Raw genomic sequence first — 144,179 nt, 5'->3', positions numbered from 1 at the left:
TGTTTTTTACTAGCTACTACCGGCTCTGCACGGTCTACCTTGAAAGTAAAAGTTATGTCAAGTGACGCGAGTTCAACAATTAGGCATCAATTCGAGAAAGAAAAACGAAAATGCTGTAAAATTTCCTGTCAAAATAATGATTCTTAAATTTAATTAACAGCAGCTCTATAAATCCCGAATAAAATAAACGCAACTCTGTTAATGCAACTAATATACTTGAATATGTTCTGCTGGTAGAAAAAAAAATTAAAACGGTAAAATTTACCCTCAAAGCAAAATCAATATTTTTATTTGTCACAGTCGAAAAAAAAAAATAGCAACAGATCTTTCTTCTGGCTAATTTAAACTTGACTCGTTGGCAAACGATAAATTTAAGATATGAGACATGAGTGTTCCATTAAGCTTAAAAATTCTTTTAACTTTTTCCTGGTGATTTTACAGCCTCTTTTTTTTAAATTTCAAGGAAATGAATAAACTCCAGGAGTATTTTTTGTGGGCTTTCAAATGAGACTTTAATCAAGCAAATCAGTTTTTTAATTTCGGGTAGAAAGAGCCATTTAATGCCATTTTTGGGTTCTAAAATTCGAATGGTTAGGTTCTTTTTTGGTACTCCTCCACTCCCAAAGTTCCTTCTCAGGTGCCCAAATACCTCCGTGCCAAATTTGGTCAAGATCCGATGTAAACTGAATTTGTATAGGGAACGTTTTAACATACACACACACACATATTTATTCTTTGTTTTCTTTTGTACAGATTTCATCAGTTCATGTTTTTTCGGTTTTTGTTTTGAATTGGCGGCCCCTCATTTTAAACGCTGAGAGAGAAAGTGGATTTCATCTTTTGGTCTATGAGAGAATCAAATAATCAATCATCCGAAAGTTTCCCAAATTTGTAGTCTTAAAAATGCATTTTAGATGATTTCTGGTTATATTAAAGGCAGCAGAGATTCCAGAGCACTCCCCTTTCACTATTTTAAAAGAGCAATTGTTGTCTCCGATTACATTAGGAGAAGGGACTCGAGGGTTCTTTACCGGAAACGTTTCGAATTGTAGCTTAAAAATAGTTTTAGACAACCTTTCGTGATGAAAAACGGAGAAAAGGCTTAGTAGCTCTCTCCCACTGTTTTTTTTTTTTAAATTGAAAATTCAAAAACGCTATTGTAGGTTCCCTCCAATTAGTTAGCTAAAGAGGGGTTCAGCTCTCATTTGGAATTTTTTTGAAACTGGAGCTCTAAAAACAGTTTGGGTGGGACAGGCAATATTTTGAAATTGAAGCACTACAGCATAATTTTAGCCAATTTTCAATGATCTTTGGGGAAAAGAAGATTTCGTGGCTCGTTCATGGAAATCTCCTTTAAAGAAAATTTCATAATGTTAATAGTAAGAGGGGGGGGGGGGGGAGCATACGCTCCCCGTCTGGAAATGTTTGAAGTTAGTTTTTAAAACCCAATTTTTAGATAATCTAGGATTATATCAGTAGGAGCAGAGGTTGGAAGCCTTCCTTCAGTAACTTTCAGAAATCCAATTGTAGAGGATCATCAATGATATTGTCTGTGAGTTCAAGAGGTCTCCCTCAGAAACACGGAACTCTCAGATTATCTTCTATATGTCACCTAGTCCACATTTGCCAAAAGTTTAGTTTCAAAAATTACTACAAGTGTGGTAATAGAGTTTATTTCCTTTTATCCCAATTCACTCTACATATTTTTTGATCAAAAGTAAAAGTATCATTGTGAGGAAAAGATTCCCTTGTGGTAATCATATTTTTAAAGATTGTCACAATATAAGTAACAGCATTTATTAGTAGTTGCACCCATGAAAAGTGTGTTCTTTTACTGCTAAGTATCAATAGAATTAATAAGGGATCCAAAATAATAAGTATTGTTTTCCCAAATAAGAAAGATGAAGTATATAAATATTGCTTTTCCAACACCTTTTCTGTCAGTGATATACATGTTTCAAATCACACTAAAAATGCATAAGAATAACTCCAGTGAAACCCATTTACAATAAATACCAATAACACAAAATATTCGTTTCAACATAATAAATTTTCAGTCTCAATTTAATTACTATTCATAGCTTGAAATATTTTGCAACAAAATTTGTAGTTCCTTGTAACAAGATTTCACTGTATATATCAGTACATTTAATAAAAATTGGATTTGCTGATTCTGAGCACAATGATTCAAATGTATGTGTAGATTTATGATGAATGAATTACAATACAATACATCTGTTTCATCTTTGAGTAAAAAAGTTGCATGTAAGAGCTACAGATATTTTAAAAAATTTTTTTCAATACAAAATTAAAAAATGGCTGGATTATTTTCATGATATGTACGTTTTAATACATGTTTACTTCTTAGAGCAAAAATTAAAATTATACAACAACAGAAAAGTCTTTATACTATTTTACTCTATAAAAAGAAAATAAACGGAAGCAAATATTGTACGAAAACAGAAATTTCTAATTACTCTCATTTGCTGTTTCTGAGCTAAAACATGATTTCAAATTCCAAGCGTGTGAGTTGTGTGGAAATAATTTCTATTCTACAACTCAAATTCAAAATAATAGAATGTCTGAAATGTTAAAAAAAAAAAAAAAAAAAAAAAACTTATTAATAAGTTGGGTAAAATGAATGCATGAAAACCAAGGTTTGCCTATATATATGTATCGGATATTTATTTTGAAAATATCATGATATTTTCGATATCTATTTTTCCAACTACGGAATTTTCAATATAAAAATTATGTTAATGGTTGTAATATTGTTCATTTATTATTAAAAATAACCAAAAAGTTATGTACTATATTTTTATGATGTATTGATACATTACTAATGTAACAAAGTAATATAATATTCCTTTTTTATTTCATATTTATGAAAAAGAAATAAGTAATGTAACAATTTTAACTCGTTTTAAAAGTGCCTAATTAAATACTAAACGTTGATCAGAAAAAAAGAAAATGTCTTATGACTATGCACTGACCTATGCCTATTTTTTATTTCTGAATCATATAACTGTGAAAAACTAGCAAACATAAGAAAAATGAGTAAGCCAGCTAATTTTAAATTAACTCAGTTCAAATTGATAAAAGTGTTAAATGAAATATTAGATAAAAATAATGAAAAAAACCTTAATTTTAAGTCTACATATTGTAATAACTACACTACTGGCCATTAATTTGCTACACCAGGAAGAAATGCAGATAACAAAATGATATTATTTTGACACATATATTATGTTGGAAATAACAAATGATTAAATTTTCAAGAAATTTGGGTGAATAGATCCTGAGAAATTAGTACCTAAAACTACTACCTCTGGCAGCAATAACAGTGCTTATACACCTGGACATTGAGTCATACAGAGATTGAATGGCATATATAGGTACATACACCTATGCAGCTTCAACAAGATGCCACAGTTTATTGACCGTAGTGGCTGGTGTTTGCTGACGAGCCAGTTGTTCTGCAACCATATTCATTTAACCGTCATTGGATCTTGACCGACACGAACAGCAATACTGCGATAGGATAAACCACAATCCCGGTAGGCTACAATTTGACCTCTATCAAAGGCAGAAACGTGCAGACCCCGAAGAGTTCCTATTTTTCCTACTTTTTCCTATTTTTTAGAGCTCTCTCCTTATTTTCCTACTTTTTCCTTTTTTTTCCTACTTTTTCTTTCTTCAGTATAGCACTTCTTATTGTGCATTGATTCTTATTTTTACAATGCCGCACCGATAATTTTCTGCATGTTTCAATTTTGAAAAGCAAAAGAAACAAGCGGATCCTGAACTTTTCATTACCGTTGCTGCGTTTATGATCGACTTTTCTTTTTATCGCCCCGACTTCAGTCCTACTGTTTTAACGAAACAACAAAGAAATGGATACCGGCACATTCTGATGCAATTATATATTACTTACCCGTCAATTAGAAGCTTTAGTTAAAGTAAACGGTCGACTGTTCGAAAAGTGCGGGAAAAGCAGAATTTCCCAATCACCAATTTTTCGTATAGCTGATTACAAGGGAAATGGAGCTCTATTTAAACAGAAAGGCAATGTAAAACCTTAAAAGGAACGTAAGGAAGCAAAAAATGACAAAACTTGTACACTGTACATATTTTCTTGATGTTATTACAAAATAAAAACTACATGTAACAAAAGTTCGCAAAAACGGAACACTTCAAAAATAATCGCAGAAACTAACCTTTTTCATACATGAATATGATTATTGTTCATTCTAAACAAGAAACATGAAAAAATAGTTTATAAAATTTCAGTTTCTTTTCTTGCAAAGAGTGTATTTTCAAAAAAAAAAAAAAAAACCTCGGCAAAACCTAAATGGGCAAAACGTTCCCGATTTTTGGAGAAAAATCGGAAATCAATTTAAGTGCGAGATTCCGTTTTTATTTCTTCACATTTTTAAAATTTGGGGGGGGGGGAGGGGTTACAGCCACAAGCAAATATGTACTGTATTTTTTTTTCTTTTTAATGGGTATTTTCTAATCTGATATATCATCAATATCGAGGAGTTGCTCCCCCCCCCCCCACTCTCAATTTCGTGAACAATTTCCAGATGAATATTTTTGTTGTATGGTGAGGATTGAGTAAAAATATTGTGTTTACCATGCATTGATTTTTTCCTTTTTGTTCCGTGACAAAAATTTTGGAAGAAAGAGGTAAAAAATCATCAAACCAATAAAACAATATTCGTTTTTATTTCTTGATTAAAATTAAAACTGGCCCGTCATTTTGACTTTTCCCTCGGGATGGCTAGCGAAGTATGTATACTGAATGCAAATTTTGTCTGAAAATAATAAAAACCACACAAACTTTTATAGTTAAGCATTAATTTTCTAAAGCCAGGGAGGGGAGAAATTGACCCCACCGACCCCCCTAAATGACGTTCCTGAAAGAAAAATTTTGTTGAATGCTAAAAATATGTAACATAATACAAACCTTTTAGTTTACCTATTTCGTTATTTATTTAGTTTAATTATTTTATTATGAATTTTATGTCCCATATTTAAGAACAAATTTATTTTAGTTCTGCATTTTCAGTCTTTTTCCTTTTGTTTTTCAAATTCAAACATCTGCCCCTGTTTATGCAAGAATGCATGTCAGCTGCTGATTATTTTAAACTAAAATTAAATTAATATTTACTTTTCTTTTTGTATCGCAGTTAATGACAACAGGAGCGGAAAGTGTTAGTATTTTCAAATGATAATTGGATGCTCTCGAAGGAATGTTTTCGTTTTTGACAAAACAAATCTTTAACAAAAATGGTTTTATTGCACCAAAATATGAGTTTTATTATTATTATTATTATTTTTATTATCTTTTTTTTTGCGATCGCTATATTGTATTTCATTCTTTTACACTTCAAATTTTTATTACTGTACTGTTGAAAGTTGTTTTTTCATTCGGATTTTATTTTTGTATTTAGTACCTTTGTTTCCAGCAGTTTAATTTTCATACTGAAAATTGTCAACTTGTTTCTTTCGTTTTGTTTTTATGAGTCGGCCTTTCATTAAATCCCTTTAATACTTCAAAAGTACTGTTACTTTATTTCTGGGACAATTTTAAATCAAAAATACTGTTAGTTTATTTTACATTAGAAATAAAGTTTACGCTAAATCTGTTTCCTCTTGACGTGTGTTCAGTCCTATCTCTTCCTATTTTTTCCTACTTTTTTAAGTGATTTTTTTCCTACTTTTCTTACTTTTTAAATTTTTGACTCCTTATTTCATACTTTTTTCCCCCAAAAAACCACTTCGGGGTCTGAACGTGCTGGTACGCATTTCTTCTTCTTACACGAGGCATCATCAACCATACAACAACATTCAAATTGAATTAGGACATAAGACAGGGGTGCCCATCCCCCCCCCCCCAAGCTTGATGGCGCAAATTCCCCCCCAAAAATTTTCTCGCTTTCGAATCGGGTTAAATATAAGTTTTTAGAGTATAATTTCCAGTCAAATTCATGGAGGGGGATGGGTAGCGCTAACAAATAGCATTTGAAGTGAAATATTGTTGGATTGTTGATCTGCCTTGCCTACAGAAAATTTTACAATGTGCACCTTGAGTAAACAAGTTTTAGGTACCCCTGAATTTTGCTACACTTTTTTTTTCCAACCGTATGAACAATTACAGGAAGAGTGGATTCAACTTTCTGGCTTGGGATGGAGTCATTACTAGATGTATACAATATGAATCTATACAATATGAATCTCATTATTATGAAATTATTGTCACTTAGATAGGGGGTTCTGGGGTTTCTCCTCCGGAAACTTTTCGAAATTGTAGTTTTAAAACCAGTTTCACACGATCTCTGGTGATGTTTGGGGGATAAATGATTTGGTGTGCCCTTCCCGGTAATTTTTCAATATTGAAACTTTAAAAGCGCAATTGTAGATAGTTTAATAGATAATTTAACGTTATGTGAAAGAGGGCTTTCCTTTGTTTTCAAAATTGTAGTTCTAAAAACGTAGTTTTAGACTATCTGTGGTAATGCTGGGAAAAGAAGAGATCCTAGGGCTTGCCCTAAGAAAATTTTCAAAATTAAAGTCTTAAAAACGCTATCTAAGGGGGAAAAGCACTTTTCTGAAATTGAAGCTCTAAAATCGCAGTTGTAGCCGACTTTTGTGATGTTAAGAAAACGAGTTTTCGGAAGCTCTCCCGGAATTTTCTCAAAATTGAAGCCCTAAAAACCAAATTTAACACGATTTTTAAATAATGTCGGCAAACGGGGGGGGGGGGGGGGGGCGCTCCACTTAAATTTTCGAACTTGTAGCTTTAAAAACGCAGTTTTGATAGATCTGGATAATGTTAGTGGAAGGTGAATTTCAACTCCATTCCCCAGGCAATTGTTTGAAATTGATACTCCAAAAACGCAGTTCTAGGCTTTTTTTTTGATCGTGTTAAGGAAAGAGGGGGGAATCAGGGGCTCTCTCCTATAAATTTTTCAAAATTGCAGTTCGACAAATGCAGTTTTAGATGACTCTTGATGATAAAGAGGGTGTTATTCTGGCGCTACAGTGGGGGGCATTCTCCTGGAAGTTTTCCAAAATTGAAGTTGTATATCCAAAAAAGATGGATCAGACACACCGTGACAGATATATTCCGGAAATCCTCAAAAATGGATTCAGCTATTCAGCACACATCGAAAATCAGAACTCGAGAATTTTAATGAATCAAATATCCTTTTATACATATCAGATATAGAAGAAAGTAAATATAATTTATGAAACATAATTTAAACACCTTAAGAACAGAATGTTCTACCTCCATCAGCGAAAACCAACATCACTGAAAGTTTTAATAAAAATCATGTAATAATAAATTGAAACAATGAGTTTAAAATTGGTAGAGAAGATGGGAGCAAAGTGAGATGAAAAATTCTTCACAAGTTTTTAAGCTCGTTAATGAAGAAAATATATTAATTGTCAATTGGAGGGATAAAAAATATGTTATTCGCAATCTTCAAAACTAGTCTTAACTATTGTCGAGGTGCTAATGAATCAATGGAAGACTAGAGCATACTTGTCAGAATTATAACAAACAATAAAACATTTTTGACCTCTCTCCCTCTCATCATTTTTACACACGCATTCATCATGCAGAATTGTGCTACTTCCAGAAAATTTATAAAAAATTTAAAAGAAATCAAATCGTCTGATCCAGCTTTGAAACGGACACTAACTCCATGCCGTCTGTGATGTTCCCTTCATTGAAAAAGAGACACGGTCATTGAATTTTGGAAAGAATACCAGGGCCGTCGCTAAGTCAAAAAAAACTGCGGAGGGGAGGGGAGTACGCTTTTGGCGGCCCGTTAATTCTTTCAAACGCATGTTCCAATATGCAGAGAGAGAGAGAGAAGATTTGGTTTCTGGTTTAGCAGGGATAGTCATATTACTAGACGTTAGTACTAGCAATATAAATTTAATCATAAGGATAATATTCAATCAGAATTAGGGGGTGTCGGAGGGCTACCTTCTTGCATTATTTCGAAATTGAAGACATAAAAACGCAGTTTTAGACTATATTTTAAGTTTGGGAGGAAGGGGGAGAGGAGCCCCAGGATAACCTCCCCCGATAATTTTTCCAAATTTAAGTTCTCAACACAATTGTACGTTATATTTAATTATGTTCACAAGAGGGGGTCCGGGGATCACTCCTGGGAATTTTCAAGATCGTTATTTGAAAAAACACAGTTTTAGACGACCTATGGTGATGTTAAGGGAGGAAGAGACACGGGGTCATCGTTCTATAATTTTTCAAAATACTTCAAGCACGCATTCCCAATTATGAATAATTTGTGATTGTGACACGTAAAGCTCTCCCCCGGAAAAAAATCTGAGAATTGTAGTTTGAAAAATGCAGTTTTAGATGATCTATGGTAATATTAAGGGGAAAAGAGATGCCCCCCCCCAGATTTTTTTTTAATTTTGAAGCCTTAAAAAACGCGATTGTAGAATTTTTTCGTTAAAATTTAGTGCACCGCCAGTTTCTTGAAATTAAAGGTCTGAAAACGCAATTTAAGGCAACCTTCGATGAAAGGGGGAAGAGAGAGTTTTGAAGGGGCTCGAGGCCAGAAATGTTTCGTAATTGAAGCACTAAAAGCGAGATTTAAGACATTTTTCGATGTTGGCGAGAGGGGTGGGGGGCATTCCCTCGAAAAAATTTCGATCTGTTGAAACCGCAGTTTTAGAAAATTTTTGGTTATGTTAATGGGTGGAGAGATTCTGAGTCCTCCCCTGGCCAATTTCCAAAATTGAAATTCAATTAACGCAATCGTAGACGATTTTAAATACTGTTAGAGAAGTAGAAGGTTTTGGAGATCTCCGCAGAAAAATTTTCTGAATTGGAGCCTTAACAATGAAATTTTTGAGGATCTTCGGTAATATTTGGAAAACTGCAGTTTCGGAACACCTCAGAGAGTTTTTTTTTAAATTAAAGTCCAAAAGACAAAATTTATTCGACCTTGAATGATGATGAATGATTAATTGAGAGAGCGTTTCTCGGAGGTTACGTTGGGAGCACTCTCACGGCTTTTCGAAATTGTAGTCCTAAATACTTAGGTGTAGGCCGCATCTTTAATGACGTTAGGGTAAGGAATGGGGTTTGAGAGCGTTTTCCCGGGATTTTTTCAAAACCTAAGTTTTAAAAACTCACTTCCAGGCCAGCTTTGGGGACGCAAAAAAAAAAAAGGGTTCGGAGTTCCCCATTCTTCCTTTCAATTTGGCTACGTCCCTCCTATCTTCATTGTAAATTTCAATAATTGATAAACATATTGTGGTAATATTTTTTTAAAATTTTCCTTTGCCAAACACGATTTTTTGCTTGGATTTTCCATAGTGAAGTTTTCAATTTCCCGCCTAATATTTTTGTTTTTTGCAATACAAGCGTTTGCGGCCTTAGAAAAAGGACTTTTAACATTTTGAATGGATGTAGTAATTTTCTGCGATACCTTAGGTCTCTATTCCACTTCATTTTGTTTTAAATATTCCAGCTGCATCTCTTGATCAAACTTGGATTTACTTACGATTTTTACATTCAAACATTTAGGACTTTTGGTGCGAGTATTCATTATAATACTTTGAATCTCTCTTTGCATTTAACTGTTTTTCTTTTTTTCTCTCTTTATCTTTCTATTTCAAATTTATTTCGGCGACCAATACATTTTTCCTCACTTAGCAATGATTTTCAAGACAACATTTTTTATCAAAAAAAAAAAAAAAAAAAGTATATACATATGGGAATGTTTCGGCAACCCCTATCGTATGGGCTGTCCTATTTATGTATTTTTATTAATTTTTCTAACTACAGAACCATGAAGCATGGTTTTGTATAACCAGGGCCGCCGAGAAACAAGGTGTGCAACATGTTAGTTTGGTCGCTTGTCCTCCCTCCCATTATTCAAATTTTACTCTATGCGCAATATACTTTAATTCAAGTCGAGCCCATAGTTTCCGACTTGGCAGACATACGCACTCTGCGGCCTAGTGAAGAGTGTACTGTACAGAATACTTTTTTTGTGTTAATAAAAATGTTTGAAGTGTACATTTCCACGGCCCTTAGATACTCTTGATAAAAGAGAATCATGGATGTTCCTAAATTGTATTTTAAGATTAAAATTTTCTATTCAAATTTGACAGAAAAAAGAATTTTTGTCACTATTATTTCACTCGTTCATTTATAATTACTATTTAAAATTTTTAAAACAACGAAGAATTTTCATTTTTCTTGGTTAGTTGCATTGCTAAAATGAAATTGACAGCCGCACCTATGAAGAACGGGGAGGAGGGGCTTGCTACGACAACGGCCCTGAAAAGTACGTGGAAAAAGTATTATGAATGCATCTATTTCTAGTTGAATGAGTTTAAATATTTTTTCTTTCCAAAATTCAAAATTTTCATTTTTTAATTAAAAAAAACCTTCTGAAAAAAAATCCCCCCCCAAAAATTTTGATGGCGCAACTTGCGCCATAATCCCCCTCTGTGGGCACCCCTGACATAAGAAATTGGCTGTACAATTTTCTCATTTAAACATATTGCAGTTGTCGCTGCGTTGTCTGAAGGCACTGAAAAGCTAATATTTGCATATCACATCTTCTTTCTGTCGTTTCAATTTCATGTCTGTATCATGTCACCTTCTTGGTGTAGCAATTTTAATGGCCAGTAGTATATATATTAGAAAATAAAGAGTGATTTGAGGATGTATTTACCTAATTTGAAGACTTTTGTGCTGATTGAAAATATCGGATATATATCAAAATATCCGACATATATCAAAATATCTGATATTTTCGATATTTTTGAACCCTGATTGCAAATTAAAAAGAGTAAAGCATATTTTTTATGAATGGGTAAAAAATTACAACAACTTTGCAGACATTATTCAGTAGTGATGAATGTAAACAACTGGTGGAATTCATATCTGGAAGGATTAAAGCTGTGATTCTAGCACTAAAATGATGCAACAAAGTATTGATATTGTTTCATTAGAAAATGTTTCGGCTCCTTTGATTTTAGTATTTAATTTTTTTGACTTATGTAAACCATAATCACTGTAAACTTTTGGATCATTCTGTCTTAAGATGATTTTTAATGAAGTATGTATGAAATATTACATACACTTTAAAGTCTAGGAAAGACGGCATGCTCATTTAAATACCTACTTTGTGCTTAAAGTTTGTTAGATTAAATTTCTTTCTGAAAGAGAAAAGTATTCTATTATTTTGCATTTCGGTTGTACATTGTTTTTAACAGATAAAATATGACTTAATAATTATTACTATCAATTTTTTAAATTTGTTTACCTGATTTAGATTTTATGTTTCAAATTATGATTGATATTTTATTAGCGATAGGTAATTAAGCTTAGCAGCTGAAAGGGAGAAAAATTAATAAAAAAAGTACAAGCTTTATTTCAGCTGATACAAAGATGGCCAACATCAAATTTATCTTTCTTTAACATTTTGCACTTTTCCAGTCATATTTATTATAAGTTACAGTGGAAAAATTATATTCCTTATTCCTAAAGGAGCGACCCAAACTTCCGCCCTTATGCCTAAAGGAGCGGCCCTCCAATTTTTGCCGAATGATAAAACATGGGTATGCATGTGTAAGTACATTTAATGAAAAGGGACATTCGCGCAAATTGCAATATTTTAATTGTCTCTAAATTTGCTGAATGGTCAGACAGAACTTGCCAAATAAGGGTATTTTTGGGGAGGTCACTATGACCTCCTATCGGGGCACCCCTGTATGCATGTTATTTCAAATGAAACAAATCTATTAACATTTATTATGAAAACTGAAAGCATTTTAATGGCTTTCATAATTATTTTTATGTTATTCAGATTTATTTATGAAACTGAACAAACATTTTACATAAAATGGAATCTATTTAGAAGAAACAAAAATAAATGTCGATTTAGTAAACATTTCTCTCTCATTGAAAAAACATTTAGGTCGCAAATCAAAGTCAATTACTTATTTAAAAAAAAAAAAACACCAGATTTTTTTTGATAACGAAATTGTGCTTTTAAAGATACAGTGATTTATAACGTGTTCATGTATAGTAATTTTCCTACATTTAATGCATATATACATATATTTACATTTTTTTTTTTGAATAAAATTAGTAATTTTGATAACATACAAATATACTTGCTGCATTGTTACTAACAATCTTTAAATATTTTCAACAATCAAAATAACAAATTCATTTCTTACTAACAAGAATTAATATGGAATGTAAATACTCTTTATGATTGCGTTTTGCAAAGATTTCAAAAAATTTTACATCACCAAATAGCTCCGAGATATTGTATTAATTGACAGTTTTGCTTTAGAAGCTTATTCAGGGTTCATACACTTTTGGTTAAAAAAAGTTCCCTGACTTTTCCAGGTTTTCCAGGTTGTTTTTTAGAAAATTCCAGGTTACTCGCTTCATTCAAAATTTAAGTTTAAATAGTAATATTTTCAGAATAATTAAAATTGTTTAAAGTAGCGATGCAGAAGAACTGAAACTTCTCCCCTTAGATTTAAAAAAAAAAAAAAAAAAAACTTGGTTTTTTTTTCGTTTGTTTTCTCTGTCAAAATTTTAAGTTTTTTTTTCAACATTTTGTTCAAAATTGTTTTAATTTGTTTACTATTTGTTGAAAACAGAGTACTTTCAACTTATTTTAGCGTTTCTTTGATGTCAGGTGTAATATTATAGCATTTTGCTCTAGTCCTGCAGCAACCTTTTAGCATCCGCTTTTGGTTTACAATACTTTTTATTTTCTTATAAGTAGGTTACACGAAACATATTGAGCAAAATGCAATGCTAAATTTCAGTATAAATATGATTAACTTGTTGCATCAATCGGCATACCATGTAATGCATAGTAACAAAAATCAACATCCGCCAAACATAGGCCAATGCCAATAATCTTTTTTTTTTTTTTTTTTTTTTTCACATATTAAAGGACGCTTACATTAAAATTTCAAACTTTCTTTTCCAGAAAGTAATAGTTAATTTTCAAAAATTCATAACTTTTTGCACATTTAATGTTATTTTCAATATTACACATTGATATAAACGTCCAATTCTGTTTCTGGAAGTTTAAGTCTACTTCCATTGTGCAAACGATCAAATATGGCGACAAAGTGAAAAATTTAAAATAATAAGTAGATTTTTGGATTTGTAGTATAAAGTAGTAATAAATAATTAATAATCCTTAAAAAACTACAATAAAAGCAAAATAGTCAGTATTTAGCATATAAGAGTCTAAATCAATTAAAACAAAAAAAATGTTATAAAGATTAAATTTTGCATTTTTCCAGAAAATAATTACAAATTATCGGGAAAAAAAGGGCACAATTTGTGTTGTTTTCAATTCGCAACTCCAACGAACTATAGGGGGCACTGCAGTCACTGTCTAATGGCGGAATTGAAAACTTAAACAAACGCATGTGGTAACGAAGAAAATGCTAAAAGTGTTGTGATTTTTGTTCGTATGTATGATTTTTTCGCTTTATTCGTTTGAAAAGATTTTTCAAAGTCTTTTGGTTATTCTGACCCATATAGAAAGAGATTAGAAACCAAAAAGTATTACGAAAGTAAACAATTAATGCAGAACACACAGTAAGTTGTTCTGAAGCAGCCATTTTCACGATGTTGAATTCGGAATTCATAAATTTTTGGTTCGCTTCGAACGGCATTTTCATTTTGTACCGTTTTTTCTATACATTAGTACATATTAAGTTCAGTTTCGTGACATTTCCAGCATTTGTTGACATTTTTGTCACATAGTGCACATACGTGGCAGACTGTCAAGAGTAACGTTTAACACTAGATAATTTATTTCTATGACTATATGATTGGATATCCAAAGAAATCATGCATTTAATTCATTCGTCATGGAAATGATTTACCTGATATGCGAAATCTTGTCAAGATACATTATTCTTTCACATAATTTTAAAACCATAAGCCTATAAACAGATTTTTGGCGAACTTTTATTTTTTATTGTTCAAATTCTTAACGTTCTTTCTGGATTTTTCAATCTGTTCTGCGATAAATATTTTCAAGAAAATTTATTTGCATACTGTCTATTTCAGTAGGATACTGTAGTAACAAAGGTTATTTAAATCATTTATGTGGAATTAGGTTAAGGAAAAGTGTCCAGTCAATGTTGTTAAGTTCGTTTTTTTTTCCATCGAATTGAAAAACTGATTCAAATTCACTCAGAACAAAATAAATAAAATGTGTACTCACAGTTTATATATGGTGGTAGTTTTCTTTTCAGTTGATTGACCATTATTTCTTTTTGCTTATCGAATTCTGTAATCTTACTATCATTTTATTCCACTCATGATAAAAATTAAAAATGGTTTAACTAAAAATGCGAAAACTCGCCAAGGCTACTTTGCTTGCACAATACTAAAACTACTATAACCCTAAACAAATTTGGCGAAACCTTTCAGCTGAGAATAAAAGGAATAAAGTAAATTCTTTCTCGGTTAAACATTTTTCATTTTGTTCTACGATAATAAATTCAAGAAAATATTTTGCATACTGTCCATTCCAACTAAATGCTGCTGTAAAATATGATTAGTTAAATTAATTTAAGATTAAAAAAAACTCATATTCTTACAAATTCATACAAAACAATAAAAAATTTTACCTGGTATTACGTTATCCAATTTTGTTAATCCAGACTTTTCTTGTTTACGCTTCCACCATTTAATACTTTTTTGAAAGAAATAAGAAAAACTAACATTATTTTGAGAAGCTCGAGAATACTCTTAGGGGACGAATTAATTTCTGTAGCTGAAAGCAAACTAAGACACATCGATTGCGTTAATAAATACTCAGAACAAACTGCCTCTGTTTACGTCAACAGACACACGTGATGCGCAACGTGGCAATGTTTTAGGTGCAGACGCAGTTTTATAAATCACCGCAAGGTAGCGTATTCGAGCGCTGGAGTTCCGAATAGTTTGCATTGCAATTAACATCCAATGCCGTTTTCGGGAACTTAGGCACTTGAAAAAGGCTTGTGTACTTCCATCTTGGGAATGACCAAATATGGCGGCTATGCCCAAAAATAAGAAATAACTTTTTTTTAATTTGTTGCATGAAGACAGTTAAAAAATAATAAATCTTCATGATACTACAATTCATTGAAAAGTTTTTATCACATTTGCGTCCGAGGCAGTGAGGATAAGATTAAGTTTTAAGAACAAAATTTTTCATTTCTCAAGAAAATTATTTCAAATAATAATACAAAAACAATTTGCAGACCATTTTTTGTTGTTTTCATCAGTTTTCAATTAAAGAAAACATCCAATTCTGCTTTGTTTTTAGAAACTTAGGCATTTTTGGATCGTATCTACTTCCATCTTGTGAATGACCAAAGATGGCGACTACGTTTAACACGTAGCTGAAATGATTTTCCGATCAACAACAAAAAAAAAAAACCTTTTCCCCGATCGACCCTCCCATCTACAGGTTGTGCTTCCGAAGCAGTAAATTGTCTTCTCTCCTGTTGAGTTTGTGCATAATTGCTGTTTACCTGATTTTTTTTCCCTTGGGAACTACTGAGAGCCAAAAATGGCGGCTGCTGAAGATTTTTTGGGTCGCCACTTTTTTCATTGCTTTAAAATTGTTACAATTTTTTTTAAATACATCGATAAAAATGAAGATTAGATCTTATAAAACGAAATTCCCTGGGAAAAATTGGGAAAAGAAAAATTTTGGGGACACATTTGGAAAATTCCTTGACATTTTTGACTAAGTCATTTTCCCTGATAATTCCAAGTTTTCCCGGAGCGTACGAACCCTGAACCGAACAGAATGTTGTGGCAACCCATCTAAAACTTAAGGCAGTAGAAAGAAATGCGTTCCCCTCATTGACTCCATGCAAGAAAATCTTCGCTCTTTTGGCGCATTTTTCGTTGTGAAAAAAAAAAAAAACGTTCATTTTTCGATTGCAGTTTTTAAGTGCCAGCGTCGGTTTAGATAAAAATTTACAATTTTTTTCGTGAAATCACAATAAAAACGAAGACTAGATCTCATAGTACTTAATTCCTTGGGAAAAAAAATTTTTGGAGGACAAAATTTGAAAACTCCCTGACTTTTCCCTGACATTTTTGACAGTGTTATTTTCCCTGACAATTCCCGGTTTTCCCGGAATTCCCGGAGCGTACGAACCCTGTTATTGTAATGATTAACTAGATTGAGAATGAAGTTTTTGAATGATAATAATGCTGTTTCATTTATTCACAAACAAAAAAAATGAAACAGCATTATTATCATTTTAAAACTTTCCATGAAACAAAATGTTTCACTACTAAACAAGTTGAAAAATAAATACAATATAACTTCGATTTAACAATTTCCCCAATTTAATGATACATTTCACTGGTCTGGATTTAACTGCATTGAATGTATATGCCCCTCGATTGAACGATAACTTTTTCCAGTCCCTTGACAATCGTTAAATCAAGGTTATGTTATATTGTACTTCAAAAACGGAAATTTCTTCATTAAATATTTAAAAGGCACAGCAGCAAATGAAGTAACAGCATGTTCTGCAATTTCAGTCTATTTTATTTCTCAATCAACTGCATTTAGTCACATTTCAGCTGAGTTTCTGCAGTTTCCACTAGCTATTCTTAACTCAAATATTTGTTTTGGGAGCTATTTTAGTGATGCAGGATGTTTGAAGCATTCTGTTAAATAAAATGCTAATTTTTTTTCACGATATATAACAATAAACACTCAATATATTTACACATGCCACTAAAATAAGAAAATAATTATAAAAAGCTAAAGAATAAATATTTACTAAATTAAATGCGAATGTATCACAAATTTCGGAAATGGTTAGACAAAAATGTCAATAGTTTTGGATTCTAATTCATAAAATTACTTGGGAATGTTCACAAGTTTTAAACTAAACTACTGTAAATTATTCATTTGAACTTTGCAAGAATATATCACACTAATTTTCAAAGAATGAAATGATTTTTTTGAATTTAATTGCACTAATGTTGCCTAGTTGGCAGCTCTGGTACATATATCTGACATATACATGCATATATGCTGTCTTGGGAAGGTAAAGGGCAGTAACTTCAAATTTTTGATTTTTTTTTATCAACTATTGTATGTTGCCTTTGTTGTACAAGCTTGCTAATTTGGTTTTCGCTGATAAAAAAAAGCACAAAAAAAGTCCAACATTTCACTAATATTAGTATTAAATCTAAAACACATTTCTTCAATTATCTTGAAAGCTCATTTCTCAGGTACTGCCGTTTACCTGCCGACGGCAGTATAGCATTGTAATTAAAAAACACAAAATTAATTGTCGTGTAAAAAATTTTGGAAGAAATTCTTTTTCAAAATTCTATAAAGATAACAGAAATTTAAACGTACATTTTAAGGAAGATTTTTGAACTGACAACTTAATTAATACTTCAAGATTTGTTCGAAAACTAAACATACTAAGAAATGCACATAGCTTTGGACGGTTTATGGTGGTAAGGCTATGAACAGTGCTTAATTTACTAAGCACAAGTACATCAAAATATAATTCTAGTATAAATCAGTTGAAATGCAAAAAAAAAAAAAAAAAAAAATCGATTCTTACTTAAAACAAAAAAAAAAAAAAAAAAAAAAAACTCTATTTTTGTAAATTTCTGTCCATGAAAGCATTTTTTTTAAAAAGTAACATGATTAAAAGTAGCAGCATTCTCAAGATTGCACTTTTCTCAGAAATACACAGAAAAAAAAAGGTCAGCAATCTAGTTTTCTTTTGAGAAACCAAAAATTGTTACTGAGAAGAATAAATAAACAAAACAATACTAGCTGTATTGCTGTTACATGCAAAAAATAAAACTAAAAGAATATTTTTAATTTTAACACAAATATTCAAACATTTGTCATAAGATATTCAAAAATCTTGAAACTTTAGGACAGTTTTGCTAATTGAATGGAAAGGTAAGGAGGACTTTTTTCCCTTCTAATTTACATGTTTCTACATCATAGACACACAATTGGCAGGACACGCACAGAGTGTCTACAGAATATCTGAAATGTAATTTCTATAAATTTCTATCCCCCCCCCCCCCCAATGACTTCTAATAGAATTTCTTGTGATACAAGAATATTTTGGGCATCAATTTTACTACATTTAAGAATAACCTAAAATAAATATGCAGACATTCACTTTACATAGCATGAAAAAAATATATATGTTCTTATTTCATGCTGGTTTCATACTGTTTAAATAAAATATATTCAGATTTTAGCATGTAAAAAGACGCAATTTTAAGGATTAATCAAGACCCTACTTCACTTAATACTCATCACAAGACAAATTTGTACAACTGTTTGACTAGTTTCAATAGAATATACAATATCTTAATAGTAAAATATTAGATTAAATTATAAAACCCATAGCAGAGTTAATAAATAAGCTTTCTAAAATTGGGCAAGTAATGAAATATTGCTATGAAAAATTGTTGTCCCCAGAGAATTGTATGCTAATAAGTACAAGAAAACTAGCTTATGTTCCCTTCGTAATTAAAATTTAATTTTTAAAAAACTTACTTTTTGAGATTTCCTGTAGACACTTTGTGCTAGAAGTATGATTGCTTAATCTTTTTAATGATTGTCAGAAAAAAACTTAGTTGTCAAGTGTTTGAAGATATTTCTAATTTTTCAGTTTGTTTGGTTATTTGTTACTCTGGTTTTAAATTAAACATCAATATAATTTTCATAATCAATCCATGCATAAATAAAAAAAGTATGCTGACAAATAAGTGTTTTTTTTCTATTTTTACATTTTTATCACAAACAAATTATTTGTTCATGCTTCCTTATTAAGCAGAAATTGAATAAAACATTCTTTTTATAAATTAAATTCATTAAATGTTAAATAAAAAGCACCCATAAAATTCAGTTTAAAAAAATGTAAACTCAAGTACTCAGTAAACTCTCACATTAAGCTTAACATTCATATAAAACATACTTATGCAAAAATAATGCTAAAATACTTTCAGTACTATAAAATGGAATGCATGTACATTTAAAGAACTGAAATTGGCAGTTTTAGAAAATACCTTCGCTACAACATATTTTGGCTTTCTTTTATGTTGTGTAGCTCATTTTCTATCATGATTCGTAATTTTCTTTCTTCCTGAAGTTTCTCTCTTAGATCTTTGATAGCTTCATTATGCATGCAGTTATATTTTTCTAATTTTTCTTTCAATTCTTGCACCTAAAATTATTTAAAGAAAAATAATGTATAAAATATCAACAAATAATGCCACACAATAAAAATCTCAGCAAATTTGTTTTGAACATATCTTTAAATTTTTAAAATTATAATTACACACATAGCAAAGAAAAAAACCTTTCAAAATGCTTTTGACACCATTCTAGTTCTTAATCTTAATGCAAAATAAAAAGAACTCCACGAGGCAAATATGACGGCAGATTCTTCTCGCCGTTAACCCATTTTGGACGTGGAACTACCGATATTTTTTTTCCGTTTTCGAGTTTTATAACCATTATTTCTATTTGGAGGAGAAGAGAGCATTTTTTAACCGTTAACATTCTTCTTAGGGACTAGAAAGGAGTCAAGTTCAAAAGAATGAACATTTGTAGCAAGGAGGGAGACTCACTCATAGGCGTATTCCCCCTTGAATATTCAAAAAACCATCACAAACAATCTTTTCCTGATATTATTTTTTAAATTTTTACTTATATTTTGTTGAAAACCAGAGTATTGGACTCACTCCTATGAGCATCCTTGTCCAAAAAAAAAAAAAAAAAAAAAAAAAATTGTCACATTGTAAACAAAAAAAAAAAAAAAAAATCTTGAAAATGAAAGTATCTCATTTTGCATAGAAGTCTCATTACAAATCTTCAGCAAAGAACCATCCGGTATTATTTATACTTATTCAAGTTACATTGACAGATAAAATTAAGATTAACAATGAAATTAAATATGCTTATTGCTGCATTAATATATCAGAAGTGCACACCAACCTAAATATTCACTAAAATATTGTGAAGAAACCACTGCCCCCTCCCCCCCCCCCCCCAAAAAAAGAGATAAATACCTCTAAAAACACTTTTCCCTAAAAATTTAAATGACATAGTCTGTGCCATGACAACCCCTAGGTGAGCACCCCTGAATTATATATTTATATTTCTGGGTATGCACCACCTGCATTGTTGCTCACTATATCAAGAAGTGATTAATCACTTTTACTGAAGTCAACTCATTTAAAATTTCATAAAATTAAAATATATGCTTCTTTAAACCAATTCATGCAATTATTTGCTAACATCTTTGAAATAACATCTCTTTGTAAATCAAAAGGATTCCTACACATCATAAAAATGAGTATGCAATTAATTTTGTAACTTTCGCAGAGCAGCCAACTTTTGAAAATCTAAATTAGTAAAAATAAGAAATAACAACACAAAATTGCATATTAGTACATTCACGTGTTTTGAGGTTACAAGAAACTCCTTTTTCAATGCAAAATAAGTGAGCTAATGGATGAAAAGACTCTTAACTCAAAACTTTTGTTCAAAGAAACAACAATTTTTCATAGCAGTTGGCAGCTCTGCTTTTGTGCAAAAAAAAAAAAAAAAAATCACTTTGTCCTACATTCTTCACTACACAAAGGTAAACGTTTCTATTTCTACTCCCCCCCTCCCTCTTTAATTGGACATTTTTACAGCCATTCACTTCTTTTCATACTTGTGTTGACTTTTTTTTTCTTTCTGTCAGAGTTTTGGCTGTTTGTGTTCATATTGAAAAAGAACTTTCCAAAGATTCAAAACATATAATCTTCTCCTACACAAAACGTTTTGTACTGCATTATTGATATTGATTCATGTTTTGTATTTAAAAGTCAAATCTCATGACTTTTTTTTTATTTATCCCCAAAAAATACTATTACTTTTATTTTAGAAAGGATGTCACTAATTGCATTAAATGGGGTTGTTTTAGGTGGTTTAGCATTTGCAGACCTAGCCTCATCTTTGATATGGCATCTACCCTTACAGGTGCCACCAGTAAAGCACAGACTTCAAAGACGCAAAGAATTTTGATGCCCAGTTCCCCAACAGATAGAGGAATCTGGCTCTCTTCAATGCTTAACTGCACTAGGGATTTTATTTTGCCTAGGATATTCAAAGTCAAACTAATAGCCAAGGGTTCTTTTATATGCCATATAATCAGACGACATAGGCACTTGGACCGCAAGTCAGAATCTGGGTCCAAGAGTTGACCAATGCAATTTTAGTCGAAATGTTCCATAACAATAAACTAAACAATTTGTACAAACCTGGTTTAAAAGCTCAATGTATTCAGTTCTGCTGACAGTGCTAGTTCCTATTTGTATACTATCTCTGCTTTTACTTGAATCAACATTGTCTTTTGCTGATGATTCAGAAGAGGCCGATGCTAAAGATTTTTGTGGTAATGTTGAAGAAGCTGTTGTTGAAGATTTATGGGATAAAGTTGAGGACGCTGATGCTGAAGATTTTGGTGGCAATATTGAAGATGCTGGTACTGAAGATTTTTGTGGTAATATTGAAGATGCTGGTACTGAAGATTTTTGTGGCAATATTGAAGATGCTGGTACTGAAGATTTTTGTGGCAATATTGAAGATGCTGGTACTGACGATTTTTGTGACAATATTGAAGCGGCTGGTACTGACGATTTTTGTGGCAATATTGAAGAGGCTGGTACTAAAGATTTTTGTGGTAATAGTGGATTGACATCTGAAATATTTTGTTCACATGCAGAAGATTTATCAGCAATTTTCACAGGCACATCAGAAACTTTATGAGTCGTTGAATTAGAAGCGTCACTCATTTTCTGATGCAGTGGAGTAGAAGGTGCATTAGACTCTTTGAGGCGCTGAGGCGTGGAAGGTGCTTCGGCACTTCTTTGTTGCTGTACAATTGATGCTACATCTAAGACTTGATGAACAGCTGAAGGAATTTCTGAAGTCTTTTGATGATGATTATCTTTATCAGATACTTTGGACGAGTCAAGCAAGTTCATCCTATTCTTGCTTAATTTTGGTACACTATCATCATTAAGAGCAAATAATTTAGAAGCTGATTTTACTGTGCCTGAAAAAAAAAATATATATATATATAAATGAATACATAAATATTAATCAGAACAGAATTAGCAATAAACATGAAGTATACAACACATTTCTATTTTTTTTTAAAGGGAATTTTTTACTTGAAAATTTATTGTAGTTTGTGTCATTCTATTTCATTCAAAAATCATCCATACTTTTGACACAAATTCGCTAACAGACAAAAAGGCTTTGTACTATTTAAAACCCAAGATTTTTCCTGCATAAATGAAGTTTGTTCAAAGCTTCCATGAATTAAAAAAATAATAATGAATATTTTTAGATACTTTTTTAAGTTTTTTTAGACAATAAATCAAGTGATTTTCCATCTTTTCCCCCTAATTGATTGTATTTACCTAAGATGATGGATGTCCATTGCGAAATTAATAAGAAAATTCAAAGAATCTTTAAATTAAGCATTTGTCACAGCTAAAAAATCTTGATTAATAAATTCACAAATGATAGTTGTGACACCTAAATTCATAATTTGTATTTGGGTTTATAACAATGTAAATGAGCAATGGGAAATAATTCAAACTGGGCACAAGACTCACTCAATTAATCTCACTTGGTAATCAGAATCAACCATCAAATCCATGTTCTAATGCATCGAATTACTCTCAAATTGTAACATTTTATCAAAGCTAATTCTTTTCATGCATGCAAAATGTTCGTAATAAATGTGTTAATTTTTACCATCTTCGAATAATTTAAAGACTGGGATCTGCGTACCTGCAGACCTCGAGTGCCGGAGGGAGTGGGGGTACCATGTCCTTAAAGGGTCCAATCAGGGATGTGCTGACCAAAACTCGCTTTTGGAGCAATCTTGGGAGCAGGAAAATGGTGAGTTTAGAGCAGCTTGGCTCAGCAAAACGGTGAATTTGGAACAGTCTAATTGCAAATTTGGAGCAGCCTGAAGCAGTAAAATTGCAAATGTGGAGCAGCTTGCAGCAGCAAAAATTTAAATTTTACATCAATTTAGAGCAACTATGTATATTTCACACACAGAAACAAATGTGATATGATCTTATATAATTAAAAACTGAGCGTATGTATGTCCAAGCTACTTTTCTTGAATGCCAGTGAACTGAACATCGAACCAGGTATTGATTGATATGTAATTTTCCCGTCTTTATGTTTAGCTATTTAACATAATCCTCCGATAATAATTAGCGAAGATATCAATTAAAAACTATTAATTATGATACTTGGATTTTGACATAAAATCCCTAATTTTCGAAGGCTTTCCTCCATTCAAAATATTATTCAGTGTTTCAACTCAACTTTCTGTAGCAATGCTTTTATTAAAACTTGTAGCGTGAAGAAAATCATTGAAAAGAAAGATCAGTTGCCATTTTTTTCTCTCGAATATGATGAAATAAAATTTGGCTTTTGTTTTGAGGCTTTTCCTGTAATCGGGGGATTTAAAATGCTTCCGTTCTGGTTATTTTTCCACAATCTGCCACCAAACTTCAGATTTTTTTTTTGTTCATGCCTGATTGTTGAACCTGTGTCACTTGACATAACTTTTATTTTTGAGGTAGACCCCTGCAAAGCCAGGCGACGCAGCTAGTAAAATAATAAAAATGGAGATTAAGGATGCAAAAACACCATAATTACAGCTATAAACTAAAGCTCTCTTAATTACATTTTTTTTTTCTTTTGTCTAATATTTTTCACAAAAGACAAGTCCTGTCCTGCTCTACTTTTTTCTTACACTTCTTTCGATTTAAATTTACTGAACGCATTTACTTTGCTTTATACTTCACTGCTTTAGTGCACATTTAAGTTAGAGGGCTTTGATGCCTACTTATAATATTTGTTAGCTTTTATGTAACATATTCAAAAAGGCTTTCAAAAAAAAGCACAGAAGAATGGTTGAGTTTAAAAATTTACAAGTGAGTTTTTAAGAGCTATTAGTTTTTTTTTTTTTTGGTATGTTTAAGTTATTCACTTATATTGGACCTTATTATTATTTTTTTTTCTTTGTTTATATACTGAACTACTTGATTAACGAATCTGAAGATCAAGCAAAGGCAACGTTAAAACCTTTTATTTTTAACAGTTTGATATTTAATCAAAGTTAATAATGAAATTACAATGAAAAAAAGATTCTGAGAAATGATGACACAGAAAAGGAATTTTTAAACACACGTGAAAAAAATATAAAAAATGTGAAAAAAGATTCTAAAAAAATAAATAAATAAAATATACTAAGAATAGGGAAAAAATGCCTGAATCTGAGAAACTTGAAATGTCTGCATAATCATTACCAGAGCATTAGAATTTCCAGATTTTTGCCATCTTAAGTGTCTTTAACCAAAACTAGAGATCTATTTTTTTTTCTAAAATCTTAAAAAACCCAAGATTAAAAACTGGTGAACAATATTAATTTTTACAGATGGCAATCGCTTAAATCAATTTGGATGCATCTGGATTGACATTTTCGAGTGGGCGTGGCAAGAAGACGAATTTACAAATCCTCATATACTGAAAACGAAAGATAACAAAGGTTAAAAATAATGATCAGTGCAAAATTTTCCTAATCAAAGGAACAGAATCACATAATAAATTAAAACTATTGAGTTTTTCAAAAGCAGATGCAATCGGATTTTGAAATGCGCAAAAAATCGGGAAAAAGCCAAAAAATCATAAAAACAAGCTCTAAATGCAGAAAATTGATGATATTCTGCCAAAACTGCTAAATATGCTTAAGGAACTGCAGCATTAAATGCAAAATTGCAGTTTCGAAGTCTGTTGGATTTTGGCACAGAAAAGTCCATTTTGGCAGTCTTTTGGAGCAGTTTGGTGCAGAATCGGCGATTGGCGCAGTTTGGCACAATTGGACCAGCTGGCACATCTCTGCCCAATGGCCCAAGAAATTGGGGGGGAAATGAAAAAAAACTAGTACTAAGACTTATTAACTCATTCCTTGCCCCGGCCGATACAGGATCGGCCGCGCAGTTTGTGTTAAAACTGCCCCGGCCGATTCAGGTTCGTCGCAAGAAAATGGTTCCTAACTGCCTTCAACGAACCTGTGTCGTCACAGCGTTTCTAGCAGTTTTTGCTTCGGTCAAGTATGTGTCGGCGATCCTTCCAGGGGCAGAACCCTGTTATTGCGCTTCTCTGTTGGGTTCTGGTGCTTTTAGGGGAGCGGTAATCAAGCTCTTTTCCTTAGTCAAAAGGGATGTAACTTATAGTATTTCAAGAAACTGTTGTTGTAACTTATTTATTTTACTGAATTAACCTTTCAAGTACTCTTGGATGGGACACGTATAATGCTTTAAATATTCAGGCAATACATTTTTATCTTTTCGTGGAAGCTTTGTTTCTTAGCATTCTGGCATTTGAACTCATAATGAAGAAGTGTGAAAATGTTTTCCTTACTCATTTTACCAATATTTCTATGCTTGAATGAAGCAAAGAAACGGAAATATTTTTTTCTTGTTATCAAGGATCCACCATCTTACACAAGCATCCTTAACTAAATGTTTTATAATCCTCAAATTTTATAATTTATTTTAAGCAATAATATTTTTTTAAATTCTCTTACATATCTTAATTTTGTAAGAGTATGTTTTTTTGAAATTATAATGTGTTTACTACGCTTTTTATTTTATTTGTATACTATTATTATTTTTTATTATTAATTTATTTTTTTTGTTTATTTATTTTTAAATGATGATATTTTCAAACTTAAATTATAACTTTTTATATTCGCCGCATCCTTTGATGGATTTTTAGTGATACAGTTTTGAATATTTTTAATTTCACAAACAAAAGTTATGATTACCGCATTGACTATATGTAATAGTTGGCCATGAAAAAATATATATATAGTATATATACTACAGTACAAATGAAATGATAATATCTTGAGTTCTTTTCACTTTACTCATACAAAACAAAACATTCCTTTTCTCCCTTTCTTTTTCAGATTTTATTTATTGTTTTAAAATAGCTCCAATGTTTTAATTGCACCTTCTTTTATGAGATTTTAAAAATAGAAATTAATTATTTGGTTTCTTTTCAATAATCAAATTACTTTAATTAGTAAATAATCCTATGAAACTAACTAAAATTTATCCAAGTATGTTTAAAAAAAGAAAAACAATCCGACTCGATTTCAAGCAAGATTTTTTTTTTTCCCTTTTGAAGACATGTTCCCAAATACAAGCAGTAAAGCTTCCTTTTCTGATTCAAACTGTTTTGTTGTAAGAAAATAATGTGGAAGGGATGACCACAAGACACCAAGGGGGACACCCCCTTAGGGATTCGACCTCTCCCAGGCTGTCTCTGTTATTCCTCTCTCAGCTGGGGGCTTTTAGTTGCATGCACAAAAGTATCCTTTAGAGAAATAGGGGATTAGCTGCAAGTTTTGATCTTTTATAATCATTTTTCTTTAAAATACTTCCCACGCTTGAGCAGCTGATATCTGGACACTCAGAAGGGATTTAAAATTCATCAGAGTTACGATAAAAGAACCGACCGGTTCTGTGTTTATTGGTCGTTTTGAAGGGTCACAATGTATCAAAAGGAACCGAAGAATACTTTTTATCCTCTCAGAAAATCATTCCTACAGTTAAAGCACGTTTGTCCATTCAATTCCCATGCTCACAGGTTGGATTGATCAATCAATTGTTTGAAGAATGTTTTGTTGAGCCCTTTTGAAAGATAGATCTTCTTACATTTAACAGTTTTGATTTCTTAAGTGTATAAAAAGAAAAAAAAAAGATATACTGAGATAAAAGCAAAAAGAAAAATAAATCAATAAAGTAATTAGTGTTATAAAAATAATTGCTTTTCGTCCTATCCTCCATTGTTTATTATTTTCCCATTATTTATTTTGTAAATTTAATGAATATTTTAGCACATATTAGCAACCTCGTATTTTATTGCAATACTTAATCTAGTACCTAAAAACTAATAAAGCGAAAGTATTTTCGAATGCAAGCTCAACAGCAAAAACATTAAAATCCCGATAGCAAAATAGGAAGAAAAGTGCTGTTACAACGTAGAAAAAGCAACTCCGTTCGTTATCTGCGGCATGCGCGTTAGGGTGGGCCGAAAAAACTTTTTTTGGAAATCTGTTTTTGGATAGTGCGGAAAAGTTGCTATATGGGCCCGTTATTAACGATAAAAAATTTCGCTAAATTTGTTTAATATTTAGCCGACGCTATTTGACCTTGAAAAACTGAAAAAAAGGGTGAAAATGCATTTTTCAACCACTTTGGGGGGGGGGGGGGGGGGGGGTCAAAAATAAAAAGTTGAAGCTAGTTTCAGCAAACATTAGAAGTATCTCTCAGTAAATTAGTTGAAATCCTCAAAGACTTTCATACATTTCGTAGAATATCTTTACTAATAATAAAGCTAAAAGTCTCTGTCCGGATTTATGTCTGGATGTCTGTGACATGCATAGCGCCTAGACCGTTCGGCCCGATTTTCATGAAATTTGGCACTAAGTTAGTTTGTAGCATGAGGGTGTGCATCTTGAAGCGATTTTTTGAACATTCGTTTTTGTTCTTTTTCTATTTCAATTTTAAGAACATTTTCCGGAGCAAAATTATCATACGATGGACGAGTAAATTGCGAAATTATCATGACGTGGAACCGTAACATGGGAGAGCGAATGAACATAGCCAATTGGCGAGAAATTTATCATCCATTATTTGTAAATATACAGGTGAACCAAATGACCTTTTAATTTTCTACTACGGGCAAAGCCGTGCGGGTACCACTAGTTTAGGAATGTTTGGAAAAATGGATAGAGTAACAACCCAGAAACTACGAAAAAGTGAAAAAAGATTGCAAAAAATTGAAACAAGTGTTGCTTTAGATGAGAAAGACATATCAGTAAATAGCACAAGTGGATTCAGGGTTAAGGAAAGTCAACAAACAAAGTAAACAAAACAAAAATATAAGGAGAGAAGTCGATAAAAAAAAGGAGCGAGCTAAGAGAAAGGGATTAAAGAGCAGTTAAAGGGGCAGCTATAAAGAGTTTGTATTTTGACGGCCGCAAAGATGACACCCTTCAAAAGACATCTAGCCATCAAAAATTAGCATCTGAAGCACCATGTAGCACTGATAGAAGAGTCAGGTAGCAAGTACATCGGTCATTTATCACTAACATTTGTTGAAAGTGCAAAAAAAAAAAAAAAACGCAAGGTATTATAGGCTTTGCAAAAAAGTATAATATGAGCTTGCTTAACTTAACGGTTATTGGATGCAACGGAACAAATGTAAATATGGGATGGAAAGGTGGAGTAATTCGTTTACTTGAGACATATCTCCAAATACCTTTACAGTGGAACATATGTCTGCTGCATACTAATAAGTTGCCACTGAGGCATCTTATTCTGGAATTGGACGGTTGCACAAAGGGGCCACATTCATATTCTGGAGCTATCGAACAACTTCTTAGAGATTGTAAAAAAAAATCCGGTGGTCAAATTTGATAAAATTGACTTATTTTTGTTTTTGGACATGGAAGATAGAAAAAGTTTAAGTACTGAACAACAATACTTATATAGAATATGTCTTGCCGTAAAAGATGGTAGTTGTCCTTCTAGCATGGCTGACAGTAGCCCAGGCAAACTCAGTCATGCGCGATGGCTGACAACTGCAAACCGTTTGATACGCTTGTATATAGGGCTTGGGTATAGTATAGCGCTTGTATATAGGCTATACGCTTGTACACCAACTCCATCAGAAAATCTTACAATGCTTGTAAAGTATGTAATGTTAGTTTTATGCTCCAATGTGGTTTGAAATAAAAATGAAACCGAACTGCCAGTATGGTGCCCAACATTTTTGGAAAATGATTTCTCTTGCAAGGCAGTTTCCAGACAACGTTAAGGAGATATTTTTCAAAGTTCTCTCAAATAATGCATATTTCGCTCATCCTGAACAGTTACTGTTGACAATGTTGTTTGACTCAAGAAAATACATTCGGGGATTAGCTGTTAGGCGCATTCTGAACTCTAGAAATAAGAAGACGAAGAGCTCGGATGGTGTACGATTTTTTAAGCGTCCTAAGCTCAATTTTGAATCCGTTGATTATGTTGATTTAGTTGATTGGGCAAACTGTTGTTACAGAGCCACCTCTTACAATGCATCTAAAAGATCAACAATTGAAAGATGCATCTAAAAGACCAACAATTGACAGAAATGTGCGAAGAACAGCCTACAGAGTTCACTTTCGAGAAATTTCCCTGTCACACGCAAGCTGTGAAATGTTGTGTGAAACTAATAACCAAAGTTGCAATAAAATTTCGTGGTGAAACTGCACGAGATGGATACAATCGTGCCAAACTTCAAAATAGGAAAGAACTTCCATCATTTGATAACAAGGGACAATATTATTCCAAAAAATAATATTCATTATGCCTGAGGTATTATAAATCAAATTTGAAGATTTCTTTTTCAAAATGTTATTATCTTTATATGTAATTCTAGAAAATGTATGATACTATTGCGTGATAATAATTACTATGATTAATAATGCTATTTAATTAATTAGTCTATGATTTAATTTTGAAAAATAATTTTCACATTGGTATTTAAAGAAATTCAATATTTTTTCATTTTTCTCCAATTTTTGATAACAGAAAGGAGCGGTTAAATGCTCATTAAAATCAATGAAACATTTTATAGGCTCTAACTGGCTCATTATATGACATTTTCGGTGCAGTCCAGCAAATTATTTGGAATTTAGTTAAAAAAAAAAAATTCGGCAAAAATTCATTTTTCACTTTTTTTTCGGTTTTTCAGTGTCAAATAGCGTTGGCTAGATATTTTTTAATGTTTAAGAAATTTTTTGTGAGTGCTAACTAGCTCACTACGCAAACTTTTGCGCGCTATCCAAAAATTGATTTCGAAAAAAAAAAATTTCGGCTTATTTCGGCCCACCCTAATGCGCGTTAAGGGGTTTCGGGCTGGTTATGGAATGGGTTAACGTGCAATAATACACTGCTCACCTCTGGGAAGGCGCCCTACAGATTTTATTGCAGGGGGCCCCAGAATATATAGATTCGGGCCTTCATTTAAACAATAGGCTGAACTTTTACACCTAGATCCCAACATTAAGATGGGCAACAACAAGAAAATGTAAACAATCTGTAAAATACTTTTTCAAATTTAAATAGCACTGTTATTTATTTCATCATATATTTATGCTATGTTTATTGCTAATTATTTAACATAGATATCGAACAGTTACAATTGTTCATTGAAACTATGCATAAAAATCAACAACTTTTCATTGAGCAACTAGCTTCAGTTTGAAAGTAGCTATTAGAAAGCAATGCAAATACAGCTTCTCTTCAACATATTTTACAAGTTATGCCTTTTGAAAATGTTGATTGCAACCAGGGAACCATACATTAGTGTAACAATGAAAAAAATTTAAATAAGTAACAACTAAAGGAGCATAGTGAAACATATTTTATGACACATAAATCAGTTGTCCCCTCATTATCCAAATAAAAGGTTTTGAAGTGGGGGGCAATATTTTAAAAAGGTAGCCAAATTTAGAACGCTCAATTTCGCAACTTCTTTGTAAAATGTCACCCAACTTTAAAAAATAATACTTCAAAAACAGGGGGATGAGGGCAAATGATTTATGAGTCAAAAAATATGTTCCATTGCTACTCCTTAAAAAAAAAATCATTATAACACTATTTGTGTTGTTTCCTGGTAGGAAAGAAAAGTTTAAATATTATAAGCAACACTTCAAAAATTAGTTATTGATGAAGAATTTATGAAAAGATGAACAAAATGTACAGACCAACTTCTTTCAAACTTTCACAAGAGGCAAAGGTATGGCAAGAAATTTACCAACATGAGCATATAATTAATGGCATAAAAAGGTGATCAGATTTCCATATAAGCATACTTTGCTCATAGAAAAGAGCATTGATGAAATGTGTTCAAAACATTAATAACAGTTTTGAATGCAGGTCAATAAAAGTAACAATAAATGACATCTTACTTTGCTTTGGTAAACTATCTGTTTTTCTCATAGTTGGAGGAGAAGGCCTTGAAGGTGGTACTTTTCTCGAAACAGAAGTTACCTGAAATTAAATTTTTTTAATTAAACCACTTTCTTTGAGAAATTATTAACAGAAAAGATGCAATATGAGACTTAGGGGGTCATTTAATGTTAAATGACATTGAAGTTTACCTATTAATATTTGCTGTTTATTTTCACAAAATTTGGTGAAACTACAGAGTGAAGAAAGTGAAAAACTAGCAGCTTGAGATCCAAGAACATGAATTTTTAATCAGTAGCATTGAAAAGTATTCATTAAAGTAAATTTACATTCATTGGGAAACAATTGAATGGTCAAAACTACTGTTCAAATTAATGTATAAAAAGAGTGAACATGAAACTTTTGAAGTGAGCATTAAAATTGACATTAAAAAGAGGTTTTCTGACACAAAAGTCATGTAATACTGCCAGTGCTGTAGTTAATATGGGTGAACGCAGCTTTTTATAGGGTAGATGTCATAGTCGATGCATTTTTGCTTGATCAAAAAAGGTCAGTTTACAGAAATTATGCCAGTTTAATATAGTAGCCCCTCGTTATATCGCTCATTCGGATATATTGCTCTTTTCTTCTGTCTCCCGAAATATTGAAGTCTAAAATAAGAAAAAAAAAACTGCTTTAAATTTGAAACCATTTCTAAAAACATATGGTATTGCTCAGAGAAGGTCTCTATCTTCTTTATTTTGTCAATGCACAAAAGGAAGTTATTCTTCTGAATTCGATGGAAAAGCAGCAGCAATACCTGTCATCCAAATATACATGCCTGCACAGTATATTTCAGATAGTCTGTAAACTACTTGACATCTTTTGTATTGACACATTGCCTTTACAATGAAGGAGAGACATCAAGCAGGTGTCATGTCATACTAGCCCATGTAGAAGAGAACATACGCCTTTGTTTAAGTACAGAAAAGATTTGTGCTTGGTTGTACAAACCAGGATTTGCATCAAAGAAAGGAAGAATGATCTGGACGGGCGAAAGAGTTTTCTGTTAACAATGTGGTTACTTTTACTTTTCACATCCTTTCTACAGCAAGTCAAATGGATTGGAAAGTCTATTGGGAATAAGAGGGTATTGGAATGCTCACTCTTATCTCGCGACAGCTCAAAAAGATAGTCTTCATTCGCCATTTGATGTTTTTAACTTTCTGACGGTGAAAATTTACTTAAATTTCAATCTTGTTTAAATTTCAATAGGTGTGATAGTACAGTCGTGAACTATATCGAAAACATTAGAAAATCATGTCAAAAAGAATGAATGCTAATTTACTTGTATATTGGACTTATAACTATTTTTAATGACCTCTGTTATAGTGCGCTTTTGGATATACGCTATTTTTCTTAGTCCACCGAAAAGCGCGATATAACGAGGGGTTACTGCATTTAAAGTGGGTATTTATTTTTTTAAAAAGCTTTAACCAATTTACATGAAATTTGCATTATTTTTACAATAACAAACCAAATACTTTGGGGGGGGGGGACACTCAAATTTGAATAATGTACTGTTGTTTTCTTCCTCTTTTTTTTGAGTTGCATTTGAATAATATCTATGAAATATTAAGGATTGTCCACCTATATATTTATAATCAGGAGTTACCATTTATTATAATTTCTTTGTAGGAAGATAATTTTAGGTAGGAAGTTTTGTCAATGTTTGAAGCCAAGAGGCTATCATTAATCCTCAACTTTAATTTGAGGTATAAATTTTCTGTTTATTCCTTTGCAGTTGATGCATTTGCCCAGTGCTATTCTGTTATATGGATTTTGGGAAATTATACATTCCTCTTCCAGTCTGTAGTATTAATTTTTTTTTGGTTTTTCAACCACAAGATGGAGTTTCCACTACTGATGAGTACTGGCCCCCATCATTTTAATTTTTTATTTATTTTGTATTGCTATCTTAATATTGGTTCAATTTACATTGTTTGTTTCTTTAAAATGCTACATATATAAATATATATTGGTGACAATTTTGTGATGTAACATTACAAAAAATAAGTAAACAACTCAGTGAAACCAGCTTAATTCAAAATACCACAAGTTGACTGCCAATTTGAGAATTAACTGTATTACACATGAGGAGGGCTATGAAAGATTTTTATGCTCATAAGGTGGTCAGAAATCTGAAAAGGTTGAGTTCCCCTGATCTAAACAGAGAAAATTCATGCAAGAGCAAAAAAGTACTTTTATATCTGATCAATTTCATGATCTTCTTTGATTTTGTTATTTTTTGGGTTTTGTGTAACCTGTATTCAGCTGAATACAAAACATATTTAAATAATTGAATGTAAATCTTGTTGTGGAGAAGACCCAATAAGTAGTTTACAACTTTATGGCCTTAACAAAGCTCGGGAAAATAACACACTTGTTTAGAGATTTATTAAATATTTTCCATGCTTTAAATGCTAAAAAATTTAATTCTAACTCATTTAATCAAAAATGCATTTGATTTAAAAATAATACACAAATCTCTATCAAGAATATAAAATATTAAAAGGAGTGGAAGAAATATTACTTTCAAGATTTCTGCATCCAAAAGCTGCAAAGCATTGATATCACCCGGTAAAGGTTCACTTAATCTTCTCGTGTCTCCTGCTATACTAACATCTCTTTCCTATAAATTCATCAAAAAGAAAAGTTAACTTCAAGTTATGAGAAAAAAAGATTTACAATACTGTAGACTTTTACAAATTTGGATCGCAATAATCAGGATTAGGGCAGTGACATGTATGTTTTTTCTAGTATTAATGTCATGCAATGGTGTTTGTTAGATCAACATAATTTATTTCACAATCTATGCTGTACATTTAATCAAAATAAAAAGCAAATTATCGATGCATTCATCACATAGTTACATTTTAATTTAAAATTATCAATCAGAATGTTTTTTTTTTTTTTTCAGTTAAACAAATTTGATCCTAATAAATGAGGTTCTGCTGTACCTTGAAGAATTTAATTGGAGCTATGAGCATTAAAAAAGTTAACATAATTGAAATTTAAAAACTTTAAACAAAATAGTAATGAGTATACTGTCATGAAAATACCAGAAACTTACACTCTCCTTTAGAAAAATGTGAGATGGAGGCCTCTTGTTTGGAACTTTTGCACGATTTGCAGTAAGGTGGATTAATTTTTTCTCACTGGATTCAATAACATCAAATCCTAAATCATCTGTAAAAAATTACCCATAAAAAATATCCATTTCAAATTACACAATAAAAACAATTGAAACAATAGTTAAAATTTTATTTTAAAACAAATTAAATATGTTGAAAGAACTGCACAAAAGGCATTTCCTTACTTTCTATGACAAATTCATCATCAAATTTAACGCTATATTCTGATGCAGATTTGACATAAAATCAACAAGATAAAAAAAAAAAAAGACTCCTGAACATCTACTTTACTTCGGTATTTCACCAACTTTTATGGGTATCCAGAAAATTAACATTATAACCATCTGAAGCTGAATATATATCCCTTTCTGAAGCAGTACAAGAGCTGCTGTGGTTGACAAAACGAACAAATGACTAAGAGCCGTCTCAGTTATTACCAGTAAAAGTTTTTGAAAACAATCAAACTGCAAAAAAGTTGATACAATCCGAAAAATACAGCTCAGGGAAAAAAAAAACAAAAAAACCCTGAAACATAATACAGTGACCGCCGCACAGTGGTGCCAGAGTGGAAAAAATTCGATTTTCGAAAGCGCTTATTTCGATTATCTAGTGTATGATTCTCACACTATATAAGATACAGAATATAGGAACGGCATGATTTTTTCCGCTGTATCGAGGGTATTCCCATTAATTTAGGCTCAAAGTCCGAATTATGTAAGTTTGACCAAATTCCTCCCTACTCAAGATGAGTGATAAAAAAGTGTAAAAGAGTTAGAAAAAAAAATCAATTTTTCCCCCTGTTCTACGATGATCAATTAAACCTCTCATCAGTCAAACAGTGCAAAAAAATATTACAGCGCTTTACAACGTCATAAGTTACGAATTTTAAGTTAGCATCGAGAACAGCTAAGATAACAAAAAGAGCTCCGGCTTCCTCCGCGATGGGGAAGGTTATTTATCAAACTAGGGGTGCTTAAGTAAACATTAGAACACAAATCACCTGCCTTTATCTGCCTATCCGATCATAACACAGAAAAGAAAGGAAAGAGTTAGAGTACGTATTTGTTTGTTGCACTATTTTGTTAATAGAATTGGCTCAGACAAAACATTTCCGCACGTCAAAACCTTTTTTATTCGAGTTCAGTCTAGTTGCTAACGTTGTCTAGTCATGAGCTCTATCAAAATTAAATACTGTGATTTGTGTGAGTGCTTGTGGAGTGGTACACATTTTGACGTATTCCTTCGACAAAAAATCACCCTGAACTTGACGAAGGAAACATTTCTTTAATGCTGACAGCTCTCAGCAAGAGTTTCTTGCCTCATTTTAATAAAAAAAAAAGATAAAGTAAATCGAGACCGGGAGAGGTTCAAAAATTGTTCAGCGAGTGGATGGAAAATGAATACGTTCTCAGGGCCGATCCTAGCAGGTGTGCAGAGTGTGCACCGCACAAGGGCGGCCGAAGCAAGGGGCGGCCGCAGGCTGCATCATGTAGTTCTTATAATAAAGAAAAATTCCTCAAGAATTTCTCACAAGATCACTTATAATAAGTCGAATAAATCTGCTAAATTTTAAATGTTCAATTATCAAATTAAGTGTCGATTTCCCGACAGCATATAGCATAGTTTAAGAAAAATAGAATGTTTGGGACCAATGTGTTAGTTCATTGTCCATTAATATTCACTCTTTGCACACATGCTTCATTTGGTTGCAAAATTTGTGACAGAACCGGTAATCAGGCATGGATACAGGGGAGGGAAAATGAGGAAAATGGCCCCCTCCTGAAGCATGAAAGGGTGCCTTCTAAAAGGAGCACCGAGGGCGGCCACTGATGTTTACCTTCCAAGCGTTTATAGACCTAAACAATGAAGACATTTTTTATTTATATAAAAAAAAGCTATACTGATTAGATACTCTCATCATAAGCATTTCAAACAACAAAATCTGTGTTCAATAATCGTAGATGCGTGGGAAGAAAGTAAAAAATTGCCACTCATTTGAGAGTCAAACATATATATGAATGACAAACTAAAATTTTGTAATTTTCCCCCTTTACGGCAATTTTTTCTAATTAAAATCCCGAATGAACTGCCCGGTTTCAGATCAGGTAGGAGGACAGGGCTCTTGCTCCGGGTAGTAAGTTTAAACGAAGATCCAAAATGATGCCATGACCTCCTTGACGAGACTAAAGAATGTTTAAAATTGCGTTTCTAAGACTATAATTTCGGAACATTTCACTGGTTGAACCACCGACCTTAAGCACCCACTTAAGTCTCTGATTTACCCCTTCCACCTTAACTTAATCAAACATAGCCTAAAAATGTTGGCTCCGAAATCTAAAATGTGTTTTTAGAGGATAGCCTTTCCTAATTTCATCAAAAATTGCTTAATGACATTTTTCAGATTTCTTTTTCGAAATTTTTGCGATGGACTTTTTGCTATTACTAGCAAAGACAGTCTCAGTTAGCGTCTTTAGAGAAGCCTCTAATCCCACCCCCTCTCACTTAATTTATTTAAAAATAAACTAAAATTGCGTTTTTCAGACATTAGTTTCAAGAACTTTCGGGGAAGGACCCCGGATCCCGCTTTTCTCCAAACTATTTTTTCCGAACTAATTTCCAAACTAATTTTCTCCAACTATACCTCCAAATTTCGTTTTTAGACGGTTCCGTGGAGCCACAGAACCCTTCCTGCCTAAACTAGCCTGAAATTGACTTCAGTTTCTAAAAACAGTTCGTGAGGGCACAATGAACCCCCGCCCGCTCTTAGCCCCATCGTTATCAAACAATGCCTAAAATACGTTTTTGGGACTTCAATTTCTAAAAAAATTCCGGAGGAGAACTGCTTGGCTTATTTAACTTTTCGCCGCGCTAGTACATACCCATCAATCGTCGAGGTAAGGTGGACAAAAGGGTGTAGTAAAACCTGTAAAGTTGACCACCTGTCTAAGTTGACCGCTATTTTCAGGCACAGAATTAGATCTTATCATATAATTCAACCTCTGTAAGTTGACCACTAAAGTAGTGCACCGCAAGTGGTCAACTTACACAGGTTTCACTGTAGTTGTATTTTTCAGGTATTAATATCGAAAAATATCCGTAAGATCCGCCGATGCTTCCCAGTATCGTTAACGTCACCAAAAATAGTATGAAATTGCGCTTTTAGAAACATCCGTTTATGGTCTCAAAACCTTTCCTTCTAAAAAATAGCCTATAATGTATTTTAGTTCTGAAAAATATTTCGGTTCGGAATATTTTCACGTTTCCCCTATCGTTTTCAAACATAGCCAAAAATGGGTTTTTGAAGCAATAGTGCCGAGAAATTACCGGAGGAAAGCCGCCAGATCCCCTACCATTACCAAAACAGCATAAATTTGCGTTTTGAACTTCAATTTCGAAAACCTTAGACGATTGAATCTCCCTCCCTCTAGCAACGTCAACAAAGGTAACCCAAAATTGCGTGCTTAAAACTTCAGTTTTGGAAAATTTTCGGAAAGAGCGTCGATCCTTCCAACGCTACGGTCACAAAAAAAGGCTTCCGACTGATTTCAATTTGGAAAGAATTTTAGGAAAGAACATCAACATTACTATCTCCTGAAGTCTCGAAAAAGTTCCTAAAATTGCGATATTTGACGTCAATTTCGAAAATTTCTCCATGCACCTTGAGTATACCGGATTCTTTTGTCCTTGCAACCGAACACAACCAAAGATTAACTAAAACTATTTTTCATATGCCAATTTCGATAATTTTCTCGGAGTAATCCCCCCTTCCCTGATCCCTCCCCCCCCCCCCCCCCCGTCTTTCCTCTGATGTCACCGAAGACACTATAAAATGCGTTTTTAAGATTAGTAAATTTTGGTATCTATTAATTTCTTCAAAGATATAAATTGTACCTAAGGAGTTTCTTATTATAAAACATTTCTTCCTTTTTATAAGTTCATCATTCTTCCGTTCTTTTTTTTTAATTAGAACTTGGTATCGAAATTTGAAGAAAGATTTATATGGATGTTAAAGATGAGTAAAAATATGCAAATTACTTTTGAGGGGCGGCACATTAGGTCTTTGCACAAGGGCGGCCGGCACCCTAGGATCGGCCCTGTACGTTCTCAACATACCGGAGCAAGAATCTACAGAATGTGTTGGGAGACCAAGTAAAGACGTTGATGATTCTGGTGATCGAAGCAAAAAGAATAAAATACGTAAACTTCAAGCATCGTACCAACAGAGCTTGATTAACGCAGCTGCGACACATGAAAAGCACGATAAACCCAAAGCTTTGTCAGCCGATCAAGCATTAGCAATATTTCTCCAGGCCAATCTGACAAAATATCAGTACGAGGTGATTCGACAAACACTAAAAGACTTTGGATGCCATGTTTTTCCAAGTTATAAAAAATTAACCATCTCAAAGAAGCAATGCTACCCTGATAATATGTTAATTAGTGAAACATCTGCAGCTGTCCCTTTGCAGAATTTGCTTGACCATACAGCTAAACGAATTCTGGAAACAAAACCCCTAGATCCTAGAAGAACTAGAAAAATTAAATGAACATGAATTAATATTGACAACGAAATGGGGATTCGACGGCGCCTCAGGTCAAAGTGAGTTTGCCCAAAAATATTCGATCAGCAATAACGAAATAAGTGACTCGAATTTATTCATGACGTCCATAGTTCCTCTGAAGCTCACAATTCCAATTGATATTGATCAAAATGGATCGATTGGGGAAAACGGTCGACCTTCTTCAACAAGACATTGCAGGCCCTTGAGATACAGCTTCTAGAAAGAGACACTTTGAATTGGCATGAGATGAAAAAAAAAGGGTTGAAGAAGAAATAGAGAAGTTGGAAATTACCCAAGTTGTGATCGGCATTAATATCATGCGTATTCGACACAAGTTGGTGATGACAATGTTGGACGGCAAGGTAGCTCAAGCCATCACAAATACAAAGTCTGCAAATGCCTGCTACATAAGCAGTGCTTTACCTTCGGAAATGAATGACTTAGCAAAAATCCAACAGAAACCTCTTAATGTAAATGCTCTTGAATTCGGTATCTCTCCATTACACGCCAGAATCAAGTGTATGGAATGCATCCTTCACATTGCATACAACAAAAAATTCGAAAAATGGAGGACTACAAAAGACACAAGAGACATGCACAAAAACGAAAAAAACATATTCAACAAGAGTTTCTTGAGAAAGTCGGCATCAAAGTGGACTTTGTTAAGCAGGGTTGCGGATCTTTAAATAATGGCAACACAGCCAGACGTTTTTTCAATGATTGCAAGGTCACAAATGCAATAACGGGAGTCGACGAAATTCTAATCCACCGGATCGCTACCATTCTGGAAGTCATAACCAGCAATGCAATGATTGACCCAGAGAAATTCCGACTATTCTCAAAAGAAACAGCAGAGTTGTCCATTGAGAAGTATTCATGGTACTACATGCCATCCACAGTACATAAGATTTTGTTACACGGTGCTGAAATAGTGCAGAAGTCATTTCTCCCAGTCGGAATATTGTCGGAAGAGGCACAAGAAAGTAGGAATAAAGATTACAAGGCATTCAAGATCACCAACTCGCGGAAAATGTCTCGTATATCCACCAACGAAGATGTGTTCCACAAGCTACTGGAGACTTCAGATCCTTTTATTACGAACATGAGACCCGAACCATAGAAAAAGCATCTGGAAATCAGTGAGGCAGCTAAGGAACTGTTAATCTAATTTCCTTGAATTTGAATTGGTATGTATTCTTTCAATTTAAACAACTATTGACTAAGAATCTCAAACTATATTATTTTTAAAACTCTCCGGGTCTTTAAGCTTCATTTTAAGCAATATTTAATTTAAATATATGCTCAAATTTCCTAATTAGTTATTTAATTAACTTCAAAATGTCAATAAAAACAGATGAACTTTATGTATTTTTTTGTTCTTTTTTGAATGAGACCGGCCCCAGCTTTCTATGTTAACTCGTTCTCGAGATATTGAATTTTTTCCACTTTTTGGCCATTCGGCCCCACTGTGCGCCGCTTATGTGAATCACATTTGCTCTAAACAGCTTTGATTCTATAAAGCAGCTAATTCAATAAAGCTGGATTTTTTGTTTTTGACAATTTGATTCATTAAAGCGGTTCATTTAATTAACCACTTATTCAATTAACCCGCATCTACTGCAGACCCCGAAGTGGTTTTTTGAGGGGAAAAAGTAGGAAATAAGGAATCAAAAATTAAAAAATTAGGAAAAGTAGGAAAAAAAATCACTTAAAAAAGTAGGAAAAAATAGGAAAAGATAGGACTACACACACGTCAAGATGACTGACAATCATTAGTATGAAAAATAAACTGGTGGAAACAAAGATATTTAATACAAAAATATAAAAATAAAATCTAAAGAAAGAAACACCTTTCACCAACACAGTAATAAAATCTTTAAGTGTGAAAAAACAACATGCAATATAGCGATCGCAAAAAAAAAGAAAAATAAAAAAAAAACAATAATAATAATAATAATAATAATAAAACTTATTTCTTGGTGCACTTAAACCATTTCTGTTAAAGATTTGTTTTGTCAAAAACGAAAACATTCATTCGAGATCATCCATTTATCATTCGAAAATACTAACACTTTCAGCTCCTGTTATCATAAACTATGATACAAAAGCAAAGCAAATATTAAATTAGTTTTAGTTAAAAATAATCAGCAGCTGACATGCATTCTTGCATAAACAGAGGCAGATGTTTGAATTTGAAAAAAAAGGAAAACGACTGAAAATGCAGAATTAAAATAAGTGTGTTCTTAAATATGGGACACAAAATTTATAATAAAATAATTAAACTAAACAAATAACGAAATAAGTCAACTAAAGGGTTTGTACTATGTTATGTATTTTTAGCATTGATCATACATTTTTGTTTCTCGCACGTTATTTATGGGAGTCAATTTCTCCCCTCCCTATTTTTGGAAAATTAATGCTTAGCTATACAAGTTTGTGCGGTTTTTGTTGTTTTCAGGTAAAATTTGCATTCAGTATACATCCTTTGCTAACCACCTCCGGGGGAGGGGGGGGGTCAAAGTGACAGTCAGCTCTAATTTTAATCAGGCAATAAAAACGAATATTGTTTTAATGGTTTGATGATTTTTACCTCCTTTTTGTTCCAAAATTTTTGTCACAAAAAAAGGAAACATCCATGCATGGTAAACATAACATTTTTATCAAAGACAAAGATCAGTTACTAATGTTTCTCTGTGCATAAAAGGAAAGGCATGTAGTTTATCTCAATCCTCACCATACAACAAAAATATTCATTCGGAAATTGTTCACGAAATTAAGAGTGAGGGGGGAGCACCTGGCATCAAATGCCTGCATATATCTCTTTCTCCCTCCCCCCCCCTCCCTTTGATCAGGCACACTAAGTACAATAACTTACAGTAGATACGTCGCATCGGTATAATTGCCGCATCCCGAAAAGAGTAAGAGTCTGTCAAAAAAATTTTAAATGCTCAGAAATGTCACATTGCCATAAACACAGCACATAAAAATGATGAGCAACTCCTCAATATTGATGATATATCAGAGTAGAAAATACCCATTAAAAAGAAAAAAAAATACATATTAGTTTGTGGCTCTATCCCCCAACTTTCGAAAATGTGAAGAAATAAAAATAAAATATCGCATTTAAATTGATTTCCGATTTTTTTTTCTCCAAAAATCGGAAACGTTTTTGCCCATCCAGGTTTTGCCGCTTTTTTTTTTTTTTTTTTTTTGCAAATACACCCTTTGCAAGGAAAGAAAAGGAAATTTTATAAATTTTATAATTATGTTTACGATTTAGAATGAACAATAATCACATTTATGTACGAAAAAATTTAGTTTCCGCGATTATTTTTGAAGTGGTCTGTTTTTGCGAATTTCTGTTATCTGCTTTTATGTTGTACTAACATCAATAAAATATGTACAGTGCACAAGTTTTTCATTTTTTGCTTCCTTATGTTCCTTTTAAGGTTTTACATTGCCTTTCTGTTTAAATAAAGCTCCATTTCACTTGTAATCATACAAAAAATTGGCGAATAGGAAATTCGGGTTTTCTTGCATTTTTTGAACAGTCGACCATTTACTTTAATTAAAGCATCTAATTGACGGGTAAATAATATATAGTTGCATCAGAATGTGCCAGTATCTATTTTTTTTATAGTTTCGTTAATACAGTAGGACTGAAGTCGGGGCGATAAAAAGAAAAGTCAATCATAAACGCCGCAACGGCAAAATAGTCACTTACGAAAATTTAACTTTTAAACACGCAAACACCGCCGCCGCTGCGTTCCTTCCAGAAATTAATGTAGTCAATCAATGAAAAGCTCAGGATCTGCTTTCTTCTTTTGCTTTTCAAAATTGAAACATGTGGAAAACTATCAGTGCGGCATTGTAAAAATAATAATCAATGCACAATTAGAAGTGCTATACTAAAGAAAGAAAAAGTAGGAAAAAAAAGGAAAAAGTAGGAAAATAAGGAGAGAGAGCTCTAAAAAGTAGGAAAAATCAGAACTCTTCGGAGTCTGCTACTGTATCATTATGATAAAAAATTGTTTGACAAGAGTATGATAAACTTGTATTACCTTACAACTCAAGAGATAGTTAGAGATGTAATGACTAAGTGAATTAATCGAACTAGTGATCAACTATTTGAAGTATCTTAATATTGACTTGATGATTAAAAAATCTATAGTTGAGAAGTAATAAGTTTCAATTTAAAAAAAAAAGCCTTCTTTTTGAAAAGTAGAAATTGTTAAAATATGCTATGGAATATACAGGGTTAAATTACAAAACAGGTCATCAAGGTCGAATTTGGAAGCTTCCAATTTTTTTAGACCCCAAGCTACTAAAATAGTTAAATCCTAATAAATAATTTAAGAAAATGGAAGAAAAGTAATATCTTATTTAGTTTCATTTCCTGCTTACTTAAGATGTGGAGTGCTCTGCATCCCAAAAAATATTGTGTGTATAGGGGGGGGGGAAGTACCACGGTACCCTGAAATCGTCACTGTGAATGTTTGTATTTATAAGGCTTGACTATAGAGAGCCCTGAAATAATGTTAGACCTAGGGCGACCCTATATCTTAATTAGGCCCTTGGAATATGCAACATATTTTAGGGCTGACTATAAATCTTTGCAAAAATTTGGCCTATTCAACTTTTTTGAACCCTCCCTGCCCCCCTTTCACAAAGTGTCACACTTCACCTTACTCCCTCTCCCAGTTATCATACTATTTTTCTTAAACATACTGTCTCAAAAAAAAAAAAAAGTGTGGTGTCATACTTTTTGCCCTGTCCCTCAATGGTGCCATAAACTTACAATTTTACAAACCCTCCCCTTAGCAAGAAGGTTATTTTTCCATTACCTTTTTTACTAGCATCATTTTCCTTTTCTGCATTCTTCTCTAAACTTTTAGCAACATTTTCTGCCTTAACTTCATTTGAAGACTGACTGGAAACAGCAAGGGAGCTGTTCTCAGGTGCAGAACCTTTCGGAGAACTCGGCGGAACAGGAGGAGGGAACCCAGGAAGCTTTGTCCCCAAAGAGGACCTTGAAGGCTTTTTCATAGGATGAGGCAGTTGAGGTTTCTTACCAGGATAAGGCGGGTGGCGGTCTTTCAGGTTCAACTATGATACAAGAAAAACTTGTCATTTCAACTAAAACACTTTTCTGTATGTATTCCACTATGTATAACCAACCATATACAAAACAATAAATTTTTGCCCAAAAATTGTATTTTGATCACATATTTAAAGAATTATTGTGTGAAACAACTTAGCAATCTAATCTGATCTCTTCGTCAAAAAAAGTCAAAAGATCGCTGCCAACTTGCAGCTCTTTCATTTTGAAAATTTCTCGGTCCCAAAGTTACCCTGTGAAAGGATGAAAAATTACAATGTAGAGGTTATAAAACATGTAACTTATAATAACATAGCTACTTCTATATTGAACACTTGAGGAGGTGTTTATCAATGTGTATACAGACCTGAATGTAATTTGGTGTGTGCAAAGCTTGATGTGGAAGCGAAAGTTTCACAAAAACAAGAATTTTTTAAAAACAAATGGCAAGAATAACTTTGCTGTCACAGTAAATACAGTGAACTAGGGTTCTGACAACTGCCATCAGGGAGGAGCAAAATACAGTTATATTGAACAAATATGATTTCAGACTGAGCAAAAGCAATGTGTTCCACAGATAATCCTGTTAACTAAAAATAATCCAGAGTATCAAAGTTTTAGAGCTCCAAAGTCACCCCATTTTAGAGTACATATGTCATACTTTTAAAAAATGACAATAACCATAAAAACTATTCTGCCGTGCTAAGCACAAAAGTCTTATCTGTACCTTTTGCTAAAATTGATTTATTGTCACCAGGTGGTTCTTTGCCACATATTTTACACAAGTACAACGTTTTATGGTCATTTGTCGATGAGAAATATTTTTTTAAAAATTCTGAAAAAGTTTGATCTGAATCAAATACAACTTTAAAGGGTAATTTCTCATTGGGTCATTCCATACAAATTCAACAGATGAGTGCGCTTGACCATTTTTAATTTTTTTGAAACTCATATCCCAAAAAGATACATATGAATGATGCTTAAAACCACTTCTATTTTTTCTCTAACCTTAACACTTGATTTTTTAGAGGTCATCAAAAGTGATTTTTGTAGTCGAAAATGGGACTTTTAGACCTTTACATTTTGGCCAAAATCTAATTGAATAACAATCATGGCAGAACATTTTACATTTTGATGTTAAAGTACATTAGATAATAGTCTCACACACTGAGTTATGTAGCTGTAACTTAATAATTAAAATAACGGCAGCAGGCCAAAGTTCAAGGTCAAATGTAAAATTTTTACTCATTTTAAAGAGTCATAACTCGCTTAGGGGATAAAAACACAAAGTGAAATATGGCAAAAACTAATCACTGGAGTCACACTAATGAGAAAATATAGCAGTAATTGCGTGCTTGTTTACCCTTTATAAATAACAGCCCCTCAAAGATCAGAAAAATGAGAAAAATGACATTTTTAGACTCCTGTAAACCAAAAGGGGATGGAATTAAAAATAGAATTTCTTGGCCAATTGAATATTCCATTCAAGTACTATACATGTTATATACATTGTTTTGTGTACTTGGTTTTAAAAAAGATACAGGTCTTTGAAATTGAGCAATTTTGCTAGTTAATTCACACTCTAAAACAGAAATAAAATGAAAACTTCATTGCACTTTCTTAAATTACATATAGTGTGCTCTATGTAATATACAATACTCAAAAAAGATATTTTAAGAATACAAATAATTATTTTAATTTGATAACTTAGAAATATTTGGACATAAATGAGTAATTCATACATGATTGACAGCTTAAGTAGTTAATTTATAGACTATTTACACAAACAAATTTTCAATACATACAAACATACGCTCTGTACATTAACTTATGTAACTTGCCTAAACACGTGCAAAAGCATTATCTACATAGTTGAAAGGAAAAAAAAAAGGTACGTTTTTCATTTCTTGCTTCAGTGTAGTTTTAAGAAAATGAACTCACACAGTAGTACTATAGTTCTGGTGGTGACACAGCATGTGGCATACTGAAATACTTTACTCAAATACACAACAAAAATAGAAAGAACTTTCTTAATTTATGTAATCACGAAACGGATGTCAACTTGAGAGCTGAATGGCATTTCTATGCAATATCACATGGTAATGGACATTGTAACAGAATCAGAAAAACCGTAAAAAGAATTGATACTACTAAGACTAGCTTGCAAAGAACTACTAGAAGTCACATTTTAATTCCTACAGAAATGTATACCTTCTGCATTTCTGCTACTAAACATTGCGTGTATCCTTGTGAGCAATCAGTATATTAAACTAGCTGAAAAAATGCTGCAAGAAAGAATTGACTCTGCAAATAAAATTCCCAATACAACATTTAATCACTGCTTTATGCCACCGTATTTAAATATTATCACTGTAAAATTATTGCCCCCTAACAATAGGTATGAAGAATAGTGTGTTACTAAAAAGACTATCAAAAGAAAATGCCCATTATTGTCAAAAGTTATTACACAGCTTGTGTTGATCACTAAATTTAGAACCCCTGTCATTGTCTTGCTCCTAGTACATTTTCAAAGTATCAAATTATGAATGTGCCTTGGTAAAGCATTCCAAAACGCCATATACTTGGCCATTACAACTTACTAGGTGCCTACTAGGTGAGTTCATTTTTTTCAAAACTAAACTTGAACAAGAAATAAAAAACGCACTTTTAAAAATTTAAATTTTGTATAATGTTTTTACATATGTTTAAGGCAATTTAGATATGTTAATTTACAGAGCATATGTTTGTATGTATTGAAAATTTGTGTTTGGTGATAGTCTATAAGTTAACTACTTAAGCTGTCAATCAGATATGAACTACTCATTCATTTCCAAATATTTCTAAGTTATCAAATAAAAATAGTTTTTTTTTATACTTAAAATATGTTTTTTCAGTATAATATATTATATAGGCCAAGAAAGTGCAATGAAGTTTTCACTTTTTATTTCTGTTTTAGTGAGCAAATTAACTAGCAAAATTGCTCAATTTCAAAGACCTGTATCTTTTTAACAAACCAAATACACAAAACAATATATATATAACATGTATAGTACTTGAATGGAATATTCAATTGGCCCAAGAAATTTTATTTTTAATTCCATCCCCTTTTGGTTTACAGGGGTCTAAAAATGTCATTTTTTGTCATTTTTCTGATCTTTGAGGAGCTGTAACCAATAAAGGGTAACCAAACACATAGCAGCAGTTACATATTTTTATTAGCATGGTTCCAGTGATTAGTTTTTGCCGTATTTCATTTTGTGTTTCCGTCCCCTACGCGAGTTATCCTCCTTTGAAATGAATAAAAATTTTACATTTGACCTTGAACTTTGACATGTTGCCATTATTTTAATTATTAAGGTACAGCCACGTAACTCAGCACGTAAGTCTATCATCTTATGCACTTTAACATCAAAGCGTAAAATTAACTGCCATAAATGTAATTCAAATAGATTTTGGTCAAAATGCAAAGGTCTAAAAGTCCCATTTTTGACTGCAAAAATCACTTTTGATGACCTCTAAAAATTCAAGGGTTAAGGTTAGAGAAAAAATAAAAGTGGTTTCAAACATCATTCATATGCATCTTTTTGGGACATGAGTTTCAAAAAAATTAAACATGGTGGAGCGCACTCATCCGTTGAATCTGTATGGAATGACCCCATTTTGAACTCAACTGCAGATACCACTTTTGTGTTTACCACGGTCTGATGATATGCGCGAATGTTGGTTAATTTTTTTTCCTGCAACATACATAAATTTATCTTAACTAATTGACATATCTGCATTATCCAGTGATCGGATATCACAGTCGTACAATCCTCATACAACAAGGATATAGTTAGAAAAAGTATAATTGTAATAAAAATAAGAAACTAACAACAAACTATACCTTTCTTGGGCATTTCTGGAGGTGGTGGCTTTAATGGAGGAGTTTTGACTTTCTTTTTATCAAGTTTTAGGGGAAGAATCATTCACAACTTTCTCGCTAGAGGGTAGTTTTACAGGGGCTTTTGAAGACATGGCTGTTGGGGGTTTGTCAGGTCTTTCAGGTTTCTTCTGCTATAAAGAGGAGGGAAAAAAACTAATTACCATGAATTAAAAATATTAGTAAATGAATATAATGAAATAAAAACAAAGAAAAGGCGACAACTTATACAGTAGGACCCCGATTTAATGAATTCATCAGGACCGAAACTTTTATACGTTAAATTGTGGTTATTTGTTATATCGGGGGTGCGATTTTTTTTGTTTTAAATTGCACTTTATCTAAAAGCCCCAATAATCAACTGCACAAAAATATCCATAATTAGAAAGTGCACTTTTTATTCAGCATTCTGTGACTTATTAAACACTAGTTAAAAAGTTTAGAATTTTAGTTGTTTTGTTTAAAATTTTATTTTATAGTTTGAAATTTTATTGTGCTGAGAAATAGATTTTGACAATTTCCTTGATACTTGACTGAGAAATAGTTCTACTTTGACTTTATGGACAGAAGAAAATACTGTGTGATTCACAGCCTGCTGCTTTCTTATTTTTTGACAACTGGAACGGACATTGTGTATGTGGGCCTGGATTTCTTTTGTCTACTCAGAAAATGAAGTAAGATATTGTTTATTTTCTGCATGTGCTAATATTGGGTCCAGTGGAGTACCATTATTGTAGCCATGTGGCTTCTAATGGTATAGACGAAACGCCCAGCTTGGTTTTAGATATAAGCTACCGTTTATTTGCTTGTATTGTAGCAGGTGGTGCGTGTTGCCCAGTGCTGTGATGCTCTGTAGATATTCAGAACTTGTATAATCCTCTCTTAGTTTATTTTAAAATATTTTGGCTTTTCAATCAAAGATGGAGTTTCTACTGCTGATGAGTACTGGTTCTATTTATTATTTTCCTGTTCGCCCTTTAATATTTTGGGCTTTTGTATAGTATTTTATTTAAACCTTAAACTCTTTTAAAAGCTATATATATATATATATATATATATATATATATATATATACAAACGGTGCTGGTAAAAAAAAATTGCATCACCCTCGCGTTTTCACAACAATGGGATTATGTGAGAAGTTTTGGTTGATTGATTAGTGATGAATGTATGTGAAATTCTACGAAACTTATGAAATAACATTTAACAGGCAAACTGCTGACCCCATGCTCATTTTTCCATTTCTGAATTTGCATGTGAGCTTAAAAAAAAAACTTAACCCCATGTCAATTTAAGTCTAATGGCAGGATAAAGGTTTTTAAATTGTTACTTACCAGTTTTGCCATATGGCACGGAGCAGAATCATCCTGGAAAATGACGTTTGGAACTGAAGTAAAGTGATCCCGGATAGTATGAAACAATAACTCCTCCCAAATGTCAATACACACCTGAGTATTACTGTTCCTTGCACAAAGTGAAGTTCACCAACTCCGTGATCAGAAATACATCCCCAAATTATCTGGGATACGGGATGCTTGACTGTGTGTTGAATGCAGTCGGGATGATATTCCTCTCCTTTGCGGCGCAGGAGATGCAATTTTTCTTACCACCACTGTATATATATACTATATATATATATATATATATATATATATATATATATATATATATATATATATATATATATATATATATATATATATATATATATATATATATGCATGCAAATAAGTGTGTTCAATATGTAGTGCAACTTACTACCTTAGTGCAAAAATCTACTTAAATGCAATAAATGACAAATTTTCAACTGAAGAAAAAAAATATATATTTGAGAATCTTTTACAGCTTTGGAGCAGTTCTTCTCTCAAATATAATGACTATAGTGCTATTTTATAATCTGAAACAAAATTACCTGCAATCTACACCAGAAAAATGTAATGTTTTCGAAATATTTTCAAGCTACCATATTTTTTATTTGTTGTAGTTACTGAATGCAATTTATAAAAAATACAAATTAAAAACGAAAGCTATACAAGTTTTAAAATAATGCTTATATTTTATCATCAAATTATTATTCTTCAATCTATGTTTAAAAAATATATATATCATTCAAACATCACATAAAACATTATTATGCATATACCATTAAAAAAAATTTTTTTTTTTCTTTTTTTTTTTCGTTTCTAAGTATCAAACATTTAATAGCATAGCTTTGAGTTACAAATTGAACGGAAAGTCGTTCATGAAAGTAGTTACTTCGAGAGTTTGCAAACTTATTTTCACAACACTAGAAACTTTTAGGTAAGGTAAGTTTTTATGTAATGGGAATTTAAGTAAAATATTTTTTAGAGTAAACATTACAAAAAAAAAATATTATCAAACATTCATTAATTACAACTAATTAATATTTACATTTATGCTTACTAATGTGGCAGAAAGTATGCACTGATTACATAAGACTCCTTTAGTTTTTTCCCTTAAAATACATACCTCTTCAACTTTTAAAAGTTGTACAAAGTTATCCGGAAAAACCCCAATTTTATTATTCAATTCGCCTTTCCACCAGCCTTTGTCTTCAATTTCCTTGGAAAGAACTGTTATAATGTCCCCTTCCTTTAATGTTAACTCATCTTCATTTTGTGCTTGATAAGGAAACATTACTCGAGCTTGATCCCTAACTTAAAGATTGAAAAGATCAATGAATAAAAAAGAATTACACAGTTAAAATTGTAAAAATACAAGGAAAAACAAATGTGCAGAGTTGCAAACTTTATATAATCTAGATCAGTATCCCAGTACTGTACAGTTGAGAATAATGGGTGAATATAAATCAAATACACACTTATATATATGTGTGTGTGTGTGTGGTAGATTGCCCAGTTAATGAACAGCTTGTAATATTTTTAAATGCTTCAGAAATTTAATTGTTAATATCTTCTTTTTATACATTTCCAAAAAGAACACAACTAGAAAGTACCATGTTTGGTATTGCCATGTCATTCATTGGATTGGTGCATTTTTTTCACTTTAACCAGCAAAAACCTGATTCATAATCGTTAAAGTTCTAAGAAACAATAATAATAATAATTAATAAAATAAAAAAAAAAAACACACACACATATCAATTAAAATGTTTTACTGTCATGTGATGTATGATACAGTTTTTAATGAACTTATGAATTTTAGGTAATAAATTTGCACTTAAGTGTTTAATCACTGTTTGGTTTTTACCCTATATATTATAAATCACATTACGTTATCAGTGTCAAATTTCCAATTTTTACTAATTTATAATCCTTGATTTTTCAGAACTGCACATGATAAATAAAAGATATAACTGCAAATTTGTCAAAATCAGTTTCAGCAATGATTATCAAATAGTGATACTTCATGCAGATGAGAAATCAACATCTATTTTACACTTTCAGAAAATAAAGTATTTGTGTAAATGAGATGACTAACCTGGTTTTGGGGGAAGTCGAGGTGCTGCAGATTCAATCAACTTCTTGCTCCTTGACATTACCTATATTAACATATTAATGCAATTAATTAGCAAATGAAACATGTTTTTACTAAATAAGGAAAGATAACATGTTTGCACAATAAATATTTTCAAAAAAGTTTTATTGAAGAATTGAATATAATTGAAATGTCTTAACAGATTACGCACCTGACTGTAATAAAAGAGTATTGTACGGCTACAAGCAGAAAGTCAAGGTTCCCTCTTTTACTTAAAATAATTTTGAAATTTATTTCTTTAATTTATATTAAAAAGACGATGATGTTTCTTTGTTCCCATTGACCAGGAGACCCTATAGAACCTACAGCCCTGAAATTGGCCTCCCAATGTTTCACACACTAATTTCGAGGATTATTGGTTTGGTTGGTTAGAACGTGGTGCTAATAATGATAAGAAAGTGAGTTCGAATCCCCAAAAGCCAAAAAATCACATTTTAACTACTTATTTGGGCCATTGCTGTTTAATATTTTATATGCAATATTAGTTAAAGGTTTTCTGATAACATAAATATTTTTTCCAAAGTTAAGGGGTGTTGACAGTGAAGAACAAGTGAAAAGGCTACAAGAGGATATAGAACAAACTTCTAAGTGTCAGTTAAGTGGAGTATGTCGTTCAATGTTGGAAAATGTCAAGTGCTTCATTTAGGTCATGAAATAAGCATGCTAGCTATTATTTACAGGGATCTAACTTAAGAACAGAAGAAACAGTTGATGATCTGCGTGTCTTAATCAGTCAGAATGTCTAAGTTTAGTCTGCGGTTTAAAAAAAACCCCCGACTTTTCCAGGTTATTTTTTCGAAAATTCCAGGTTACTTGCTTCATTCCAAATGAAGTAACAATATTTTCAAAATTGTTTAAAGTAGCAATGCGTAAGAACTGAAATTTTTCAGCAGGCTGAAACTGCAGCTCAGGTGATTCCTATTTTGGGCTGATGAGTGCTAAAAAGAACAAAACTGCAGTCCTCGGATCGAATAACTGAGCTGGCGGTGTATTTTAAATATTTCTGCCTTAGCCCTGGCTTAGGGCGGTAACTTACTACAAAATACCATGCTTTGCCATCAATCTTTGAGTTGAACCGCACCATTTCTGCGGTCACTCATCTGGTGTGCTAATTCTACATTAGCTACCAGTTTGTTTGGCTGTCTTGGCTCCCTTAAGAGGTTTTTCGCCTCAAGCTCAGGTGATTCCTATTCCAGGCTGATGAGTGCTAAAAAGCACATAACTGCAGTCCTTGGATGTAATAACTGAGCTGGCGCTGTATTTTAAGTATTTCTGCCTTAGCCCTGGCTTAGGGTGGCAAATTACTACAAAAAACAAAAGGCCTTTAAGAGTATATTACAAGTATTTCTAAGTAGCAAAGAAGAAGAGAACATAAGACGAACTCAAAAATGGCTATTTACGAAGTAAATTGTCTCGCTAAACACGAAAATCACCATAAAAAGTTGAGATTAGCTCTATGTTTCAAGATAAAGGGCCAACTAGGATAGTGAATTCCAACTAGTACCCTTTTTTCTTAGCAGATAGAAACACCTCCCATGTGACTAACTGTAAGCTAAACTTCGATCCCAGGTTGGGATAGAAAATCTCACTACATGAAAACCGAAATAGGCTTCAAGAAATTTAAATTCTGGAAAGAGAAGTGCCCAAAATCAGCCTTTAGTAGATCCACCCATTTCTACTTCCACCCATGCTCATTCTGCTAGGAATGATAAAGAACTTCGTGAAAGCTGTGAACAAAGACAATTTTTGAATACCTTCGATGGAAATTTCCCAGATATATTGAAACAAAGATTAATGAGAGAATTTTTGACGGCCCTTTAAATATGCACAATAATAAAAATCACTGTTTTTGAAAAAAAAAAAATGTGAGGGAAGAAAACAACATCAAAGAAGCCGGTATATTACAAGTATTTCTAAGTAGCAGGGAAGGCGAGAACTAAACACAGTTGGTCAAACAATCCCTATGAAAGTTCTGTGACTATTGATGAATGATATGTCTCTGAAACTCTATTTTGTTCACTTCTTCCGGGATAGTTTGTTTAAAAATTAAAGCTATGAGCATTGCATTGCACCCCGAAGCCCCCCTGTGCCTACCGCGTTTGCAGTTTACCAGTTTTAGATGCCCAAAATAACTCGGGCAAATGGGGCCACAGGGATAGTTCAACCCCCACTCGCCCCATAGGAAAAGACACGCTTTTGCCGAGAGTCTGAAACCAAGAACATAGCAGTGTTTATGCCAGGTTGATTACAAAAGCTATGACCAGTGAGCATTAGGAAAGGTTTCACCAAGATATCTTTACAATGGAATGCAGGTATCAGGGTCACTGGGATGAGTTAATACACACCAAATGCTGCTGAACTATTACAATAGATATAACCATTGCTTCCCGTAAAATAAGCATTGTTTAATAAAACAGGACTTATTTAATAATATTTATTGCACAGCATTTTTTTTTTTCTTTTTTAACATTACCTTGAAATAAATGTGTGGTTGCTGTGCATCTTTCTCCAGTGGGCTCTTATGTATCTTGAAAACAAAAGCTAATAAAAAAAATCCAGTACCATATTTGTTTTACTCGACCCAAAATTAGTTGGAATTGACTATTTAAAACCAGGATGCAGACCAAAAAGTTATTTTTTGCTGACTAGTGTAATCTGGCTAGTACCAGGCTAGCTGGGTTCAAAGCCTGTTGCTAGTTATCACTTTTTTTATTTGTATTTACTTTTTTGTCAGGATCTGGAGGACATTTGGGAGCTGGCAATTCTTCAACTTTCTCCTCATCAACAGAACCAACTGCTCCTTGCTTTGATTCGGATTTGCTAGACGGTGAATGATTTAAACCATCTGATACATTATCTAAAACGAATAAGAATACAATAAGTAGATACAAATAATGTAACACAGTTTCAACTTAAGTCAAATTTTAAAATCTTTTTTCCAAGTCTATTTTTTTTTCTACTTAAGTATGTGATACATTGTAACTAAGCGTACATAAATAAAATCAGACATGATATAAAGGGAAAATCTTCAACATCAACAACAGTAACATAACTTTCATGTTTGTAAAAACACTTAATAAAACTAAAAAAAGACATTCTAGAAACATTTTCCTATTTTGAGTGCATTATTAAGTCATAACTTAATTCTAACTGTAAGGAATACCTTCATAAGACACTTGTTTACTGCACTATTCAGTTCATATTTTAAGAAGAATGGCAATGGTAATGGATTTAGAATTCTATGCTAGTAAATGAGCTCACAGCTTTTATATTACAACGTCAGACATAAATGATCCAATATATATGTAACATAATCAGGGCTCCCAACACATTTTAGCCATAGAAAAGGGTAAAAGAGGACCACTTTGAATCAAAAAGAGGACCAAAGAGGACCAGTTAGGATTAAAAAGAGGACCTTGAGAGGACCATTCATAGTTAAAACCAGGGAAGCACCAAAAGGCAAATTAGCTGCCTGGCACTAAATACATGAAGATAATTTGTTAATTAACCATAATAATGATTTTTAATGATAAATCCTTATCACCTTCTGCACAAATGAATTTTTTATCCATTGAATTATATTATTTACACAAATATTTGAATGGGGGGGGGGGTGACAAGCAAGCATGTAACAGACGGGATCATCTTACAGAGTAACTTTAATTGTAAAATAAATTTTCTACTAATTAACAGGTAAAAACTGGCTAATTAAAAATAATCACCTAAGTGAGCAATGAATTAGTGCATACCTAATAAAGACTATTTAGATATAGTTATTACAGTAAACACCTTAGCACATAGTAGTTTACAAAATTTTTCACATAACCAGTTTAAAGAGAATTTATTTTGATATAAGGTACCGCAAGACAAGAAGCTATAGTTTAGAGGCCAGGAGGTCCCCTCCCCCTCCACAGCCCTTGGCTTTTACACATATTTCCAGCCTACATATGGTACGTTTATATATATATGAGAGTTTATGATCAAACACCAAAGTAGGAGGTAATTTCTGGCTAGGCTACTGATTGACTAAGTTCAAAAATATTAGAGGATTGCAAATCATTTATTAGTACGCTAAGTATCCAAATCATTTCTTTATATGTATGTATTAGTTGTTCGGGCACCAAAAAATATTGTTACTGTCTTCATGTATACATAAAAATTAGTGAGAAAGAAATTTTTTTATTAAAGCTCCTACACCCAAAAATATACAAATGCGCTCAAGCGATAAATACACTGAATGTAAATTTGAGGCAGCTTTTACTGGATAACTTAATATAATAAATAAATGTGTAATTTCAGATTCATAGAGCTATATTTTCAAATTGAAAATACTCATTTTGAGTATTTAAAAAAAAATAAGGATACAAAGTTTTAGTTTTTAAAAATAAATTAAATAACATAATTTGAGGTAGTACATGTCAAAACAGCTTCCAATTTTCAAAAATATTAAAATAATTACAAGATTCAAAACCATTGAAATCTTGAAAACGAGAATCAAATTTTCGCGAAGTATGTTTGTTCACTGTTGGAATAATTTCCTAAAAGAAAAAAAAAAAAAATTCTCTAAAACTAAACATGACTAAAATTGAACATAAAATATGCTAGTCTAGGATAGCATATGTGAAAATAACATTCGATTGCGCAAAATATCAAAATATTTACAAGATGCAAAAAGATTGAAATCTCAAACATAAGAAACAATTCTTCGCGAAATTCGAGTAAGTGCGATGCTGCTATGGTTCCAAAAATAAGAAAGTTTATTATCTATTAAAATTAAACAGAAAATAAGCTAATCTACGATGGCGTATGTCAAAATAACTTCCGATTGCCAAAAATATCAAAATATTAAAAAGATGCAAAAAGATTGAAATCTCAAACACGACAAGCAATTTTCCGCGAAGTGAGCGTAAATACAATGTTGCCATGGTTTCGAAAAAAAACTGTAGTTTATTATCTATTAAAATTAAACAAAAAATAAGCTAATCTATGGTGGAGTGTGTCAAAATAACTTCTGATTGACAAAAATATCAAATTATTTACAAGATGCAAAAAGATTGAAATCTCAAACACGACAAGCACTTTCCGCGAAGTGCGAGAGAGTTCAATGTTGCTATGGTTCCAAAAATAAAAAGGTTAATTGTCTATTAAAATTAACCAAAAAAATAGGCTAATCTAAGGAGGTGTTATGTCAAAATAACTTCCGATTGCCAAAAATATCAAAATATTTACAAGATGCAAAGAGATTGAAATATCAAAACCCAGCAAGCAATTTTCGGCGAAGTCCAAGAAAGTTTGATGTTAACATGGTTCCAAAAAAAAAAAGTAGTTCATTATCTATCGGAATTAAACATAAAATAAGCTAATCTAAGTTAATGAATGTTAAAATAACTTTCGATTGTCAAAAATATAAAAATATTAACAAGATGCAAAAAGATTGAACTCGCAAACGCAGGAAGTAATTTTTCGCGATGCTACATATCGAACACAAGTTCAGAAAATTGCACTGATGAAACATTCTTGATTTTTTTCAAGGTTTTTCAGGTGGGGGTACGAACCTTTGAGAAATTTCGGTAGCAAAATGCTTTGATTTGAAGTCATAACTCCTCCCCCAAACCTCTCCATTTGCTAGATTTCCATGTTACAGCAGTTGAAGGAGGAGTAATGACGTCAATCTGAAGCGAAATAATACCAGAAAGTTAGGTCCAATAGAAAAATGGCGCCGCGGCCGCGTGTTCGGGCGTAACAAACGTCAGCACACAGTATCTTTTAATGTAATGAAAAATTTTAAAATCTGATTTTTGAGTAAAAACAATATAAAAGCGGACTAAACGGACCAAAATGTTAAAAAGCGGTCTAGAGCGGACTTTACCCTAAAAAACGGACTTTGGCGGGAAAAGCAGACCATTTGGGAGCCCTGATAATACCAGAGGCACCCTGAGCATAAATTTTTGGGAGGTGGAAAATCTTAATTTTTTTGAAAAAAACTCTGAATTTTGCCCAATGATAAAATACACGCAAATTGCACACATGTGTACATCTAATGAGGAGACCATTTAGGTATCATTCAAAAATATAATGACTACAAAATTTGTTGAATCTTCAGATAAAGTTTGTGAAATAAGGAATATTTTGGGAATTTGAGGTGACGTCCCATCAGAGCATCCCTAACTGTACCTAGTCGGCTATTTCAGCTACAAGCAGAAGCTATTTGTCTAAATTTGTTAAGATGTTATGTTAAGTTTTTATGCAGAAAACTAGCAAAAAGAAAGGGTGAATTATTATTTGTTTCAGCCTACTACTTTTAATAGTCCAACCTTCTCTTACATTACGAAAATGTGATAAACTCTTTAATAATCATAAAACTATTCATGGTATTTTTTTCATCCTTAAGTTGGGAAACCAGTTTAAACAGGTAATAAAATCCACTTTTTTTTGTGTCATAAATTTGTAGTAGAACTGTTCAAGAATGTGTTGCCGAAATTTCAGTGAAAAATTCCGATGCTATGAGCATTTAAAGTGACTGGAGATTAAAAAACGTTCATATTACTTTTCTAGCGCGTTTTTCTCGAAACAACTTTTTTTTCAACGGTGAGCTAAGAAGCTCACCCTTGCAAAATGTATCCAAAGTACTACTTTTAGTCACTGAACTCGATAAAATAAGCAAAAAAAATAAACAATTGAGAAAAAACTTTCATTTTCCCAACATTTATTTTTTAATTGTCCAATTTTGGAAATAAGGCATGGTCTTTACAATGTCACAAGTAATATACTTTGGCACAATGAATGCTTCTGCATTCTGTCTACTGCGTTGTCAGCATATGATAATTAAGAAGTGAATTAAATAACTCCACTCTACACTTGCTGTCAACCCAACCGCATAGCCAGTACATGTAAGTAAAGAAGCGAGCTCAGTTTTAGAAGTTTTAGAGAAGTTTTAGTTCAACAAGTTATTGACCAATCCTTCTGAAAAATTGTGTGAATATTCTTTATTTAACTATACGTTATATGAACTTAAGTCTTTGACAATATTATTGAATAAAATATTTTTTAAATGCAAGAAATGTGGAAAAAATGGTAGAAACATAAACATGCAATTTTCAACTTTTTTGATCACAATTAGGTTTATATTGGAAATATGTTGTTCACAAGAAAGAAAAATTTGGATGATTTCAGACAAAAATTGTGGTTTCAGTAATGATTACCAGAAACAAGCTCTGATAACGACCGCCCATGAACAGCAGCCTCTAACTTCACTAATTCTGGGGAAATGACTTCAAAAAATTACCAGGTGAACTTCAAAAGATGAATAAAATATCCTCCAAGTTTAAAGCAATTATGATTATTTCTTTCCAGCTAAAAAAAAATGTTAGAAAAACATTAAAATTTTGGCCTCCTAAACTGGTTTCCCTCCTTAAAGCAGTAAATTTAAAAAAAAAATTGTTCAAATTAGTTCTTTTTTAATGTAATAAAACAAATTATACGAGTTTGGAATATTAAACAAGTCAATCCAAAAACACAGTAATTCAGTGCATGTGTGGCCATTGGAACCTATCAAGAGGAAAAACGTAATAGACAGGAAAACACTATGCAGTGATCAATGAACTTTTTATTAGGTGCAGGGTTGTAGTTTAGGCCGGACAAAACTGATTTTGGCTATGCCATCAGCAAAAACTGGTTAAAACCGTCCAAAACTGGATGTAACCACCATAGAACAGGCCAAAACTGTATTGCACACTAATATGTGTGCATATACAGTTTGTATGCATAATGTTGCACATTTTAATGCATAATTAAAAGAAATGTGCAATTATCATAATTGAAATAATTCTTTAAACTGATTGATTTTAATTTAACTTTTCTTAACATTAAAAATTGTTCCCAGCAAAGACAAAGGACACTCATTTATTAGGAATACTAAACAGCGTGCAATATAATCTAACAGCTATTCTTCATAAAACTTGTAACACGTATTCAATATTTAAAAAATAAATAATATGCTTTGATTTAATTTAAAATTTATTTTATGCGCATTAAACTATGAAACAAGTATATATATTGTGCCATTTACGGTTCAAAACATATTAAAAAAATTATCACACATTTCTTCTATGATGTGAGTGTAATATGAACTATTTACTTAAACAATAAATAGTGACTGATTATGGCATTGATATTTCATATTTCTTTTAATTATGTACTCATTTATTTTGATTTTAAACTTTATTATTTCCTATATCCACGTCCAATGGCCAAAACTGGACAAAACTGATTTTATCCAGCCGGTTTTAATCGGTTTTATCCATGGCTAAAACCACCACGGGCTGAAACTCTTACAACCCTGATTAGGTGCTACAAAATAATTCGAATGGAACTGCTCTCAAATAAACATTACTTTGCACCATGTTTCTTACATGAAATTTAATTTTATGTACAATTTTAAAAGAATGGAAAACTTACTTTACTTACAAATTAGCTGGGTTAAATTTTATTTTTTTAATTTTTGTTTGCTTCATATTTTTTTGTTCTACAAGCAGAAAGAGTGTTCTTGATCACTGAGAAGCCTTAAGTTCCTTTTATGAATCATATTGGCTTAAAAGGTCATAAGTCATTTAGTGCTTTCGAATCAGCATCAAGTGAAAGGGCAAGTATCAATTTGACTGCATTTCTACTTTTGCTGTCTGAAGATTCTGTGAAGTCTGATGCTTCTGGAGCTTCTATTTAGTTTCATTAGAAAATCCATTCATCTTTTGAAATTATTGGTGGCCCACTGGTCTGAGACCACTTAATGAACAACTGCTCCGAAGCACCATAAAACTGAAATCAGTTGATGGTGGGACTAGTGGACAGTCAGTCTCTGACAGCTAAGCATTTCATAATATGTATATTTAATTAATTTATTTTTTTTACATTTAAAGTAATTCTGCTTCTAAACATTTTGATAAACGTTTCTTGTACAGTCAAACCTTGATATCTTGAATCTCCTTGTCTTGAAACCCTTGATGTCTCGAAACAAAAATTTTCCCCAGCATTTACTATAAAAACACCTATGTATTTTCCATAAGTATCTCGAAATTTGTTTTTCAAAACCCTTGATATGTCGAAAGTTTTGCACAGAAGCAAGTTTCAATTGTCGTTTTGCTTTGGCAATTTTTGTAGTAAAACCAGCTCCAGGGACAATTGCTTAATGTTTTGCGTCCCTTTTCTTGGAAATTTTGTAAATAGGGGATTGGGGCAAGATAAAAGGAGAGTGTTGGTATGAAGGGGGTGCTATGTTTTCCCCAGAGTTTAGAATCTTTATGCATTTCTCTCCAGCATGTCCACTTTGAGGAAAGGGGTCGATTTTTAATCCGTCAGTTTTCAAGCGAAAATGGAAAATGCCTTCCTTATTTTCATCATTCAGCTTTTTTAACTCGTACAAAATGGCTGCTGAGAACTTTTTAAATGCAAGGTTACTGGTTAACGATAAAATTAGAATTTTTAAATTTTTAGGTGAAAAAACCAAGTTGAAATCGTTATTCATTTCAAATCTAGTGAAATATTGAAGACTACTTTATTGATCGCGATTCGAAGTGGTCCCATAGTACGTATACAAATGCATATAGCGTACGTGTGTTTAAATGTGAGAGTTACTAGTGTAATTTTTTAAAAACCTTGATAACTTAAAAACTCGAAAATCTCTAAAAATTTTCTCGTCCCGAGAGATTCGAGATATCAAGGTTCCACTGTATACAGTACAGAATGTTGAGTCCAAATTGACGAGCCACATCTGTTCTAATGATTGTAACATTGGCTCCAGTGTCAATAATCAGTTCGCAGGGAAACCCGTTTACATAAGCGTAAACAAACAGTCCATTACTGCTGCCACTCGTCGATGAAATCTGGAAAACTTTAAGATGGGGCTCATTCCAATTTGGCGACCTCCGCCCCGCGAGATTGCCATGGCTTAGTTTTCCTGGACCTGCGAGGGAGAGGTGCTCTTCCCTCTGGTTTCTTGGCGAGCTTCACAATTTCTTCGTAAGTGACCCTCGCCGCCACATTTCCAGCACTTAAGTGATTGTCCATTTTGGTACTTGGGAGCCGAAGTCCTTTTGAGGATTCCTGCAATTTCTTCAATTTCAGCAGAACTCAGGTCTTTGACATACGCCATCCGTAGAGCTTTCTGGATTTCCGGATCTCGAACCCCGTCGATGTAGTAGTTGAGTGCCAGGTTGTCTTGAACATCCGCAGGACAGTCGCAAAAAGCAAGATGAGACAGTCTCTCGACGTCCGCCGCTAGCTCTTGCAGGGTTTCCCCGGTTTTCTGGAAACGGGACTTCAACTGGAGTCGGCTGAAATCTTTCTGGCACTTCTCACCGAAGCGAAGCTCCAACGCAGATGTGAGGGCGGCGAAATCCAGGCGCTGGCTGTCCGGAAGGGTCTGAAGAATGTCCGCTGCGTCACCTCTCAGGGATGCTGCAAGATGGCAGGCCTTGGTAGCAGAGTCCCATCCGTTCGCTTCCGCCACTATCATGAATTGGGTTTTGTACACCTGCCACGAACTTTTCCCATCAAATGTGGCCAGTTTAATGGACGGTCGAGCAACAGATGTAGGAGCGCAAAACTGTACAGAGCTGCTTTCCGCGGTCGCCAATCTCCTTTCCATGTCTTTAATTTTCTCATCCACATGATTCTCAACTGTTGCGATACGGTTTTCTACTGTTTCAAATTTTTCATCAAAAGCATCAACTCAATGCTCTATCTCATTAAATTTATTTTCCATCACAGTCTTTACCGAAGTAAGGTCGTTTTTAATTTCCTCTTGGTTAGAAGCTAAATCCTTTTTCAGCACCATTAAATCACTTTTCCATTGTTCTTGATTAGCCGCCATATCATTTTTTAATTGTTCTTGATTAGCCGCCATATCATTTTTTAAATGTTCTTGATTAGCCGCCATATCATTTTTTAATTGTTCTTGATTAGCCGCCATATCACTCTTCATAGAGTTGATTGCATCAAGCAGTTGTTTTAATTGTTCATCCATTGCGCGAGTAATCACCATAAAAATAAAGTCGAAATTTAAAAAGTCTTTATGAAAAAATGTCCAAAGTCACACTTACTGCAAGAAAGTCCTGAAGTAGCCCCACGTTGGGTGCCAATTGTAACGGATTCGGTGCGACTTCCACTTTCTTGAAATGAAGACACAGTTCTTGATAAAAACACAGGAAATTTATTTACACTATGTACAGGAAAGATCTTCAACAACTGCTAAATTATTCATCAGCAATTAAGCAATTATCACACAACACCGTAAACTCAACGTTTACACACGTATTTACTTCCAAATACGAAAACAACACAGCGAAATGCCTCGCCATAAACAGAGCTAATACACACTCTCAGTTCGAAATCTAAATCGAAACTCCACTGTTTATCCATCGCTAACGGCTTATATAGATACCGAAAAGAAATTTCTCAAATATTCCACACGCTTCTGTAAAGTAGTAGACCGTTATCAAATTTTATCAATGAACAAAAAGGAAATAGGGGGTCGTATACTTTAGCCATATGAAAAGGGGTTGTATATTCATTACGGGAAACTATTTACAGGTTACGTTGCTACAATAATTACTATTTACAGGATTTGTAACAATATTGTTCCAAAACTCAAATGTCTTTCATGTGTATATTAATTGCATAAAAAGCTTTCATAATAGATAATCGGAGGGCTTGAACATTAGCATAAAAAGCATAAAGCTCAGCATGAAAGTTTTTAAACCCTCCACAAAATTATTTTCTGGTTACGACCCTGATAAAAATAGTTAAAAGAAAAGAGTAACTACAAATTCAATTCAAGGAAATAAGTTTAGGAACAGTAGGCTAATTAAAAGTGTTTGGCAAAAGCTTACCTTGGATTTTGTCCTGCTGAATTACATTCTTTTTTGTACAATTTTTTAAAGGGCTCAGTTCATTAGTGAGATGATTGTTGAACTCTTCGGGTACCTCATCCAATTCAATAACGAAATTCGATGGAAACATTCCTACATTTCCATCAAGTATCCCCTTCCACCATCCTTCTTCTGTTTCCTCAATCACTTCTAATATGTCATTTATTTTCAAAGGAAGCTCATCAGTATTTACAGGAGCATAACTGAACAGGGCTTTGACAAGCCTTTTCTTAGAATCTATTAACAGAAATAATAGCACAAATTTAAGAGATAAAACTAGAGAAAAGAAAGTAAAAAAAAAAAAAAAAAAACACATTTATATTTATTTTTAGTTCTTATGAATCAATACTGAGCCATGTTAAAGACTTGTTTTGAGAAAAATACAAATTCCCCCCCCCCCCCAACAGAAAACGTCCGCCCCCCCTCCCCCCAAAAAAAAGTAAAAAAAAAAAAAAATAAAATAAATAAAAAGATATTTAGAAACTGAACATGCTGTAATCTTGTGATATGCTGAATTCCAGTTTCTTCACTGTCTACAGAACATACACCACTGCAGTATAGAACTAGATACGGCATGAATTACTCAATATACCTGTATAGAAACTTTAAAATCACTTTTTAAAGCTTTATATAATGCAACTAATATAATGCTAGTTATTAGGATTTAACACTAGAATTACGGTAAGGGTTATTTTGACCCCAATCAAACTTTTTTTTGCTAACTAATTCTCTGTATTTTCATAAAATGCTCAATCCTTCCTTGACTTTTCCTAAATCATTGTGCTGTGTAATAATAAAAAGTTTTCAAGAAAATTGTGATTCTTTTAAAACCAAACTAAAGGGTTACAACTAAAAGTGCAGGCAGGTGTCATTTCCACCCTTCTGAGAAAAAAAGAACTGCAAATACATTTACTGAAGCTGAAAAAGGCAAAAACTCAAAAAAGTCTCTTACAATTGATAATTTTAAGAACTTGAAGCATTTAAAATGCTTTTGAACGGAAAAGGAAATCTCAGCCGCTAGCTTCTGAAATGCGACTGAAACTGCGCTAGTTTTTTAAAGAGCATTTTAAACTTTTTTAAAAATGTTTCATTATGTACTCTGAAAAACTCTGTATTCTTTAAATTAACTGCATTTAAATTAAATATGTTTATTTTAAACTAATTTTTACAAGTATTTAACATTATTTAGGGAACTATGCAAATTTCTTCTCAGGGGTCAAAATGACCCCCAACCTATTTCTAGGTATAAAAAGATCGCCGTAATTATTGTGCTAATCTTAATTTATTCAACATTAAACAGTTTCAGTGTCAATATTTATTGAATCATTTAAAACTTACCTTTTTGAGTTACACTTTGCTCGCTGTCAGTCATTGTATTTTCCATTATCTACAAATGAGAGAAAAATATCAAAACTGTTATATGGCAATCATTAATAAAGTTGAAACTCTTTTAACCAGACTAATTGCAACGAAATGTAAGTCAGCTTAGAGAAAATATGTTTAATCATGAGAGAGTAAAACCTTAATAAATTCATCATGGACATCCATATAAGGGGTAAGTGTGGGCTCAAGGTCCCCCCCCCCTAGAAATTAGAACTTCCTTGCTTTTAGAACTTTTTTCTTTGCAAAAATGTAAAAACATTTCTTCTCCAGTGTTAATGAATAAGTAATTGAAAAAGTCAAATTTTAACAACTCTAATCAACGCTGAAATCGGTTTCCATGGAGAACATATTCCTGCTAAACCATGGGGTAAATATTTGAGTCCCCCCCCTCTAAAATTTTGCATATGGGTGCCCATAAAAGTCATTGATAGTCACACACACCATACCAAAGGCATATTGCGACCCTTCCTCAAAATTTCATAGCTTTTTTTCCTTCTTCGATGATAAATCTTCCAACTTAATACCTCAATTAATTGGATGAGTTTCAGCAGTGGCAACTCTTGGACACCCATTCTTATTTTTTAGTAATATGTTCTAGTGTGAGTATGAGGGATAGTTCCATTATAAACATCATTTTATCATTCTGGTGAGGGGAGGTTCAAGGAAAACTATTGATAGGAAAAATGTATAGAATAACTAAACATCAAGCTTAGAGCACAGATTAGACCAGGCCCGTCATTCAGGGGTGTAAGGAAGGGACAATTGTACCTTCTCCCTGATTTTCAGAAATTTATAGATTCATATATAAATGGGCCAAGTTTAGGATTTTTTCCAGTGCATGGATTATTTCACTCCCCCCCCCCCCACCTGGAAAAATTTGAAACAACAGGCCTGAATTCAACCTGAATATTCAAATTTTCCAGCTAATAGTCAATATGTAAAAAAACAGTTGAATGCTTGGTACAAGATATGAGTAATAAGACAAAGTGAATAAAGGTTCAAATGAAAGCATTAAAAGATAATTAAAAATTCAATAAACAGTCATTTCGAGGCCTATCAAGACAAGCTCTTTTATCATTGCATAAAAAAGAATTGTTGATAAAAATCCAACCAACGGTCAATTGAATCCAAGAAATAGTCAATGATTTATTAAACTGACACAAGTGCTAGAAGTGAAGAATTTGCACAAGCAAAAAACACCTTCCATTATTCTTATCAATGTTATCTACTGGAAATTTCTTTACTTAATTTTTAACAAATACTTAATTGCTTAACTAGCCATTCAAGATCCTATCAGCAATACTCAGTGTGATCTGCTTATAGTTAGGAGTAGTGGTGCAATGTTGATTTTTTTACTTTCCACATTTAAGTGTTTGATATTTTTTCTAACATCAATATTTTTTTGATATCAATGCTTTATACTTATTATCTTATTAACAAAAAATATCTTTACGAAATATGTTGATTTACAGTTTTGATGACAGCTTTATTATTAATTACTATATAATTGTGAGATCAATCACATTGGAAAGTTTTTTATTAAGCATTTCAAGTCCTAATAAATATTTATAATCTTTGAAAAGAATTTGAGTTTTAAATATAAATTGCGAAATTCTGCTATAACTTTGTCGGAAGTAGGTAATGCTTACTTTTGCAAGCCTAAATTTTTGCAAAAATAGATATTAGTGATCTTGCACACAGTCAATTTTGCGAATTTTATATGAAATGAATCCAAAATGTATTTATATAAATGATCTCATTTGCAGAAAAATGTAGATTATTTAAAATATGAAACTCTTGGTCCAGACTTGCACATAATTGAAGTTTACAATCAACAAGACTTTATTAAGAAAACTGCAATTTAGCAACTGTTTTGCTAGTCTTCAATTTATTCATAAACAAAAATTCCCTCTTACTGGTACATTAAAGAAGGGCAAACATAAAATACACTCAAATAATTCTGAAAGTTTGCAAGACTCAAATGATTTCTATGAAAATACTTAAACAATTCCGCCTAATGACTTTCGGTAGAAATATTTCACGTCTCCATTATGTCACTTTGGAAAACAAGACATATTATTGCATCATGTCACTTTGGAAGATGGGACACACATTTTAGCCCCCATCCCACATTATGTAAGGCACCAGTCGGACAGGTTATCTTTATATATGGGTCACTTTTAAAGAGTCTCCCTACTTCCGAAAGGAATCCAGTCCTAAACTGTTTCTATATTTTTCTCCCTTGAACCCACTGAAAATCATCATCAGTATTTTCCAACCCTGAAGAAAAAAATAACTAGGGGGCTAATAAATCAACAGTCCTGTAGTTGAGAACAAATCAGAAATTTTCAGCTTTGTGGTCTCCAAAGTCAGTCAAAAACCTAATAGTATTGGGTTATTAACCAACAAAGCAACAACATTTATATTGTGATACGTTTCAATACGCAAACACAGCAGAACAACCATTAAAAAAGCCTTGGTATTCGGAAAAAAATTCTAAAATGTACAGTAAAAAGTAAGTATGAAAATTAAAAAATATAGGAACCGATCTCGTTCTACAAATCAAAATGATTCTATAAGTACACTCAAAGTAATGTGTCAAGCAACCAACCTGTTAATTTCAACTTTGAATGAAGATTTTAGAACTGAAAGAAGGCGTGCTCTAAATGAGAAGAAATATTTCAGTCCTTTCACATAATAATTAAACTAAACTAACACGCATAATTCTCTTTTCTTTTTTGGAACTCAAAAATTTTATTAATTTACCATAACTAAAATAAACATCTCAAACTCTTATGTCAAAAACGAAACCACCTATCAAGATAAGAAAAGTTTACACAGCTTGTAATAAATTTTTCCGAAAAATAAAACAAAAAACCCATTTTAATCATATGACTTATGTCATATAGGGTATGTTCGAACAGAGTAATCGATTACCATGATTTTTCGGTCAAATCAAACTACTGGTGAAATCGGTTGCTCTATTCGAGCACACCCATAAATTATTTTCACACCCACACACACAGAGAAAAAAAACATAGCTTTGATGACATGTGATGAATTTAATATAATTAAACAGAGTTTGTACAAGAAACTCTTCTTTTCAAAAAGAAAACTTTTCTTCCCTCTTCTTTCCCTAGCATGGAGCACCCACCAACGAATGTGAACGGTCACCATCCACGAATGCGAAATGCCAAGCAGAAGTTTAACTGAAAACCAAGACTGGTCGTGCTGAAAACAAAGTAGAGTTTTCAGTTTGACGTTTTCACAAAACTTCAATTAACCATCCGTTTTCGTGCATCTGAGGACTTTTAACATTTGTTTAATTGTATCAATTGCTACATCATCTATATTTTGCTTACGTAGTGACAATTTGAATCTACTATAAACTGCCGATTGTCTTTGTTTTGACACCTAATATGAAAAGGGTGATGTAGCTGTGATGAGTTCTGAATGGGAATGTGAAATTATCAGTTCAAAGAATCCGGGTGGCGATCGTACCAGATATCTAAGTCGAACATTTGACAAGTAATTATACTGTGACGTAATTTTATCTTTATTTTTATTATTGTTGCGTTTTCTATGAAACGAAAATGAAGTTTCGATGTTGTAGATAACATAGAAAGATTGCAAAGTAATGTAATCTTTTGATATGAAACCATGTGAGACTTGTAGCATTTCATACTTTCATCTTTTAAAGACCCGTGACAAATTTTCATGATTTTTTAGTAATTTTCGTTTAAACACACTTTTCATCTCTTGATGACAAGGGTGCGTTCATGTGGCTCCACTAAAACCGATATATTAATTTGAGTTGTAAGTGAGATTAGTTGATATTAATTGATAATAAAGCGATTATAAAATATGAAATTGTAATTTAGGTAGTCTTATATATGTTGGCGTTAACAATTTGGTAAAAAATTAAACATGTGACAATGCATGAACATTAGCTGCATGAAAGGCCTATATTTTTTTAATAGCACCCTGAAGTTGGCTTATTTTAAAAATAGCATTGCTAACATTACTAAATTATAAAGTTTGTTATTAAGCATACTTTTAATTTATATTTTGGTTTCTCAACAGAAGAGAATAAGATTAAAACATAATTTTTTACGACTCAAGTAAATCAACAACAATAATGCACCAAAAACATAGGCATTATTTGTGAAAAAAAATTTTTTTTTTTGAAAAGTTCGATGTTTTCAGATTTTACAACAAGAATTTAAGTGAAATAATGTGCACAATGTATCGTGACAGGTTTTGCTTATCTGTAAAGTTGTTTATTTTGTGTAAAAATGCAAAATTTTTGTCAAATGTTTTTTCAGAGTTTTAGAGAACCTTTAAGAAAATTAAGTTTTTCCGCATTAAGCGGCTTGTTGATAAGACTAGTAAAACATATCTACCCTAACTTATTTCTTGTCATGCAACTTATTCGTCTTTAAAATCCAAAAAAGAAAAATGTTACAGGACACAAGTGAGAAAAGTAGAGAGATTGTATGTGTAACAAAAGTGGATCATAAACAACTTAAAAGTAGGACAGACTTACATGTAATGCTTAATATCTATCTTTAATGCTTGGCAAATCATTAGAAATTTCAAAATACCCTTAAAAAATCCTCCACTTTGAAAATTTGTTACATGCACCCTTATTGGATTAGCCTTAATTTATTCTTTTGTAACAATCTTTATTTCCAGGAAAGATGGTGTTGAGAAACATTCATATTTTACCCATCTTCATTTCTGTTTTAATTCCATGTTCATTTATACTTACGTAAGTATGTTTCTTTTTTTAATTTCTGCCGAATTTTAGAAAAGTTATTAGTTTTTATTGTTGGTGCAAAAACTCTAAATATTTTTTCAAGGTTGGAAGAGTTATGTATCCAAATAAAAATTTAAGGAATTTGGGAAACATTACATTGGATGAAATGACAGAAGAAAACCCTTCATTATTTTTGAAATAAAAAAACTAAACTTATCGTTAGTGGCACAGCTTGAAACACGTTCTGCGAGAAGTTTTCAAAGTTGAAAATTGTTGCTTTCTTATTTTGGTTTTTTATAATAATAAATAATAACTAGCAGTTAGGAATAATTACCATGGTCCATAATGAAGTCTATTTAATTATCAATTTAATGGCAAATAGTTAATGTGATAGCTCTTTAAATGGTGGCTCTTTTATAATTTTTTAATTATCATTATTTTTGAGTCTTTTGCATTTTAGAACAGTCCAAAAACCATATTTCAACCAAAACTTCATGTACTACCTAATTTGCTTGATTACTTAAAATTTACTGAGATATATTATGTACCATTGAAGCAATGCAAACTGCGAAACTATCTTAACACTAGAATATATAAATCCAAGAACACTTAGAGTAGACAAAAAATTGCTTCTCCTACCTGTGCACTTTCTGCATCACTGATAGACAATGCAGTCAGAGCAAGAAAAGAAAATGTATAAAATTATGAAAATAGTATACATCCATGTAACTTTGTGCTCTTCTAAAAAATATTTAATGCCAAATTTTCACTTTTCAAAGAACTTTTTTGATCCAAATATAATAAAAGAAGTCTTATATATGTAGAAGAATAAAAAACATTAATTTTTACAAGTCTTCATTTTTAATAAAGTATGTTAAAAGACAGGGTGGCGGCAGATCAGGGAAAAGTCGGGGAACTTTACAATCAGGGAAATATCAGGAAATTTTCAAAAAATAATAAAAATTCAGGAAAAATTGATCAAATGAATATTTTTTTTTTATTGCTTTGCAAAATTAAATACCTTGTTTTCCTGTGCATTTTCCGCTAATTATCTCCTTATAGTAAATAAAAGTGAGGTTTCAAAGAAAGTCTGTGGCAGACGTGCGTCCAGGAAACCCCATAGAACTAACACCCTTGTAATTTTGTACAAAATTACTAGGGCTCGACCGATGGCATTTTTTGGCCGATGGGCCGATGCCGATTGTTGGCCGATTGTTCAAAGATGGCCGATAGTTTTCGTCCAAATGGCCGATTGCCGATGGCCGATGCCGTTGGCCGATGGCAAAAAAAAAGTTTAAAAAAATTAATTTGAGTTCTAATATTTTTAATTCAAATTATGTTTTTCGCAATCACGAGTTGCGACAGGACCCTACTCATTGGAGTTACTGTTTCTAGAAACTGCTCCTTTCCCCCCAAACCTGCCCTTCTCCTGGGCGTTTACGTGTGTATAGTTTTGTGTGTGTGTAGGCTTGTGTGTGCGTAGACCTGTGCACACAGGTAGGCGTGTATGTCTCTGTGTGTGTGTGTGTATTTGCTTGCGCATGTGTAAGCTTGTGTGTGCATAGACTTGTGTATGGACATAGGCGCGTGCGTGTGTGTGTGTGTATGTGTGTATATGAGCGTGTGTAGGACATGGACGCCACCGAGCAGGAGAAGCGGATTTCGAGGGACATTGTTCAGGACCGGAGGAGCCGCGCCTGCGGAGGACGATGGGCGGGAGTACGACAGAGGGAGGCGGGGGAGGGGGAAATAAAATCAGCCTAACGTCAAGGACAATCAAATGAGAACAATAAGCAATCGCGATTGCTCAAAAAAATCTAACAGAAATAAATTGATAAGATTGTTAGGGATAGGAAAGATCATTTTATTAGTACAGAACCACTACCACCAAAGCCTCGGAAGAGTTTCTGAATCTACTTCAGCATTTCCGAAGAAAAAATTCAAAAGTCCCTTTGATTTCCGAATTATGTCACTATTCAAAACGTCTTTAATCAATTTCTTACATTAATGCTCTAAATTCTTCCTAAACAATAGATAAAGCTTGAAAAAAAAATCTCTAATTTTATGAATGGTGTTAGTTTTAAACAACTAAGAAGTACAACTAGAGTTTAATTTCAGAAATTGAGGTAGTGAGAGGAGGAGCACGCAAGTGTTCTCGGAAATACAAAAAATAGTCATAAAAATAGAGTTCAAAACAATCATAAACATTGAGTAGAAAAACCCTTTTAAAACTTGCACCCGAGTTTGTTTTCACGTGCAGTGGTGGATTTAAAATTTAGCAAATGTTGCAATTGCGCGAGAGGCCCATAACCATAGAGTCACCGTAGAAGTTACAAAAATGCTCATGATAATTGTTTTAGAACTTCTGTGATAGAGAAATAGGGCCCCAAAAAGGTATTTCGACGGGCCCTAAACTTGTAGTTCCGCTGAAGCAATACAGAAAAGACTGCATTACTGTGATTAATGTTACAAATATCGAAAAATTAAAAATTACCGCCGGTTTAACGGGAATCTAACAAAGTGAAACAAAACCGGTTTCACCATCTCATATTTGTTTCCATTGTCTCAAATTCGGCAATATATCACCAAATGATCGTCAGTCTGAGACGCTATATCAGTTTTTCATTGAAATAAGTAGTTAATAGCCACAAAAAATGAGTAAATAGGCTTTTCAGAACACCCGATCGAAAACAAAAAGGAAAGTGCACAACTGGAACGTACGCACACCCCATATGCGAAAGTTTAGCCTTCTACAGCTTACCATTTTTGAGTTATGACTTATGACAGATACATACGTACATCCAGCCGCAAGAAACAACGCAATAATTAACGTGCTTGGTACCTGAATGCAGTATTAAAAACTCTTTCAGGGGTGACTAAAATAGAAATTCATACTGAAATTTAAGTAAATAATTTTATATGAAAACAATAACTCCCTTTACTTTGTATTAAAAAGTAAAACAACTAAGGTCTTACTTAGTTAACTTAAGGTCAACTTATTTTTCAAAAACATCGGCCAATTCCATCGGCTTTCTGATGTTTTTTAAGCCCGATGGGCCGATGTTTCCTGCAAGTTAGCATCGGCCGCCGATGCTGATGCCGATGGCTAAATTGTTGAACCATCGGCGCCGATGCATCGGCTTGGCCGATGCATCGGTCGAGTCCTAAAAATTACTTCGAGCCCTGGAGGTCGGCACCTGGGGTTTTGTAATTTAAAATTCGAATTAGTTTTTTTTAAATTAATATTTAAAGCTCAAATTTCGCATAAATTGCCTATCATTGTCTATTAAAGGGGTGAAAAATTACTTGCACATATTAATATTATATGTCGTTGGAAAGGATAGAATTTTCCGCGTTCTATGTAATGTGTTTCAATGCTCTAACTTAAATACAGTTTGAGCTATTTGCGTTTTCAGCTCGAACTTTTTTAGGCTTAGCTAAAATTTAGGCACAACTTTCTTCATTAAATTTATCAATAAAAAGCGAAGGAATTGTCCCAGTTTTCTTTTTGTCACCATTGAAAAAAGCGACATTTTTTACTTCAGATTTAACTCGACCTATGATCAAAAAAATAAACTTCTATCTCCAAAGGAAAAAAAGTTGCAAAATGTTAAAAATCAATAAAAATCAAGTTAGAATAATCTCATCTCCATGAAAACTATGATGTTTTTTTGGCATTGCCATAGTTACGTCTTTTTGATTCGTATGTTTCTTCTTTCTTATTCACAAACTTTAAGGGTTTCGATTTTAACGGAAAATCTTAGGCTCAATTCAAGCCCAGAGCTAAAGAACAAATTATATTGATGGAGATGACGAATATGAAAGCGACTTTTCGAACGTACAAAACTGCAGTTTTGCCATGCTCAGGAGCCTTTTAGCCCTTACGGCTCTCAAGTTGGTAAAAGGTTTTTGAAACCCGGGGAAGAGGTGCTTTTTGATCCAAAGGGAGCTCATTAGAGACATACTGAGTACTCAGTAACTATTCGGTACTCGGCCAATTTGCCGAATACTTGACCAAATTTTGATCAGATACTCTGCCAATACGGAATTGTTGTAAAAAATTTAATAATGTTCAAGACAGATTTTACAATTAATAAAAAAGTGGGAGCAGATAATATACTGAAATTATTTAGAAAAATTATTTATAAGAAATATAAAAATACCTTTGTTTAAAAAGTAAAAGCAAATAAAACAACCTTAAAAGCACAAATGTGCAGGAACACTGCAGACAGGTGTTCTGGCCTTATACAAGGAATGCCTTTTTCAATGCACAAAATGTGAGCTTATGGATTTAAAGAAAAGTCAGATTTTTTTTGTTGGATGTCTTTACATTCATTAGCTTACATTTTATGCACTGAAAAAGTTGTTCCTTGAAACACAGAAACGCGTGTCTGCAGTGTTCCTGCATATTTATGTTTTTAACGTTGTTTTATTTGCTTTTAAAAATTATTTATGTTTCGCGGAGTAGAACTATGATAGATTGATATAATTTGTTTTAATTCCAACTTGATTTATCATACCTTTTATTTATTTGTTTATTTTTAATTTTAAAAATAACTTTTTTGTAAAATTTTTGACACAAACAAAGTTTTTTTAATATTGCGTAGTTAAATTTCAGTTGGAATTTTGTTTTAAAAACTATTATATGGACATGGCAGTCTATACTACTACTCCAATGAGTTAAAAATTTATCACTTGAGCATCGGTCTTTCTTCCTAAAACCTAATTCAGACTTGGTACTCAGTAACTCGGCTGACTACTCGGTACTTGGCTACTCAGCCAAAGTGCTACTCCGTACATATCTAGAACTCATAATGCATTTTTAGTCTGTTACTTTCTAATTGACGATTTAAATCTTTGTGAATCACATAAGATTACGAAGCAATTTTCAGGGTTTGGTGAGCATTAGCGAGCAGGGAGCAAAGCCGCCTAGTTTGTTAAAAAAAAAGTAAAATTAGTGATGTGCAATTATACACTGATGCATATTTGTGCACCTTTTTTCCTCAAGGTCAAAGTATTGAATCTTAAGTTATTAACCACAAGATGAACTTCCTAAGCTTCTGTGTGTGTGTGTAAAGTTGTTTATTTTAAATAGCTTGAATTTTTCTGCCACGCGCTCCATGCTACGTAAAATAAGCAACCCTATAGGCAAAGAGGAAGTCGTCATTAATTACTTGGATCCTTTGTTTTTACTCATTGTCTTGATTATTAGTATAGTGTAATCACGATTTCAAGAAAAAGTCTTTGTTTTTCTAAATTGATACTGCTAAAAGCTTAAAAGCTATTACTTAGCATTTTCAATTTAATTGCTAAAATTGAATGTGAAATGAAAATCAACTTTGTTTTTTGCTATTGTGTTATTCACTGTTGCCTCAGATTATAAAGGGAGGGGGGTGGGGTCGGACTAAAAAATTATTTTATTTTAAAACCAATTTATGTATTTTGTAGTAAGTTACTTACTACAAAACTAGTATAAGTAACTTACTACAAAATACCTTAGCTTTGCCATCAATCTTTGAGTTGAACCACACCATTGCTGTGGTCGCTCATCTGGTTAGCTAATTCTGCATTAGCTACCAGTTTGTTTGGCTCTCTTGGCTCCCTTAAGAGATTTTTCGCCTCCAACTCATGTTATTCCTATTCTGGGTTGATGAGTGCTAAAAAGAGCGAAACTGCAGTCCTCGGATGGAATAACTGAGCTGGAGGTGTATTTTAAGTAACCAATTTATGTAATATATATTTTGAAAATAATAATTGTTTTTTGGATTTCAATGTTGTTTGTTACAAAAGATTTTTTTTTTTTTTTTTTGACTAATAGTGAAATCATTTGAAATTGAGTTGTGTACATAAGTAAATATCTTTACTATTTTTTAATACTTAAAATGCTGTATTCCTTCAGAAACCCTAAGTTCTTGATTAGAGAATAGTTCATATGACTGGTTTTTAAAAGGTTTTAATTTGTTTTACATAAATATTTCTATTGTTTACATAAGTAAAACTGCATTACTTCTATATGTTCACTATTACTTGTTATTCTTACAGCAACAATTATATTGCTTGAAAATTCAGTTCAAAATTATTTCCAAATAAACTTTTTAGTTTTATCATGATTAAATATGTCTTTAAGAGTGGATTTAATGATTTCTTAGAATTCTTATGTTAACTGGTTACTGGAAATAAAGTATATTTTAGTTTTCTGTAATATTTCACTGTAAATAGTTTAATATACTATTTTACTAAAAAAAAGGAGTTTTTTTTTTTTCAAAATATATTTTTTGTTAACATCATAAAACGTTTTAAACACTGTATTTTATTTAATATGCAATGGTTTTCATGTAATGTAAAGGAAGGTAACCATTATCATTGGGACGTAAATCAGGGAAATTCAGTGAACTTAATTAGGGAAAAGTCATGGAACTTTTTTCACAGTTCCTGTCGCCACCCTGTCTTAAAGAGTATTTTCATTTAAGTTTGTACCGAGACTTTTAATATATTTTTTTTTCTTTGATAAAAAAATTGAGTTCCTAAATGCATTAAACCGCACAAAATAATGTCTACAATGGAAAACAAAATGATTTTCTTAAAACCTACTTGTTCTGTTTTTATATTTGTTGTGACTGAAACTACATTATTTATAACTTTTTTAAAAATCTTGAAACAAAATATTCATTGATCTTTTGATTTTAAAGTTGTATAATGTACATCAGACTTTGATTCATTTGTAGATACTGCAAAATACTTTCCATGTTTAAGAATATGTGATTTTAATTTTACTTTTATTTTTTTATTTATAGTAGATAGCTAGGATTATGAATAAATTAACTTGCAATAATTTATTCTTGGTTATTTGAAATTAATAATGTCTGAACTATCACAGTAAATTATTTCTTTCATTATTTATACCAAGACCCATTTACTTATTGTATTTTTTATAATAGTCAAAGATTTTCAAACAATATTCTCCTATAGAAATCTCTAAGAATGAGGAAATGAAACTAAAAGAGTTTACTCTTAATTATTTAGTTAATTACAAAAAAATTAGGTACTAATATAAATACAGGGCTCCCAAATGGTCCGCTTTTCCCGCCAAAGTCCGTTTTTTAGTGTTAAGTCCGCTTTCGACCGCTTTTTAACATTTTGGTCCGATTAGTCCGCTTTTATATTGTTTTTACTTAAAAATCAGATTTTAAAAATTTTCCATTACGTTAAAAGATACTGTACACTCAAAACACGTGGCCTCGCCGCCTTAACCTGACTTTCCCGTACTATTTTGCTTCAGATTGATGTTATTACTCCTCCTTCAACCGATGCAGCATGGAAATTCATAAAAAATGTTTAGGGGAGGAGTTATGATGTCGAATCGCGGAGCAGGGTACTACCGATATTTCTCGGAATTTCAGCCTCATCGTTTGCAATAACGAATGAACTTCCCGATCTTGGATCTCGATAACTCGAATATTCCTTTATCTCAAAGTTTTCATTGGATCCCAAGCTCTTGAGACTGATGTGAAAACTTCCCATAACTCGGAACTTTTTATCCTGTCCCTTGGGACTTAGAGTTGTTGCGCGTTGACTGTAATAATAACGCTGCAACGAACCATTCCTTTTGCAAATGAATTCGGACGTAATCTCTTGGCGCATGCGCCATTTTTTTTTCAGGCGCATATGTTCGTAAATTTTACGCCCTTGAAAAGTTCCTGAAAAAAAAAAGTTTTTTCCAAGTGCCTTTAAAAAAGCCTTGAAAAAGTATGAAAAGTTTCTTTATTGCTTGAATTCTTTCAAAAATCATTACAAGCAATCTAAAGTATACTTTAGATTGCTTGTAATTCTTTTAAAAACATTTCATCAGTGCAATTTTCTGAACATAGGTTCGATATGCAGTATCGCGAAAATTTCGGTTTCAATCTTTTTGCATCTTGTAAATATTTTGATGTTTTTTACAATCGGAAGTTATTTTGACATGAGCTACCTTAGATTCGCTTATTTTTCGTTTAATTTCAATAATTAACGAAGGAATTAGTTTGGAAACCATGACAACATTAAACTTACTCGGACTTCGCGGAAAACTCTTTCTCGCGTTTGAAATTTCAATCTTTTTGCATGTTGTAAATATTTTAATGTTTATGACAATAGGAAGTTATTTTGACATATACTACTTTCGATTAGCTTATTTTTCGTTTAATTTCAATAATTAACGGAGGAATTAGTTTGGAAACCATGACAACATTAAACTTACCCGGACTTTGCGGAAAATTGCTTCTTGCGTTTGAAATTTCAATCCTTTTGCATCTTGTAAATATTTTGATGTTTATGACAATAGGAAGTTATTTTGACATATACTACTTTAGATTAGCTTATTTTTCGGTTAATTTCAATAATTAACGAAGGAATTATTTTGGAAACCATGGCAACATTGAACTTACTCAGACTTCGGAAAATGAGTTTTAGTGTTTGAAATTTCAATCTTTTTGCATCATGAAAATATTAAAATATTTTTCCCAATCGAATGTTATTTTCCCAAATGCTACCTTAGATTAGTGTGTTTTATGTTTAATTTAGTATAAAATAAATAAACTTATTTTATGGGAAATATGCCAAAATTGAACTTGGTTTGTGAAAATTTGCTTATCTGAGCTTTCAATCGTTTTGCATCTATTTTTATATTATTGGCAATTCGAAGTTGTTTTGACATGCTACATTAGACTAACTCGTTTTAATTTTTATTTAAATAACTAAAAAATTATTAATTTTATTTTAAATTCAAATTTCTAGTTTTGCAAACTTAATTGTAATTATTATTATCTTATTTTCGTTTATTACTGTTTTTGTATGGGGGGGGATATTAAACGCAAAAGATTGAGTGCATAACATTTTAACTTAGTGTTTGTATTTAAAACAAAGTTGAATTATAAAATTTTTATAAAGTTGAATTTATGTACATCATTTCATTGTCATGATGCCTGCTAAAGAGGGAAATTAGTCCCCCCCCCCCATAAAAGTTCAAAGCACTCAGGGCCTTACAATCATGGAGTTTTTTTTTTTTTTTTGTTTTGTTTTAAATCTTAAGTTTTATGATTCTTGAAAATATACTTTGAATATGAAAATTGCAAAACTAAGCCTCATGTGATCTGCTTCTCTATGTGATTAAGCATTTCAGACATTTTTAGGAAAACTTTCAATACAGTAAATCTTTTCTCAAAGTGTCTCTTGTAGAAAAAGCAGTTAGTTTTCCTATACTTTTTATATTACTTTCTGTTATTTATATGTTGGCATTAAATGAAATCTGCATGTAATATTTATAGTGCAAATTTAGGGTAGTACCTTGAAAAATATTTTTTTTACTCTTGAAAAGTGCTTAAAATTTGTTTCTCTCTAAAGGGTATGAACCCTGTGATAAGAAATTTAATTTAAAATTCAAATATAAAATAATTTTATTATAAACTCAGTTGTAGCTTTGTTGAAAATCAAAACAAGATTTTTTAGGTTTCAGTGTTAGTCATGAGGAAGTGCAAATTTCTCAGAAAATAGTTAGATGAAACTGATGAAGATGGGAACAAAATTAGAGACTGGGAAAAACAACAAGGGAATAATGTTTTTTTGTTTAGTGTATGATAACGCTATTAAGAAGCATTACAAGACAGAAAATCATAAAAATATTTTTAAACTAAATAAAGATGAAGCGCAGCCTCATCTATCCTTCAGTGAGACTACCAGCATCCCTGGTTCAAGTGAAAATGCATCATTATGCCTATTTAGTTCTAAAGGGGCTGCCTTAAATGCTGAACTAAGTGCCCTCCCCCCATTCAAATATTTGTGTAAATAATATTGTTCAATGGATCAAAATATCAGTTTTACAGGTGATAAAAGAATTTTATGATTATTATAGTTACATATTATGAATTACCTTCACGAATTTAGCAGCTGGCAACTAATTTGCCCTTTGGTGCTTCCCTATGTTTAACTATGAGTGGTCCTCCCAAGGTCCTCTTTTTGATCCTAACTGGTCCTCTTTAGTCCCCTTTTTGATTGAAAATGGTCCTCTTTTACCCTTTTCTGAAGCTAAAATGTGTTGGGAGCCCTGTAAATATTTAACATTCCTTAACGATTAATTCAAAAAATCTTCATGATTTTCCTTAAAAAAAATTGTTTTTCTTTACAAAAAGTAATAAAAACCAAAAAAAAACCCAGTTAAAAAAAAAAAAAAAAACAGTTTTATACCAACCCTGCATTTGATATCACTCCTTTGAGTTATGAATAGAACTAAAATTAGTTTTATTGGTAGTGTTGTGAATTTCTTTTTATAGAACTACCAACTCTTACCTAAGGAGGTTTTTATGTAATTGAGTTTTTGGCAATTTTTTTAAGCAAAATATTTTTTACATGGTTCGTCAGGGTGGCTACAGAAACTGTGAAAAAAAGTTCCCTGACTTTTCCCTGATTTCCCTGATTAAGTTCGCCAAATTTCCCTGATTTACGTTATCAATGATAATGGTTTCTGTGCTCTGACCTACTTGAAAACCATTGCATATTAAATAAAATGCAATGTTCAAAATGTTTTAAGTTGTTAATTAAAAATATATTTTGAAAAGATGCTCCTTTTTTTCAGTAAAAATAATACATTAAATTATCTACAGGGAAATATTATAGGAAATCTGAAACAAATACTCTTTACTTCCAGCAACCAGTTATAACATAGGAATTCTAAGAAATTATTACAAACACTCTTAAAGAAATATCTAATCATGATAAAACTAAAAAGTATAGAAATAATTTTGAACTAATTTTTCAAGCAGTATAAATATTGCTGCAAGAATAACAAAAAAAATTTACTTATGTACACAAGCGAACTCAATTTCAAATGATTTCTTTATTTGTCGGGGGAAAAAAATCTTAGATTACCTGTGTAACAAACAACATTGAAATGCAAAAAACCATCAATTAATTTCAAAATATGTATATATATATATAACTTGGTTTTAAAATAAAAGTATTTTAAGGTCTGGAGAAAAAAAAAACCTTGTATAATCTGAGGCGACAGCAAATAATACGATGGCACAAAACAAAGTTGATTTTCATTCAACATTCAATTTTAGCAATTAAATTAAAAAAGCGAAGAAGCAATAATTTTTAAGCTTTTATCTGTATTAATTTAAAAAACAAAGATCTTTTCTAGAAATTGTGATTACAGTACGCTAATTACTTCAAGACAATGAGTAAAGGCAAGGGAACTAAGGCATTAATGACGGCTTCCTCTTTGCCTGTAGGGTTGTTTATTTTACGTAGCATAGAACTTATGAAAGGTAAATTCGAGCTACATAAAATAAACAACTTTACAGATACAGAGGCAATCATAGGAAGTTCATCCTGTGTTTAAAAAGTTAAGATTCAATACATGGACGTTGAGAAAAAAAGATGCACTAATGTGCGGTAGTGTATAATCGCACCTCATTAATTTTACTTTTTTCTCAACAGATAATTGGCGAAGACACGTAGGAAATTAAGGTACTTTATTTTGCAAAGCAAAAAAAAAATTCTTTTGATCAATTTTCCCAGAATTTTTATTATTTTTTCGAAACTCCCTGATATTTTCCCCTGATTTTTCCCTGATTAATAAAGTTCCCTGACTTTTCCCTGATTTCCCTGATCTGTTGCCACCCTGTTCGTATGCTCCGGGAAAACCTGGCATTGTCAGGGAAAATGACAGTTAAAAATGTCAGGGAAATTTAAAATTTTGCCTAAAAAGAATTTTTTCCCAGAGAATTTTTTACCATGAGATCTAATCTTCGCTTTTATCGATGTTTCCTGAAAAAAATTGTTAAAGTTTTGAGGCCAAGTGACACTGGCAATAAAAAAAAAGGTGCCCCCCCCCAAAAAAAAAAAAAACTTCCGCAGACGCCATTTTTGCCCCTCAATAGTTCCCAAGAAAAAATGCCTAGGTTGAACAGGAATTATGCACAAACTCAACAAGGGAGAAGACAGTTTACTGCCTCAAGCACAAGCCTGCGGATGGTAGGTTCGATCGGGAAAATCATTTTTTTTTATCGAAAAGTCTTTTCAGCCACTTGTGAAACGAAGTTGCGATTTTTGGTCATTCATAAAATGCAAGTAGACACGATGCTTATAAGTTTCCAAAAACAAAGTAGAATTGGATGTTTTCTTTATCTTCAAACTAATAAAAATAAAGCAAAATGTGCTGCAAATTGTTTTTTTTTTTTTTTTTTTTTAATTTTTAAATATGTAATTTTCTTGACAAATGAAAATTTTTGTTCTTAAAACTTAATCTTATCTTCATTGACTTGGACGCAAATGTGCGAAAAACTTTTCAACTGAATTGTAGTTTCATGAAGATTTATTATTTTAAAATTGTTTTCATGCTACAAATTAAAAAAAAGAATTATTACTTTTTGCTGTATTCGCCATAGTTGGTCATTCCCAAGATGGCACTACACAAGACTTTTTAAATGCCTAAGTTTCCGAAAATGGCATTGGAAGTTAATTGCAATGCTAACTATTCATAACAATGCAAAATGTGCCCTTTTGTTTCCGGATAATTCATAATTATTTTCTGGAAAAATGCAAAATTTTATCACCAGAAAATTTTTTTAAATTCTAATTGATTTAGATGCTTATTTGCTAAAAACTAACTATTTTGTCTTAATTGTATTCTTTTAAGGGTTATTAATTATTTATAACTACTTTTATGCTACAAATTCAAAAATCTACTTATCATCTTAAATTTTTTACTTAGAGGCCTAGTCTCTGCCCAATACGTAAAAATTTAACGCATGCAACGCCCACCCGTGACGTCACTTTTACGTACGCAACAAAATTCGCTAGTCTCTGCCCTTTCTTACCGGACGCAAAAGGCAGCTGCCAAAACGCGAACGTACGGTAAATTAACGCCATGATTTTTCTGGCGTAAACCTTTCGTACGTACGTTTAAGAGTCAAAACGAAGATGGCTGCTGTATTCGCCGCGCAATGAGTTTTATGAAACTTGCTGAACTATTGGAACTTATCGAAAGAAAAGTATTGAAGAATCATCACACGCGTTGGATATTTTTGATGCAAGGTTTGTCAAACTTTATAAATAGATCAAAAGTTAAGTGATTAACGCCACAGAAGTGAAACATTGCTTTCCCTCCTGTATATAGGGTTACCAGCTAATTTGCGAGTACATTCTTCGTCACTGTTCTACAAACACAACATCATTTTTAATTCTTAGCGTTCATTTATATTTATTGATAAGAGTGAAGTAAAAGATCTTGCACCATGGCCCTACGAAATTTGCTGTTGATTTTGTTTGTACAGATTAATTATTTTCCGACAGGTAAGTGGGTCATTCCATTTTAAACCAAGCAATAAAATAAACAAAATTCTCAAGCTGATCGTTTCAGATTTTCAAGAAACTTTGCGAAATCCTACTACTCTCTGACACCTCAAATGTATATAAACTTTAAAAAAAAATCTATCTTACACAATTGATCAGTAACTAATGTCTGAGTTTGTTAAACACTATTTTCCCGGCAGTGTTTTGAAATGTTATACCTAACTCAAGTTCTATGGGAGCTTCAGAGTTGCATAATAGCTCATTTTAAAGAAAACTGCATATGCCTTACTTTGATGTGTAACAACACAAATATTTCAGATAAAAATATTTTTTCACAATTTTAAATTTTGACATTGTGTCTCAAAAATTCAGGGGTTATTTTTTGTAATGTATTATAATGAATGCATCCCAAATGTTCAGAGTGGGCTCAGAACAGTTGCAACAAATATTGTAGGATAATTTTTACAAAAAATTGGCTTAAAAAAATCCTGACTAGTGTTATGCCGGATGTCCGAGGGAAGATAAAGATGTGTATCCTTATCTGTTTTTTCCAGCTCTTAAACAAATCTTTTATATTCTTAAATTTCAACACATATTTGAATTCTAAATATAGATAGGCATGAAACACTCTTAAATTCTATGTAAGTTAAGTGTTTTCATTTTGTTAAATAAGGTATCATTTCAGAAATTGAAAAAGTTAATTTTTAAACCCCGACTCTATTAGGAAAGAGATAATAAGTTTGACATGTATATTTTTGTGTGTTTGTGGAATCGTAGCTCCCAAACAGATGAAACGATTTTGTTCATTCTTTTTTACGCTCAAAAAGTGACTTGACCTTTGTGTTCTTAGCTTGGTCTCATCTTTGTAACACTAATTACCCAGGGGTGTCCACCTCTTCCCCAAATACAACAGAGAAAAATACCCTTGAAAACAACCTTCCTAAAATTTTCAATGCCGTAGTCTGACCTTCCCTTGGTGGACACCTATGAATTAATGAAGATATTAATTAAAAACCAACGTAGTGTTTTTCGCAGTTTGAACAGTGAGATCTTATATATGTGAGTTTAAATATTGGGACTAGTTGAAAGAATGAAATTTTCTGCGTTGAATATTTGTTAGGAATTTCCAAGTAGGAGTTATAATCTTGTTTACACAATAAAAGAAAATTTTGAGTTCAATGTTAAACCTTTATGCTTGCGAGTAATAGCAATTTCTTTGTTGCTCCACGATTTAAAATTTATCTACTTTCAGTTTCTGGCGTGTACTGACCCACAAGTAGTTCTCACGGATCTAGACACTAGTGATACCTATCCGCAGATCTGAACTTTTAACGATCCAGCACATCACTAGTTATAAGTTTTTTTTTTTTTTTTTTTTACTACAGAGCTGTACAATAGCGCATTTTAAAGATAATTTCATTATCTTTCATCTCTGATTTGTAAGTTAAACATTTTTTTATTCCAATAATTTTAAAATTATGTACTTTTTAAAATTTTGTTGTAGTCCCACTCTGAAAATGTTTGGCCCTATTCACTAAAATACAGTAAAAATCATGCTCTTTTTTATAAAATGACACTATTCTCAATTTTTTTTTAATTTGAAAATTTTGGGAAAGAGAATTTTTTTCCGAAAAGTATTTAAGTTACACATTCAACTGAAGTGCATGTTTTTCTCTTCAAAGTGAGTTATAATACAGCTCTGTAGCTCTCATAAAGATTGAATTATAAAATTTTACGCACTGCCAGCAAGTTAGAAAGAAGTGCTGTGCTTTTTAACAACTTTCAGAAATTAATTACTAATCATGTATGAAAGTTTTTTAAAAATTATATACAGTAAAACCCCTCTAATACAGACACTAATGGGACAATTTTTTTGTCGGCAACAGAGGGATGTCCGCAGGACAGAGATTTAACAATGTTATTTTCTTTGAAATCGGAGAATAAAATATTGTTCACATCAGTGAAGTGGCCGTTTGGAGGGGTTTTACTGTTACATTTAAGATATCAGAGAGTAGGGCTTCTGAAACTTTCATGAAATTTGAGACGGTCAGGTTGAGAATTTTATTTATTTATAGGTTTGATATATGATCCATTTGCGTGTCGAATAATATTAATTTGTACAAATAAAATAAACAACAATGTTTCTAGGGCCAAGCTGCAAGATCTTTTACTTCACTCCCATCAGTAAATATAAATGAATACTAGGAGTTAAAATTGATGTTGTGTTTGCCGAATGATGAGGTAAATTAGTTGGTAATCCCATAATGATGAATGAGCAAATGAGCTGGTAATATTGCTGATGGAAAGCAATGTTTCATTGCTGTGAGGTTAATCTGAACATTTTGGTCAGAAAAAAAGTTTGACAAACTTTGCATCTAAACTATTCAACACATTGTATAAGACTCCTGAAATACTTGTCTTTTGATGCATTCCAATATTTCTGCTTCTTTTTGTTGAACACTCAAAGCAGCAAATTCATCACTCAGCAGCCATCATAGACTTTGCACATAATAGCTGTAAGCTCAGGTACACATGTATACTTCCGTAGGACCGCCTTAAGCTACAGTAGGGTCTCATTTCACAATTTTCCATGGGTGGGGGGGGGGGGTCTAAAGATTTGTGCGCAATAGATTATATAGGAAGAAAACAAACTGCGTACACACAATAATGCCAAATTTGATTGTTTCTAAAATTCAGAGGGTTCCCTTACCACCCAATTGATGGATCTGGAATTCCTGTTCTTCACTATACATATCATCCTTCCCATAATACACATCACAAAATTTTACACAGTTGCGGAACCAATAAATGCACATTTACATCAATGTTCATTGTTGTTTCTTCAATATGCACTTTATTTGTATACCTTTGGCTGATTTCAAACAAATTTCTTTATTTAAGCTGTCATTTTATTATAAAAAGGAATATTAAAACATATTCTGTACAAACTGCAGTATAGTTGTAATGGAATTTTAGAGGCTCTGCCCCCTGCTCGTTTGGCTCGCCAACCCCCGGTTGCCACCTGTGGGCGCTCAAAGCCACTTGCAGCAGGTGACTATATTAATGATTTTAGGGGTGTCGAGACATCCCAGAATATCCTCAGGAATGGAAGCCCCTAAAGGTTTAGAGGGGCGTTAAAGAGTGGAAATGGCTTCCCCTATTTGCCCTGTATCCAGTGGTACAGGTAGACACGGCCAATCCGGAGAAGATAGACACAGAAATAAATAGTTTAGACTAGGGGGCCCGACTCCCCTGCTCGCTTTGCACGCCAACCCGTTTGCCATCCGCCTCAAAGATTTTATGCTTTTTAGGGTATCACGCCATCCTTGGATATCCTCAAGACATAACTGGATATCTGGCCCCTCAAGGTTTAGAGGGGTGAGACAGGGTGCAATAAATACAGAGATTAACAACCCGTATCCAAAGGTGGGGTGTGTTGGCTGGATTCGTAAGGTGTCAGACTCTTAACTCAGGGGTGCCCACCTGGAAGGGGTCATGGTACAGACTGCGCCAATAGAATTTCTAAGGGAAGGGGGGGGGAAGAAAATTGAGAGGTTTTTTTTGGGGGGTGCTTTTGCTCTTGTGGGAGGACCCCTGCTTACCCGAAGGGTCCAAGGTCCGATGCCAGCTGGTCAAAGATCTTCCATGTTTGTTAATGGTGACTGGGGCAAGTTAAATATGTCGCAGTCAAAGTCCTTCAAAGAATTAATACCTCTGGGAGTGCTAGACCATAGATTACTCGTCTTCTGACCTGGATCAAAAAACAGCTGTCTTCAGGTCCCTATCCAACAGTTTAGAACAAAAATGGTAGGTACGGGGAATCCTAGAGTGTGATGTATTCAACAGTACCAGTATTGACTTGGCAGACATTTCCAGTTCAGAGGAGATGCAGTTAGGGACAGGCAGTCACAGAAATTAATATTATCGACTATTAGATAATCTGTTATGCAAATTGTTCTGAATGATGTTTTAATTTTCAAACTACAAATAGAAAGAAATTCACGAAAAAACATTTTAGCAATTATTTTTCTTTTCGTAATTGCATATGTAAAACCTAATAAATACAAATTAAATTTCATTCATTGGATATATAAAGAGAGATGTGTTTCTAAACTCCTTGGGCCTGGGCTCAGTTAGCCCCCGCTCCAGATCTACTTACCTGCAGCGCGGGGCGGCTCACTATACTAAATGGGCCCCCGGCTTTCAGTGGCTTAGAACTCCAGTAGCCAGTTAGGGGCTCTGCTTTTTTTGCCAGGGGGGCCTAAAATTTATAGATCAGAGCCAGATAAGGGTGTCACCGTCTCAACATGGAAGGGGAGGGTAGGCCCAGGAAAGTCCCAATGCAAAGTCGTTGTGACCTCCCAAAATTTTCCTTATTCGATAAATTTTTTTGCCGCTTCAGCAAAATTAGGAGTTTTATTAGGTAAAATTATCCTCATTCAGCGACAATATTTGTGGCATTCCATTCGGCAAATAATTGAAGACTTTTTTTCCTCCCAAAGATTAAAGTTCAGTGTCCTCCTGGGCAGGGCCATAATTTGGACAGTTTGGGGACTGGTCTTTTAGCCCCCCCCCCCTCCCCCCAAGATTTTGGAAGCAATGCAATTCTAAAATGATAGCAGTATTAACTCAACACCAGTAATTTTTCTTTTTTAATGTACTTGGAAGAAGATGTATACACTTTCAAACTCATTGACAAATGCCCCCCCCCCCCCCCCCCGGTGAATATGTCCATGGTGCCAGAAATGCCTGTTTTTTATTTGAGAGTTGGCACAAAAGTACTTTGAGCCAAATTCTTAAAAAATATTATAGTGTTAAAGCTATTTTGATAATTTACAAAACAATTCAAAATAATGTTTCAAAGAATGATATTTCGCTACATTAGGAATATTTTGTAATTTCATTATCATATTGACAGATCAATGAAGAAATATTAAAAATGAATTTAATTAGAACCTTCCTTTGCTTTGTTTTCTTTGCTAGTTGATATTTTAAATTTTAGGAATTTGTTACTGAATGCTCCAAAAAAAAAAAAAAAAAATGGTAAAAACTCCAACAAAAATGCTTTTTTTTATGATCATTATGATTCTTAGGTCAAAAGGTTCTTCTTTTGTGCCCCTTTTCTTCTGATTTGGGTACCCGAGTGGTGTAAGTAATAACAAGAAATTTTTTTTTCCATCTTTCTATGATTGAGAGCAGACGTCGAAAGGAGAATCAAAACAAAACAACTGAAGCTAGCCTCGTCTCCTGAGCGTTCTCATGTCAACGATTCTAATTTTCCATTGGCTTACAGGGACAGGAAGAAAGGCGTGGTTTAATGCTTACCGTACGTTCGTTATCCCAGTGAGTATTAACGAACTTCCGGTATTTTTGGGCAGAGACTACCGCAGTTACCGTACGTACGGTGAGTGCGTAAGTTGCTAGCGTCCGATACGATGTGCTCGTGCGATGACGTCACGATTAACGTATGCTATTTACGTATGGGCAGAGACTAGACCTCTCAGTCCCCATATTTGAGCATTTGCAAGATGGAAGTAGACATAAATTTACAAAAGCAGAATTGGATGTTTAGCTCAATGTAAACTATTGACAGTAAATGTGCAATTAATTATGAATCTTTAAAAACTAATTTTTTTTTCTAGAAAAGAAAATTTTAATGTAAGCACCCTTTATATGCAAAAGGAAAAAAACTGACGATTATTGGCATTGGCCTATGATCAGCAGAGGTTGATTTTTGTTATTATGCATTATATGGGTATGCCCATCGTTGCAACAAGTTAATGATATTTATGCTGAAAAATAGCTTTGTACTTTTGCTCAATATATTTTGTGTTACATACTAATAAGAAAATGAAAAGAAGAATTGTATACCAAAAGTGGAGAAAGATTGCTGCAGGATTAGAGCAAAACGCTAATATGCATGACATGTGGCATCAAAGAAATGCTAAAATAAGTTGAAAGTACTTTGTTTCCAACTAGTAGTAAACGAATTAAAGCAATTTTGAATTTGTTTAGAAAAAAAACCTTAAATTGTAAGAGGAATTTTAAAAAGTCCACGATTTTTTTTTAAATCTACAAGTGGAAAAGTTTCAGTTCTTGCTACTTTAAACATTGCAATGCATTGCTACTTTAAACAATTTAAATTATTTCGGAAATATTGTTACTTAAACTTAATTTTGAATGAAGCGATTAACGTGGAATTTTCTAAAAAAATAACCTGGAAAAGTCAGGGAATTTTTTTCTAACCTCAAATGTATGAACCCTGATTTTAAAATGAGCATTTCAAAGGGAAAGTTTATCAAATTCTTATTTATTAAAACTTATAAATATTTCTTTATACATTACAATTACTGTAGTAAAAACAAATTGATTAGATTAGATCCCTTTAGCTTTATTTTTTGACCCGTTTAAGACAGTCTTGGACAATAAAAACCACCTGTCATGTCTTAAACCAGTTTTGGACGTCCGAAATCGAATTCTGGATTTCAGATTAGATTTGGGACAGCTAAACATGTTTGATATGTATTTCCTCATCTAAATACCTCATTTTCAAAAAAAAAAAAAAAAACTGACTTTACTGACTAAATTTTGAGAACAATGACAAATACTGACCAAGATGAAGAATACTGAGCTTTACTGACTAGTTTTATGCTCTGCTGCATGCAAAATTTCAATTTTGGAGTGCATACCGTTTTAACATCTTTGTGGAACGACAGGATTTTTTTCACCAAAATTATATGAAAGAAAAATGCCCCAAAACATTTTTTTTCTGCAAGAAGACAAAACTTTCATTTTTTTTCTTTTGCCTAATTTAAAAATAAAATCCTGGATTGACTCCTGGAAGTAATACAAATTGGTTCAAGAAAGTTATAGAGAAGTTGGCAAATTTTTAAAAGGAAAGTTACTTGTGTATCTTTGCATAATCAAAGCTCTGATTAAAATTCCTAACTCACAGCTTATGCATTTTTGTATTTGTATTTATGTTTTTTTTTTTTTTGTAAAGTACTTGCTTAAAAAGACTTTAAAAAATACTTACTTTTCTCTTTGAACACTGCATGTGTGTGTGTTAAATTATATTTAATTTGTTATTTGTCTTTCTTTAGATATGCCTTAGCTGTTTATCTTAAACATGTTAAAGCAGAATTTCCATACATTAGTGACACTGGTACTACTGTTCCAGAGAGTTGTATATTTAGTCAAGCAGTCAACTTCATTGCTTTTCTCTGTGAGTATTGATTTTGTGGCATGATTGATTAATTATGTGCCATTCTGAAATTAAGGGAATTAGAGAAACTAAAAAGGAAAAAGAGAAACTTTACTCTTAGAATATTGTTAATAAAACTAGTACATTTACCAGTTAAAAATATGTCAACGAAAAGTTTTTTTCTAAAAAAGCTAGTTTTCTAATTTGTGAAGTTACAGTGAAAACCATGGAGATTACATATGACTTTAATGGTAACATAGTGCATGGCCCCGCTAGATGGCGCTGATGCTTTGGGCCCTGACAATTTATGACTTTTCTGTGTTAAAGCAATGCTTCTATGATTTGCTCTTGAAGTTGAACGGAATAGTGTGCATCCCCACCAATCAATGATAAGTTTCAAAGTTGGTTTTTTTTAATTGAACGTTGCTTATTTTGACCGCAAGAGGTGCTGAATGGAACCCTGGCATCCACCAATCAATGGTAACGTAATGGAAAATAGGGACTCCCTGTAGTGCCCTCTTTGTTGCCATGAGTTTCAGTGTTTGTCACGGCCTATAAGCGTAAGCACAATTTAGTGGGGCAATGCATAGTGTCATCAGTAATAATTTTTTTATTTTTCTTTCCTTTTCTTTTTCTCTCTCTTTTGTGTGTGTGTAGTTGTAGTAGTTTAGAATTTAAGGTAAGGTGTATTTCCAAAATGTTTACTAATTCTTTAAAGTACTTTCCAAAAAAAAGTCTGAATTTTTCTAAGAATGCAACCATGCAGACTTTCTCAAAAGTAACAAGTATATTTTATTTATCTCTGTCTAAATAAGATCATTATTTGAAAAAGATTCAAAGCAGTACTACAATGTTAGTAAATAGGCTTTCTAATTTAGATTATGACTCCAGGCTTAAAATGCTTAATGTTTGTACTCTTGAGCAAACGAGAGTAAGAGGGGACATGATCCAGTTATTTCCATTTATAAAAATAGAGGATATTTGTGGACTATATTTCTGTTCAGATTGCAAAGCCAGGGTCGTTGTTTTACTCTTTTCGAATCCCAAGCTAATCTCGAGATCAGAGGAAAAAAATTACTACTTCTGGGGCGGGATTCTAGGCATTTGAAATATTTACCAAAAGCAGCTATTTCTTATAATGGAGTGAATAGTTTTAAAAGGGCTCTTGAGTTTCATTAGGGTTTGATAAATTGACTAGGATCAGCCTAACTGGGCCCAGAACTTGTTACTGGTTGTCACATTTATTTATATTGTTACAAATTCTGTAAATAGTAATTATTTTTATGATTAATTTGTTGTAATCTAGCTAAATGTGGCGTTTATTCTATTATCTTTCATCTAAAATTATCTTAGTAACGTAACCTGTAAATCGTTTCTTATAATGTACATACAACCCTCTAACATTCTACTGAAGTATATGATCCCCCCCCCCCCATTTCTGAACAATAAGATTTGTGAATGGAATAAAAAGAAAATATGAGAAATTTGTAGAACTTTTTAGGATTTTCCAGATATTTCTTCGCTGGGTATAAATGCCAGGCGTCTTGTGAATGGAGGAGTCAGTTAGTTTGTTTTCTAACTGTGAAATCTTGTTTTCAGCATACCGCTGGAAGTATGTATTAGCCTTTGTGCTTTGTTTTTGCATATTCTGAGGTGAATACGTGTACAACCGTTGAGTTTATGGTGTTAATTGATATTTGCCTAATTGCTATGGTTAATTTAGCAGTTGCTAAGGATATTTCTTGTACATAGTTGTAAATAAATCTCCTGTGTTTTTCTCAAGAACTGTGTCATCATTTAAAGTATTTCTTGTAGTGGCTGAGCTCGTAACAACATCTAAAATATTCTCAATTTGTACTTTCTCTGGTGTGGTGGTTTGATGTATAAATTTAATGATTGTATAATTTTATGAGTTTCTTCCATATTTTGCTGAATCAGAATTTTTTTGAGCTGTAAACAATCACAGTTTTTTTTCCCTTTAGTGGCATCCTTGATGTATATAAGATACAAACAAGTTGAACAGCACTACAGAGATCATCTTTCATCAGAATATACAATTGTACTTAGAATCAATAAAATTGCTTTATTAGTTGGATGGTTAGGCTGCTTTGGTGTGAGTGTGTTGGCTAATTTTCAGGTACTTGTGGTTTTATTATATTTCTTTTGGTACAAAAGTTATAAAAACTTCTGTTCAACTTCTCAAGTGAGAATCCAATACACAAAATAATTTTGTATTTAAAGTACAATTGTTTTCCTATAATGTTTGATGCATAAATTAAGTCTATAGCGATGTCTGTCCGGAAATAACAACAAAACCATTGAGTTTTTTTTTTGTGCTAAAATATTGCTATAGATGTCTCTGCTGTACCGACAATAACGTATTCAACATCTTCTGAAGTTGGATCTTTGCTAGGTGGCAAAGATAGTGCAACTTGTTTTGACATCATAAATTGCTTCCACTTTTGTAGAAAACAAATTTTAATTACATTTTTCCTTTTGTCAAAGTAGAGTGATGTTTTTTCTGGGGGGAGGGGGCAAGGTGAAAATTGAATTACAGTTAAAAGATTTTAAAAGGAGGAAATAAAGGGGGCAACTTAGAAGTTTTAGACAAACTTTGCAAGCATTGCGCTTGCTTTGTCCAAAATGAAAAAAAAAAAAAAACATTGCTTGTTCACTTTTTATTATTACTATTATTTATATTAAGTTAATTAATATTGTTTATATGTTATATAAGTCTACAGTTACTGTAAAAATCCTAACATATCATGTTGCAGTAAAAAATTTTCATAAGGGTCCACCCAGGCCGACTGTGCAACTAAAACTATACCTTGGCGACTAGCTTTTTCAGAAGCCATGTTGCACTGAATAATAACTTGTCTGATGTCTAAAAAATTTTCTTGGCTCCTAAGTTTTGAAAAATTTCTGTCCGTCTCTGCTTTTTGTCATATAGTAATTATGTAAATTAAACTTATAACTTTAAATCAAAATTTTATTTTAAGTTTACAATACAAATTAGGCATTGCCAAAAGTTCCAAATGAAACATGCATCCATTTTCTTCGTCTTCGCTAATGCTACAGCCTGTTGCAGGTCAAGATCGTATTTTGAAGTCTTTCCCACCTATCCCGTACAATGGCCCTCCATCGGTTCACTCTTACTACTTTTAAGTCCTTTTCCTCCCCATCCAGCCACCTGACAGGGGGTCTCCCTCTTTGGCATTTTCCTTCGATGTTGGAGAAGGTTACTCTTTTGTGGGGAACCCATCTGCATATTGAAATATGTGGCCCAGCTACCTAATGAGAGACGCCTTATTAACCTTAAAGATGTTAGGTTCACCATACTTTTTGTAGATTTCATGGTTATAAGCTCTTTTCCAACAGTTATCTTGTTTTATTGGTCCAAAAATCTTTCTTAAAATTTTTCTCTCAAAAATCAATAAAAGCTCTTCTTCTGCCCTGCTGAGAGCCCAACATTCGCTCCCATACAAGATAACAGGTCTTATCAATGTTTTATATAAAAGAATTTTAGTTTTAATGCTGATGTAATTTGAATTTAATTGGTTTTTAAGACCATAGAAGCATCTATTAGCCATGGATAGCCTGTTTTTAATCTCAATATGTAGGTCATTGCAGCTTGAGATCATTGTGCCCAGGTATTTAAACTGCTTGACATTCTCAAATGTATAGTAGTAGCATCCATTTTACAACACATAAAATTGCTAATTATTATTCTTAAGTTAGTCAGTATTTTATAAATTTTATTCAGTATTTCTGACCTTCCAAACAGTTTAACCTCCCTGAATTTAAGACTGATGTCTAGTTGTGCACATCCCCTTTTGATTGAATTCAAATGCGCCAAAAGAGGTCTTTTACACTTTTTTGGGGGTAGATTGGTGTTCATTCCAATGCAGACTTAAGTGATGTTAAAATTTGGAAAAATAAATAAATAAATAAATAAAGATTTTTCGAATATGGTTTTAATTTGGCAATATTTAGTGCATGATCCATAAATGATGTTAAAATTGCCGATATTTAGAAGTTGAATTATTATGAAAAAAAGTTTTTGCATTGATTCGCAAAAAACTTATGAGTATTATTATTTCAATTGTTTTCTTGCTCACTCTAAGGCAGTATTATCTTGCTTTTTTTTTACTTTATGCACATTCTATGCAGTTTTGAGAAGTTTTAGATCACATATGCTAATGAAAATATCACTTTTTTTTGAACAATTAAAAATACTAGTCTCTAAATTTACCATAATATTATATGTGTAGTAAAATGTCATTTCAGAAGTGTTGCTTCTAGCGCTTGTACATGAGTACACACAATCATTCTTTTAAGCTGTTGAAACACTGATTATTTAATAGACATAAGAGGAAGAAGCGTGGGGTCCACGCCAGGTTTTTTTTATTTTAATGAATCCAATTTAAACAGACCCCGAAGAGTTCCTATTTTTCCTACTTTTTAGAGATCTCTCCTTATTTTCCTACTTTTTCCTTTTTTTCCCTACTTTTCCTTTCTTTAGTATAGCACTTCTAATTGTGCATTGATTCTTATTTTCACAATGTCGCACTGATAAGTTTCTGCATTTTCCAATTTTGAAAAGTAAAAGAAACAAGCGGATCCTAACATGGGCACCCATATGCAAAATTTTAAGGGGGGGGGGGCTCAGATATTTTCCCCATGGTTCAGCAGGATATTTTCCCAATGGAAGCCGATTTCAGTACAGATTAGAGTTATTAAAATTTGACATTTTCAATGACTTATTCATTAATGGCTGGAGAAGAAATGTTTTTACATTTTTGAAAAGAAAAAAACTACTAAAAGCAAGGAAATTCTTATTTCTAAGTTGGGGGAGGGCTTGAGCCCCCACTTGCCCCCCCCCCATATGGAAGCCCATGGGTTCTAAGCTTTTCATTGACTGACTACAGTAATTTCTGGAAGGAACGAACGGCGTTGGCGTGTTTAAAAATTAAATTTTCATAAGTGACTTTTTTGCCGTTGAGGCGTTAATGATCAACTTTTCTTTTTATTTCCCCGACTTCAGTTTTACTGTTTTAACGAAACAATAAAGATATAGATACTGGCACATTCTGATGTAATTAAATATTATTTACTCGTCAATTAGAAGCTTTTATTAAACTAAACGGCCGACTGTTCAAAAAATGCGGGAGAAGCCAATTTTTTGTATAGTTGACTACAAGTGAAATGGAGCTCTGTTTAAATAGAGGCAATGTAAAACCTCAAAAAGGATGTAAGGAAGCAAAAAATGAAAAACCTGTAAGCAACAGATAACAGAAATTCGCAAAAACCAACCACTTCAAAATAATCGAGGAAATGAACTTTTTTCATACATAAACCTGATTATTGGTCATTCTAAATCATAAACGTGATTATAAAATTTTATTTTCTTTCTTTACAAAAAAAAAAAAAAGAAAACACGGCAAAGCTAGATGGGCAGAACGTTCCCGATTTTGAGAAAAATCGGAAATTAATTTAAATGCGAGATTCTGTTTTTATTTCTTCACATTTTTAAAATTGAAGGATAGAGCCACAATCAAATATGTAATGTAGTTTTTTTCTTTCTTTTTAATGGGTATTTTCTGCTCTGATATATCATCAATATCAAAGAGTTGCTCATCATTTTTATGTGCTGCGTTTATGGCAATGTGGCATTTCTGAACATTAAAATTTTTTTTTGAATCTTACTCTTTTCGGGTGCGGCAATTATACCAATGCAGCGTATCTACTGAAAAAGTTATTGTATTCAAGTCGCCTGATCAAAGGGGGGGGGGGAGAAAGAGATATATGCAGGCATTTGATGCCAGGTGTTCCCTCCTCACTCTCAGTTTTGTAAAAAATTTCCCAATGAATATTTTTGCTGAGGTGAGAATTGAGAGAAACTACATGCCTTCCCTTTTATGTACAAAGAAACATTAGTAACTGATCTTTGTCTTTGATAAAATGTTATGTTTACCATGCATGGATTTTTCCTTTTTTATTTTTCGTGACAAAAATTTTGGAACAAGAATGTTAAAATATCATCAAATCAATAAAACAATATTCGTTTTTATTGCTTGATTAAAATTAAAATTGGCCCGTCATTTTGATTTTCCCCGGGGGTAGCTAGAGAAGGATGTACACTGAATGCAAATTTTATCTGAAAACAAAAACCACACAAACTTGTATAGTTAAGCATTAATTTTCCAAAGTTAGGGAGGAGAGAAATTGACCCCCATAAATGACGTGCCTATAGTGCCTAGAAAGAGTAGTGTGCTGACCGGCGCTTTTTTCCCCACGATTCTTGAAGACAAATTGTATGAAAACCGCTAGATGGCAGTGCAGTCGAGATGTACGTTCAATTTCGCGGTGTTTACATTAGTAGACGCGGGATTTTGTTACAATTTAGTTCCGCGTTTCTCTTTTTTACCGTTATTTCGTGAATATATCATGAAACAGCATTGAAGGCTTTTAATGGAGGCATCAAAGTTGAACATTGGAAGAAATAAAGCTTCATCTTGTTTCGTACCAGGGTGCAAAAGTGGGTACAAAACATGGAAGGAAAAAGTTACGCTTTTTAAAGCTCCAGCAGATGAAGAAAATCTAAAGTGGAACTCGTTAATTCCCAGGTTACATAAAGTTTTTGATAAATATTGCTCAATTTGTGCTCTGCATTTCGAAAAACATTTTATTGAAACGCATTTTAAGCATATTATAAATGGTGAGGAAGTTTTAATTCCTCGGGGAAAAACTTTTTTTAAAGATGAGGCAATTCCGACAATTTTCCCAAGTCTGCTAACATACTTTACTAAAAAATTACCAAAGAAAAGGTCCATCAGGAATTATGTAGTTAAGAAAAATGTTCCCTGTTTGAAAAAAATAAAACTAGATCTTTCCGCAGATGAAACTGAAATAACCACGTATAAATCTATTATAAATGAAATTGTTCATATTAATTTGCCTAACGAATATTGGGTTTCTATGAAATTTAAAAAATCTTTAAATATTGTAGTCTTTGTATATAATGAAAATTATGTGGAAAATAATATTAACGATAAAAAGATCATTATTGAAGTAGACACAAAGACAAGGATGTTTTCAAAACAAAATTTTACACAATTGACTGAAAATTTGATACTTATATTTTAAGGCAAATGTATTATCAATCGAGATTTCTTAGGGCGCAGTTTGTTGTTGTTTTTAATGCCACTTGGGAGACTCAAGCCCCATGTAGCCAGCATGAGTTTAAAGCAGAATGGAGCGACTCCCGAGTCAATGAGGCCCCTAAATGAGAAAGAGCCCGACTTGGGTATGGTATATGGTAGCATCACCTCTACAATTTATAGGTCTGGAGAATAGGTTGGAAATCTCTAGCAACGCTACGCCTGGTAACTGTTAGCGACCGACCATTCGACTTTCAGACAAACGGAATCAACGAGCACGTAAGTTATATTTAAAAAAATTTTTTTTTTAATTTTAGCCTTTTAAAATCCTGTACGAAATTGATAATTATTTTTGTTATCGTCCCCTGTTATAGAGATAAAATGTATTTAAGTCTCCCGTAATTTTAAGAAAAGTGGCAAATTTAAACACTTGGCGAGGGATTGAAGGTACCAATTTCTCACAGACGATTTCCTCGTCTGCATGTGGCAGGACATCCATATCTACAGAGCATGAGAAAGATGTCTGTCCCCATCGAAACTCGCTAAATTTGTAACAACGAGACTCGCTTTTTTTAAAATTCCCATAGGCTTTAAAATCTCATATATATTGACAACGGGAAACTATTTTTTGCGTCCAAAAACATGTATCACAATGTTCTTTTGATCGCTACTTATTTAGATTTTTTAATTGTAGCACTGTCATGTTGTTCCCTGATTAAGGGTAGGGAGATTCAGAAGCTGCACTTCCTTTTAAAAGATCATTTTAAAGCTATCATAAGCAATGTTAGACAAAGGAAAGGGACGAGGAGGTTCCCCATTTGTTTTTAGTTTTTAAGGATACATTTCTTTCGCTATTTTACATATGAGATAAAAGATAAAAATACATAAATACTTTTTTTTGACAATGATAACGTCAGATTCAAAAACACTTCTATTTTGATAATTATAGACAACAAAACCGTTTGCTGACAGGTTCTAAAGAACGTTATAAAAATAAGCAAACTAGCAGTTTGACGTTAATAAGTATTACCGAAAATTCAACAAGTAATCAAACCAACTGTTTGCCAATTGCAGTTATTTGCAAATTAGTATGTTATATGTGATCGGAGCAAGTGACCCTATTATTTTTTTTAATGTAAGGAAAGTCCTTGAAAATTAAAAAAAACAGGTCGGAGTCGGTAGGTTTTCAAGCGACTCTGACTCTTCGACTCAGGCTGAGAAGCCCTGATAATTTTAATTAGCTTAAGAATTTCGAAGCAGTTTTATTTTGAAAATAGCGGTACCAGCAGGACTTTGCCCAGAGGAGAAAATTAAAAGGTCATTTGATTAGCTTGTATATTTACAAATAATGGATGATTAATTTCTCGCCAATAGGCTATGTTCATTCACTCTTCCCACGTTACGGTTCCACGTCATTATAATTTCGTAATTTACTAATTTTGCTCCGGAAACTGTTCTTAAAATTGAAATAAAAAAAGAACAAAATTGAATTTAAAATCGCTTTGAGGTGCACACCCCCATGCTACAAACTAACTTTGTATCAAATTTCATGAGAATCAGCCAAACGGTCTAGGCACTGTCCGCGTCACAGAGATCCAGACAGAAATCCGGACAGAGAGACTTACAGCTTTATTATTAGTAGAGAAATAAGAGACGCGCAGTTATTGAATACTTAGGGGCCATTCATTAATTACGTAAGGATGATTTTGGCAATTTTTGATCCCCCTCCCCTCATGTAAGGGTACGTAAGATTTCCCCCCCCCCCATTCTTACGTAAGATTCCATTTCATTTTTCAAAATGGGAAAATAACAAATCTTGGAATTGTTACATCACTGGAATCGTTATTAAATTCACATTATTAAATTTAACTTTTTGCGTAAAGAAATGGTTACTGAAAAGTTAGAATCTAAACTGAATGTTTTTTCGACATTTTTTTTTGATGTAATATTAATTAAAAATAGAACCATGCCATACATAATGTGACTCTTTTATTATATCTTACACTAATCATTCTTTGTAAAACAAATAAAAAAACATCTTATCCTAACACTTTCTTACCTTCCATACGCAAATGGAACATAATCTCTGCCAAATCACTTGTTGACCGCGCAATTTCTAATGTGAAATACCGACTTGGAAAATATTACGTAAGAATGAGTTTGACCCCCCCCCCCAAGGTATGTAGAGGCTTTTTCAACCCCCCTCCCCCTCGGGACCCTTACATATTTAATGAATGCCCCCTTATAGTCTATTATTTTCATTGAAGATAAATTAGCATAAGGTAATTTTATATGCTTCAAAAAATAAATGAACACCCATGTAACAAATAGCACTTATTACAGAATTTGTCTTTTGCACAGAAATAAGTTCAATCCGAAAAACGGGGCTTTTAAACTGCAAAATGAGCATGCAATCGCTGATTTAAAACAAGTCTGATTGAGGAGCATAACGTACACCTCGAGCGCAGCGCCATCTGGTTTTTCCTCAGATCTGACCTCACTTTTTCCCCGTCGATCGGCACACTACTCTTTCTAGGCACTATACACGTGCCTAAACCAAAAATTTATGTTGAATGCTAAAAATACTTAACATCTTTAATATAATAAAAATATTTAACATACTTTAGTTTACTTATTTTGTTACTTATTTAGTTTAATTATTTTACTATAAGTTTTATGTCCCATGTTTAAGACCAAATTTATTAAAAATTTTATTACTGTATTGTTGAAAGGTGTTTCTTTGTTTGAATTTTATTTTCATATTAGTGGTATCTGCACGGCTTTGCCCGTAGTAAAAAATTAAAAGGTCATTTGGTTCGCCTGTATGTTAACAAATAATGGATGATGAATTTCTCACCAATTTGCTATATTCATTTGCTTGCCCATGTTATGGCTCCACGTTATGATAATGCCGTAATTTATTCATCCACGTTGTGATAATTTGCTCAGTAAAATTTTCTTAAAATTGGAATATAAAAAGAACAAAATCGAATTTTCAAAAAATCGCTTTGAGGTGCACACCCCATGCTACAAACTAATTAAGTACCAAATTTCATGAAAATCAGGCGAACAGTCTAGGTGCATCTCAGAGATCCTGACAGAGATTGATCCAGACAGACGTAGATCCAGACATCCAGACTTTCAGCTTTATTATTAGTAAAGATAAAGATTTTTGTAATTAATATCTTTGTTTCCATCAGTTTGATTTTCATGATGATTGTCAGCTTGTTTTTTTCATTTTTTTTTTTGTGGCTCGGTCTTTCATTAAATCCCTTTAATACTTCATAAGTACTGTTAGTTTATTTTTGGGACAGTTTTAAATCAAAAATAGTTTATTTTATACAAGAAATAAAATTTATGTTAAATTTGTTTCCTCTTCACGTGTGTGTAGTCCTATCTCTTCCTATTTTTTCCTACTTTTTAAATTTTTGATTCCTTATTTCCTACTTTCCCCCCCAAAAAGCCACTGCGGAGTCTGTTGAAATATGTTCAAAAATCTTATTAGGCTTATTTTAGCATCTAATGAATGTTCTAAGAAAAATTTCAAGAATATTGTTTTTCTTTTAATATTGATAAAAGGATCTGTTTCTAAAACTAAATATTTCTTTGATATGGGTGCAATATCTGCAAATCCTTTTTTGTGTTCCAGGAAACTTCAGTTTTAATTGTTCATATGACTGGTGCATGTTGTGCATTTGGGTGTGCTACTGGATATAGTTGGTTACAGACGATAATATCGTATTATGTCTGTCCTCTTTTGAATTCCTTATTTGTTGCAAGACTTCGAGTAGTGCTGTCTTTAATACTCACTGCAGGATTTGGACTAAGTATCCTTTTAAAATGTTTTCTTATGCTATTATTTAATGTATTGATTATGATAGTTGAATGTATTTTGAAATTTGCAACATCAGTGGCGTACCTAGCATAGGTGACACCCGGGGTGGTAACTTTGGTGTGTGCCCCCCCCCCAACAAATGCAAAATATATATATATATTCTATGTAAGCATGAAATTCACTCAGTTTTTAGTCTAAGTACTGAAACCTAATCTTGATAATAATAAACAATGATAATAATAAGTATAAACTCTATGATTCAAGGTGGAAAAGGGGGGTCCGGGGGTTCTCCCTGAAATTTTTCAAATTTGCAGTCTTAAAAATGCATTTTAGCGTCATATTTTTCGCAAACTTGCAATTCAACTCTGGGTGTCACCCCTTCTCCCAGACGGGTGACACCCGGGGCAAACCGCACCCCCCCCCCCCCCGAAGTGACGTCACTGTCAACATCCCAGCACTGATGATAACAGACAAAAACTGATAATTTATTATGTTAAATTCAGAGTCATTTTAATAACTTATTGCACTACAAACAAGTTTTAAAACATTTTGACAAACAAAATAGAATATTGGTCGATGTAAAAGCATAAATTACATATTCAGCCACACGTATACAATTGATTGATTTTATGCTTGAATAACTTAGCTTCTTTTAAACTAAGAAAGAACAATTGTTTCTGGAGATTTCGTCTTCATGTAATAATTTGAAAGTAACATTGCATTTGCACACGTTATTGCTCTCCTCTTCTTTTTTTGGCAAACAAATACAACTGTGCATTGCCCGCATATTACATTTTTTTTGCTATTTTCATGCCTGTGGCCCTAATTCAGGGGCGGCAAATAGGGGGTCAAGAGGGGGCGGTCGCACCCCCAAATGTTTTGAATAGAATGATAGAAAATGGGTGAATTCAATTTATGTAAGTCGGAAATCAGTGTTCATTAAAAAAATTTCGCTGGTTCTCAGTAACTATTTGATAAAACGCGACACATTCCCAGACTAGAAAAAGTGTTTTTCGTTATTTGGATGACGACTTAGAAATTCATGAAGTATTTTCCGGCCTTTTCAGAACATAGAAAGCTGATAGAGAATAATGGTTAATTTTAACTAAAGAAGACATTTCCTCATATAGGCTAAAAAATTTCCTTCTTGTGTGCCCAGTGAAACGATGGTCTGTCCAATATGAGAGGCTCGTGCAAAGTGATGTGGCTGCAAGGTTTTCACAAGAAAATTCCTTGATATTTCACACTCATTTTTTAAGTGTATATTTACTTCATGAGTGTTCATCGCTTTCTTCTGCTAGAAACATGTTTCAGCTGCTCAATGCATTATATGCTTTCATGGAAACTTCTTAAAAATGCATGTGATTATTGATTAAAAAAAACATATATACAAATACTTTTTATTGGGCTCTATAACTATGCAATCTCGGAGTGACAAAAGGTGGTCTTCAAGAGTTAAAACCATTAAAACATTTCTCGATAACTTCAAAGCAGTGATTTGGCGAATGGAAGAATTATTGCAAAACGATTCTTTCAATGGTGAAAAAGTTCAAACCTTTTAGCATGTATGACTTCGTTTGAATTTTTATTGAATTTGTATTGAGGAAAGTTTTTAAAAAATACTTTACTCTATCAAAACATCTTCAATACGCTACCCTTAATTTTTGGACTATTCAAGCCACAGTTCGATCTACAATTGATCTGTGCACCATACTGCCATAGTTCAATCTACAATTGAAACTGAAAATAGATTTACATAGATGTATATTTCAATCAAGCGTGAAACTTTTCAAAAAAATTCTTCCTCCAAGCCAATTTTAAACAAGCCCAAAAAATAAATAAATAAATACACATATACATCATATTCACTTGATGATGTGAAGTCAAAGATTGATTTTTTAATATTTTGTATGAAATAATAGATTTAGTTTCAAGTGAATTTAACACAAGATTTGATGATAAATATTTTTCTGTATGGTTTTCTCTATATTATCTGAATTGGATTTTGAAAACAAAAAATAAAATTTTTCAATTATGAGTAAAATTTTTAGCATGAGGCAAGAAAAATTACAAGCAATATACCGACAAAACAGGTTCACATCCAGAGACTGCAGGTTCGTCTTTGATATGGACTCATCATTCTGGAATAGTCAATAACAGAGCTGGATGCATATGACATCTCATTGAAGCTGAGAGCGCCGACGAAACTAGATTATTGATGAAAAATTAAGTTCCTCACAATTTTGAAGTTGCCTGGGTGATTTTGAAGAGCAAGATATAAAAAGTGTTTTCATACATAACTTTGTGTTACTTCAATTATTTTTTGACTATCAATCAGCTCAGCTAGTAGAGAAAGATTTTTATGTTTCAGGAGTTTAGAGAATTATTTTAGAAGCACAATGGGTAAAAAATTCAAACGAATTCATACATGCCAAAGGGCATAAGCTTTTTCACCATCTTTTTCTATTTAGCTGTACTGGCAAAACAGCACAACACTGAGCACTGATAGATTAGTAACATGATTCCCTGCTCTTCCGAATTCCAAAAATCATGCATTAAAACTTTTCCAAAAGATATTATAACTTTAGTATCGAGATGTTTTGCATGATAACTTATTAGAAAGTGAATCAAAATTTTAATTGTTTCTAAACACTAATTTTCATTCATATTAAACCGATTTTATGACCACTTTCTGTTAGCTAATGTTGGTTTAGGGACTACGCTATGGCAATACATATTTGAGAAACTCGACCCCCCAAACAAAATGCTGAAATGCCACTCCTGGCCTAATTTAAAATCTAAATTTAAACTAATTTGTTTGTAAAGCAAGAAAAACGACGTTAAAAAAAGTACAAATTTGCAGTAACAGCAGACACGTGTTTCGGCGATACAGGGAACGCCTTTTTCAATGCAAAAAGTAATGAGCTTATAGCTGAAAAGAAATCTGTCAAAAGCCGCTTTGGCTTTTGACGTTGTTTTTCTTACTTTACTGTTCAGCACAAAGGTATTTATTTATTTTAATTTGTTTGGATTCTTGCTTGTGTTCTGTTTTTCATAAATAGATGAATACTGAAATCAGAGGTTCTCCCCCCTTAAAAAATGGTGCGACCCCCTCAAATACTACCGAGGACCTCCCAGAATGAGAGCTTCGCCCAAAAGGAGAAAAACCTATTAAACAACCATCCTGACAAATTTCAATCCTGGAGTCAGCAGCCCTGCTCAAATTTTTTGATTCACAATTCATTATCTTTCAAATGATTCTAAATTTGATGCTGAACATGCTTAGAAAAATCCCTTTAAAATGCAAAAAAACATCTAAAAATGAACAAAAATTTACCTAAAACTGAAAAGGATATGAAATGATCTATAAACTTATAAAAAAAATCTTTTATGTGTGGTTTTTTTTTTATTTTTAATTCTGATAAATCGTAACTTGTATTGATGAATATTATGAAGAAATTTATACTCATGTCTTATAACTTTAATTTTAAAAAATTATAGTTTAAAATAATGTAATTTATAAATGAAATACTTTCGGCCCTGCTTAATGGAATATCCATGGTTCCAAGAAATATTATTCGATTAAGCAGGGAAATTTTATTTACCTTTCTAAATTGACAAATTTTGTCTTAAAACATAATAATAATAAATCGATAGCTATATAAAGGAAATAATTTATGTTAATGGGGAAAATTTTTTGAAACAAGCTAAATAAAGAACAGTATAGTTTAATAATTAGTATATATATTACAAGTACGCATGAAAGTTATAAAAAGTAACTTACAACTTGAGATATAAAATCTTTGTTTTGGCACCTTTTTTTCAGTACGTTATTTTTTGAAAAATTCTGTGAAAAGATCTTTTTTCTGAGTCCCTTCCCCCCCCCCTCCTCAACTACCGTATCTTACATTTAACATTTATCAAACTTAATTTTTTTCAAATTTATACAAAATTTTTCTCAGCAAAAATATTTGCGAAAGCTGATTCATATTATTCGATTATCCGGGGAAATTATTTGATTAAGCGGGGATCTATAACATTGCGTCTATGGGGAAATATTCGGTTTCGGGAGATTTTATTCGTATAAGCGGGGGTACTTATTTATCCATTACCTGATTAAGGGGGGCTGACAGTAAATGAAAACAAGTACCTGATAAAGTAAATAAGATTTTATATCATTTAAAAGCAATTTCATTATAAATTTCTAGTTTCAATTTTCAAGAGCATCAGAATTGCATTTTATTTTCAAAGATTGTGTGATATTCTAAAAATTGAATAAAAACCTATTGTTCAAAAGCAGCTTCTTGAATCCTGAACGTCTCCGTAAATTATTAACATTTAATTATTGGAGCACATTTAAAATAACAAGTTTTCTTTATGGATAGCTTCTTTGCTTTTTTCCAGTTAAAATGCCCTAAGTTTGTAAGTATTTTTATTGCTTTTTCTTTTTAAACACTGTTCTCTTAAGTTTGATAATCCTCAATGTATTCAAGCTCTCATTGCTGGGATAATAGCTCACAATAGTTTCCATGGTAAAGATCCTACCAAGTGGAGTTATGACGATGGGGTAAGCCCTTCTTTTGAATTTGCTCTTTTTTAGATTTATGTATTTTTAAATTAACAAATTTATTTATTAATTTAAATAAATTTGTTATTATTATTATTATTATTATTAAGTTATTATTTTTTAATGTATTGTATTATATTAAATCCATTGAATTAAAGAAAAACAAATTACATAAAAATTACATTTGCAGTAGCTTTCAAATGTAAAAAAACTCCATAATTCATCGCCAAATGACTTTCTAATTAAGAAGAAAATCAATTAACGTATGCACAATGAATTTAAAATAAAGTAATAACAGTAAAATATTCATAAACAACAAAGGCAACTTCCTCCAAAATGTTTAAAAAGAAAGTAATTGAAAGTTTGTCTGGAAAATGGACCTAGTGTTATAATTGTAAACTGTCTGAAAAGTGGACCTGGTGTTATAGCACTTTCTTGAAAGAGAAGCCTTTGAAAATTGGCTCAACTGGAAAAGGGAAGTTTTCGATTTTTCAATTTTATTTTTGTATGATAACATGTATGAACAACATAGGTGAAAAAATTTTTGCGATACGATAAGTAGTTTTTTTTAAATTAATTTTTAAAGTTCAAGCGATGTGACGTCAAATGGCACAGGAAGTGACGTCATGCGCTCTTCCGCCGCAGGAGAAACCGAAGGACATGCAGTTGACTTCGAAGACGAAACGTAAAGCTTACCTCCTACCTGGAACATTAAACCTCTCATCCACTCAGAAATATTCGAATACCATCATTGATGTTACTTGAGGAAGATTATTAGATTGTGCTTTAACGAATCCGGCCTCGATAGTGTGTTCAAAAGGATTATTGAATTTCTAAAAAATAAAAATATCAGCGTGTTCAAAATGTCCGCAGCAAAAATAAGGGATCTTCGGCGGAAGGCTGCCCATTAGTGCCCTGTGACGTAAGCTTGTGACGTTTCAGAAGAGCGCACTTCTGCTCGTGGATTTTTAAAAATTCATTAAAAATCAATCACGGTGTTTTAAAATTCAGCGATGGTGAATTTTTTTAGTTTTGAGGGTCAATTAACAATATCCAATATTTAAAATATGAACATTTAATAGGTTGCAACTTCTCTATTGCTTATGTCTCCTGTTCTATATAATTGAGAAAAATGGAACAAACATCATCTTGTTTGGAAAGGAAAACCCTTTACAACGATATATAATGTTTGGGGTTAATTACAAGTCTGATGTGCATTACAGAACTTAAAGAGTATGAAAATACTCTTTTAACATATGTTAATAATGAGGTATGTCATAAAAATTAGTGCTTATTGATTCTTCCACCCTTCATACACAAGACTTCTTTTATTCTTGGGATAAAAAAAGTTCTTTGAAAAGTGAAAATTGGGCATTAATTTTTTTTTATAAGAGCACTGAGTTACATGGATGTTTTTTGTATAATTTTATATATTTTCTTTTCTTGCTCTAACTTCATCGTCTACCGGGGATGCAAAAAGTGCGCAGGTATAAACACAATGTTATGCATACTCGTAAGAGTGTTTTTGGACTTCTTTAGTTTTTTACTTCCTTTTACAAAAAAGGAAGTATTGTATTCGCGAAAAAATTTTCACTCAAAAATCGCCCTTAATTTCCATTTTGCTCACCCCCAAATGAATGTTGAGTTTTTTTTCGATTCGACCACATGCGGAAAAGTGCCTAAGAATGTATAGACACGCGAAATATCCATTTTGACCATCACCGAGGTAATTACAACGACTTTTCTCGTGACGTCTGTATGTATGTGCGTATGTGTGTATGTACGTATGTGCGTATGTATCTCGCATAACTCAAAAATGGTATGTCCTAGAAAGTTGAAATTTGGTACATAGACTCGTAGTGGGGTCTAGTTGTGCACCTCCTATTTTGGTTGCATTCGGGTGTTTCTAAAGGGGTCTTTTGCACCTTTTTGGGGGGAAATCATTGTTAATTTCGATGCAAACTCAAGTGGTGTTATAATTTGGCGGTCACTTGGCGATATATCGCCAGTCTTTTGGTTGCCAAGTTTTGTCGCCAACTTGGCGAAAAATTTGGCGATTTTTTTTTTTTTTTTTAAATCTGCTTTCAATGTGGCCATTGCTAGTGATATTTAAAGAGTTAGAGAGATAATCCCATTAAAATTGCAATAATAGGGAAATAGCATTAAATTGGTGTAAAAGGAAGTCATGTGATGCACACATCAGCTCGTTTTCTCTTGTCATTTAAATATTCTGTTATTAACATACACTATGCATTGCTTCAATGGTACATAATCTATCTCATTAAATCTTACGTAATCGAGCAAATTAGGTAATTAATGAAGTTTTGGTTGAAACATGCTTTTTGGACTATTTTGAAATAAAAAATACGATAATTGAAAAATCAAAAAAGAGCTACTTGGATCTTTTTTACATGTAATTTTGGAAAACTTGGTTGCTCTGCCTTATATATTTATGTACCTAATAGGAAAGCTGAATTGATTTAAAAAAAGAAAAAAACGAAGGAAAAACTATTTAGCAAACTTGCATTACCTTAAAAAATTTAAGTTTCTAAATTTGTTAAATCTGTAAATTATCTATAAAGCTTTGCTAGTTATTTAGCAACAATTAGATTTTACTTTTTGCAATAATATGTAAAATTTATGAAAACATTTGGGAGAAAACAATGAAGTTTTTCAAAAAAACTATATTTTTTTTTTTTTTTAAAAACATTTGGTTTAAACCAAACAACCCTGGTTCTAGTCCTCCACACCCTAAAGAAACATTTTATGCTATTTTTGGTCAGATGAGGGCAGAAAAAGCAGTTATGTGGCTCTCCCTTGGAAAATTTTCGAAATTGAAGTCCTAAAATTGCAGTTTTAAATCATCCTAGGTTACATTTGAAAACAGCATGCAGACCCCGAAGAGTTCCTATTTTTCCTACTTTTTAGAGCTCTCTCCTTATTTTCCTACTTTTTTCTTTTTTTTTCCTACTTTTTTTTCCTTTAGTATAGCACTTCTAATTGTGCATTGATTCTTATTTTTACAATGCCGCACAAATAATTTTCTGCATGTTTTAATTTTGAGAAGCAAATGAAACAAGCGGATCCCAGGCTTTTCATTGACTGAATACAGTAATTTCTGGAAGGAACTCCGCGGCGTTCGCTTGTTTAAAAGTTAAATTTTCGTAAGTGACTTTTTTGTTGTTATGACGTTTATGATTGACTTTTTTTTTATCGCCCTGACTTCAGTCCTACTGTTTTAACGATACAATAAAGAAATAGATGCTGGCACATTCTAAAGGAATTATATATTATTTACCCGTCAATTAGAAGCTTTAATTAAAGTAAACGGCCAACTGTTCAAAAATACGGAAAAAGCCGCATTTCCTATTCGCCTATTTAAACAGAAAGGCAATTTAAAACCTTAAAAGGAACGTAAGGAAGCAAAAAATGAAAAACCTGTACACTGTACATATTTTATTATGTTAGTACATAATAAAATGAATAGATAACAGAAATTTGCAAAAACGGGCCACTTCAAAATTAACTGCGTAAAGTAACTTTTTCCATACATAAATATGATTATTGTTCATTCTAAATCGTAAATATGATTATAAAATTTATCAAATTTCATTTTCTTTCCTTGCAAAGAATGTATTTGCAAAAAAAAAAAAAAAAGAAACACGGCAAAACTTACACGAGCAAAACGTTCCCGATTTTTGGAGAAAAATCAGAAATCAATTTAATTGCAAGATTCTGTTTCTGTTTTTATTTCTTCACATTTTTAAAAGTTAGGGGACTGAGCCACAAGCAAGTATGTACTGTTTTTTTTTTCAATGGGTATTTTCTACTCTGATACATCATCAATATCGAGAAGTTGCTCATCATTTTTATATGCTGCGTTTATGGCAATGCGGTATTTCTGCACATTTAAAATTTTTTTGACAGACTCTTACGCTTTTTGGAGTGCGGCAATTATACCGATGCTGCGTATCTACTGTAAGTTATTGTGCTCAGGGCCAGTGGCGGATTGGTTAAAGAAATCAGCCCTGGCATAAAGGGATGTCGCGGCCCCATAGCTTCTATTGATACTAATTTTTACAAAAATGATTGGGAAACGATATCACTTAAATATGAGGAAATTATTCAAAAAAAATTAAATACTTTCTTTTAAACAAAATTTAACAGATGAGATTCTTTTCTGTGTTTTAATGGTGAACAATTGATACAAGATAAGCTAAACTTTTGTTTGTTAAAAAAAAAAGGTGATTGTAATAATCCATTTAAGTATTTTTAAGTGCTTGGTGCTGTATTGATTATTTCCGTAATGATATCTTCTGACACTACTTCAGTTAGAATAGGGAGGTTATTAGGGAGGAGAGGGGTGTGTGCGACTCCTTAATTTTTTCAAACACATCTATCAATACAGAAAGAGATAGGGAGTAAATGGATTTCTTTTTTGCATATGGGAGTTATTAAATATTAGCATTAAAAATCTAATTGTAGGTTTAACATTGAGACAGAAATATAGGGTCCTGGGGTCTCTCCCCCGGAAATTTTTTCAAATTGTAGTCCTAAAAACGCAATTTTAGATGATCTCTGGTGACGTTAGGGAGAGCGGAGGTTCGAAAGTCCTCTTCCGGCAATTTTTTGGAGGTGAAACTCCGAGTTTGCATTTATATATTATCTCGATTATGTTAGGAAGATGAGGTCCGGAAAATTTTTAAATATTAGCCCTGAAAACGCAGTTTTAAAAGATTTTGGGTGATGCTAGGGAAAGGAGAGATTTCAGCAACATCCACCAAGAATTTTTTTGAAATTGGAATCTTAAAAAGATAACTGTAAGCTTTTCCTTTGATAAAAACTGGAACATCGACAGTAATTCAAAAGTTAAGTTCCAAAAATGAAACTTTTACCGTCCTTCGATGATTTTAGGAGTAGGAGTTATGGCGAGGCTTTACTTGGAATTTTTTCGAAACTGAGGCATTAAAAACGAGATTTCTGACGTGCTTTACTGATGATGACGTAGGGGGAGGGAGGGGGGGGGACTTTTTTTGGAAATTTTTCAATGCTGTATATCCGAAAACAAAGTTATAAACGATCTTTCATAGTTTTACTAAGAAGAGAGGATCGAGGGCTTTCACCCGGTAAACAATTGAAACTTCGGGAAGAGAAATGAGAGGGGTAATATTTAATACGGAAAGATAAGGTTAGTGGACAATGGAAGATATAAAGGTCTGGTGTACCTGTGAGTCTATGACACCATGACATGGACTTTTACATGATACAGAATCTGAAAGTGAGAAACGAAGTAGATCGGTTGGGAACACTATGACCAGTTACAAAAATTGCTTGGTGTGTGGTGTTTAGATTTAAAATTGAGGTTTTAATTTAATTTGTAGGAATAGGTCAAAAAATCTTCTGTCTTGATGTTATGGGAAAAGTGGGGATTTGGGGGTTTTCTTCCTTTTTTTTTTGAGATTGAAGTGCAAGAAAAGGTAATTTTAGACGATCTTCGATGATATTATGGGAAGAAGATGCTTAAGGGGCTTCCGAAATTTTTTCGACACTGATTTCTGACGCTCTTTAATCTTGGGGTGGGGACGATTCTAGGTCGATTGTGGCAGAAATACTCTCTTCGAAGTTTTTCGGAGCTGCAATCCCAAATACGCTGTTGTAGGCCATCTGTAATCATGTTAAAGTAAGGAATGGGGTTCTTCCCCAGGAATTCCTTAAAAAAGCTAAGTTTCAAAAACGCACTTTAGGCAAGCTTTGGTGACTAAAAAGGAAGATATAAGCTCTTTTGGATTCCTCTCTTCCCCCCTTTTGGCTACGTCCCAATCTTCTTTTATTTATTTTATTGATAAAAAATATGAAACACCCTCCAACAGTATTCTCCTTAAAAACCATTTACATTTAGATTTTTCAGAATAAAATTTTCAATTTACAGCCAGTATTTTTATTTGCTTGAAATGCAAGCTATCTGCGGCCCGCAGGTAAAAAAAAAACTTTTCCTGAACTGATCTGGTGCTTTGGTGACCTTAAATAACCTTAATGATATTTGGTCTTTTTTTCACTCTATTTTATTTTAAATATCATTCCTTCTTCACCTCTTGATAAAGTTTTGTTTCAATTTTCTATTCATACAAGATTTTTACGTTCAAACACTTAGAACTACTGTTGTGACTATTAATTTCAATATTTTCAGTCTCTCTCGCTATACTTTAATTTTTCTCCTAGTTAAACCATATTTATGGGGCATGTGTTTTCTATATACATAACTCTGATTTTCTGGATGATATGTTTCATTTAAAGAAATAGGAAAGGTAAATGGTATAAATGGTCAGTGTGTCGGCGGCCCCTGAGAATCATATTTCTTCATGTAATACTTTTTAAACTGAAGGGTCTTCAACCGTGGATTTGAACCCTTCGAGGGATATTGAGTGAGAGAAACTGAATATTTTATTCTTCGCAAAAAAATGTTAGAAACGCACATTTAGGAGGTCTTTACTTAAATAATCTTTATAATACAATTTTGGATGCTCCAAATTGTGTTTTAAAGATAGCATTTTTTTGTTAAAGCCTTATTGAAAAAATACTTTTTGTCACTTTTTTCGCAATTGTTATGAACTACAATTCATAACAATTGTGAATTGCCATTCATAAGTAAGAAAAATGTGAATTGCAATCCATAGATGAAATTGAAAAATGGACAAAAGTATTTTAACTTTTTAGTACTGCCCTTGTTTTCCTGTTTTTTATTGCATGACTAAAATGAAATTGGCGGCCCCATTTCTGAAAAACTGGGCTGGTGTAGCACGCCCACGGCCCCCTTAGCAACGGCCTTGCACCCTCCATCCGTGGGCCCATGCGTAAAGAGGGATTGAAGCTAGAGAATTTACGAAGAGGTATTTACATTTTACTATTTGTAGGTAGGGCAACTGATCGGCCCGAAACATGACCGGCCCACCGGGCAAATGCCCAGTTGCCCGCCAGGTGTATCCGCCACTGCTCAGGGCGCCTGATCAAAGGGAGGGGAGAAAGATAAATGCAGGGAATTTGATGCCAGGTGCCATTTTTGTTGTATGGTGAGTAGAGACGTACCGAGTACTCGGTAACTACTCGGTACTTGGCATACTCGGCCAATTTACCGAGTACTCGGTACTCGGCCAAATTTTGATCAGATACTCGGCCAATACCGAGTAGTTGCAAAAAATTGAATATTGTCCAAGACAGATATTAAAATTTATAAAAAAGCACAAGCATATTTAATATTCTGCAATCATTTACAAGTCAACTTTAAATTTTGAGAATAATGAAGTTTTTAATGCTTTAATGGAATAAATCTTTATTTTAATGTCCCCAAAGTTAATAAAACTTATTTATTAAAAATCGTGCGAAAAAGGTAAGTATAGAAAATATGGAATTTTTACATTAAAAATAGATTTTTGCTACAAACAAAAGTTAGTTATAAGAAATATGAAAATTCCTTTGCTTAAAAAAAAGGGAAATAAAACAACGTTAAAAGCATAGTGCAGGAACACTGCAGACACGTGTTTTGGCATTACAGGGAATTCCTTTTTCAATGCACAAAATGTGAGCTTGTAAATTTAAAGGCATCTGACAAAAGTCGGGATTTTTTTCCCGAATGTCTTAACATTCTTTAGCTCACATTTTATGCACTGATAAAGACGTTCCTTGTAAGGCAGAAACAGGTGTGTGAAGTAGGGTGCATCATTTGCCCAACTAGTCTAAAATTGTTTTGTCCCTAATTTAAAAATGTTCTCATACCACTAGATAGTAATAATGTGAATTTTTATGAAAATCAAAATTGATTTAGGTATCCCACCTCAAGCAAGAAGTTTCTTTTTTAAGGTAAATGAACAATTATAACATCAAAAGTTGACTCAAAGTGTAATAATGGGAAATCATTTTTAAATTACTTAATTTACATTGTACTTGTGTTAACTTCTCAACTGTTACCATTTTTTCAGTAACTTTCTATAACATCTTTTGTAACTGTAAGTTTAGGTTCACTATTTGTTTTCAACTTTCTACCATTTTCTTCTATCATACAACTGCTAATGCTAGTTCTTTACGTTTTCTTCTTGTTATTCTATGCATGTGTGTTGTAAACCACTTAAATAAGTTGATCTATTCTGTTTTAATTCATAAGATCCATGAATTTTTGAAAGTAACATATTTTGAAATCTTTCAATAAACATGAGTAAATCAGCTGTTGTTGAATCAGTGACATTTTCTCCCCAAACAAAGCTTTGTTCATCTGTACAAAAGGTAAAAGTCAAAACCAGACAATCTTCAATGGTATTTGGTCTTGGAACAACTCAAGAGGACTCGGAATTTAAGGGCTCACGTTTACCCACTAGCTTGCAAGTGCTTCGCTGCTTGATGTATCTGAGAAAGGTGCCGATCAGAATCTTACCAAATGGGAGTCTTCAAAACTTGTCTTGTCAAAAATATCTGATTTCTATGCAAAAGCAAACATTCCAATGACTACTAAACGTAAATCCTGTGAGAAAATACTAAAACTTCATGAAAACAACACAAAATTAAAAGCAATTCCTCTTCAAAGAAGAAATACAGCAAATTCCATTAATAAAGTAAAGAAAATGGAAGAAGAATTAGCTAAAACATTTTCATTATGGCCTAAAAATGTAGAATACCTTATAAAAAAATCCAGAAGATTTAGCTTTTCTTCAATCTATGAAAAGTGATCATCTAACAACCTTTGGCTCACTCGATAAAATATTACACCAAAACCTTAAGTGTCAGGAAATGCGTGAAATATCAAAAGCAGCATTTTGTGAAAAAATAGCCAAGGAAACAAGGAACTTCAATACAAGTTTTAATTCAGCTATTATTGATGAAATTGAAAGAGATGAAAATAGTGATACAAGTGATGAGACAGATTTATAATGCTCATAATACCAGAAATCCTCATCGTACAACACGAACTGGTTCATATGCTTTTATTCCGCATGATACTATAAAACGACCTGATGTTATATCATTAGCAACACGTTTAAAATGACACCAGCACAGCAAGCTTCATACACTAAAATTTTAATAGCAGAAGCTGGTGGTGAATCATCCAAAATTTCAGCATCATATGCAACAACAGACAGAGCAAGACAATCAAGTGTCAGAGACATAGTCAAAGCTTGTAAGGAGCAATGGAATGGTTTTGATTTTGCAACTTTGCACTGGGATTCTTAACTCTTACCAACTTTAACAAATCAAAATATTGCAGAAGAAAGGCTTGCAGTTATAGTGGGTAATTCATATGAAATTAATCTTATTGGTGTACCAGTATATCCAATAGGAACAGACAAAAAAAAGTTTTCATTGCTAATTTAACAACTAATTTGCTAAATTCATGGAACTGTTCCGACTCAATAGTTAATTTGTCGCTTGTCACAACTGCTTCTAATACAGGACATATAATTGCAGCATGTGTAGCTATTCAACAGCGTTTGGGTAAAGCTCTCCTGTGGTCAGCTAGCCGTCACCACATTGGAGAAATTATATTGTCACATGTGTTTGACGATTTAAAAATTGAAGCATCGAAGTCACCAGACATATTTGTTTAAAAGATTTCGCAAACATTATACATTACTGCAGTTTGTGGAAGAGAGTGACGCTGCTATACCTATAAATTTATCCAAATTTGATGACAGTTTATTCAGTGAGTCCGCAAGAATTGATGAGTGCAAAAACAATGTTATCAAATTAGCTAAATCAAATGTTGTGTTTTTCAGAGGTGACTACTTAGAATTTGTTCAACTTTGCTTTTTATTCTCAGTAAACGATTCAAATGAGATAACTGCAGCAGACTTTAAATATCCAGCAGCTTTATATAAAGCAGATGGCAAAATTAATTTATTCAATCAAAATTTGCTTATTTCAACACCAAATCCAAGAACTACCAACTGGAACAATAGCTACGCATCAACAAGTTTTAAAATTTAGAAATTTTGTTAATTTTGTCACTTTGGTATATAGTTCATGGTGCACTTCTGTCTTCGATGCATCGTGGAATGACTCGCAATTCTTTCATTTACTTATAAAATATAGTATTATTAATTCAGAAATTTCTGAAAGTGCAATTAATGCTTTTAAAAATCACCTTTGGTATCTGACAGAAGAAATTGTACCTCTAGCACTATGGAATGATAAAGTGCCTGAAGCAGGCCGACGTGCTCTTGCTGAAAGTATATTGGCCATTAGACCAGCTAATCTTTCTAATACAAAACACAGATTTGGTATGGGATTTGGAAAACCAGTTTCCAACAGAAATTCATTTTTCACCAACACTGTCTGATTTTGTTGGCATTGATACCTGGTTTCTATTTTTAATTTTGAAGTTAGATTCAGAATTCAATGTAATATTATGAAATATACAATAAATTGGCTTCAATAAATCAAATAATATTTATCAACAATTAAATAAATGGAAAAAATTGCTTAATGTGTTATTTTTCCGAGTTTTCATAACTTTCAATTGTCAGGTGGCACACATAGATATTGTTCAAAGTGGGAAAAATTTCACACAAATTATTAATTTTGTATGTAGAACAAAAGTAGCTTAGGGACAAAGCATTTGTAAACGAAAAAAAAATTGATGGGGCGGATGATGCACCCTAGTGTGAAGTGTTCCTGCACATTTGCTTTATTTGCTTTTAAAAATTATTTATGTTTGGCGGACTAGAACTAAAATAGATTGGTATAGTTTGTCTTAATTCCAACTTGATTAATCATACCTTTTATTTATTTCTTTTTAATTTTAAAAAGAATTTTTTTGTAAAATTTTTGACATAAACAAAATTTTTTAAATAATGCGAAATTAAATTTCATCCGGAGTTTAGTTTTAAAATCTTTTATATAGACAAAGAGGTCTATAATACTATTCCAATAAGTTCAAAATTGATCACGTGTGTGTCAGTAGTTCTTCTTAAAACATATTTGGTACTTTTTAACTCGGCCGAGTAGTGAAATGCCGAGTGCTCGGTAACTCGGTACTCAGCCGAGTAGTGAAAGGCCGAGTACTCGGCTACTTGGCCAAAGTGCTACTCGGTACGTCTTTAATGGTGAGTACTGAGAGAAACTACGTGCCTTCCCTTTTATGCACAAAGAAACATTAGTAACTGATCTTTGTCTTTGATACAAATGTTATGTTTACCACGAATGGATTTTTCCTTGTTTTTTTCCGTGACAAAAGTTTGAAACAAGAAGGAGGTAAAAAATCATCAAACAACAATATTCGTTTTTATTGCTTAAAACTGTCCCGTAATTTTGATTTTTCTCCCGGGGATGGTCAGCCAAGGATGTATACTGAGTGCAAATTTTATCTGAAAACAACAACCTCACAAACTTGTATAGTTATGTATTAATTTTCAAAAGCCAGGAAGGGGAGAAATTGACCCCACTAACCCCCAAATGACATGCCTGAAACAAAAATTTATGTTGAATGCTAAAAGTACATAACATAATACTCTTTAGTTTACAGTTTACCTATTTCGTTATTTATTTAGTTTAATTATTTTATTATAAATTTTATGTCCCATATTTAACAACAAATTTAATTTTATATAGTTCTGCATTTTCATTTTTTTTTCCTACCTTTATTTTTTTTTTTTTTTTCAAATTCAAACATCTGCCCCTGTTTATGCAAGAATGCATGTCAGCTGCTGATTATTTTTAACTAAAACTAATTTAATATTGGCTTTGCTTTTTGTATCATAGCTTGTGACAACAGGAGCTGAGAGTGTTACCTAGTATTTTTTAGTTTTTTTTTAAATGATAAATGGATGCTCTCGAAGGAATGTTTTCGTTTTTGACAAAACAAATCTATATCAAAAATGGTTTTATTGCACCAAAATCTGAGTTTTATTATTATTACGTAGTTTTTTTTTTTTTGAGCAATCACGATTGTTTATTGTTCTTACTTGACTGTTTTTGGCGTTCCTTTGATTTTTCCCACCGCCACCCTCCGCACCATCACCGTCGACGGGCTCCTCACGATGCTGCACATCTAGCGAAAGCCATCTCCGGGTTGCATCCATGTCCTACACACACGCGCATACATACACAACTACACACACACGCACAAACACATACACACAAATACACCTACATACACCAACACACACATACACAAACACACATACACATAACCCGTACACACAAACACACATACACATAACCCGTACACACAAACACATACCCCACACACAAACACACACGCCTACATACACACACTCGTGATTGCGAAAAACATAATTTGAATTCAAGATGTTAAAATTCAAATTAATTTTTTTTTCTTTTTTTTTTTGCGATCATTATATTGCGTTTTATTCTTTCTGACTCAAAAATTTTATTACTGTATTGTTGAAAGGTGTTTCTTTGTTTGGATTTTATTTTCATATTTTTGTAATTAATATCTTTGTCCCACCAGTTTATTTTTCATAATGATGATTGTCAGCTTGTTTCTTCCATTTTGTTTTTGAGACTCGGTCTTTCGTTAAATCCCTTTAATACTTCAAAACTACTTTTTGTTTATTTTGGGAACAGTTTTAAATCAAAAATACTGTTAGTTTATTTTACATTAGAAATAAAATTTACGCTAAATTTGTTTCCTCTTGACGTGTTTGTAGTCCTATCTCTTCCTATTTTTTCCTACTTTTTTTAAGTGATTTTTTTCCTACTTTTCCTATTTTTTTAATTTTTGATTCCTTATTTCCTACTTTTTCCCCACAAAAAAACACTTTGGGGTCTGAGCATGGAAGTCTGAGGTTCTGTTGTAGGGAAGAGCAGTTGCTCCTCCCCGCCCCCTCCGCCTATGCCCATGGTCCCATCCTGATATGAAATAAATGATGAGAAGTTGTAATGCAAATTTAACTTTAAACTCATGTGGGCCATTCCACAAAAACTTCAAGTCTTTGTCCCACACATAACGGCTCATGTATTTCATTAAAAGTAATAATTTTAAAGGGTGATGTCGAAATTTTTTTCTTAAGAAATCACACATAAGTTTGTAATTTGTTAAGCAGAAAAAGTTTGTTCATTAATACTTCAAGGTATAATTTTTAATGAAATATATTTCATTAAAAGTAATAATTTATAAGGGTGATGTCGAAATTTTTTTCTTAAGAAATCACACATAAGTTTGTAATTTGCTAAGCAGAAAAAGTTTGTTCATTAATACTTCAAAGTATAATTTTTAATGAAATATATGAGGCATCACAGAAAGAATGACCATTTCCTGTGGAATGGCCCATGTACGTCGTACGACAACATTATTTTTGTTGGGGGGGGGGGAAGAAAATGCATGAATTTTTATAACTTAAGAATAATTTTTTTGTTCAGAGCTTGGCACAGATTTTTTTTTCCTTTTCTTTTAAACTATTGAGAAGATCAATAAACTGGGAAACTGGTGAGTTTTATTATATCTATGAGAACAGAGCAAGCACAAAAAACAAGCAATCATACCCCTTGTTCGAATTTGCCGTTATTTTTACTACAGTAACAAAATTAATTGGGGTTGGTGGTTTTTACATTTTGTTACACGTTTTTACGTTTAAACTTTCACCACAAAGATTGTTTTTCCTTCTTACAGTTTTATTCTGTGATATGTTAGAAATATAAAAGATGAAATTACAGAAATTTAAATATTCATTTGATTTATTTATTAATTTTTTGATGTATTTTTGTTGTGATTGAACCTCAATTTTACTTGTTATAACCTAATTTTGAATGTAAATTGTTCTTTCAGGGATTTGTTGCCCATGTGATTAGTACAGGTGCGGAATGGGTTTTGGTTATAGCTTTCGACCTTTTTATACTTACTTATGCTAAAGAATTGAAGAGTGTTTCAATTTCCTCACCACAGGTATCAATTTCTATATATATGAAATATGAATTTAATTTAAGTTTATTTTGTTTATGCATTCATTTTTGTATGAATTGTCAGCTTTTCAGTAATGAGATGCAGATTCAGGTTTTAAAGTCTCACAAAGAAGTGCAGAAACCATTTATCTTTATAATTTATTTTTATACTTAAATTGCCTGAATTCTGTCTAATCTGTAAAACTTAACATGAACCTGAAAAGAAGCACAGAAACTGAGATTCAATGCAAATTAAACCCTGTACAATCAAAAATACATTTAATCTCACAATATAAAGCAAACATTTAACAATTTCTGACCAACGTCATCTAATAATAGTTTCAGCACAGAGCTCTATAATTATGCATTGTAACTCATCACGCAGTTCTAGAATTCTCAGAAGCTTCAAAAACAAAAATCAACATTCAAATCCCGATCTCAAAAACAACCTTTTTAAACAAAGCTAAAAAAGTTACATTTCCCATTATTTTCATCATATTTTTCATTACATTTTATTGTTCTTCTTTTTAAAAAGCGGTTCTTGCCGTAAAAAACAGTAAAACCTTTCCAAAAATCCTATGGATTTTTTGGATTTCCAATTGCTACAAGAGATCTGGTCAATTGCAAGAGAAAACTAATATGTCTCTTGTGAAACTTTTTTTTTTTTAATCTCGAAATAAATAAACAAACAAATAAATAAATGAAAAACAATAATACTGATATTCCCAAAAATTGTGAAATTAGAGATCCTCATCAATACAAGTAGTAGTGAAAAGCATCCATAATTTAGCATTTTATTATTTGTTTATTTTATTTTTTGAAAAGAGTCAAAAACATACAAATCTTCCTTAGAAAATAACTTTTATGTTCTAAAAGGGAAATGGAAGCTCCATACAGGGTTCGTACGGGTCATGGAAATCCTGGAAAGTCATGGAAAAAAAATAAGAAAATTTCAGACCTGGAAAAGTCATGAAAAATTGAAATTTTCACTGAAGGTCATGGAAATTTATTTCAAGTCATGGAAAAATGTCCTGGACAAAGAGAAAGTAACAGTATCTAAAAGAGCATTAGAAATCTTGAGTGATATAACAATATACAACACATAAAAGCTATTAAAAGTGGAGAATTGAACGATCTTAAAATCAAATCTGAATTTTGAAATCTCATTACATTCACTTCTGTCACAGCCACTTGCCTTTATTTGCCAGGTGATTTTACTGCTTGAGCATAACTCATTTTGAATTTACTATTATTTTCAACATTTCTTATGTTTTATATTCTGTAGTAGTGAACTTGCACTTTCCTGATTTTTGCCACATCCACTCAAAAAACGCAATTCAATTGCATCAAAGCTGGTTTCCATCATCCTTAAAAACTTTATTGTTAAATTTATCAGAATTTATCTTAATTTGTTGAAGGTTTTAGAGAATAAAGATCTTTATTCAGGCAATAGAAGACAGAAAAAGGGGAATTCTAATACTCTAAACATTAGTGCCCATACATACGGCCTGCTAAACTAATCCATACGGCCCACTGCTACGTTCAATGTCAGGACTCGAACATTATGTTCTGGAATTTCTGGACCTATTAATTTATTTGCATTTGAAAAAGTGCAAATAAATAAACAAAGCAAGTACTTGTGAATCTGAAGATTTTTTCAGTACTGAATGTTTTTTTTACACAAATATCTGGTTTTGAAACATAAAGAACTAAACTATGTGGCTTTACTTTACAGAACCAAAATGCTGTCAAGTTATGTGGATGATTAAATGCACTGTTGACACTAAAAGGCAACGTTTAAAGCAAATTTATTGAAATTTAGTTGATGCTAATTCAACCTTTGTCCCATTCATTATCAGTCTGCTTGTCTATAACAAACATATTAGACATTTAAGCATCATCATATTCGATTAACTGCATTTTTACTTTACTTAAATTTATATGATGAAGGCAAATAAGAATAGTTTAGTTTTTTAAGTGTAAACTGATATTTTTTCCGCTATGAGTAAGTGCTTCAATGAGGCAGTGGCATTCATGTAGAAGTTTTGCTAATGCTCATTTCCAGAAATTGGCAAGTTTTATATTAAATAGTGCTATTCTCTTCGTATAACAAGGTCATGAAAATTTTTATTGAAGTCATGAAAAAGTCTTGGAAAAGTCATGGATTTTTTTAATCGAAATAGAGTATGAACCCTGTCCATATGAAAAATCCATTACTTATTCTCTCACTTTCAGTTGTACGATTTTTAAGTAGGTAATTTTTTTGCACTAGGGGGCATATTCAAAGCTGGGAGATTTTGAAATTTCTGCCATTTTGCAGATAGGTTGTTTCCCTTGCAATTGCATGCTCTTTTCATATCCAGAGTCGGAGAAAAATATAAAGTATCTGTGCACAAAACTCAAAAGTATCTGCAAGCTAATCATTGTCTATCACGTAAAAAAAGGGGGGGGGGATTGTCCGGATTCAAAAAAAAAAATTCTTAATCATAAGAAATAAATACTTTCAGGTATTTGCTTTGAGGTTACAACCCAAGTAGCATCAACTCATCGGATTTTGCTCGGTCGATCATCGACTCCTTCTAAACTCATCCCCTAACGCACGCTGATATCGTTGCGATCAGAATCCGAGAACCGGTTTTCGATGAGCTGTTTTTCATCGAAAAATGAAATTGTAATGATCAAATTTTCCGATTAGAATTTGCCGGTCAAAATTTCATCGGAAAAAGAGATCGTAATGATAAAATTTTTCGATGAGAATTTTTCAAGCGAAATTTCATCGAAAAACGAAATTGTAACGATCAAATTTTCCGATGAAAATTTGCCAAGCTACATTTTATCGGAAAAAGAGATCGTAACGATCAAATTTTCCGATGAAAATTTGCCGAGTTACATCTCATCGGAAAAAAGTAGGTCGTTTTAATGTTCCCAATCTAAAATTTTTGGAAATCTCCCAACTGTTAAAATAGGATATGTTTTATTATTCGAATATCCGACTATTGATCAAACGTAAGGCTATATGGATCAACATTCATGGTTGAGAATCGGAGGGAAAATGACTGAGACTGACTCCTGGATTTTGGAAGGGTTTACTCCGACTTGCTGCAAAATCAATTCAACTTCAACTCCACGATTCCAACCCCTATTACCTCACTGGAATTGCTAACAAAATGATACTACGACATCTTGAATGATTTCTCTCTATCACCAAAACAATTCCACTCCGTTCAATTTGACTCCCAAAATTACCGACTCCGATTCGGTTTGCGGACAAAATGATCGACTCCGACTCTTCACTAGCTGTCGCCACAAGCATATTCACTGAATAAAATTCTCACTTTCCAATCAGAAATCCACCAATCAACTATGCAAAAATTTGATGAATTCATAATCAGCGAATCCCGCCTTTTTTGCACAGTTTAGCTTCTACTGTAATTTAAGTCTTTTAATTATCGGGAAGATAATATAAATGTCAAATGTGTTTTATGTCTTCAGTTTTTAGTTAAAAGGATTGAGCTAAAATCGGAAAAAATGTCCAAATTTTTGAGTGAAGATCGGAAAAATTTGCGTAACTCTTATTTTGCGGTTAAGTCCGAATCTCCTGATTTAAGCATCGTTTTTTGAACTAAGGTGCTGAAATTTAAGAGAGTTTATCCTGTAATTATTTCAAAGTAAGTTTGTTAGTTTTTCAAACATCCATAAAGGCAATTGTTCAAAGTTTTTTTCATGCGTTGTGAAAGAAGTTTCGGTAGCGATCTGAAATTCGGCAAAGTCTGTGCTTGTCAGATTTAGGGTACTTTTTTTTTTTTTTTTTTTGAAATATTTAATACTTTAAATTGCTCTCCAGATATCTTCAAAAAAAAAAAAAAAACCCCTAACAGAAACAACTTTTTTTAATTTTTGCTAAACTGAAAGTGTGGCTCTTACGCCAGATGCAGTGCAAACTTCCAAACATGCAGCAAGTGCGAACTTGCTTAGCCCCATATGATAGGCTTTAAAGCCACAAAGGTGCTTTTGTGATATGATATGAGCACAAAAAAAAAAAAAGAAAAGAGAAAAAAGGAAATACAAAGCCACATGAAAAGAATTGCTCAGCTGACACCGCTTGATGCATAGGAGAAAAGGGAGGATTAACATTTTAGTAATTTTTCAAAAGAAGGGAAAAAAAAGGACAGGGTGAAAACTAGAACATTACTCGCGATTATGGGGAGATGCGCATGTCCGCAATGAATATATCCGCAAAGCAGCAAATATTTTCTTACAGCAGCAAATGTATCTGCGTCCGTCTATGTTATCTAGTTATGATTACTACGTTTTACATTAGCAAAATTAATTTTAAACAAATTAGAAACAAAGTAGAAGAACTTGAATGATTGTCGTGAGATACGCGTGCTCGCAACGAATGTTTCCGCACAGCAGCGAATATATTTGCCTTACGCCCTTGGGTATATACTATCCATTAGGACTGGGTGATATCAGAATTTTAATACCGCGATATATCGATCTCCAAATATCGATACATTCTTGGGAGGGGGGTGCAAAGGATAGAAAAACAACAAAAAACATTTCCAAATATAATATTTCTCTAATTCAAAACTTTCCTGGAGGGGAGCGTGCTCAATGGTATAGCTCAATGCATGACAAAAATGCTTCACAACAAAAAAGTTTTAAATATTCAATTCAATATTTTGTTTAAATCTTTCAATTTGAGCAGTCTCAATAATTTGAATGTACTTTGAACTATATTTCGTATTGATGTCTTAAATATTTTGTTTTTAGTCACTTAATAGCTTTTGTTTTAAGACTTTTTTGTTGAGTAAGACTAAGTAAAATACTAATAATAAATCTTTAAAGAATGCAGCTATAAATGCACTGCAATTTGATATGTTACTTAAATATTTTCAAGGGGAAAAATTAGAATTAAAAAATTTATTTATTTATTCTGAAAAATCTGAATATTATCAAAATTAATGCAGTAAACTTTTTTGGAGTTTTTAAATAAATTTTAAGACATTTTTTTATTTCTATGAAATTTTTCATAATTTTTAAAACCCACGAATTATGTATATTATTCATTTATGTTACATTAGTAAATTTAAAAAAAAAATGCTCAAAAATTGTACTTACAATTTATATTCTTAATCTGACAGTGTTAGAGAACCTTAATAAACCATCCAATAAATGTAATCGACTAGCTGAGCTTTTCCAATCATGGTACTTGTTGCTCTTCCGAAAATGCATAGAACTTTCACAAAGAACCCATGCCCGTGAATGTAGAACTCAATTCCATCTTCTTTAATGTGTACAAATTTCACAAACAACACTATGTCATTGCATTAATGTTAAACACTATGTCAGTGCATTAATGGTAATGTCAGGGTTGCCGGCGATAAGCCTTTAAAATTGGGTTACCGGTTCAAGTTGTGCCTTGTGTTATGAACGGAGTAAAAATTTTCTCTCTTATTATCGAAGATGAATGAAAAGTTTATTTTCATTCAGCTATGAGTGGCTTAAGTGAGATACAACAGTTCGGATGGAAATGATTGAGCTGGCGGTGTATTTTATTTAATCTCATTAGGTTTTTTCGTTTTTCATTTCTTTTTTAATACAAACATTTCTGTTCAGTTCATTTCACAAACCTTTTATTCAGTGTAATGTCAATGGTTTACATTTAATTAGAATTATGAACCGTGTTGGGTTATTGGTTAATTTTTAATTATTGCATTAAGATGCTTTTTTAACCACCACGCATTCACTTTTCAGGGCCCACGAGAGGCCATATCAGCCTTGTCAGAAACTAGGGGCGCGGTCCTTACAAGGGCCCCGCTCTTGAAAACTTTTTAGGGGGATGGGATCTGGAGACCAATCTACAATGGGAACACCTTGACCTTCGGTGGCCCTGTTAATTTCCCCTTGTACCATAATTTAAAATAAAATAACTGATTGAAGAATGCAGTTAATTCCTTGAAATTTCAAGCATTCATTCATCATACAGAACTATAAAAAGTTGTGTATTTTTGAGTCAGTATTTCAATTTCTCCGTAATTATGTCCCATATTTCTGTTTCAACCGATATCTCGGACGGATAGAAATCTAAATATCGTTACCATGGTAATAGTTAGATATTGATATATGATGATATATCGGTACATCGCCCAGCCTTACTATCCATTTATAACTTTTACAAATTAATTAAATAATATCAGTTTAAAACAAATTAGAAGTAAGCAGTAACAATTTGAACTATTATTGCGAGATGCGCGTGCCCGCAGCAAATGTATCCAAACAGCAGCAAATACTTCCACCAAACGTGTGGGTATATATACTATCTTGTAATAATTTTTACAATCTAAACAGATAAATAATATCAATATCAGTTTAAAATGAATTGGAAGTAATCTTTACTTCTTATTTGTTTCTAATTGATCTTCAATTGATCTAATCTTTATCTTTTATTTAAGAACTTTTACAAATGATTATAGGACGACTTTCAACCCCACGGCAAATGTATCCGCTCACAGTGCGCGTCTTCATTATCTAGCTTTATTCATATCTTTTTTTTTTCCAGATTATTTTTGTAATTGAAGAGCACAATTTGCAAAACACCGACTTCTACACCAGTGAAGATCACGTCAACATCAAAACTTCTCAAAATAGTTTACGCATTAATTCTGTATCTAATAGCCCTCATGCTGAATTTGGTTCAGAAAACATGCTAACTACGCAAGCAATTGTTCATTAGTTAATACTTATGCTCAATTATTGTACAAAATATTTATGTTTTTACCCTGGTTTTAGTTGTTATGTGTGACGTTAATTTTTATTTTGTAGAACATAAACATTTATGCATTTCTCTTATTTTAATTCGAAGGAATAATATTCTAGAAGTTGCTTCCTGTATACCTATCATTTTCGGTGTATAATTTTATGAATTTCAAAATTAATAATTCTATTTACAGAATGTTTTATGTTCCTTGCAAATTTTTAAAAGTTTAGCATCTGCCATTATTTTATGTAGAAAAACTGAAAATCAATGTATTTAGGAAACTTTTAAAATAATGCTGACAAAATTTTTCTTGCATGGCATTAGTCTGAATAATCTGTTTGACATTTTTTTATGTAACCCAAAACTTAGTTTAAAAATATCACTTAAATTCTGCTATTGGGGATTTTTTCTGAAAATCTAGAACTTTAATGTGTAATAATTAGAGTTAATTCACAATGCATGCTTAAACCATATTATAGAAAAGATATAGGTAGAACCATCCATGGAACTAATATACAATGTATTATAGTAATCTGGTTTGATAATGAAGGAAAAAACACAATTGTGCATTTTGTTGCATAATATATTTTAATCCTAAAGCATACAAGTTCCTATTATGTTGCTTTTGGGTTAAACGTTATTACTTTGCATAAAATATAAATTTCAAAATCAGATAAAAATTAATGATAGAGGCACTGATTTCTCACACTTACATATTTATTTCTAGACATTCTATTCAGGGTTCCTGATCTTTTTTAATCTTCAAAAATTTGTAGATATTAATTACTTTACATTTATAAACGTAATATATTTCATATAATAGATGAATCCATTCACTTTTCTTTTAAAACTAAGATAAGTTCTCAAACTATTCAATACATTTTAAAGATTTATAAATACGTTATAATAGATGGGATGGGATTTTGTTTTATTCTATGCTTTAAGATAAGGTTTCCATCATCATGTATGATTTAGTGTAAAATAATATGTTGTATAACTACTTTTCTTAACTGTATTAGTCATGGTGTAGAAGAAAAACTGTAAATTTTTATTTGGTTCTGAACTGAATTGAACTGTAATTTTGGAGTAAAAGTAATATTACAAGAGTGAAAATCTGTTTCACACACAGAAAGAGGGATCTGTCGTTTCATGTGCTGAAGTTAAAATAGTATAATGCAGTGTAGTTAAATTTAGAGCAATACATACCAAAAATGCAAAATTAATTTATAAAAATAAAGTTAACTGATTTTAATTACTGATTTTGTTTTTAAAAAAATCATTTTATTTAAATCATGATTTAAATCAAGGAACCCTGATTCTATTTAATGCCATTTTTCTGAAGGTAAACTGGCGGTACCTGTGATAAAAATAAAATCTTTTTCAGTATAGAAAATTACAGAATGTGTTAAAAATACAACGAGATTTTTGAAAGGATTGGTTAAATAGAGAATCAAGACTTCCACCATCAGCAGAATATTTTCATGCATGAAAATTCATGTTTTGGAGAGTTGCACCAAAAAGCCAAGTTTTCTTCTCTACAAAACATAATTTCAAAATTATCAGGGACCTTTTAAGGCTTTAGGTAATTAATTTTGTGGTAATCGTAACCTTGTGGTGTGTGACAATTAATTTAATTAAGATTTCAGCTGTAATAATAGGTTATGGGTGATAATTAGGAATCTTAGAAATGATCTATATTATTGTCACATCAGTTCCATTTTTGTTAAAAAGAAGGAATTTGTACAGAAGTACTCTTCCATAAATTGACTTATTTTTTCCTACCACATATTCCTCAGATTACACTTGTTCTTTTAGTATGGTCTTGTTTTAGTTTGCTACTTTTTTTTTTAATTTTTTTTTTTTTAAAGCATGTGCATTATTCCCGGTGATAATTTATTTTATTCATACATAACCCTGTGAAAACATTATTTTGAAATATATATTTTTAAAATCGTTGAGGTGGTGAATTATTAAAAATGAAAAAATATGTTAGAAAAACATTCAACTATTAAAATTGTTGATATGATGTCTTAGGATTTACAAGGAAACCTTTTTTCACTACATGAGATGTGAGCTTATGAATAAAAGAAAGATTTTCTGTATCTTTTCATTAATAAGTTCACTTCTGTTTGCAAAGCATCCTTGTAACCCAAAAACACATCAATTCTTAACATTGATTTTGCCATTTAATATTTCACTCATAGGTCAACTTTTTATATTGTACTAATGAATGAAAATATGGCAAACTAATATTATGTTTCTAATTAACTTGAAATGTTTTGACTGCCGATGATTTTATGAAAATAAATTATTTTAAAAATTGTCTTTGTACCTTGATAAGTTCAAAATTATTTACTTTAACCCATTTGCATGTATACTAAAAGAGGAAAAACTGGTGCTTACTGTGAAAAAATAATCTTATTAGGAAACCATTAAAATTACATTTTAATACATGATTTGTAAATATTTAAAATAATCTTGTGTATTTATGTGCTTTAGCTATATAGCTACTGTATGCATTTTGAAAATATAATAATAATAAAAAAGCTAAGCATTCAATTATGTGAGTTAAATGCAAATCAATTAAGTTGTTAAGTATTATGTTATTTTATGTATTTATATCAAACTGGTTTAACATGTGACAAGAGTTGTTTGTTTCAGAGTTTTTACAGTGCAAGGATCCTTAAAAAGTCCTTATTTTATTTTAAAGAAGTTAAGTTTCTTTTTTCTTGCCAAGAAAACATATCTTGCTAAAATTTAAAAAAAAGTGTTAGAAAAAGAGAGGGAGTAATGAGATATGGTAATTTGCGAGACAAATCCATCCCTGTCATAGTGAGAAAATGAGAAATGTTCCGAGTATTGAATGTTTTTTTTTTTATTTTTTATTTTAATGTACCCCCACTTTCTTGTTGGTATTTTTTGCATTAATATGCAAGTCTTTCTGTATTCTGATATTTACAACATTCTTGGAAGCATTTTTGATCATTCGAATTAATACTTTAACCCATGTTTTGAAGTCGATTGCAAAGATAACTTTAAAGATTGTTAATATTTTAAATGCCTTTTTCAGGGTTCTCACTCACTTTGAAAAATGAAATTCGCCTCACGTTTTCCAGAAAAAATCTTTGAAATTCCAGACTTGATTTTTGAATTTGCAGCTTTTCTAATAAATCTAAAACTTATGATTTCCTTTAAAACATGAGCAAAAACTAGCTATTAAGCATTTGATATTGGAGCTATAGTTGTTATTCTTTAATGATTCTTTCTGCTTATACGGTTTAGTCTTTGAGTAAGTACTCACTTCATACGCAAATATGTTCATTCACTTTGATTTTAGCACAGTGGGTAAAGACAGTGGTGCAGTGAAGGGGGATTTTTGGGGCTAGAAACACCTCCTGAAGCCTTGGTTTTAGTATTATTGCCAATCCTACTACAGCAGGTTATACACATGTAAGGACTGTTTTGATTTAAAAAAAAACCCTCCAGAAGATAATTCTGGCTGTACTAGGGGGTAAAGAACATAAGAACCTACTTACTGTAGCAGCCTTGATGCAAAAAATGTTTTTCCGAGTATTTTCGCAATTTTCCAGGTTTTTGATAAAATTAATCCTTTTCTCTGACATTTCCATGACCTTTTTTGATTAAAATTCAATTTCCTTGCAATTCCAGGCTCCCTTGACCTTCAGAACCCTGCTTTTTTGTGAACCATATGAATTTTTATTTTCAATTCACAATGAATTTCAATGAACTGTTACAGCCGATAGTTGTACTTAAGTTGACTACACATCCCCACTTTAAAGATCTGCAGACTAAAAATGTTTTTTGCAATTTTGCCTAAAAAACAAAACTTGTCTCATTTCTCCACATTTCTCTCAACTGAAATCTACTTCCTATTTTATTGTAATAACCCATGTTTTTAACAAATATTTATTTAAAACTTGGAGCAAAATAAACCTGTTTGTTTTTACTTCCCCAAGAGTTCTCATGTTTGTTAACTATTTAATTTTCTGAAATGTAAAATTGTTTTATGTATGCTCAACAAAGATCTTTTGCATGGAAAATGTAGTAAATTTTTTCCCAATGCTTGTCATGTTTATATTTTAAATTATTTATTATCATAAATATTATATTTATGAATGTATACACATTTGTTTATTCTTGTGGATTTTGCCAAATTTGTTACAATACAATATTCAAAATATTTTTCCTCTATGTACACGTACAAGATGTTTTAATAGCTTAATAAATATTTTACATATGAAAATTACTTTCAAATTAATGTCTTATGAATGCTGTTAACTTATCAGTAGAGCCTGGATTATATGCACAATGAAATCAATTTATGCAGTGAAATTTATTATTTCGCCATGCAAATAAAAGATTTTCTGGATATAATGACACAAATAGCCTTTCTATAATTTTTGACAACATGTAATATGCTAAAAAAAAAAAAGTATAAAACATCGCCAGAATTGGCCGGATTAGACCCAATTTTTTTTTTTTTTTTTTTGAAAAATCCATTACTTAGCTCACTTTTGGGGTTTTTTTTTTTTTTAAATTTGAGAAGTTTTTAAAAAAATTAATTATTGAAATACTTTCACAATTTAAACTTCTTTTACATTTGTTCTTCACCACAGACAATGGACATAAAAAATGAATTTTGAACTTTAATAGTATTTCTTAACTCTTAACGGCATTAAAAAAATACTTCAAAGATTTTTTTTAAAAAATATTTAAGAGTCAATTTTTATAAGAGTCGGGCAGGTCAGATACATGCCATTTTTGCTTTTGCTAAAATATTTACAGTGGTTTCTTTGAATGATTTTAGAAGACACATATGTTTTCTTCTCTTCCAAAAACATTTTTTGTGACCCACAAAAATTGAAAGTTGGTCTCAACATAAGGTTTTTTCAAATCGACATTTTTTAATATTCAATTATCTCTGCGCATTGAGCATCAGCAAAAGTAATTTTTGTGATTGCAACATGATATTTAGTGCCTCAAATGAAATATATCGTAAATTTTATGGCTGACCGTCAGTGGACCCAGGCAGGAGTGGCTAAACTGTGAAAGTGAAAATGTGTCATGTTTGAGGCATCCTGGTTTCATGCACTGAGGTTTAACCATAGTTTTTGAGAGCAATTTGTGTAGTGATATATATAAATTATTAAATAGGCTCACTAAATGCATCGTTAATGGTCACAGCAGTTTTGTCATCATAAGATGATAAAGTGTACTTTTTAGGGGTCTGTATCTCAATGCACTGAGGGTCAGTATAGAACTTACTGCCTGCATTTCAAACTAGAGTATCTTAATTTTCATAATTAAGTGACAGAACTATGGGCAAATTCTTTTGAAGAACACAATATGTATTTCAAAACAGTAAAATGAACTATTTAGTTTTCAATTCAATCAACATATCCGGATTTAAACTTTCCTCCAGGGACTTCCAGATACTATTTAAAAAACTAGTATGATGAAAAACTTACCATAAAAGAAATATAGACTTGCAAATAGACTGATTATGCTTACTCGCATACTTTATATGATAACTGGAAGCAAAATGGGAAAAAAAAGGCTTTATTTCGGTAAAAACTTAAGCAATTTGTAACACTATTTTGAAGGTGTTTTGAGTATATTTTTTAATTGTTTTTATTAAGATAGCTTTTTTTCGTTTGTACTGTATATTATAGTTTGTTGATATTCGTTTAGGCTGTTCATTATAGTGACAAAAATTATTTTCTCTGCACTAAACTACCATGATAGCAAACAATTTCTTAGTCATTTTATTACTTATGATAAAAACAATACTATGACATTATAAAACAAGAGTATAGTTGCCTGATTAGTGGGACAGTAAAAATGCAAGACAAAGCATTGTAGCTTGAGTACAACTAACTGTATGGGTCGTTAACTTTTATGCAATTTCCTCATCATGAAGTGCATTTTATGAGCCTGCAGAACCATTACCCATACAGGCTGATTTTACTACCACTTTTCGGTACCTTCACATAAATCCTATTTTAAAAACAGTACTTTCTCTAAAATCAAGTAATAAAATCAGCAGCTTCACAAAACTAACTTTGAAAATCAGCAGTCACAAGAACAATATTAAAAATCAAAAGTCTCACAAAAATCAGCATTTTAATTTATTTTTGTTTGAAACAAAATTTACTCATAAAATAAAATTTTAAGCTGATTTATATGAACAATCGCTTCAGCAACTAATTTTTCGTTGTGTTTTAACTCATTTTTTGCGGTTTTTCTCCCCACAATGCATTTACGCAATTTTATGGCAATCTTATAACATCTATTTTGGAGGCCCGTTTTTCTGACAATTTTTTGCATTGTACACAGTACAAAGCCTTGTGGGGTTGAAATACGATGTTATTTTTCGTACCTCTTAAGTTTCTAGTCACCCCCCCCCCCAAACACACATAACAAATGTTAGAAATATTAGTAGATGACTTTTACTTTTTGAACTAAAATTTAGTTGCTAAAATATTATTTTACAAAAATTAGAATTTTCCTTTAAAAAATCACAAAAACAATGCTTATTGCTTATGCCATACTTTCACAAAAATAGGTGGTAGGAAAAAATATCCTGGATTGGCCCCTGCCATAGTTATATCACTTGTTTGTGAAAAGACATACACTCTAGTTTTAAATCATGGGTGCAAGTTTGGTGATGTATTCAAGACGGAAAATATTTTCAGCCCCCCCTCCCCTCTCGTCCCAAGCATGCATGCTTAGGAAAAAATTTATGTGTGTAAATGTTGTAGATTTTAACAATACCAGTTTTGGAATCTGATTTCAATTTTAAGCTTTTGACTCTTCTAACAACACGAACTTGGTTTAGATTGTAATATTTAAGCGTTTTGATATTGTAATTCCAAAAACCTAAAAGCCGCCTATAACGGGGACTCTTGGGGGTTTTTCTCCAGAATTTTTTTCAAATTGAAGTCCAAAAAACGCAATAGTAGGCCATTTCGATGAAGTTCAGGGAAAGGAGGGGTTCAGGGACTCTCTAACATTATTTTTTTCAAACTAATTGCCTCAAAATCACAATATTAGGCGACCTTCAAAAATATTACAGAGGGGGGGGGGGGGCGTTCTGGACTCTCCTCGAAATTGAAGCTTTAAAAACGAAATTGTACTCCATCTTTCATAACGTTTATACGCTTTTTGAATGCATTATTGAAGGGATGGAGTTCAGGAACTCTCCTTCGGCAATATTTCGAAATTGAAGTTCCAAAAACGCAATTTTAGACGATGTTGGATAGGGCTGAAAGCGTTCGGGGCTCCCTGCCGTTAGTGTGTTAGTGTTTTGCCAATCGCAAACATTTTTATTGCAGCAATAAAATCGCTTGGGACATAAGATTTTTCACTTTTGCAACATAAATCAATTCTGATCGGAAAGTTTACCCAAGGTAGCGCCAATTTAACCAGAAAAGCAGGAAAGGTGGGGGAAGGGTATGGGCGACTAATGATAATAAACTGGCACCATTCCCCCACAGTCTTCATTTGGAAAAAAAATAAATAATTATTTAATAAGATAGCAGGTGGCAAAATTAGCCATAAAAAAACCACTTTAGTGAAGTAGATACTATTTTTAAACGAGGTACATTTTCCAATATTCATTAATTAAAAAAGCATTAGGGGAACTGAATAGCATCCCTCTTAAGGCACTTAAATATAGCCTTAAGTGGCATTTTAAATATTTTAGCTTCGAAAAATTTTCGGAAGAGAACTCCCGAATCCCTTCTCCTGAATTCACCACAAATATCCTAAATTTGAGTTTTAAGGCTTCAGTTTCTAACTTTTTTTCTAGGAACAGTACCCCTTTTACCTATATACATGGCTTATGACCGCTCTAAAGTTTTAATACTTTAATTTCGGAAACTTTTTGAAAGAAGCTTCCGACTCCCTTCCTCCTTATAAGTCATCCAAAGATATCCCAAAACAGAGCTGTTTTAATTTCAGAAACAGAATTATTTTGGGCTGGGCGGCGGAATACCCCCCCCCCCCCTCTTTGTGTTTATAAAAGCAGTATAAACTTGTGTTTAAGATTTATTTTTCTATTGAAGGAGCAACTCCCCTCCCCACATCACCAAAGACAACCCGAAGATTTAAGACCTCAATTTAGAAAATGTTCTGAAAAAGACCCCCGAATTCCCTAACTCCTACTTAACTCACTCAAAAACAGCCAAATTAGCAGTTTAATACTTAAGCATGGAGAAATTTTCCGGGGGAGAGAGTCCCCCCCCCCCTGAAGTTCTTTTCCTAAGTTCACTAAATTTGACTTAAATTTGCGGTTTCCCCTATTCATCGCCGAAGTTTAAAGATTTTAAGTTCTAAAACTTATTGAGAGAAGGCCTTCGAACTCCTTCCTTAGTCCCCAAAGATTACATAAGCTCAGTTCTGAATACTTCAGCTTTGAATTTTTTTCGGGGAAGGGGGCCCCGAACCCCAAGACGGTTTAAAGTTGCGTTTTTAAGACTCCAGTTTCGGAATTTCGCCTGAAGAGGGCCTTTCCCCCTTGACATTGCCAAAGACAGCCTAAAAGTTTTAAGACTTCAATTACAAACACTTTTCGGGAATGGGTCCCAAATTCCCTTTCTCTGAAGAAACTTAATAGCCTCAAATAGTTTTTAATACCATCAGCTACAAAACATTTTCAGTTTAGAACATCAAAGCCATCTCATCAGTTCACCAAAGATTGCCCAAATTAATGTTTTTAAGACTCCAATTTCCGATTTTTTTTAATAACCTCCCCATTTTTACATCATTAAAGACAGACTTAACATTTTTGACTTTTAAATTTTTAAGAGCTTGCAGAGGAAAAATCCCAAACCACTGCTAGCTTTAAAAAATGACTTTCAATTCAGTTTTTCGATATTTCGTTTTGGAGCCCTTGAGTAGCCACCCACCTCCCTTGTCTTAGATTGTCCAAGATAAAAACGTTTTAAGACCTCAGTTTCGTGGGCTAATTTGCGATCTCACTCTCTTTACAAGAGCAGCGTTTTTTCGGAAATTCGTGTTGCCGTTATTTTTCTCGTTTCCTTTTCTCTCTCTTTCCCCCCTCCCCCCATATTTCCATGCTAGCAAGTGTTAGATTGAAAGACAATAGAATTTAGTGATTCCTCAAGTCTAAGATTTTACCAGAAACATGTCGAAAATGCAAGAACAGTTGCCCATCGGTGTTTCAAAACCAGCTCGAAAATCCCCCCCCCCCCCGATTCTTTCCAAAATTCCCATTTTCACTCCCTGATAGTTCCTGTTTGGCCTGGTGTGTGGACGCCCTTTACTGTGGCGTAAACATTTCATCCCGTCAGCAGTTACTCTCAATCGGGGATTCAAATTCAACTCTAAGACATTTTTTGCAAAAAAAAAAAGCGAAAGGATGATCAAAAATGGAAAGAGAAAAGGCTAAATTTTCAAATAGAGACGATTAATTCGATAAATTGGGAAGAATAATGAGGAACTTCGCGGTCTGCAATGCAGTGAGTTGGAAATAACAGTGCAACCTAAAAAAAAGTCTAATGGCGCGAGTCTAAAAGTCACTCCTCCAAAAGCACGTTGCAAACAAAGCAAGCCCATGGTGGAAAATTGAGACAATGTCGACGTCAATTCGTGGTTATGGAACGGTCTAGTAATTAAAGCATGTTTTTTAATCACTCAATTTTTCTTTTTTAAGTAAAAACTCAAGAAAGTCATCGACTTTCTTTCCGGTTCGACCTCCGTCTCAGAAATTTTGTCCAAGACGGAAATCCGTCCAGAGACGGAAGGTCTTGCACCCATGTTTTAAATGTAGGCATCAAGTTCTATACTAACACTCAGTGCACTGAGATACAGGCCAATAAAAAGTACATTTTTTGATATTTTTCTTTCATTTTGCTTCTAGTTATATTATAAAGTATGCAAGTAAGCATAATCAGTCTATTTGCAAGTTTATAGCTCTTTTATGATAAGTTTTTGATCATACTAGTTTTTTTAAATAGTATCCGGAAGTCCCTGGAGGAAAGTTGAAACCCGGATATGTTGACTAAACTGAAAACTGAATAGTTCAAATAGAAAAACAGGCAACATAAAATTCAAAGAAATATCTTGATTAAGCTGGAATTCAGTAAAATGGGATTAAAACTACTTGAGGTTCTACAGTAGTTTTGCACAACAAAATGAAATGCAATAAAGTGAAATTGGTAATCGTGGAAACAATCCAGCTTTTTTTAAACCAAGACAATTTTTGCGCTTTGTTTTTGTTTTACGCTACAAGTACCCCACGTTTTCCCTAAAAAAAGACAAAAAAAACATTTTTTTTAGAGACATACCGAATACTCAGAATCTTGATCTCTGACTTTTGATCAGATACTCGGCCAATACAGAGTAGTTGTAAAAAATTGAATATTGTTCAAGACAGACTTTACAATCAATAAAAAAGTGCAAGCATATACTATACTTATTTACAATTCAAATTTAAATTTTTAAAATAATGAAGTTTGTTATGCTTCAATAGAGTCAATAGAGAATTTATTTTAAAGTCTCCAAAGTTAATAAAACTTATTTATTAAAAATGAGGCAAAAAAAGTAAGTATAGAAAATATGAAATTTTTATATTATTAAATGGATTTCTGCTACAAACAAAAATTATTTGTAAGAAATATAAAAATACCTTTGCTTAAAAAATAAAAGTAAGTAAAACAACGTTAAAAGCACAAATGTGCAGGAACACTGCACACACTTGTTTTGGCATTACAAGGAATGCGTTTTTCAATGTCCAAAATGTGAGCTTGTGGATTTAAAGACATCGACACAAGTCGGATTTTTTTTGTCGGGCTCATTAGCTCCTATTTTATGCTCTGAAAAAGACTTTCCTTGTAATGCAGAAACACATGTCTGTAGTGTTCCTGCACATTTGTGCTTTTAATGTTGTTTTATTAGCTTTTTAAGGTTATTTATGTTTGGCGGACTAGAAACTATAATAGATTGATGTAATTTGTTTTAATTCCATCACACCTTTTATTTACTAGTTTATTTTAAATTTTAAAAGCTTTTTTTTTAAATTTTTGAAAACAAAATTTTTTAAATTATGCGTAATTAAATTTCAGCTGGAATTTTATTTTAAAACTATTAAATATGGATATGGAGGTCTATACTATTCCAATGAGTTAAAAATTCATCACATGTGTGTCAGTGGTTCTTCTTAAAACATAATTGGTACTCAATAACTCAGTCAAGTAATGAAAAACCGGGTACTCAGCCAAAGTGCTGCTCGGTACGTCTCTACTTTAAAAAACTTAGCTTTAGTTGTTGTTTTTCGGGTTTTATTTTAAAAAACCCTGGGTCCATGGGCTTTTTTAAAAAAAACCCCTGGATTTTGCCAAGCCTGGTTGAAATAGTAAAATATGAGATTTAGAAACAAACAACAGTTTTAACTTTGTTTTTTTTTTCATCTAAAAATTTTAATTTGTATCTTTAACCAGTAGCCCTATTCAAAAACTTTTCGGCAGCCATTTTGTATTAGTTAAAAAAGCAGAATGAGAAACGCATTTTCCGTTTTTGCTCGAAAACTGATGAAAAATTGACCCCCTATCCTCACAAAGTGGACAACTTGTTCGAAAGAAATTCACAAAGATTCTGGAGGATAAAGAGAACTACAGCACTCCCCTCATACCCATCCTCCCGTATTATCTTGCCCCAATCACCTATTCACAAAATTTCCAAGAAAAGGGATGAAAAACTGGTTTTACAACAAAAATTGCAAAAGAAAAACTGTATTAGAAACTTACTTTCGTGCAAAAAGTTCGGCATATCAGGGTTTGGAAAAATATTCAAGATAACTATGGAAAAGACTTAGGATTTTTTTATGGAAAATGGAGGGGATTTTTTTTTTCTTTTAGAGACATCAAGGTTTGAGTGCATATTATTTGTCAAAGGTGTTTTTTTTTTGGAGGGGGGTAGGTGTGCTTTCTCAACACTTCATCAAACTTCAAAACTAAGATCTAATTTTAAAGATTTCAAAAAAAAAAAAAAATCATTTTGCAACTTAAAAAAAATAAATAAGAGAAACACTTTCTCACCACCTGAACTTACAAGCACAGCAGAGCTGCATAATTTATAATTTCCCTCAAAGAATAGTCTAATTTTCTATGTGTGTGTTGAGAATAAATCAATAAAAAAGGGTTTAAGTACAAATGTATTTTTTGAAGTTGTTTTGAGCACAAAAACATAAGGTCACAATTTTACTGTTTCCAGTTGAAAATATTTTCATATTCACAAAAGTTAGTATAAAAATAGCACATGTGTAACACTAAGTACTAATAAAAATAACACATTTACTACTGTTCTGAATAATATCTTTTCTTCAATGTTCTGTATTTCTTTAACATATACAGTGCTTCAAGCTCTTTAATGATATATTGACCTCTAGTTAATAGTATCTCTATTTGAGCAGAATCTTTTACATCTTTATTTTTTAGGAAAGCTTCTTTTAAACGAACTCTGAAGTACTCATAGCCTTTTGGGTAATCTCTGCCTAAAAATAAGAGCTGGAATAAAGAAAATTTCATTAGTTAATTTCAGGAAAAGTTAAACATTTGAAGAGACGCTTTTAAGATACACATGGTAGGATACTTAATTCTCAATTATTTTCAAGATTAGATAAAATATTGATCTTTAGTAAAGTTTATTTTATCTGAAGTGCCTCATTTAATAAAACACTATTTAAAATTTTCTTCACGAGTGTTTGTGATCCGAAAATTCTGGGCTGAAAACACATTCTAGAATTGAAAATTTAAAAAAAAAAAAAACGCAATAATTTCAATGATTTTATGCATATTTAAAAATTTCTTATGGAGGGGGAGGGGAGGAAATTATGAATAATTGGCAAAGGAGCCGATAACTAAACACTGCTGATTAATCGCCGCATCCCCAAAGCCAACCATTAGTAATAAGCAGGGTCGTATTTATGTATAAACCAAGCTATAGCTTAGGAAACCTATAGCTTATTTAACTACTTAAAAAAATATTGCCACAAATCACAAACAGGAGGGGGATGAATGCCAAAATATGTCACATTCAGCTTGCTACATCCTGCATCAAAAAAGTAAAAATCTTTGTTCTCACATTTATGAACATATGTTTTTGTAATACATTTTTGTGAGTTACATGTTTCACATCTTGCTACTTATTAAATCTAGAATGCAGTATTTTGAAAAGTATTTTGTTAATTGTTTGCTTTTATCTTACTTTTACTGGACATTGTCAATTTGTTTAGAAGGAAAAAAAAATATGTTACATAACCTCTATTCCAGCGGTAGGCAATCTAAATAAACTGCTGATCTACTTCCCAAGTTGGTGGAAACTAAGGATTGACTTGTTGAGAGGGGGGGCAGGGATGTGCACAGAAATTTTAGGGCTTGTCACAAATGACTTTTACGGGCCCCCTCCATATTGTTCACCCTAACGTCTGTCTCTACCTATAATTTGAACCTCATTTTAAAAATCTCGGGCTCATGCCAACAGGTGTCCCTTCTCTCCCCCTGGGGGAGGGGGAAAGGAATGATCCTCCTTTCTGGTAACTGTCAACATCCCTTTCAAAACAATGTTTTCCACTTTAAAAATTTGTAAAACATCCATGTCAAGTTTTATCTGTAATCTATAGTATCTTTTGTGGAGATATTTCAAGAAAAAAAGGGAAACATAATTATTAATGATATTTAAAAGGTATGGTTCTCCCAGAAATTATAAAAAAGTTTTGAAAAGTATTCAAATGATTTCTCATTAAGAAGATGAGCTCAATTTTTCCCCAGAAAATAACGTTCATTCAAGGTGATCTGACAAAAAACATGGTCCAGAATGTTGTTGCGATCCACTAATAACGGGCTCGAGATCGAGCGGATCGATCACAATTGACAGGTTTCCTACCGCTGTTCTATTCTGTTTCTGCACCACTTGTAATTGAAAAAAAGTTGTCATGAGAGATCTATAGTTCATTTTTTCTTTTTAAACTTACTGTAAAATTTTACAATCAAACACCAAAATGTCAAAAACTAGAAAAGTACATATGAAGTGCCTTAAATAATATTAACTGTTCTAGAGTTCTTGAAAATAATTTGAAAGTCTTTGAAAATCCTAAGCAAAGCTTACTACAATTTTATTTCTTATCAATTGAATAAACTATGAATCCTCAAAATTGGCAGTATGTTACTCTCTAATCTAGTTGATTTTCTAAATTTGTACACTATTTTTTTTAAAGCATTTTTTACTATTGATCATTTTTATATTTAATTCATTGTTGTATTTGTTGGTGGGTTGTAGGGGGTGATCAAAAACCAATTGTACTGAAAACCGATGGCAGAAAGTAACAATGCATTATCTTTTGTCTTCCCGCCCTCTTTCTCTCTCTCGAATGCTGTTATTGATTTGGCCGAACAAGAAACAATTCTTTCTGTGTGTTATCTTATTTTGCAAAAGAATATACAGGGTGAGTGCGATTGAATCTGTGATAAGAAAGGGGGTGATATGTAGAGAGCCCAAGCGGAGCATAGAACCGCCCATTATTTACCGTCCCAATACTTAAATATAACCGAGTAATGGTAGCACAGGCGTATCCAAGGGGAAGGTTTTAGGAGTTAAACCCCTTCCATTGGAAGAAAAAAATATGTGTCAAATGAAGAAAATGATCAACTTAAATTAACTTCAATGTGAAAGTCTGCGTTTAGTGTCCCCCCCCCCTTTCTCTCTGAATCTTTTCTGTAATTTGTAACTCAGTAATTCTGTAATTTTTTTCTCTAATTCAACTTAGTTAGACCTAAATGCTTCCATTTCTCTTCTTTTTTAACTTAAAAAGTTCTACATAACATCCAAATGTTATGTAATTAAACAATTGTTAAAGCTTTGCCGACTGAAATAATATTTTGGAAAAATTGTGGTGGTAGAACCGCCGAATAAGTCTACCAATACAAAGCATTAATATTGGTTATTGTAAGGAGGGTAATGATGAATTTTTAGCATATGTTGCAGCTATGAAAATGTATTAGTGATGGTGTTCAGTAAATATAATTTGCATCTACAATAAGCTCGTGCTTGTTTAGTTTATGAGGAATTATGCATTAAGCAATTATTTTAGAACATAAGTCTTGTTTTAAGAATCCCCCAAAGAAGTCCATTGGCGAGCTAATGAACCACTTTTACCCCCATTTTTCTAAATCTGAATTGGGCAATTCTTGTCCTAGTGTGAAATGGTAATGTGACACTTGTTTTGGTGCAATGTTTTCATACCTTTACTTTGTGAAAAACCACCTTCTCTAGTAATTGTGCATGAATTCACACTTGGATTTTTCCACTATTCGGACCAGCACATACTCCTCAACATCAGCGGAGCCATGATCCTGGCTTGGAGAGGGCGGAGGAAATTATTTTTCAACACGATGGTAACCTGCTCTTTTCAAATACTGTACAGAATTTTCTGAGCTGAACAGTATCCCCAATGGATTGGTCGTATGGGTCCCATTCCTTAGCCACCTAGATCGCCAGTGGGCTTTTAAAACAAGAAGTATAAAAAAATATAAGTAGCCAGTCCGCAGGAATTAAGCAACTGGCTTGATGGAGCAGCAGTAAAACTAAGAAATGAAATTTCACTTAGAGCAACAGTTGTTTCCGTTCGCAAAAAGGCAAGGGCATGTATCAGGTGTGGCGAATGATTTCAGCATCTACTGTTAAAATTTATGATTGATTAAATGTACTCATTGGTGTTATATAACTTTTTTATTATTAATTTTTCCTGTGCAAAAAGCACAGGAAAGAAATGCTTCTTTTACTTCTATTTATTGCTATCCTTTTGTGTTTTTTTCACTTAATAAAATGTTAAAACTATTATTTTGATATGAAAATATTATTATATTAAACAAAGAAGCAACATGCTTATGTGAAACAAAATTAAAAAAAAAATGCTACCATGGGTGCGTTTGGTGAAGATTTGGTGTTTGGATTCCCCCCCCCCCCCCCCCCCCCCCGCATACACGAAAAATTTATACAGTGAAATCCCATTACAACGAATACCTATACAACGAAATTTTCATTACAACGAACAAAATGTTTGGTCCTGTTTTAAAACGCATTAAGATAATTTATAAAAATCTCATTCTAATGAAGAGAAATTTTTCAAAAATTCGTTACAATGAAATATTTATTTCAACGTTAGTTGGAATATTATGCACTTAATGCTGTTTTCAGAAACTAAAAAACAACTTTTACAAGTCGTTACGTGAACACTCCGTTTGTACTTTCAAAACAGCCATTCAAGGTGGAAATGCACTCATACTAAAACGTGGGTTGATGTGTGACAACAACAGCTAGTGTCTATTCAAGCACAGTTGATTTCTGCACACCAAACACAAAGCACCTTGTGAATTCGCAAATGGTTCTTATGGTCAGTATAATAACATTTATGAATTAGAATATTTTATAATGTCTACTGGGACTAAATCTCTTGCATAAAAGAAAATAACAACCTTTATTGTAATGACAACCAATGAATAAAAGTTCAGTGTTCAATATTTTAATTTTGTTTATTTCACAATAATTAATGTGTTAATTATATTTTAGATCTTTTGTAACTCTAAAAAGTAGCAGATTTACTTATATTAGGGTGTAGGTTTGTAAAATTAGCACTTTTATAAAAATAAAGTAAGTTTTTAGAGGATTCCGTTACAACATATTTTTATCGGCCCCTTGGAGTTCGTTGTAACGGGAGTTTACTATATGTATAAATGGTGTAGATTTTAACAATGCCAGTTTTTGGAATCTGTGTTTGATTTGAATTTTAAGCCTTTAAATTGTAATATTTAAGGGTTTTTTGATATCATAATTCTAAAAAACCTAAAAACTGCCAATAATGGGGGGTTTGGGGCTCTCCCCTAAAATTTTTTCTAAATTGAAGCCCAAAAAAACGCAATGGTAGGCCATTTTGGTAAAGTTCAGGGACTCTTACATCAATTATTTCAAACTGATAGTCCTAAAATCATAATACTGGGCGACCTTAAAAAATATTACAGAAATTGTGTTTACTAAAGGCAGTGTAAGTTTGTTTTTAAAGTTTTTTTTTTATTGAAAGAGCAACTCTCCTCCCCACATCGCCATAAACAACCTAAGGTTTTAAGACTTTAATTTTGAAAATCTTCCGAGAAAAACCCCTGATTCCCCCAACTCTTAACTCACTAAAAAATAGCCGAAATAATATTTAAATACTTCAGCATGGAGAAATTTTTCTGGTATGTGGACGCCCTTTGCTGTGGCGCAAACATTTCACCTCGTCAGCAATCACTCTCAATCAGTGATTCAACCCCAAAACATTTTAAGAGTGCAAATAATTTTCATTTATGCGTGTAGTTATGCGTAAAAAAATGTAAATAAAAAAAAAAGAAATGAAAGAATGGTTGAAAATAGCGAGAAAAAAAGGCTAAATTTTCAATTGGAGACGATTATTTCTAAAATTAAGGAAGAATAGTGAGCAAACTCTGCGGTCTGCAATGTGGTTGGTGAGTTGGAAATTACAGAGCTAAGTATACCTAAAAAAAAAGTCAAACGGCGCGAGTCTAAAAGCCACTCCTCCAAAAGTCCTGTTGCAAACAAAACAAGCCCATGGTGGAAAATCGAGAGAATGTCGATGTAAATTTGTGGTTTTGGAATGATTCAGTAATATTAAAGCAGATTTTTCAAACACTCAATTTTTCTTTTGTAAGTAAAACTGAAAGAAAGTTGTTGAATTTCTTTCCGTCCCGATTTCCGTCTCGGAAATTTTTGTCCCAGACGGAAGTTCATGCACCCCCATTAGTGCTACTCTTCGCTGGTTTTCCTTTTTCAACGAATGCAGTTTTTTACAATGTTTCAAATAAAAGCCTGAATTTCAGCTGAAATTCAA

The 144,179-nt window shown here is 32.4% G+C and overlaps 2 protein-coding genes across 2 annotated transcripts; one reads left to right on the top strand and one right to left on the bottom strand.

Annotated features, from left to right (window-relative positions):
* Nucleotides 1-47,952: 47,952 nt before the first annotated feature.
* On the bottom strand, nt 47,953-67,487 carry LOC129222988 (CD2-associated protein-like). The gene is made up of 7 exons (XM_054857552.1): nt 67,367-67,487; nt 64,711-64,759; nt 63,334-63,609; nt 54,172-54,305; nt 51,392-51,452; nt 50,525-50,607; nt 47,953-48,063 (listed from the first exon to the last, which is right to left on the bottom strand). Exons 2-7 carry the CDS (start codon nt 64,754-64,756, stop codon nt 47,953-47,955), a joined length of 711 nt encoding a protein of 236 aa, XP_054713527.1. The 5' UTR covers nt 64,757-64,759; nt 67,367-67,487.
* Nucleotides 67,488-67,947: 460 nt separating this feature from the next.
* LOC129223436 (DNA damage-regulated autophagy modulator protein 1-like) lies at nt 67,948-130,694 on the top strand. Its single transcript, XM_054858049.1, has 8 exons — nt 67,948-68,283; nt 69,451-69,526; nt 89,947-90,068; nt 92,030-92,184; nt 100,857-101,034; nt 105,536-105,609; nt 119,381-119,497; nt 126,059-130,694. Exons 2-8 carry the CDS (start codon nt 69,456-69,458, stop codon nt 126,230-126,232), a joined length of 891 nt encoding a protein of 296 aa, XP_054714024.1. The 5' UTR covers nt 67,948-68,283; nt 69,451-69,455; the 3' UTR covers nt 126,233-130,694.
* The last annotated feature ends 13,485 nt before the right edge of the window (nt 130,695-144,179 follow it).

This window comes from Uloborus diversus, chromosome 5 (genome assembly GCF_026930045.1).
Source record: "Uloborus diversus isolate 005 chromosome 5, Udiv.v.3.1, whole genome shotgun sequence".
Lineage (NCBI taxonomy): Eukaryota > Metazoa > Arthropoda > Arachnida > Araneae > Uloboridae > Uloborus > Uloborus diversus.
Note: the sequence above shows the minus strand (reverse complement) of the source record. Positions and strands in the feature narration are given on the sequence as shown.

Bases quoted from the DNA above. Each gene is read 5' to 3' on its own strand.
- LOC129222988 (XM_054857552.1), bottom strand. From the start codon at position 64,756: ATGGAAAATACAATGACTGACAGCGAGCAAAGTGTAACTCAAAAAG. The intron at 63,610-64,710 runs GTAAGTTTTAAA...TTCTGTTAATAG, and splicing joins GCAAAGTGTAACTCAAAAAG to ATTCTAAGAAAAGGCTTGTC. The intron at 51,453-54,171 runs GTAAATACAAAT...ATGTTAATATAG, and splicing joins CTCCAGATCCTGACAAAAAA to GTAATGTCAAGGAGCAAGAA.
- LOC129223436 (XM_054858049.1), top strand. From the start codon at position 69,456: ATGGTGTTGAGAAACATTCATATTTTACCCATCTTCATTTCTGTTTTA. The intron at 69,527-89,946 runs GTAAGTATGTTT...GTCTTTCTTTAG, and splicing joins CCATGTTCATTTATACTTAC to ATATGCCTTAGCTGTTTATC. The intron at 101,035-105,535 runs GTATCCTTTTAA...AATGTATTCAAG, and splicing joins CACTGCAGGATTTGGACTAA to CTCTCATTGCTGGGATAATA.